Source organism: Aphelocoma coerulescens, chromosome 1A (genome assembly GCF_041296385.1).
Source record: "Aphelocoma coerulescens isolate FSJ_1873_10779 chromosome 1A, UR_Acoe_1.0, whole genome shotgun sequence".
NCBI lineage: Eukaryota > Metazoa > Chordata > Aves > Passeriformes > Corvidae > Aphelocoma > Aphelocoma coerulescens.
The window spans coordinates 65,354,672-65,490,767 of NC_091014.1; the positions used below are offsets into that span (position 1 = coordinate 65,354,672).

Genomic DNA, 136,096 nt, shown 5'->3' on the forward strand with positions numbered 1-136,096 from the left:
GATCAGTGTCTGCCCCTCCTCTTCCCTTGTGCTTTATATACATTTGATTTGCCAGGTCTTTAAGAATTTTAAGAATACTTTTTTTTTAATCTGCAAATGCAGTTCCAGTGTCAGATACTGTTTTCATTATCGTTGAAGAGATGATAAATCCTTTAGCAAACAGAAAGGCAGGTGAGCTTAGTGTTGTTTTCAGTAAGCTACAATCAGCTTCTAAAGATTTACTCTGAACAGTAGCTCTGGGCTGCCTGCACTTCATTCTCCAAGGAATTCGTGTTCCAGCCCCTCTGGTGCTCAGGATGCCCATTCTGCTGTGGGCAGCAATGGACACAGGCTGACTCCTAAGGAAATTGGTGCAGGAAGAGCTTCTTCTCCTCTTCTGGGCTCCTGGTAGTTTCAGCTGCAGATTACTGTTTGGCTTGTGGATTGCTGCTTCTGGGGCTGGAAGAGACAGCAAAGAGTTGTTTCTTCTGTCTCTGTTACTCGTGACCACTTAGGCCTTTATGACAGTGCTCCTTTATGAACCCCCAGCTTTAGAACTTCTTAAATCACAGCAGTTTTCAGGCCTGTCTCGCTTGTGGTTTATTACAGTAATTTACTGCCTGCTCCTAGATTGTCTTAAAAAAAAAACCAAAACGGGTTTCTCGAAGTGTAACCTTTCCTTTCCTGCTTTTAATGGCAGCAGTGATTCAGAGCAATGGGAAGACATTGGTCTGGAACACCCAATCTTTTCAAGCAGCTGTGCTGCTGCCATGGTATGGATTCCCCCAGGTGAGCCTGAGGTGATTCCTGCTCACATCAGGAGGTTTTCTCTTGCTCACATTTTACATAAAATACACAGCATCTTCTGATTTGTAGTGCTGCTCTCTGTGATTTCCAGGTCCAGGCTGACACATCTCTGAGGTTCACCTCAGTATTCATGCTGGACAGGTTTCTGCAGCTAATTACTTTTCCCCCCTCTTGGTTATGTGAAATTTTATGGAAAGCTTCCTTGTCCACTTGAAAAGGAAGTAGAGTTTGCTTTTTCTTGATTTTCAGGGGCCAATTACACAAGGTTCCAGATGAAACACACAAGACTGATCACCTGAAACCGGGCACCTGAAAGAATCCCAAGCACTGAGGCAGATTGGTCATTTCTTAAACGACCTTCTGCTTTTTGGGGGGTTTAAACCAGAAACTTCAGGACAGAGAAACTTTAGACCAGAAACTTGACAGCAGAGCCAAGACAGGACAGCATCTCTTCCATCAGTTCAGCAGCAAGTTCAGTGTGCAGGGCTTTTCTTTGTGTTCTCAAACACTGTGGGAAGAGCCAGCGATGGGACAGCCAAGGGCAGGAGTTTGACTGTTTGGGGGGTACAGTTTGGGAGCATTTTGTACTTCAGCTGCTGTGGATTATGAATCCTTTGGGCACTGAATCTCTCCTCTCCTTTGTAGGAAGGGATTGGAGGGTACCTCGGGGCGGGCCCCGAGCGAAGCAGGGGGGAATGGGGGCTGTTTGTTTGTTTGGTGATCTCGTCCGTGTGTTGGCGCTGCAGAATGACCGGCTCGCACCCTGCTCTGAGCAAGCACCTGGCGGGCGGGGCCCTTCCCGGCTTAGAGCCCCTCGGCCCCGCCCCGCACACCTGAGCCGGGCCCGGGCCCCGCCCCTGGGGCCACCTTGTCCAGGGCATTGCTGCCAGAGACCATTCCTGCAAAAGCAGGGAAGGGAAAAGGATGAACCTTGGAGCACCTGGAGTTAGCCAGGAGCTTTGCCAAAAGACTGGAAGAAAAACTCACATCCCCGGCAGAGATAAAAACAGAAAAAATGCAAGACATGGTGATGACCAGGGGCCACCCCAGTGATTGTTCCTGCTGGAATATCCCCCCCACGCTGGGTGTGTGGCTTCTGGAAGCTGGGAGGTGGCTCGGGGTTGGGTTTTTTGCAGGACGATTGGGATTTAGCACCTACTGCAAACACTTGAGGGACTGCACATGAGTTTGTACAAAAATGCTGGTTTGTGCCCAGGCCTGCCTAAACACCCATCATGCAGAATTCCAGGGCTTGTTCCTTCTTTCTCCACTACTACTTGGTTAAACTGCAACCACTGGGAGATGGAAGGCTCCCATGGAGAACTGGAGGTTTGCAGGGAGAGCAGAGTTCATCTAATCCCACTTGACATCTGGTTCTTCAGCTTCTCAGCATAGATCCACCAAAGGCTCAGGACTTGGTGACCCGGAGCAGCAGGAGCCAGGGCTGGCAGGCTCTGCTGGCTGCTCCTCATCATTCATTCCCTGTCTGTAGCTGAAAGCAGGGAGGGGATGGACACGGGGCTGGCAGGCAGGTGCTGTGCCCCCAGAGGATTTAATCAGCAACTCCCATCGCCTCCTGCTCCTTGGGGTGTCCCGAGGTGCCCTCACAACCCAGAACAAACACCCAAGCTGGAAGCTACCACCCCTTGGATCCCTGCCTTTCATGGAGCCTATTTCCAGCCTCGGAGAGCAAATGTATTTTTCTGTCCCTCATTTGCAGACCCTGAACAATGAAGCTCCGGCTCTGGGGAGCACGCGGAGTCTGGAGCCACATTAGCACAGGAGATGGCAAAGGAAATGGTGGGAAACAAGGACACTGCACCATCCCTACGCAGGAGCAGAGGGAGAAGAGAGGCAGAGAGCAAGGGGCTCCTCCCTGAGCAGACATTTAATCCATCATCTTGCCATTTTTCCAACTGATACCTGCTGTGCACAAAGATGAGGTGGCCAAAGGCAAATCTCCATCACTGGATCAGTGACAGTGGCCTCTGACCTGAGGCAGTTCTGCTCTCCAGGTCTGCTCCTCCCCATCCCACCTGGGTTATTTTCCAGCCATCCATTAGCAGGGGTCACTTGTCACATTGGTAAGGACAGCACACAGCCAGGCCCAGCAGCTCTGTGCTTGCAAAGGGATGCATTCAGCTCTGTTTCATGCCTGGATTTGCCTCTCCTGTGCATTCTCCCAGGAAATGCAGCAGGCTCCGGGACTCAGGCTCCCAGACGTGCACAGCCCAAGCTCGCTTTCACCTCGGTCCCTTGGGTTTCTGTCCTCACAGCAAATCCTGAGCTGCACCCCGGATGACCCAAGTGTTCATTGCCCGGCTCCAGGCAGCTGCAGAGGCATTCCGACAGCTCAGCCAAGGGAAGAAGGGGAGGCAGAACAAGAAGGAAGGGCCAGCAGGGGCAGTGCAGCAGCTGGAACAAACGGGGAGCGCAGGGGGGCACGGATGAAGGTGGGGGCACCTCAGCTCCCGGCCCAGCAAGGCCGGATCGAGGCCGGGCACAGCCCCGGATCCGGGCACAGCTCGGGAGGTGCCGCTGCTCCGGGGGCACCTCTGGTGGAGCACACGGAGCCTCCGGCACACAGAGGGAGTTTGCCTTGCCCTGAACCCTGACTCGCAGTAGTTCTGGTGCCAACACCCATTTCTGCTGTGCCTTCTGCACGGCAGGCAGATGGAACCTTCCCAGAGGGATGCTCTCACTAACGGGCCGCGTCCTTCTCTGCCCATTCTCCGGGCAGAGGGAATGCTGACCCTCCGAGCAAGACCCCTGAGCGAGGCCGAGTTCATCGACTGCTTCCAGAAAACCCAACGGGCTTTTAACTCCTGGGTAAGACATGGAGGAGTTTCCATCCCATGCAGGGACAGGGCTTTTCCCCGTGCATCCCAGCAGCGAGTGCTTAGAGGGAAATTGGAGCGGAAAACACTGCCAAGGGACAAAGGTGTGAACTCCAGGTTCTGCAGAAGCCAGGGCAAACCTTGTGTCATGTTACTACACAAATTGGCCTGGGATTTCACTGGCAGAGGGCTGCACCTTACCTGGTCCATCAGCATGTGCAGTTACAGAAGCCTGGGGATGGCTGTGAGTCACCTGAGCTGAGGCTCCAGCTTGGCTGAGTGGATGAACATGGTCAGATTTACGTGGTTAAATACTTTTCACTGTTGTTAGCCAGAATCCAGAGCCTTGGCCAATTCCCACCATGGCTGAGGGCCCAGGGGCCTGAGCTAAAGCCCACAAGGGAAAGGCCCAGAGTGTGGGGCAGCCTGGGCAACATGACCCAGCTCCCAAAATAACATGCCAAGCCTATGTGACATCTCTGAGGTACCAGAGCCCTTTGAAGGACACAAATCGAATCAACAACTGCCCCAGTGTATAACTCTCATAGTTCAAACTCTGTACAGTCAAGACACGTTGATTTTCCCCTTCTATTATTGAGAAAGTGTGCAAAGCATCCAAAGGAAAAAAAACCCAGTTTTCAAGTGAGCTTTGCTACAGAACAGGATAGCTGAAGTCACACTAGTTGTAACATACCAATTTAATGCAAAATTAAAGTTTTCTGCTGGTCTTTTATAAACCATTATCAATCCTGCTCCAGTATTGATTATTCTGTTAGCTCAAACAGGCAAAAAAAACCCCAATCCCCCACAGCTGTGCAGGTGCTCTATGCAACAGACCAGAACTGTCCCCTCTGTCCCACCAAACCCAGCCACACACAGAGAATACAGTGACAGCAGCTCTTTAAAAACAATTCTGTCTCAATGAACTGTTTCAGTTACTGAAAGGCCACCCTTCTCCAAACCCAGCTATGTTTGTGACTCAGCAAAAATGTCAGAGTTCTCTGTGTTTGTGTTTATTTCATTTCCCCTTTCAGACTCCCTGCCTCTGCCATGGAATGCTGCAAACACTCATGGCACTGATGTCTCAGCCTTTTCAGGCTCTTTTTTAATGGCTCTTTAAGTAACAGCCTCTGATTCTCAGCTCTCACAGCTGCCCCCATCTTATGACTCAAATAGTAAATAGTGAAAGATGAATGAGTTTTCAAAATTATTTTTGTTCTGTTAAATGACTAAATTTATACAAAATCTAGAGGCAGATGAGTTTTGCACTGACAAGACTATTCAGACAGCTATAACCAAAGTGAATGTAGCAGTTCGACTATGGATCAGGTCCTCCTTCACTGATTAACGGTAAAGAAAGTAATTATAATTGTATAACCCAAAAGCCCCACTTAGTCCAGTAAAAGCTGAGGGAAATAGAATAAATCAAGCCCATAAATGCCATCAGCTGCTAAGCTACTGAAAAGAAATTCCAAGTGAAATAATCTTGCCTCCTCCAGATTTGCTCTCTGCTGTGAGTGGTCAGGAGCTGCCTCTGTTGCTATGAGGAGGAAAAGGTCCCACCCACATCAGGCCTGTTTTTTGTCCCCATCGCTCGATTTTTCCCAATTTTTCTTGAATACTTCCCCCTACCTTTTGCCACACCTTGCTCTGACACAGCCACTCAGTGAGAAAAGCTTTGCAGTTGGTCCTGGCCCTGCCTTTTGTTCACAGCTCCAAGGCCCTGTGGAGCCTGGCACCAGTTAGGGGACAGGTAATTAGTAAGTGTCTCGCAGATCCCATTTCTAGCACTTGGAAGGGCTTTTCCTCTTAACTGAAACCAGTTCATTCCTCCAAATCAGTCATTTTAAGGCCTTTCACACGCAACTCTTCTGACCAGCACCAGCACATTTTCATTTTTACAGACTCACCCTCCTAGGACAGAAAAAAAATCTGCCACACAGCAAACAAAGGCAGTGAATCAAATCTACCAGGACCTCCCCAGAGCTCTGGCTGATAAAGCTTCCAGCAGCTCCAGCCAAGACTTAATGTCTGGCGAACAAAATGTTCTGGAAAAACGTTGGGCCTTCTATAAACACATTTTTCTGGCAGGTCCATCCAGTTGTTTTAAAACCTGGAGAGGCTGACTCAGCCTGGCTTCTGCAGGAGCTAAGGGAACACGATGGGTTGAGGGGAAGGTGGAGGGAATGGAGTGTGGGGAGGGAATGGAGCATGGGGAGGAAAGACAGGCGCAGAGCCGAGCCCTGCACAGGCCCTGGTGATGCATGGAGCCATTGCTCCTGCTCAGCTGCTCACACAAAGTTTATGTACACATTGCCCACGTCCTTCAGCCCATTTTTGGTGCCCAGGCAATTTTCCAGCATGTCTTTTGTGGGCAGGAAGCTGTCAGTGCTGGTGACAAATTGCCGCAGCGCATTCCTGCCTGACAGGCGGCATTTTTGCTCCTCCTTGGCAACGCTGTCCAGCAGGACTCCTCGGATGTCCTTGGGCTTCCCTGGCACGCCAAACATGACAAACAAGCCCAGGCAGTCCCGTCCCACCAGGCGGCAGAACTCGGCCAGCTTCTCAAACCTGCTCATGTTCTGGAAGCACTCGTCAGCCAGCGCGGCCTCCCGGCAGCAATCCTCGGCAGGGCCCTCGCTGTGGAACAGCTCGGCCGGCTGCAGAGCCTGCACGGCGATCTGGAGCTTGATCTGCTTGTCAGACCCACACAGAGTCCAGATCCAGTCCACCCCGAAGAGGGAGGACTGCTGCTTGGTCATTTTGCTGGTCATGATCCGCTCCTCCACGCCCCTTCCTATGCAGAAGCTGATGAAGTTGACCAGGAAGATCTCGCTCAGCGTGTTCGTGGCTGGCTGGAATTTGCTCTGAGGATCCACAAAACCGAGATAGTCCTTCAGCCTTTGAGATGCGTGGAGCACGCCCTGGCTGAAGACTTCACAGATGACCAGAGTTTCAGCCTTGTTCTCCTGGTTGTCCTCCTGGGAGACCTTCTGGCCCATTTTCTGTGCTGGAGGAGGTCGTTTCCACATGCAGACTGCCTCGGGGAAGAATCTTTATTTTCCAGCGGAAGCTCTGCAGGTGCTGGGCTCAGCCAGACCTATTCAGCTGCACATGGATACCTGCAGCCTACCTGGTGAAGGTGACGGCAGAGCTGAGCTCTGTGAGCCTGCGGGGCAGCCAGGCTTTCTCCTGGGTGTGTTTCTCCACAGCTGACTGAGCAGGGACCAGCCCAACAGGCCCTGTAGCTTTCACACCTACTGAATTCATCTGTGCTTGTTTTCCTTATTGTTAATTCCGGCACCATTTCTTTGGCTGATGTTATCTCATTCCAGTCTGATCTTATCTCCTTGGATCTCCTTTCTAGGACTATTGCAGAGAAACCATTTTTTTGGCACAGGGTGTTGCCTGGAGATGAAACCACCATTTTCTTTTAATCTCCTAGAGAAGGGAAAGACACCTGGGAGCAGAGAGAGTCCTTTTCACAGCAAGAAGGGACAGAGCACCCTGAGAGGGCTCCCAGTGGAGCACACACTGAGCAATGATGATGCCACTTCTCACCACACCAAACAACCCAAGATTGTTCAAATCTGGATCCCAGAAATAACTAAAAAATCTTGATATAGTTGATTTCTTAGTTGTTAGTCGAGCCCTGCTGCAGGCACTACTGACAAATGAACTAACGAGTCAACAAAAAGATGTGTGATTTTGTCCCCTTTCCCTCCTTTGCTTTTTAAATAGAACAAAATAAGCTTCCTAAGAAAATTAAAAGGAAAAAAAACCAGAGGATGTGTGAGAAAGGGAACCGGCTTCCAGAAACACTTGGCATTTTCCACAGACTTTATTGGATTTCACATGGCAATACACAGCAGTTACGTTGTTGCCCTCTCCAAACAGGCACCAATTCAAACGCCCCGACGGTATCGACGGTGTGCACACGCACACACAAAAACCTCCTGACTTCATCACCTCTCTCGTGTCCCCACCCCGTAAGAGAACCAGGGATCAGGTGGCAGCTCCGAGGGGATGACCTGGCTGCCAGGAAAGGATTGTTTGGAGCAGAATGCTGCTTACACTGCACTTAAATAAACTATCACTGCCCTCACTGGTAACACTCCAGAGAAACTGGAGAGTGTTTGTGGCTATTTCAGCACACAGTATGTGTCACTAGCTCCCTTTTTTCCCCTCCTGTGAATATCCAGTCCTGTCCAGTAGTCAGTGACTAGCGAGAGCCATCCGGAGGAATACTTTTGTGTGGAAGCCTGCACCACATTTCCCAGTGCTTCCACAGGGTTTCACGTTCAACTTCCATGTAAATAATAACAATATTGCAGAGTATTCACAGAAAGGGAGGCCCGAATCCACATCCCAAGCATCTGCACCCTAAACCTGCCCACATTAAATTTTGCATCTTGGTACATTAATAATCACCCACACTGTACACCCTTCAAAGGTCCAGGTTATCAGCCTACATCATTATAATGCTGGAATATGCCTCTGATCTGAGGGGAATTCCCTGAAAATCCTGGGAAGAACCTTTCTTCCTTTCCTAGCTTTGTTAACAGTGGTTTAGAAACACCCACAAAGTCAGCAGAAACCCCAAATCCCCTGCGGGACACCAGGAATGGTCTCACTTCCAGCAAGGAGAGCGACAAAACGAGCGACAAAACGCTTGGCAAAGCAACACCACTGCAAGGAACAATTCCAGCTGGACTTTGGTTTGCCTTTACAGAGCAAAGCAGCTTCATGCCATTGTGCTAAAATACATGCAACGTTCAACACCATACAAATGACCACTGGAATAAAAAGCTACTTTTGTTTGTTTGCTTTCGGCTAGGACACCTCGCAATACCCAAAGTCTGACATAAGATTTCCACTGGCTAGTTAGGAATTTTAAAACCTGATGATGCTCAAGAGCAGAGGAGCTGTGCTTTAAGAAGGTAAAATGATGAACAACACATTTGATATCTGAATTTTGGAGGAAAAGTCCAACCTTAGGCTTAATAATATGAAATAATATATTTCCTATACATTTCTCTATATAACTTTATTTTTTTTTTTTTTGCAACTACACCATCTTCACGTTAGTCACAGCACAGAAATGTCCCTTCCATATGCAGGGAGTACTCTCAACTTTAAGGAAATTTTTTAAGTTGTGGAAGTGTTAATAACCTTGTTGAATGCACTAACTACTGCTGGGGGGACAAGAAAGAAGACATTTTAAAATGTGCAGTTTCTGTGTGAGTCACTGCCAGAAGGAACATGCTTTAGAATTGTTTCATCTCAAATGGAAGATCATTAAACTGTGCACTCAATAAAAAGCAACGAAAGCAAACAGTTCCAAAGGTCAGCCTGCCTTTCCCAGTAACCAGCTGGTTTGCAAACTGGCGTAATTTTTTTACAACCTTCTCCCCTTCCCTCACACACCTGCAACTTTCCATCACTCTATCTCACAAAATTTAAATTTTTGCTTTTATCTGTACTTCATATACTTCTTTTTTCTTTTTTTTTTTTTTTATAAAACAGTATAAAAATAGGAGCAACAGTCAAGAGCTACCGGGGAGCTTATGCAGGGCACAGATGACTAAAATCCTACATTGGATAGGGCTGAACTGGTGTTTGTGCCAAAGAAAAGCACTTAAAAAAGAGCAGTAACTTCTACCTTTCAGCTGAGAGCGCAGAGAGAGCTGAGGCGTGGTATCTACAGATGCAACACCTTCACCTAACATCTTCAGTTCTTTTCAAACAGTACAAAGGATTATCTGAGGCCATGAAGAAGCACAAGGAGCACTATCATACCACATCAATTTAAATGCAACACTCTGAAACATATCACCAGTTTGTACATTAAATAAAGTTAAAACAATTACCATTCACCAGTGTCTGGGTGGTTTTTATGGCAACTTAGAGTAGAGGCACCTTGTTTTTTCTCCTTTTCTCTTTAAAATTCTCCACCCCTCAGTGTTACTTCTAACAAACAGAAGCAAGAGCAATGTAAAGTACATGATCTGCTGCCTGTCATGTGGAACGAGGATGTCCTTGCACACAGGAGAGCGAGCCTTTGTCAGTGCCTGGTGGTGACTGTCACACGTTGGAGTCCTCATCTGTTATACTGGTGCTAGGAGAGCGAGTGGCAAAGTCTTTAAACATTTCATCTTCCTTCAACATGTGCTGGAAAGGAAAGGAGGGCAGAGTCAAGGTTTCTCACAACTGGAGTCAGTCACCTGGCACGGTCCTGGCCCGTGCTGGGCAGCAAACACTGCCTGCCAGCCACGGCTTTGTTCTGCTGAGGGAAGTTTTCACCCACGCTGCTGCAAAACCAGCTCACTGCTGGCGTTGGCCCCAGTGGCTCGGGGCTTCCACCCAGAAAATGCAGCCTGACCCCCAGCTGGAAACCCACCGACCATGGGCAATGGGGGCCATGTCCCCTGCCCTCCCCAGTGTGTGGGAAGCCAGCACAGGCCACCAAACCTCTCCACCAGCATGGGCAGGTACCTTCCTGAACCACTCAGTTGTGCCCTCTGTCCCAGTAGAAGACTCAAAGGACCTCACTGACCCTGTTTATCACAAGGGGCTTACACCCATCCTACAGAAGCAGAGATCTTACTGCACAGACCCATCTACAGACTTACTGTCAAGTTGTTGATGCCTTCAGAAAATGCTCCTATTTGCCTCACTGTCCCTTCTGAATCTTCCATCTAAAAAAACCAGAATGCATCATGAATTAATAATAACTTCTTTGTATCATAGAGTGGAATCACAGAATGGATTGGGTTGGAAGAGACCTTGAAAATCACCTTGGTCCAATCCCCCTGCCATGGGCAGGGTCACCTTTCACTATTCCAGGTTGCTCCAAGCCCCATCCAGCCTGGCCTTGGACACTGCCAGGGCTGGGGCAGCCACAGCTTCTCTGGGCAACCTGTGCCAGGGCCTCACCACCCTCACAGGGAAGAACTTTTTTTCTAATATCTTAAACCTACTAATATCTAAACCCACTCTCTGTCAGTGTGAAGCCATTCCCCCTTGCCCTGCTACCACAGAGTGGCAACACAATTTACTGTTTACACCTGAGATGTTCAGACCAAGGGAGAAGCATGGCCTGTCAGGAGAGGAGAGTAACTCCAGAGCAGGCCCTAAAGGTGCTGCATTCACAGCTTCAACCTCCTCAGGAGCAGACCCTTTTGTCAGTAATGCTGTGTGACAGCAAGAAGTCAGGACCTTCAGGGGCCAAAGCAAAAGGGAGGCTTCCCTGGGAAATTGAAGGTTTTCCCACCAAACCTGACAGCACAAAGACTTGGAATTGTTAGAACTGGCTTACCTGCTCCAGCCTGTCCAAATCATCATCATCATATACTCGGATATCCAGGCCAGGCTTAAAGCCCTTCTTTGATCCACTGCCAGATGCCCGCCCCAGCTCCATAGGACACACATACTCCTCCACATCATCCTGCTTCTTCTTCCTCAGGCTCCCAAAATTGCTGAAGGTAAGTTTCTTTGGCTTAAAAGTGAAGAGAAATTTTCCAAGGAGTTAGAGAATCACCAAATAATTAGGAGGCCTACTCGTGCCCTCTGGTGTTTCCATGTCGAAGGGTCAAAACCTCAGTGCTCTCCTACACAGATCTTCTGAATTTTATGACAGTGGCATCTGAAAGGACAATGTGTCCTCTCATTCTACCACTGTTAAGACACCACCATTTAACAGATCCCAAATGAGGTCAAAATTCCACATTAAACCATGAGTAAGGGACAGTCTCTCCCCAAACATCTCTCAGTACAGACAGAAGGACAACACGAGTGCTACCTCTTGTCTGTGCACGTTAGAGAGGCTGAGAAGTGGCCTGTTCATGGTAGACACAAGTGTCAAACCCAGATCTGCCAGGTCCTGCTCTCGTGCTTCTTTCTTTGGGAACCAACCCCTTTTCTCAGACCTTACTGAAGCACCCTCCCAGCACAGATAAAACTGGAGATCCAAATGCCTCCCTGGAACCTCACACCCCTCCCAGAACAAGTGGCCTACCTTGACTTTGGCAGTTGCTGTCAGGAGGACGTAGTCTGGGGACTCCATGGCTTCACGTTTCTGCTGCTGGGCCTCCTGCCCCACCAGGAGGTTGAAATGAGTGGCCAAGTGCCGCCTCAGCAGCGTCTTGTTGGGTGGGATGTTCAGCAGCTGTGCCATGGTTTCTACATTGAAACGGGGCTCCAAAACCTGGGAATCCAACCACAGAGAATCCAGCTGAAGCCAGTACAGTCTGAGGAGATCTCAAGGACATCCAGGCCTAGCTTGGTCACTCCCTAAGGCCGCTTTGGGATTTTTGTTTGTATTTTAGAGGAAATACAAAACAAAGAAGGAGGAAAGAGAGTTAACTAGTTAAAGGATTCCTAAAATGCTACCTCCAGGATTTCCTTCTGGAATTATAAACAGGAACAAATCGGCAGGTAAGAAGAAATGAACAGATAAATCCACCCTTAACTGAACTACTTGTGCAAAGCTGCCACAAAATGTTTACCCAGCATCTTCCTCCAATTCTGGAAAATAAACAGACGTAAAATGTTTGGAGCAGGGATATAACTCCTAATCACCACAACAAACCTCTGCAGGTATACATCTCTTGTCTGGAGTATGTGATGCTAGAGCAGTTAAAAACAATCCTGGTTTGACAGTGTAATCCCAAATTTTACAAAAGTAACAAGCTTCCCTCACGAAATAAAACCATATTCAGGTCTAGGAAGGCAGAACGTGGCTGGTAACAGCACAGCAGCACTGGAGGACAGGAGGTGAACAGGAGGTGGAGAATGCCATACCAAAATAGAATTGTGAGGGGAATACAGAGTATTAAACCACACTCCTTCCCCTCAGGACATTCATATCCTTTAAACCATAAGGTAAGAAACTTCTTCTTGAACAGAATAAGCAGACAAGGTGTGTGCAGCAAAGATAATGCCAGAACATTGACCTAGTGATTCCCAGACATCTTTTTTTGAACAAAATGGAAGAAGCCACCCCAAAAGCTCACCATCAGCCCCCCGTGCACTCCGCTGCCCCGCAGGTTGGGTGCGTACTCTGCCAGATCCACGGAGCGCAGCCACTCCATCACGCGGTGGTTGGTCCACTGGGTGACCTCAGAAGGTGTCACATTATTCTGCCAACAGGAGGAACAGGCAGGTAAGGACACATCCCAAATCAGCTGAATCCCAGCCCCAATCTTACCTGAAACAAACCTCTCCTGCCCTTAAGGAATACAATCCTACTTTGCACTTGAGAAAAAGATCTCTTCCTGGATTGCAAGAGCAGCTTGGAGATGGGTCTGGGCAGGGGGCAGGGGTGTGTTAGGTTATTTGATTATCATGCTGTGCATTAGCATTATTTGCCATTTCTACCAGTAGAGCTGAAAATTCAGCTGGTTCCTTGAGCTGCTGAGCTGTTCTTGCAGACACACATTGTGAATCTAAATCCAAGAGTCTGGGTTGTTTTGTCATCTATTGCCCTGACCAGCATTTGCTGCTTCCAAAACACAATGATGGCAGTCTCCCACCTGGTAATGGGGCCAAACTCCTTTTACACAGAAAATTTTGACACAGCCATCAGTTTTCCAGAGAGTTGCACAAGACTCATGGCAACAGTGCACTGAGTTCAAGATGATCACACATCAGAGACTGGGCCAAAACAGCCAGCAGCTGGCTTGGAGGAGAAGCGGGAGACTTGGAAAAGGGGACATGAGTTTGGGGGTCATGGCAGGTAGAGGAAAGAAAATGATGTCAGAGCTTGAGGTTAAAAGAACAGCATGAGAGAAAGGAAACTAAAAATGAAGCAGAACAAGGAGACAGGAGGAGACAGCAGAGCAGGAATAATCAGAAACACCAGGGATAAAACCCTAGAGGATTCCTCTTCACAGCTTCCTCGTAAAGCAATACCTCATCAGACGGCCTCCTGCGCAGGCAGTTGGGCTCAAAGTTGTTTATTCTCAAAACCTGAATGGCTCTTTTGATGCTGAGGTGGTGAAGGACACTGACGACCTTCAAGGACAGCAGGTCATCCTGTCAGAGAGCAAGAGGGAGTCAATAAACACAGTTGTGCTTATTCATGGGACCAGCATCCTCCTGGAAGGGATTGCTTTGGCCCCTGGCTTAAAATGGCACATCTGACACTTCTGGGGGAAGACTTTAGTGTGTCAGACAGGGGATTAATATCAAACCATCTATCCCAAAATAAAAACCTCCTGTGTTGCACTGTACTAGCTCTTGGGGGATGTTTCTCACATAGGATACAGAGTGCAAGAAACCTGAGCTAACAAGGAGGGAAAAAGGGTGAGATGACACAACCTCAGGGACAGGATTAGAGCCAGGGCAGCACCAACACACTACACTAGACTCACCTGGCATTTAATCCTGCCAGAAGTTTTAATACCTCAAATGTCTAGCTAGAAGTTTAACTGAAAACAATAAATTACCCTGAAAACTGGGGCATTCTCTATTCTATGATTAGAATAAAAAATATATTAAAAAAAAAAAAAAGAGGGAAGAAGAAAAGTGTCTAAAGTCCAAGTGCAATTTAGCTAACTTAAATAAATTTATGCACCCCTGTCCCAGGGTTAGCCTGGCCTAATGCTTCAGTATTACTTATATGTTATGAACACTGGAATCTGTTTTGTCAGATATTTAAGACAAGATTCTTTGCTTACCCAAACATCCCACTGTATTCAGCTAACTTTGTGATGAATCTAAGAGTAGGTTAGTATGTCATGGTTTGCTATTTCATTTATTATAAAATAATAAATATTCACTATTGTTTATTTGGAGTCAGAGTAACTTCAAAAGATCATAAGTATTAGTTTAATACTTTGCATATTTTGTTGGTTTTACGGCGAATCTGTTGTCATAATTTGATGGTTAACCTTGCTCTAAAAATATCCCCAGCGATCTACAATTACAGGGCAGTGACAATGGTAGTAGTCTCCCAACACAGCATCAAGCTCAGTGGAGGCTGCTGGCATCACACTTCCAAGGGTTAAGAAGGAGAAGAAACAATCTTATAATGAATAAAATTACAAACCATGACATGAAGCCTATGCAAAACACATGTAAGTGTGGCATGAAAGGTAACTCATGGCTCTTGAGAGAGCAGGGCTATGATTGATTTCTTCTTTGTTGTACAGAAAGAATTAATATTAGCCATGTTCAGTTTGCATTTGTGTCTCCAGAGAAGGGAGGTCTTATCTCACCTGAGCCCTTACACAAAGGAAACCTGCTGGGTTGCCTTCACCTGACTGGCAGTGAAGTGGGGAGTGGGGAGGTGATGCCTGTGCTGAGCACTTTGAAATGCAAAAGCTGTTAAGTGTAGCCTGCTTTCAAACAAGCTGGCTCTTAAAACTACCATTTTCTTCCAAGGAAATTGCTTGGGTTTTCTTCACCTAAGCATCCAAATAAGCATGCTGACAGAATGCTTGCTCACTGAAGAAAAAGATTCCACCCGTTTCTATTAATTAATAACAACATGAACAGCAAAAGCACGAATGGCCACCACAGCATTTGCACACCTTTGTGTACCAGCCCTGCCTGAGCACACCAGTGTCACACACAGCTGTTAAGCTCAGGATTGCCCATTTCTCATGCATGAGTCCAAGTTCTTGCTTACTGTGTTCGCTCTTCCACCTGAATCTAGTAGCTCTAAAGATGGAAAGAACTTTGGAAATGCTTGCAGGTGAGCAGTAGTATCTGATTTCTATAGGTTACAGCTGTTAGCATTAACACAGGACACCCACTAGTGTTTCAAGGGGTCCTGTGAACACTGAGAAGCCAAGAACATGGAGAAGCTGTCAGGAAAGAAAGAAACCATTTACTCACCACACTCATGTAATGGAGCATGCGGCCATCCACCTTCCCCTCATCAAACTGGGTCTTATACTGGGGCAGGCCAATGTCATCCAGCCACCCTAGGGCAGGACAGACACTCCTGTTAGAGTGGTGGCCAAGTTACCCAGCACCACTTACTGTTCCCATCCTCAGAGCCCCAGATGAGCCACTGTCCAAAGTCACTGCTTCAAGCATGCAATAAAAGCTTACTGGTAACCCAGTGGTAATCCAGTTTTCCATGGTTGTTTTCCTCTTCAGATCCCAGTGCCTGCAGAGCAAGCTGGAGCTTCTTCCGATGCAAAGGGTGCTTTATCCCGAGCTCCTGTGAAAGGAAGAAAAGCAGTAAATCCAGAGACAATTTTATTCTTCCCTCTGCTGAATGACAAAGGGTTTCTGAGAGTCACACTTTCACAGCATTGCTGGAGACCTGGCAGGTGCATTTTTTATTTGCTGAATTTCAGTGTCGTGTTAGCACATGCTCAGCACCAGGGAAAGGCCCACTTGCTGTGGTGGGTTAGTTTCACAGTGTGGTAGATTCATTTAAAGGAGTGATGGACTCCAAATTGTATGGAAGTGTTGGCCACAATACTCTCATACTAGGTTTAAAAAAATCCCACAACATAATAAAAATGTTAGCATTCAAAAAAATACTTGCTGGGATTAATTCCACCCCTCCCACTTAGGCAGGTAAAGTTAAAATAATTATTTAATTAAGAGCATAGGAATGTCCCAGGAATTACTGAAATTCATTAATGCTTCCAAATGCATAACATTATCCCCCAGTTTAGCTGCAAGTGCAGCCATTCCAGGATCTCTTTAATCCCATTTTCACTTTCACCAGTGCCTGCTGGTTAATGTTACCTCTGATAACACTATTGCAAGCCATTATGTTCATAATACACTTCTCTTACTCCAGCTGTAGTGTAACTACCCAACTGAGAAAACAGACTTACTATTTGGTGAGGAGAGTGGTTTTTAAAAAGCTGAAAATTCAAACTTTAGCAAATACTATGGATTAAAAGTATAAATGGAATCAATTTCTTCTGCGTTTCCCATTTTAAAAAGAGACAAACAATTCTGCAACATTTAAAGACAGACTGATCAAGCTGTGTGTAACAAATCCTCGTTCCTCTTTGTATAAAATGGACAGAAAATACAATCAGAGTGAAACAGCACCTTTTTACACCCTTCTCACACAGGCATAAAACAACTGTGGCACATATGAGCGCTAATGAAGCAGGGCTACAAACCCATATGATAATGAGGCACTCTCACATGCATATTTTTAGAAGGTGCCATCGTCAATTTATGTGTTCATGCTTAATGAAGTTAAATCACATATTTGTAATTATTAGCTTCATTACAGAGCATTAAATTTCTACAAAACTTCAGCTAAAAAGAAATAGATTTGGCATCACTGCAGGTGACAGTATTTTGAAAACTCATCTTGTTTACATTTTTTTGCCAGGTGCACTTTACAGACCTGATCTACATGCACAGAAAGAGTGATTTTTTTTGTACCTTTATTTGAAAGGAGTGTTTCCAGTATTCCTCACCTTTTCCAGATCCTGCTGAGAAGCCTGCAGAAGTGTTTGCCCAGACAGTATCCAGTGCCTGCCATTACTGATGTAGGAGCCAAGCCCTTGGTCCTGGAGCCAGTTGCAAACCTGCTCCTTGGTCCACTTTGCGAATGGCATGTCCAGCTCACTGCAGGAGATTTTACCCAAAAAACCCTGATAAATCCCGTGCTTCCAATCTCCTTTTCTCATAAATAATAAGAAAGCCAAAAGTTAAGCCTAATTCACATCTTGTGGGAGCTGGGACAATCTCTGAGGGGGAACCATCAGCACGATGAAGTGCTGGGTGCTGCTGATCTGTTGCCACTGCCACAATAAACATGGCCTACTAATCCTACTGAAAAGAACCTCTGCTGCCTAGCATGGCTACAACTCTGGACTGAGACCATAATGTTTCATTTTCTTCTTTAATCTCTGCAAGTGCAGCAGGAAAGGCACAGGAGGAGTATCTGTCACTGCCACATGAGGGCTCACGTGCTGCTTCATGGCCCCATCCTGCGAAGGCGAGAGCCCAGCAGCATGACTCCACCACCCAGCCCACCTCAACCCTGCAGAGACCCTCTCTCACAGGAGGAAGTGGCCTGGATCTGCCTGGTTTTGCTTAGCCAGGAGAGGGGATGTTCCATTTTGGCACTGCCCTCCTGCTTGGCTGGAGCCATCGGGATCCAAGCACCACCACACGGGCCCCACTCGTGTCTTACTTGTAGGACTGCCCCAGGTCCCGTGACCAGCCCAGCCGGGGCCCTGCAGTTGCTCTTGTCCCTCCTCTCTTGAACTCCGTCTCAGACATGTCGTCTGGGTTGAAGGTGGTGGACTGACTTCTTTTAAGCCTACAGGAACAAAGCACATTCACATTTGGCTAAGGAAAAGGCACGTTGCTGCTGCCACTGCAACCAACACAGGGTTTGTAGCTCCTCTTCCACCTGCCCCCAGCCTAGTGTTATCTCTCCCAAATACCTCACGGGCTCCTGGGATATAAAACCATCGAGCCAACCGCTGGCAGGGGGGAAAGGGAAGGTGTGTTCCCAGCAAACCTCACCCAAGCCCCAGCTCTGGAGAATGGTCATCTCTCATCTTTTACTTACCTTCCAAACAACTTCTTGATTCCCCTGGCCTTTTTCCTGGAATCTGGAGAAGGTGGTGCCATTTGCAGACTATCTGCTTCTTTTGGGCGAGGGGGCAAGCCAGCCAGATCCAAGTGGTCTGCAGATCCCTTCTCCGTTTCAGCTGTTAGAAAATGTAAGTTCTGTCAAGACCTTCTTGTGCAGGACTGTACAGACGTGCTCCTGACCTTGGGAATAACTCCTGCTAAAATTATTGACAGCCACCATGTCAAGAAAATGGGGCAAGGAGGGATGGGAAAATTCATGAGAAGTGCCACATGTTCCTTCTTCATGGGCCTGGCTGGTAACGCTCCAAGGCAATGCTCTGCTCTGGTTAAGTGCCTTGCATCCAAGGTGGGAAAATCCACCTTGTGAATCAAGCAGTGAATTAAATCCCAAATTTACTCTTCCTCAGGGAGTGCTCCTATAGTGCTTCCCCAGACAGAGCCAAGGCACGTGGGTGCCCAGAAACAATTCAGTGCAGTGGAAGGGAACTAAACCAGGAGTCCCCAAAGCACAGAAAAAACAAATAACTTCCCTGCAGATACCCTTCCCAATAACCTGTAGTATTTAATTCCCTGGCCAGGAAATTTCAGCAACAAAACTCCTGCCCTCTTCAGCTCACTTCTGCAAACTGTGGAATATTTTGTTCCTCCTCAGAGGAACACCACGGAGTTTAGGCTCTGTCTGAACAACATCTTCTGAGTGATGAACAAAACATCTCTGATCAGAGACCCTCAACGTTACCACCCACTCTAAAAGCATTAAATCCTTGATCTGTAGCTGTTTTCCATGACAATGAACCTGAGGGCTCTTGTCCCCAAAGGGGAAGTTGTCACAAAAGCTAAACTATTAAAGGAAAAAACAATTTTAAGATCATTTAAAAAGAAAACTAATAGAATTGCAGTATCTACTAGACTACATAAGCAGAGATGTGCCAGGAAGTGCCAGATAGCTGAATAAAACTACCACGTGGAGATTATGCCAGTTGCTTGCTGGGGAAGAGGGAGAGCATGAGCTTGTTCAGCTGAAGCAGCCGTGGCAAGGCAGTCAGGCCTGGAATCACTTGCAGCATCTTTTAATATAGCTCTGTAATTAAATGACCACCACTTGTGTTTGAAATGGACTTTCAGACTTCCAGAAGAAAAGTAAACAAAGCACTAAGGCAGAGCTTATATTGCTGGGACATGTGGTCTCAAGCCACAGAGTTAATGCTGAGATGGCCACAAAAGTGCCACGACCAGCAAGAAACTGTAAATTTTGCCAGTGTGTCCTTCTGCTGGGCAACCTTCAGATGATTCAGCCAGAACACCTATGAACATGTCCCATCTTCCACCTTGTCAAACCTTGCAGTGAAGCAACCAGGCCACACAAAAGATCATTTCCTGGCCCTTTGGTTTGGCCACTATCGAACACGGGGATCCTGCCAGTGAGAGAGACAGCACTAACATCAAACCAGGCTGTGGCATTCGTGGTTTTTGCTTAACTTGTAGAAGGTAAAGTGCTAGCTTAGAAAAAACCCAAAAACACGTAAATGGCATTCTAGAGAGAGAACACCAGGACAAGGTTGGGTGCATTAGAAGCAGAGATTTGCGGGAATTGCGCTGTTTGCTCCTCATAGCTGGCTCCTTTTCATGCACTGACACGACCCCGCAGAACAGAAAACATTTAGGGGGCCATGTGGGAAAAAGAAAGGGCCCAGAGCACTTGGTCTCTTTGCCACCCTAGGTGGCTGTACCACTGACACAGCTCTGATTCCTAAGGCAGGGCTCACCTGCCCTTGCCAGAACCATCCAGGGAATGCTCACATCACAAAACTGGTTTTTATTTACTATGTGAATGGCTCCTTCCCCATCTGCCCCAATTATTTCTCATTTGTTTTATTATATCATAAATACATCTAGAAGAGGAATTACACATGCTTTTCCTCAGAACTCCCTGAAATGAATGCCTGGGAAATACAGCTCATTCCCTACATCACCACCCTTTAAACTCTTCCAGTGGATGCAGGACAGGTGGCAGCACAAAGGTAACTAAGCATCACCAATTCTCACCTGGTACCTCAGTCTGTGGTAACTTTGTGCTCAAAGTTACAGCAAAAGTCTCTGCAAATTGACCCGCAATCTCTCTCATTAGTAGCAGCTACTCAGAACAGCACAGGTGACTTTTAGCGAGGGCAGATGTTACATGAAAACTCCTTTTAGCGATGGGCAGAAGTTCCGCTGCAGAGCTCTGGTGCCTGGCTGTGGTTTGGCAAGTGTGTGGACACAGCCAGCTGTTAGCAGCAGTCAGGGCACAGGGCTGGCATGGGCAGACATGCAGGATTACTGTACCTAAAGTAGGTGCACTGGCACTTCGACTGCGATCTTCAGATATCCACACAAGGCACAAACCCACACGCAGCACAACGGGAGAGAACACGCAGAGGTACAAGGTCAAACACAGTTCAAAAGTCACGGCAACAAAGTAGGGGACAAAAGGAGGGAGGGACGTGAGACACAAGCGCCACACAAATGCTGAATTCACACGGGATTCGGATCACTGGAAACTCCCTTTCACAACAAAGGAAGGGAGCAGAGCTCTGTGGTGGGAAGAACAGCACCGCAGTCGCTTTGGTGCAAGGAGGTCACCTGCTCCAGGACCCACTGCTCCTGTGAGGTGGCAAATACCTGGCCAGCAGCTGTACAGGTGGAAGCACTGAAATCTGGGTAACATAGTAACTTACTCAAAGTCACAGCACCCTGATTTTGATGGCCCATCTTCCACTCCTTTATGAAAGCCACAAGTACTGCGCTTTGTTAGACAAATTAATTTCAGGACAAAACAGGGGATTACACAAAAGCACACATGAAATAAACCAAAACGAAGAGTCTAACCCTCAGAACAGACTGTACATCTATTCCACATAAGCTAGGAAGTGCCCAGGCTATGTATCACAGGCAAATACGGGCAGTGTATCATCAATGTGTAGGTATGTTACTTGTTTTGAACAAAAGTTTAAAACTGTCTTGGAGTAAGTAACAAAGCAGAAGCTATCTCCTTTCAGGCTTCTGAAAGGAAGAGATAAATTCCTAAACCTCGTGCAAGAGAAAAACAAAAACCTCAGATGACTGGCAGTAGATCTGATGCAGACTCACTGGATGCTTGAACTGGATCAGTGGAAAGACTACTAGAGCAGAGCAGTAAATGTAAGCAGGAGTACAGCTGGTGGCAACAGCGACTTCTGCATTAAGCAGAACATTTTCAATACCTAATTACCCCCCGCCCAGGTAAAAAATAAATGTGGGCTTGAATGACTTGCCAATCCTGTTCCTGTTGTCACCATCTCTTTTGCAAGGCTGCTTGTGAAAAATATAAATAAAGAGGAAGACTGAGTGCTGCTGTCCTATTTTTGTGTATCTGAAAAAAGATAAACTGAGGATGGAGCCAGGGGAAAAAAAGCCCACAAATCCCATGTGAGAACTACTGCCAGACAGCCAGCATTTCATACAGCAGCAAGCCCCTGCAAGGTCCCAGGGGAGATACCACAGCAGGGTCTGAACCACATCAAATACTTCATTACATCACTGATTTTTTTTTTTTCCTTGCTGTTTGATCTTTTCCAAACATTCTACTGACAAAAGTGCCACCAAGTCATGGTGAGATTAAGGCTGGCCTTCCTGCTTCTTGGGGCCGTTACAGCTGTTGTGAAGATGCTTCAAAATGCACAGAATCCGAATGCAGAGGCACAGTACCTACCCAGATTGGGGGCACTGGCAGTCCTCTTGTTATTTTTGATCTTGAAAAAGCCTCGGCCAAAGGAAGATCTGGCTTTGCGGGTGCCAAAACTGTCCTCATCGCCTGTGGCACCGTGAGACGGAGACTTGGGAGGGAGGGTTGCAAAATTATTGCCTTCCAGAGGAGGTTTCACCTGCTTGAATTAGGGAAATAAAGAGTCAATGTAAGGGAATTGCAGAAAGCCTTTCGAGAGAGACTGCAAAGTGACTGCTGGCAGATGATCTGGGAAGTACTTCTCATCTGTCACTACAAGAATACAGAATGTGAAAACCATAAAGAAAAACATAAACAAGATCTTCATTTGAATATGTTGTCCTGGTTTGGGCTGGGATGGAGTTAATTTTTTCTTCAGTCAGCACGGTGTATTGGTGCAGTGCTGTGTTTTGGATTTAGTAGGGAATAATGCAGTTATTTGGGTTGTTTGGGTTGTTGCTGAGCCGTGAGTCAAGGACTTCCCATTTTCCCATGCTCTGCCAGAGAGGAAGTGCACAGGAAGCTGGGATGGAGCATGTCCAGGACAGCTGACCTAGCTACAAAAGGAATATTCCACACCACAGGATACCATGCCCAGTATATAAACTGGGAGGGTTACTGGGAAGGGGAGCCAATCACAGCTTGGGGATGGGCTGGGCATTGGTCAGTGGGGGATGAGCAATAATCCTGTGGTGCATTACTCGTCTTTTTTGGGTTTTCTCTCTGTCTTACTCTCCCTTTTACTATTAGATTTGTTATTATTATTATATTATTGTTATTATGATTTTACTTTGTTTCCATTATTAAACTGTTCATATCTCAACCCCCAAGTTCTGTCTTTTTTTTTGCTGATTCTCCTCCCCGTCCCACTGGAGCAGCAAGGGGGACCAGCTGTGAGTCCTTTGTTGTCAGCTGGGATTAAACCCTGACCTATGTTCAGGATCCAGGATCACTATCACTACCTGCTAAGAGTAAATTTTATTCTTTAAGATGTTCCTCAGTTTCTGTAAGGCTGACTCAGAGGTATGGAAAAGTTAAAAATACAGTCCTGGAAGGCTTTCCAGGGTCTTGGTCTCCCCAACTGGCAGCTGTAGGGGCAGTAAGTGGAAAGCAGAGAGACAAGGCCCCACAGTACATTGGTTGCTGAATGTCAGAGAGCTCTTTCTGTCCGTCACAGCTCTGCAATTTCTTAATTAATGGATTAATTGACTGTGTCCACTGCCAAAGCAAAGAGGAAATTACATACCAAGCAAGGAGTATAAATGCCAGGAGAGATATCAGACACTCCAGTGTACTGATATCAGTACAGCAGTACTTTAACCTTGTCAGCTGTTTCACTGTCGCTTTGAAAGAAGATGGAAGTAAAACCATTCACAGCTCAAATATAATCCTTTGGCTTTTGCTAAATCAATACAGCATTCATCCTACCAGTGGTAACTGAGGTCTGTCACCTCTGTCAGGTGTTCCTAGAGGTAAGAACTGCAAGATGTGGCCTTAAGGTACCACAGGGTGACTGTTCTGCAGTGACAGCCTTTTCAGAAACACACTTGCTCCTCACAGAAAACAATTGAGAAACCTGAAGGTTTTTAAAGAGACACTAATCAAAGATAATTACAGAGTCAGTAAAATACTTAATGGTTAGCTTTGCTAATTATCTAGTGGGGGAAAACCATTATCTTAGCTGGTGACCTTATGCTCAATCAGACTGGAAGATAATCCATGTGTGAGGAGGCTGAGCACTGAGCAGTGGCACTGATGGGGACACCCACCAGAGACTCCTCACCGTCCTGCCTGCAGGACTGCTATTCCCCCTCCGGAACCGCGTGTGGCAGTTCCACACCTCCCAGCACCTCCTCCTCCAAAACCTGCCCATGTTTCTCCAAGGACACACATCACCACACACACACACATTACCTCTGCTGGCTTCTGTGCACAGTCTCTGTCCTGTTTGGGAAAGATTAAGACGTTTAAAAAGTCATGGTTTATAGCCAGGGTTCAATTCATTACGGTTACCCGGAGTTAAGTTCTGACTCAAATACCCTTCCCTGACTGCTTCCTTCCCCCAAAATAAATCTCTTCAGAGCTGTACTTCACATAGATTAATCCTTGCTTGCTTTGAGGTCAGTGAGCTGACATGGAAATAGGGTTGCTTTGGTTCACTTTGTGAAGGGTTAGCACTAATCATGTGCACATGATTAGTGACGCACAGAACGTTAAGGCACTCACGGGCAGAGCTGCCTGAGGGGACCCTAAGCTGGAACCAGACAGGGTAGAAGCCAAGTAGATAAAACACCCACAGCCTCTACTCCTTGTCTGTCCAAACAAACAAAAAACCAAAGACCCCCAACCCATGAAGTCCAGCTCTTATCAGATTCTGGGGACATTTTCAGTCCTTTCAGCCTCCCCCTGTAAGGCACAGGAGGTATCGGGGATTCAGGAGTTTCGAGGAGTTCAGGCTGTCACAAAAGAGCAAACAAATTGCCCTGATTTGATGGCATCACTAGAGATTAGCTGCTTTTGGTCACTTCCACAGAAACCTACACTGAAGCTATCCCCAGACATCCAACAGCTCAGTATTTTGTTCCTGACTATCCAAAATATAGTCAGCCCAAACTGTATTTTATAGTGCATTAATTACATGGCCTTCCAAAATTATTCCCCTTAAACACAGGTAGCAAGTGGTGGTGGGAGTTATTTTTTTCTTGTCTTAAATCAGAAAACATATCCAGTAAAAAAATCTCACCTCATTATCTGAGGAAAAACACAGTAAGAGAGTCTCAGGGAAAAGCCTCATACAAAGAGGACAAAAAAAGCCCCTCTGTTTTCAAGGACAGATTTTCTCCTTTAATAAAATGTGGAAGATGTCACATCTGTGTGACCACTGCCAACATATGCCACAAGGAGCCCTGCTTTGACTCCAAATTTCTCAGAATGCAACACAACAGCCACAGGGTCACAACAGAGATGTCACCCCTACCTGCAAGGAGATGGGAGGAAGAGACCAAACCTACCATTTCAGATGCCTCTTTCCTCAAACTGCTCAGACTGCTGGACTTCTGCAGTGAGGAAGTTCTGAAACAACAACATAAAAACCAAGCTCAGTTACTAGAATTAAACTTGCTAAGATAAAGACACTCACAGGAATCAGCTTTACAGAAAGCAGCATAATACATGATGAGATATACTAAACCCAGTGATATTTTGAATTAAAATGCAGTAATCAGTGCAGTAAATGCAGTCATCAGAGCCCATCCAATTTAATGAGACACTGTAAGAACTTCCACACTGTAATAACTGCTGCTTTAGGGAATATGGATATGTGGCAGAAACGAAAACTATTTTCTCATTGTAGTCAGCTGATCACCTTCCCCCCACTGTCAAAAGAAAAAAGCAAATCATGTGTGCATGCACTATGGAAAACTATAAATTTCAAAGTATATTGACTACCACCAAATTAGAGATGCTTCACAATGCAACAGGAAGTACCCTGTGCCCAGATAAAGCATTAATATGAAAATAATGATCATGAAAGCATGGGACACGAGCAGAAACCAACCATCAGCAAAAACCATCTTGGCTAGAATTAACTGACCTATTTCCATGTGTATGTAAAATATGGGGAGTGCCTTGGGGGGTTTCAAGTTGACCATCACATTTCAATATGTCCCCTGAACGGTTTTGATCATGGCACTTACACTGGACTATCACACAGATGAGTTTCAGGGGAAGAACCTGTTGATCTTCCTTCGCTGTAAAAACAAAAAAGATATGAAAGAAGGCTGAGACAGAAATCCTATGATCTCAGCCTGCTTTAATTCTGTTTTCACTTCAGCTCTTATGGTACTAACACATGGCAAATTTTCCCTTCTATGGCGGCATGTCTTGTAAAAGATGAAGGACAAAGGTGAGCTCAAGAGCCCCAAGAAAGCCAACTCTCACTGTAAGATGATGACAATACTGAACTATTCAGCTTAAATAAATGCAGATGTTCCAGCAGGATCTGCAGCAGCACAAGGAGTGGAGGTCACCATCTCCCTGTCACCACCCACAGCACAGGGCACTTTGCTGCAGTTCAGTGCTTGCTTTGGTTTTTTCCAGGTGAAATCCCTGCTGGTGATGGCTTGAGCTGCATGAGGAACATGTACAGCACAAACCCAGCACACCTGGGCTTCTGGATAGGATGCTTTCCTCAACTGGAACTGGAAAAATCACACATCAAATTGTGCTTGCACTGATGTTTCACATTGAGATTGATGATTGTTTTAAGTCAACAACATTGCTGTTTTAAGTCAACAACAACTCTGGATTCTTAGTATTTGGTACTCCTTAAGATAAAGCCAGGGATTTGGACGCAGAGGAAAAAAACCCAAGCACAGTCTTTGTTTAGCTTGACTCTGGGGTGCTTTTCTGTACTCCCTGCAGTGCCAGTGCAGGTCTGCAGGGATTGGGTTTCCTCCCAGGACAAGGAGAGTGCAGGATTAGAAATGGTGGTGGAAGGTGACAGCTACTCCTCACCAAGGAGCTGCCACTGGTTCCCAGCACGGGGACACCCCTGGGCGCCACAGCTCAGCCACAGCCCCAGGGTGCAGCCACATATCCCTTGGGTTTCCTGCCTTCCTCAGGTTAGAGCTGGAAGCCCTTTAGTTCTGGCAGTGCCTTACAACCATCTTTAGCAGCTGTGAAAAATGTCTGAGTGCAAATCACCAGGGCTGGCACAGCCAATGCCAGCCCAGCCAGGCCTCGATGATGCAAACCTAGGCCAAAATAATGATTCTGTGGCCTTCATTGCATTAGATCAGCTTCCCTCTCCTTCTGTTCATTGCCTGTGAAGCAGCTGGTACAGACCATGGGCGCTGCTACAACAGCCACCAAACCAGCCCTTGCTTACTCAGGATTTAATCAATGCACTTGAGGAACATTAGCTTAGTTTGCTGCAGCTAGCCAAGGGACTCCTGGCCTTGTTTACCTGGCTAATGACTTGATAATTCACAGACTGACAAATTATTGCCCTCCTTAAACATCACAGAAGATTTGATTTACAATTGAAAAATACATGGAAACCATAATACCTCATTTCACTGGCAGGCTCTGGCCTAGGGTGTATTTTCAGTCTCTCTGCAACAGTTTCTGAGCTCTTGGATGTTGATGAAAGGGAAGGGATTGAAATCTGTAAAATGCTGGTGTGGATCTGTAAGGAATTCTGAAAAGAATGAAGAATATGTGTTACCATCTTCTGAGCTGAAATGAAGCAATCATAAATGAAAAAAGAGTAACAGATAAACCCTGAAAAGAAGGATCTCAAATAAGGTTTCAAAAGTGATTTTTTCCCTGTTGTAATAGAATGATTTACTCCTTGAAAGATGGCACTGCAGATAAAACATGAATCATTGCACAGTTAAGCTATAGCACAGACAAAAATCTCACAAATCTCCCAAGGCTGCCTGCTAAATCTGTCTCTACCACAGACACCATGAAGGGTAGCTCACTTTTCAGGTTTAATCCTGTCCTCAGACACCCAGAGAAGACCAAAAAGCTGCTAAACATTTAATTTAATTTCATTTTCTTCATAGCATGTTCATGTTGTTTAAGTAAGTCAAGACCCTGCCTTGACTGGGAGCTTAGAGAAGAGATCTATAGTTTTATTACTGGAAAATTTGATTGCAAAAATCAGAGACTGGACTATAACCTATTTATCATTTATCTGAATAGATGCAATTATGATTGCATCCTTTTAAATACGACAAGATGTATTTAATAAGTTCCAACATATTTACTTCAAGTTCGTGACAAATTAAATGTAGCTCCTAAAGCAGCTATGTTTGATAAGAAAAACAATTTCTATGTCTAATAGAAAGTAATTTAGATCTGTTCTCATGATAAACACAGCTATTTGCTGTCTCCTGATCCCATTTGAGCATTAAGGAAAATAAGTTTAATTGAAATTCCTCAGCAGCTTTCACAAGAAAACTACTTTCTCCAAAAGGATATGAGACATTACAAAAAACTGTGCAACCCAGAAAAAAATCTTTTCAGGAACTTGAGTTTTGTCATCTGCAATATGAATCCAGCACAAGCAATGTTTTCAAGGAACAATGGCATTAAATAAAGAGAAGAAAAAAAGATACCTCTTCATGAATATTCACGTTGAACTCATCATGGATTGGAGATGCTGTTACTGGGGTTGGGGATGGGCTTTTCTCTGGGTCAGTCAGACTTGGTGTGTCCAATAAACCCATGGAAACAGACCCTGAATTCAAGTCTTCACTTTCACTTTCCTTGCCTGAAGGGAGAGAACATGGAACCTTGTTGGTTTTACAACCCTTGCTCCCACACAAGGTGCAGCCAGTGTGCTCAGTTATGGGCCAAAAATGGAAGGATTTGATTGCTGGGCTTTTTTAGAACAGACTACAGTAGGAGAAAGGGAGTCATGGCCAAGTGTCACTTCCCAATTCAACCACCACAACACAGCAGGGTTGGAACCGAGGGAGGTCAAAAAGCCCAGCAACCACCCTCAGGGCATTTAGTGGCATCAGTTTCAACAAGCTGAATGAACTGGAGTACTTCTTTCCTGTCTGTTCTGGAATTTCATTCTAAATACTTTGTTTCCCTTATTCACTAAGGAAAAGACCAGATGCTTGAGTCTGCCTGAAATTTAAGATGTCTCTGTGGCATCTTCAAGGTACCCTGAGGAAAAATGCAGCTCACTGCTCAGGACTCTATCACCAGCCTAGAAGTGACCACATCAGGTCTGCAGCCTGCCACAAACTCAGTGTGTCTCATTTAGGTACTGCTGAAGCCCACACCACCACTGGTATCCTCTGTTCCTTCCACCCTGGATGCTCCTGAACTGCCTCAGTGCTACCAAAAGGCTTGGACTGGCTGTGAAAGACAGTACTTTTGAAAAGGTGACCAGAAATCCAGTGCTCATTGCCAAAGGCCTGAGGCAAACACAAACCAAAGTCTGTTCACAGCAAAAACCTCTCTTGGCCATTTTTCACTGCCTGAAATCTCTGTCCATGCTCCAGGAAGTGGCCATGGATCACAGTTCCCAGAGAATCAAGGTCTGTTCTAACACCCTCTTCTTCTTGAAGGCACAGCACTGCAAGAAAAGGCAATACCCATTTAAAAATTGCTCTCCCTTCAACACTCAGCGTGGTGAGAACCCAACACCACAGAAATATATATTTTGCTTCTTCCCTCTAGTTGAGCTATTGGCAATCTTCACTCTCTGAAGGGGTCTGGAAACCTCCACCAGTCTTAGAATACATGGAATGGGCCATTACATGTTGTGGTATAAATACAGCTTCTGCTTCAGCCACACAGTTAATCTCAGCACCACAACACACCTGGAGTTTAAATGACAGCAGTGCTTCATTTTTTTTTCTTGGTTGTACAATACCTTTTTTACCTTGAGCCAGTATCACCATGTCTTGGACTTTCTTGTACCTATTCAGAGATTGCCGAAGCTCTTCTATCTTCCGATCCTAAAATAAAAGGAAGTTGTGACTGTGCTTCCTCCCCCAGAAATAAGAAGTACAAATACTAGATCCTTTAGTTTAACTGGCTGTGAGACTAAAAGAAATGGGAAGTGTGGATGGGACAGGACTCAGAATGCTGAGAGGCTTTGAAATATCAAAAAATTGTATTTAGCAAAAACTATCATCTGATTAACCAACAGAACTGTCCCAGCCTTGAAAGTGGATTTCAGCTCCCCTGTTAAGTCAAAGGCAGAGCATAATAAATTTGCCATGTACAAAGGATTTAGGGCTTTGGAGATCAAAAGAAAACATCCTACAAAATGCACATGCATATGAAAGAACACAACCATGTATGAAAATAATTCATACTTCACAGAAAAGCCCTTTTGGAAATGCAGCCTGTGATTTGGCACTTGTATGGAGCTCTTTGCATTTGCAGAACACAGTGCAAAATTAATCACACTGAATTCAACAAAACAACAGTGTAAGGACTCTGCACAGATCCTGTGCACATGCACAGAGCTCATAAATGCTCATAGCCCCTTAAAGGCACTGCAGTGCTTCTGACTGCAGAAAATCATCGATTTGTACAGACCTGATTTTTCTGACTGCAGAAAATCATTGATTCTTACAAATCTGATTTTTAACTGAATTGTGAAAAGCTCACACATGAAGGTTTTCTTAGAGATTTAAATCAATCTGATGAATGATTACTGAAAAAAATAATGACTTTGCTACCTTCTCTTCATTTGCTGCCATTAGAGATTCTACCGCCTTCTTCATTTTCTGTACCTCTATATCTAAAAACACAATACAGTTCTCCAAGTCAATTTAAGTAAGTGTAAGGAAATAAGAAAAGTAAAATACCTAGAAGCAACTCAGTACTATCTGAAAGTAGATTTACAAGTTTACAGACAAAACATAACCCACTTGAATTCTATTTTAGATGCAAACACAAAGAGGAAAGCTATTTTTCTCCAAAACCTCTTCTCTGTCATTTTTATCAAGGAAATGATGAAATTCAGGAAATTTCCTTCCTCCCCCCACCCCTCTCCAAGCCTTAGAAGAATGGAAAACTCGAGAGTAAAACTACTGCTTGACTTCCACTATCTCCATCTTTCAAATAACCAAATACCTGCAAAACAAGAAGTTCAAAATAAAATAAATACTACATTTGGAATGCAGTGAAACACGTCCTCATTACAACACTCAACGACCACCCCAAATGGCATCTCACAAACCCACTCGACAAAGCCATGGGATTAATGGATGTGATGAAGGAAGCACCGTGCAGTGATGCTCAGCCCTAATCCAGCATGGATGGAGGAATGAGGAGGGCACAGTGGAATGATACAGGTACTTGCTGTGATGAGCAGTCATGCTGGAATATTACATTGCAGTTCAGACCTGGGAAAGGTTCCTAACACAGACAACAGTGTTCTGTGCTTCATCTATAATCCTTATTTATCAAGAAGTATGAATACATGGGAACATGTATGTTCTGGAGGTGTTCTGGACTAGGAATTCAAAAAGAATGGAAATATTCTCCATTTTTTCCTGAAGATCTACCTTGCATAAAAGAAGTAAAATTCAAATTTCAGTACAAATGTAGGCAGGTGGCCAAACTCACAGGCAAAAAAGCCTTGTTTCAGCTTCCTAAAAATTAATGGAAAGCAAACAGAGCAGGAAGAACATTCTCCTCCTTAATGAAATGCAAGAAGAAAAGAAGCTGCCTGGCTGGCTTTCTAGATGAAAGATGTTTAGACACATCAGGCTAAACCAGCAACTGATGCAGTTCCAGTGATTTTCCCTCAGTTATGCTGGCTGAAAATCTGGTCTACTGGATTGCAGCTGCATTTCACTGAGAGGCAACTGCTTTGTGAGCCTTCCTGAGACCCAATCTTCCTTTATCTATCAGACTTTCTTCAGGAAACTTTGTGTTTCAAGTGTGATGTACTCACCCTTGCTCTCCAGTTTTACTCTAAGTGTAACTAAGGGTTATAGATGATGCAACCTAACAATGTTTGTTAAAGCAGTTTTGCACACACATGCAGAAAGCTATTCTGGAAAGCACTTCTGGAACGTAAATGCTCATGGAAAGACACCAGGAACCTTACTTTTATCTTTGAGCTTCTTTTTACAATTTTCATCTGTGCAGGGAAAATCCATTGGATTGGAAATTAGCATGAAGGTTATGACATGAAATAACTTTTAAGACATTATTGATACTTAAGGAATCAACTCTTCCTCACTTCATTCAGCTAATGAGGCAGATAACTTGTTATCTGCAAACAGCATTTTTTATTATCAGTCCAAGGCAGATAAAAGATGTTTCATCACAGCAAAAGATCTGCTGCTGAGCTATACTGAAAACTATAAAGCTGAGGACCAGAGGGTAATGAGAGTTCAAGTAGTTCCCCAGGGAAAGAAGCCCTATATAAGTAGTCATGACTGCAATAAAGTCAGACCCTGTTCACATTCAAATGTTCTTTCAAAAAAATGGAACCACAGTTCATTGTGGTCACTTTCAGTGATCTTAGGCAGTGGTTTTGAAAACACCATTTCATGAAATAAAATGTGATAATCTACACACAGCATTTTCCTCCTCAGGTCAGGGGAGGAGACTAATCTCTTGTGCATTTCTTTTTCTAAAAAACATACTTTAAAAGCACAATCTTAAAATCAGCAATAACTATCAGTAAGATATATTTAGAATTGAAATGGTTATCAGGTCAAAAAAGGCTGTGGAAAACTTCTGTGATGTTTTAACCAAAAATTTCTGGTTTTAAGTAAGATAAATCCTCAATCTAAGTTTCCCTCAAATAAATACTAATTCAGTTTCTTCTTTACAAGCCAATAAAAGAATTACCCAGCATGTAAAATTTTTGTGCTAATTCTTAATTAAGATTTAGACTTAACCAGTACACAAATCCAGAATCAATCCTTGATTTCACCTACTCACAGCTAGGTCCATATCATACTTTGGTCTGTAGTATGGTTTTTCCCCTTGCTTGCCAGGAAGTTTCCTTTTCAAAACAACGTTTTTGGGGCATTTGTTGAAATTAGTTAAAAAATTCCTCAGCCAGTACAACCTGGTTTTTTTGAGGCCCCATGCAAGCTACATAAGGAGCTAATTTGGGATTTTTTGTCTTGTTTAAATTTGATCAAGAGCTTGCTGTGACAGTAAGTTCAGCACTTGCATCGTCAACACCCTCTAAATATATTTCAAGAGGTAAACATGAAGACAAAGTTTAGAAAAAGTGAAGCTTTTATCAGTTATTTCCTGTATGAGGAAACACGACCTCAGATGAGGTGACTGAGGAGGACACAGTGACAGAGCCTCCCTTTTCCTTACCTCTGTCCAGTATTTCAATTCCTTCTCCTTTCAGCTTGCAAACCAACTTTTCGTGCAACCTTTTCACCTCGGCTTCCTTCTGCTCTAGTTTGTCTTTCAGAGCTGACAGTTCATCCTGTAAAGACACAGAGCCACTCAGTGACAGCTTCCACAGGCAGCTGACACGTTTCCACAATTCCCTCCTAGGAAGCACAGTGGACACATCCTCAGCTGGTGGAAATGCCTGAGGTCCCCTGACATTTAACACTGCCTGAGGATGCACCCACCAAAGTGACTCTGAACATCCCAACAGATCTTTGAGCTCATAACAGAGCAAAATCAGGGGGCCTGTGGTCTGAAATTGTCAGTCTTGTGTGTAATTGGAAAGAAATTTCACATCAAAATATAAAGAAGAAAGAGCAAAAGGGGGAAAAAAAAAAAAAAAAAAAAGGCAGTTTTCTTATTTATTTGACCTTGCAGAGATAGAAAAAAGTGCAGGTGACAAAGCTGAATGCTAACATTTCCACACATTTCTTTTGGCATTTTGCATGTTCGAAGCTGAACAATTCTGAAACTGTGCTTATAGCAGGCTGAGGACAGTTTCAGAAATAACCACTGCTTCTATGGAAGAAAAATCACTCACAACACCAGCAAGCACATGGACACATACTGGAAAGCAGTTCAGACAAAAACGTGGTACCTCTGCCACAGTTTGGGTTTGCTGATCAAGCATTAGGAAAGAAAGCTTGGAGCTGAGATTCTTGGGAATAGGACAGATGGTGTTTGGGGGAGTTGGGGTGTATTAGAAAAATGCTGTCAAGTTTTAACTTAGATCTAACCATCTGCACTAGCAAGTGACTGGCACAGATCCATGCATTTAACTTTTTAAAATTTGAGTCAAATCCTACCCAGTTTAGTAACATGTTTCTTTGATGTCCGAGGATATCTTGTGCAACAGCATCATCAAGACAGGACCCTCACTGCAACTGTACCCAACACTGAAAATTTAATTTGTTCAGTTTGTAAACAAAGCAAAACAAGGCAAGACTCATCATTTTGGCATTTACAGCTTCTAAATGACGTTTTAAATCTGTAATGGAATAAACCAAACTGGAATACTGTGGTTTAGGTATTTTCCTGAGCTACCCTCAGAAGATCTGTTGCAAATACATAGTCATGTCTGCAACCCAAACTATGGCCCAGCTATGGAATCTCCTGAAACTGGTTCCTGTTTGCTCTAAAGCATCATTAAAAAAATAGATGAATCTTAAAATTGTCAAGAAATCAAAGCTTTTTTCCACAACAGTGGCTGGGCAATAATTACAATTCTCCAGTGCTGCAAGTTGGCACTGATTATGATGGGATTCCTGCCAGTGTAGGATCCATGCTACTCCAAAACAAGACCATTTCTTGGTCACTTGAGAAGCTGCTGTTATACCCACAGGCAACTAGAGCTGCATGTGGCTGTCAATGTGTATTTCTTCCCCTGAATTAGAAACACGATATGCAAATTTACATGTGGGAGAGGGGACAGCATAAAAGAATCACTATTTCCCAGCTAGTTTTCATGAATACATTTTCTCTAAAAGGGTGATAAAAAGTTCTGTTTGAATAATGGATGTAAGCTACAGACGAGGCAATCTTCCCTTGGAAGGGGAGTGATTTTAACCCAAGTCTAATGCCATTATGTGTAACCTTTGCAAGGTTCAGAGCACGAAAATCCTCTCCCCTGCAATAGAAAAGCTGTTTAGAAGGAACATCTACATTAAGAGCTTTCCACATCTAATGAGGAAGGGCACACTGCATATCAACACACAGCAATTAATGAAGGACAGAGCATGACAGCAAATGCAGGACACACCAGTGAAGGGTGGAACATGAAGGATTCAAAACAGGCCCGGCATTACCCAGAAACTACCACACCTTTAGCATCTGGCTTTTTTGCTCCATCCGCTGCTTTTCATACTGCATCTGACCCACTTTGATTTTCATGCTAGAAAGTTTGGCCATTAAAGACTGGTAACAGAGACAGAGGAGTGAGAGAAAACTAAAGGTAGAAAAGAGACAAGGCTAAATGGCAAAGAGAAGTTAGAGAAACAGGCTGCTAGAAATACTTAGGTGAATGCTTTCTCTTCAGAAGTGGTTTATTTTTAGCACAGTTAGGAGAAAATAAATCCTGTTTTTAACCTATGGCATACACCTTACATATTGCAACTGGTGTTTCTTGACATACATGTGAAACAAAGGTCTAAACAGGTAATAAATTTACTGTTAACAGCATGGTAAGTTACCCTGCATAAAAAACAATGCTCAAGCTGAAAACCACAGCATGAAATTTGGGAATAGCCTCTGCTGCTAAGTGAGAACCATGAAACTGCAGGGGCTGAGAGTGCTCAGGATTTTGCAGGGTGCAGGCAAGAAGTAGGGAAAAGAGTGAATTCCTAAAGCCTGATTTACGCCCATCCCTGCCTCTTCCCCTCAGCCTCACTTACTTTAGTTGTTTTCAGCTTTTTCTCATACTGGAGTCTTTCATTGTCCATTTCTCCCACCCTCAACCGCAATTCGTTTATTTCCTGGATCAAATCCTGAGTAGAGGGGAAAAAGACAACCAGAAACAACAAAGAAATTCAGTAAACAAAACAGAACAATAGCTGGGACTGTGACAACAAGAAAAGCAGGCAGAAAAGGGACTTAGCACACAAAACCACACTACCCAAATCCATCACTAAGTCAAGCAACTCAGAGCTTCCTAATATCCAGGGACCGAGTTTCTGTGTTACTGCACCAAATGTAAGAAGGCAGAGGACAAAGGGAGACATAAACTGAAGTTGTGTTCCCTGTGCTGAGAGCCAGGAAAGGCCTCCTACTCCTCTGTTCAGCTGCCTGGATGCCCAATACTAAGGATGGGCAATGGAAAACAGCGGCACACATCCCTCAATACGTAGCAGCCACATCCTCCCCACTGCAGCAGTCCTTCCCGCCCCAGGCTCACCAGCCATCACCTGAATTTTCAAAATATGAAGTGACTGCAGTGTAAAAATCCATGTTCCCACCACTTAAAAGAGCCCTCTCACTGAGGGCTCAACAGAGGAGCCATCACAGGTTTCTACAGGCAAAGGCACCTGTGTTTAAGCATCAATGGCACCCCTGCACCTGGGCTTTGCAGATTCAGCCTGACTTGGAAGAAACTCGGAGCCATCACCAACTCACATCTGAGCTCTTCAGGAGACCAGCTCGAACTCCTGGCCATCCTGATGGATCCTGCCAGGTTTGGGGGTCAGACCTGAGTGCCCCCAGCCCCCTTGGTCAAACAAACCCTGAGTTTGACTGCTCCACCAAGGTGCAAGGCACTCTTTCTCCAAGCCTCCTCATCCTCTAGGTCAGAGAATGGTTTGGGTTGGGAGGGGCCTTAAAGCCCATCCAGTTCCACCCTCTGCCATGGGCAGGGACACCTTCCACTATCCCAGCTTGCTCAGAGCCCCATCCAGCCTGGCCTTGGACACTGCCAGGGATGGGGCAGCCACAGCTTCTCTGGGCACCCTGTGCCAGGGCCTCAGCACCCTCAAATAAGGCACTTGTATGGTCCTTGTGTTTGCTTTCCTTCCTACATCTGAGGCAAGCCCAATCCATGTCAAGCAGGGCGGTACGTTGAGCTAACGGCTCTAAGCACAATTTTTCAGAGCTAATAATAAAATTAACAGAGATTTATATTTATAAATTAACAAGTCAGCAGCTGACATTTAGAGGGTATTCATGGGTCCCTGGTAACACCTGCCTTCCAGCCCCACACCACACTTGCTAAGCTTACAAGCCTCTGGTTATTATTTTGTGCTTAATGAACCTGATGCTAACAGAGCAGCATCTGTATTTCTTCAGAAAGATCCAAGTTCAATTATCAGAACTACAAGGAAAGTGAAAATACAGAACATTTTAATGCTTTTAGTAATTACTACTTCTAATCTATAACTTTCTAATTCAGGTACACCTGAAATTCCTCAACAATTGATTCGTTTGGGGCTTTTCTCTCCTGCAGCATGATCCAATGTCAAAATTTGCTGTGTGGTACTTACTGCTGAGGCTGTTGCCCACATATTTGTCACTTGAACCACGTGACTTTTAAAATGCTCAGTGGGACACAGAAAACAGAGCAATCTTGCAACCAGATTGGAGGTGGTGGTGGATAAATCACAAAGAATTCCCTGTGAGTGAGCCAGTTTTACCCTCTGGCTGCTGCTTCAAAGGCCCTGTCTGGCTACGGACTCCTCCCTAAATAAACGCCCTTGCAGGGTATTTTCTTACATAAACTCAGCCCAACTCAGACCACCCGTGTTCCTCAAGGAAAATAATGCTGGTGTCTGCTGAGAAAGTGGAAATACTGGAATCATTCAAAGGACAGAACAATTACAAATCTCTATTAAGTACACAATTAGCTTTGAAAAAGCTGTGTGTTTGTGAACATCTAGACAGCAAATCCTAGAGCACAAAGATCTAGTGAGGCATCTGTTTAGACAGAGAATGGGGAATATGAGCAACCAACCAAGCTGGAATGGGAAGTTGCAACGACAGACATAAGTAACAAATGGATAATATGAAGGATTGAATCAGAATGGTAATTCTGTAGGAGACAGTAGCTCCACAAGTTGTCAGACATCAGTTTTTTTCTTTTCCCTTTCTTTTCTCTAAATAAAACTAGAAGCAATATTCATACTTTTTCTTTCCTCATTTGGATAGGAATCTTTTTCCATTTCAAGTCATAACATGTTTTAGGGTCAAATATTTAAAACATTCATTTAAATACTCAACTCTTCTAAAATAATTGATAAACAGTAATATAATTAGATCAACACTGAATAAAATACTGTGCACTTCTGAATAAGTACTGTCTCCAAAATATCTCTCAGAAATTTTGTAAGGGCTGAGACCCTTACAACTAATTAGACATTCATATTTTCACTGAACCAAATGGAAATTAAGATATACTATCCCTTCCAGGGTTTAAGCCTAAGCATTTTTACAGCTATAAAGTGTTGAAATAAAGAAGAAAAAATATGATAATATCACACTAAACTACATCATTCTGGATTTCAAATGGAGGGAGAAACATTTTAGTAGTAGTTCATTAGTTCTGGCATAAATACAAATGATATAAATCCATATAGTCACTAATTACAGTAACTACTTTTTAAATATAATTTAGGTTATTTTTATCAAAGGCATTTAGTGTATTTCAAAGTATTTCAAACAGAATGGTCTTCATAGCAGATAAGCCTCTTGCAGTTTGTGGTGTACTCCCCACACCAGAACCATTTTTCTGGTAGCTCCTGTAGCTCCATGTGCACCTTCTTGGTATGCTGAGCTCTGCTATGAAGTTATGGAGAGACTGCAGTTCAGGGGGAAACAAAGAAAGGGGGATTCCAGGAGAACTCTACAATATTCAGTAAATATAAGGATAGAAATGGAGGAAGCAAATCCCAAAGCCCAATCACTTTTGTTACCAGTTCTGGAAAGCACAAGAAACCACAGGGTGTTTGCAAATGAAGATACAACAGAACCCAGGTCGGAGAGCACTTGCTCCCTGTGCTCATCTGGACCAAATCTTGCCTCCCCAAGGCCATTTACTGCTGGTGCCAGCTCGTTTATCCCTCATTTGGGCTCCTTGGAGTAAGTGTCACTCCACAGAGAGCTGCCTGCTGTGTGCTGTAATTCATGAAAGAGCCGAGCTCCGTGTGGGCAGAGTCCCAGGGGAGCTGTGAGAGCAGCCAGCTCTTTCACACACCTCCCACGGACGAAGGAGACCTCCAGTGATTCCCTCCACCCCTCCCCCTGCCAATTTCTGCAGCAATGCCAAGCACAGAGCCCGTCTGCACTGCAAAATCAGCTGCCTTGAAGGCCGTGCTGTGATCCTTCACATAACACCTGTTACCAAATTAGAGGGAAAGGTAACAGGAAGCAACATGAGTCCATCCCACAGCTTGGCAGCACCCAAGGAAATGTGCTGCACTGAAGGAATAAACACTACTGTCACTACCTAAAGAATCACTTTCAAATCTGAAAATGATCCAAGTCATTAGTTTTCAACCTGTGGACTTCTTTAGGTCTGCAGATTACTTCAGACAGGCCCAAAGAGCAATTCAAAAGGAAGACTGACTTTTGTTCTTGTGCCTGCAATACAAGTGAGGAATGGTGCTTCACTGGAAACTCAGGAGTTGGGAAACCACTAACAAGTGGAAAGGGCAATTTTGTCTCCTGTCATGGCAATATGGCTTCTTTCCTTCTAGGAAATGACATCTGGAACATCCATAATCATACAAACACCTGACATTTCAGCTCATTTACGAATCCAGAACTGGAAATTTCGTTCTGCTTCATAGGCAGACTCCCAAGGTATTTCTCATAGGGGCTCTATCATCCTGTCAGCACAGCTCAGCTGATACTTGGGGTTTCCTGGGTTTGCCCACGTGCTTTGAGGCTTTCTGGCTTCCAACATGACCAAGGTTCATCTACACAGACCTACAGCACAGAGGGAAATGCCTCGGGAGAGCACTGCCAGGGATGGCAGCTCCGCCTGGCACTGTTCCCGGGCTCCCTGAAGGCTGTGCTCTGAAGTCAGGCTTCACAACAGCCCCACACCGAGTCACCTCATTCTCTGTTACCAGCTCCAAAAGTTCTGTCTTTTACGGTGCTGTGTCTCTGCACACGGATGCTTTCTGCACCTGCACTGGGCTGAAACACTTGCCTCAGACATGCCTTACTCAGAAGGTGACAGTTTCATGTGGGGTCAGGAGAATGCAGTATGTTCATGATTTTATTTAACTCCAACCTAAATCCATCCCTCCTGAGACCTGGCAGCCAGAATCAAAAACTGCCTTTGGAAATCTTCCTTTGTAAAACCAGAGTTTAACAAAGAGGACACTTTCTGCTTTAAAAGGCACATGTTCTAACCTTAAAGAGGAGTCCCTTTCTTGCCTGGCAAAAAAAAATCCCAGAAAATGTTCAGGTAATGTGAAGACACACATAGCTTTCACAATTTATTCTGTTGGGGTTTACTCACCTCTGTGTCTCTGAACCTGTCCTCATAGTCCAATCTATCCTTCTCTACAGATGTAAGCTTTAATTTCAGAGTGGAAATCTCTGCCATAAGATCCAGCTTCTGAGTTTCAAGGGTTGTTCTGCTTAAAAGCTCCTGATTCAAGATAAAGAGGAAGAGAACGGAATTATTTACCCAAGAGGAAGAAATCAGTAATTTATTTTGACAGCTGAAGGTCTCCTTCATGGGGAATAGCATCACCCTTTTCCTTGCACTACCTGAAGCCCTGAGACACAGCTATTATCCACCTGACAGATTCCAGCTACCTAGGATGCATCTGGGATCACAGGGGCACTATCAGGGGCTGGCTGCCAGGATGAGAAAAAAGCCTGTCTGTCATCACAGTTGCTCTGGGCAGCAAGGAGCTGTGAGGGGAATCCACCCATCCTGCCAGAGGCTTTAATCTAAGGCTCTTTGAAGTTCAGTGGGGAAGGACTCAAAGGAGAGCAGAAAGGGATTCCTGCAGCATAAAGCAGCACTGACATTACTATGTACAAAGGCTTTAAAGCCAATATGGTAGAAAATTACCCCTTACTGAAGAGACATCAAGGGCTGCAACACCTTGAAGGGCACTGCTCTCACCAAAGTTGGTTAAGACAGAAGGAAGACAAGACAGCAAGACAGACATGGAGCTGTGAAATACCTGCTGCAGCATCTCCTCCGTGGCATTCAGCTTCTCCCTGTGCTCCTCCAGGCAGAACTCCAGATCCCGGATCTTTTCTCCTTGGGCCTCCACCTGGTCCGTAAGCACACTTACCTGGACAGCAGGGAAAAAAGGATGCATGTTTAGCACCTTGCCCCTGTGCCATATGTGTCAGCTGAAGAACTGTAGGTGAGCAACAGTGCTGCTCAGGCCAAAGATTAACTGGCACTGTGCAGGGAGGAGGAGGAGGAGGAGCAGAGCTCTGCAGTGGACACAACACTTGGCAAAGGAAATGGGAGAGAAGGGAAAGCTCTGCCCTCACACCAGAATTTCAGCCAAACTTCTGGCAGATACATAGCAATTCCGCAGCTCCTCTCCTGCCTGCAAGTTTTCACAAGGGGTTGCTGCTGCATTTTACTACCAATTATTATGCCTTTGCTGTGACAATACATTAACTCAACCCATTAGCTCCTACCTTAACCACCACATAAACCTCACTGCTTGTAATTTATTCTCCTTCCCAAGTGATTGCACACAGTGTACCATAACAAGCACTTTCCCCTTTTCAGAACAACAAAAGCAAAGGTGGTTAAAACACACAGCCAGAGGCTGGGCAAGACCAAGACAACACCTTTGAGACTGCAGACAGATTCCCATTCTGCCTTTTCTGAATGCATTTTTTCATTGTCAACAGGCTCTTCCTGCAGTACTGCTGGGGAGGAGGGTGAGCTGCCTGAAGCAGAGCTCAGTGCTGTCACAGCCCCTAGGCTGGCTCCACATACAGAATGCCCCCTGTGCAGTCCAAGGGGTGCCAGGTATTCCCAGCTCCAACAGCAAGAGGAAGCCAGCTGCCAGAACAGCCAGGGCCGACCCCGTCCAGCCCAGCAGCACACGAGCAGGACCACCAGGGAGCCACTTGTCCCCTTCTGCCCGCTGGCCAGTCCTGCAGCTTTTGTCACCTTTCCTAAGGACAGGACAACTGTGTTCTGATGCAGACATCATGTGAATGGTTCTGGGAAATGGTGATCTTAAGGATACACACGGATGGAAGTAGGTGGCTGCTCAGCAGACCTGCTCCGCTAACAAAATTCAAAGATAACAGATACACAGACAGAAGGGCCTTTAGATTTTCCCTGCAATCTAAATTCACACCTCTCCCTAATCTGGGTTAATTCTCAGGTACCAGCAAGTCTTCTGAACACTGTCCAACACATCACAACTGCAAACAAATTCTCAGAGGTTTTATCACATACTTTCAGAAAGTCTTGTGAATGCAAGAGTAGAAAAAAATAATTTGGGTGACAACTCACTTGCAGAACAAGAGATTCCTTATCATTTTCCAGACGAGCCAGCCTTTCTTGATAAACATCTCCATTCCCAGATATGTGCCCATTAGTCTGGAAAAGACAACAAATATTGCATAGTCAGGTATTGTACCACAGTGTCATGCAACGTTATCAACACACTTAATGAGCATTTTTAGTCTGCACTGTTTAAGAACAGACTCAATGTATTCTCCAGCCCCCTAAGGGTTACAGATCAAATGAACTGTCAACAAAGGACACACGACCACCATTCAGGAGAGGATTGTTCAGGGGCTTAAAGATGAGAAAGGAAGAACCTTCTGGTGACCCAGTTCTGCAAAATTCACTTACTGTGCATTCAGCATTTTGCTAACAAAACTTGGACTCATTGCTATACAACACTAAGCTATACTTGCAAAGAGACAAATACCCTGAGACATTCAGCAAGTGAAAAAAGCCAAACATACAATCTACAAAATGTGTATTATGCCTCATGCAAGTCATACACACAGTCAGAGACATCCTTTAACATCAGGCACATTTTACTGGGTATGGGTGAACGTCTGCACTCTAAACACATCTCTTTGTAAAGCTGCCTGAGGCTAAAGAGAAACAAGAATACATGTTAATGCTATCGGAGAGTTCAGAGGAATCAGCAACTTTCTTCATAATAACTTCAATGCTCTTGAGCAGCGGGAAGGATTTTATTCTATCCATATTCAAAGCTGTCTCAAAGCACTTCATGATCCATGCCACAATCAGATCTCGGCTCAGAAAAGCAAGTCTTGTTCCAATCATGGCATAAATCGCTTAGAGGAGTCTGAGAAGCTGCTCTGAAATCCAGGGTGCTCAGCAGAGACACCCAACAAGGTTGAGGGGGCCTGATTTCCTCCTGAATATGTAATGAAAAGAAACTGGGTGACTGATCCTCGTGCCCCTGTGAGCCTGCAGCACAACCCTGCCTTGAGAGGCCACCACCACTCAGGAGCTCCAAGGCTCCAGCTCCTGCTTTGAATCTCCCCTTATTACACAGCATACTTCAGGAAACCTCCTGGCTAAAACTCCTTTTCTAAGTTACATGTCTGACCTTGGGTGGTGGGAGAAGCTGCCTTGTTTGAGCCTGAAAGAATAAAACTCCCCCCAGCATCACTTAAAGATCTGACCTAAAGCAAACAGGAGGAGGTAAAAGTGTTTGACCTCACCTCAGTGCTCTCGAAATCAGGCTGTGTCCTGGCAAGTCTTCAATCACTAAGCAGTACCAGAAGTGTCTCTCAAGCATTAAATTTCACTTGGTGACCATAGTACCTCCCCCAAAATTTGCTCCAGCAGACTAAGAAAGGATGCTCTCCTGTAATTTGTACCAGTACCTCATGACAATGATCTGAATTACAACCCTGTACCTGAACTATTCAGCAGTACAACAGTAAGCCACCTGACCACCGAGACACTAAGCCCCAGGGCAAAATTCCTCTAAACTTCTGAGTTTGCCATATCTTCCCCTTGACCTCTACCAGAATTTACCTCATGCCATTCAAGATTAATGAGATCTTCCATTTTGTAACACTTTAATTTAGGTGAAAGAATCCAAAATGAAATAAACTTTTTAGCTGTTCAACTACTGGATTATGCCTCAGATTTTGTGACCTGAGTTGTATGTGAAAACAGAACTGAGGGTTTTGTCTACTTTTGCTGCTCTGCAGCTCCCTTGTCCTTTAGTCCTCCAGCACATCTCAAGCACTTACTCAGCCTCCATAAGAACAGCATCCGTATTTTGTAATATACAACACATTTATCAATCCAGTGCATGTGTCTGATGTAGGAAAGTGGTATCCATCCCTCACTACAGGCACCAGAGCTGCAAAGACACCCCTCCATGCTGCTGGGGCTAACATGGAATTCCTTGCCAAAGCACAGACTCGACTCCCTGCCTCCCAGCCACCTCATCAACACCCGAACCACTGACCCTCCTGATAGCTCCAGTCATCGAAACCAGACACAAAATTAACTAAAACCAAAGACTGCAGGAAGAAAATGTGGGGAGGGAAGTCTTGGTTTCACAGCACGATGAAAATGTCTTTAGGGTGCTGTGAAAACCAACGAGGTGTGAAAGCAGAACGTTAGTCATTGTGCACAGCATCTTGCCATGGCACCTTTGTTGTTAAACTCCGTTCACATTTCTCAGGAAAAATCCGCTTGGCTCAGCACGTCAGCCTTGGCTTTAAAATAGGAGCGTTTAGAGAGGGAGAGCTCAGGCTGCAGCTGCACACTGCCATCACAAAGAGGTGATGGGAACCCCAGACAGGACAAGGGCAAAGGCTGTTCTCCCACAAAACAAAAATTAGTGCTAATAGAATCACAGACTGGTTAAGGTTGGAAAACACCTCTAAAATCATCAAGCCCAACCATCAACCCAGTACCACCACCATGTTCATCACTAAATCATGTCCTCAAGTGCCATATCCACGCATTTCTAAATCCCTCCAGGGAGGGTGACTCCACCACATCCCTAGACAGCCTGTTCCAATGTTTAATAACCGCTTTAGGAAATAAAGTTTTCATAATATCTGACCTAATCCCACCCCTGGCACAACCTGATGCCATTTCCTCTCATCCTGTCAAACACTTAGGGCAGTCCATCTATTCTTTGGGAGAAACCTTGCAGACATGTCTTAGTTTTGCAAGCTGTGCGTACTGGGGTGCAAAGATATCTTTTCTGGCTATTGCCAGAAATATTTTCTAAAATCTGCATAAAACCAGACCTCCTGTAGCACACCAAACCCAGAAAATTCTGTGTGCAACACAAGAATTGTTTACTTTTTTGCCTTAAGTGTTGTAACTTCTGTATAATACCTGGGACGGACTCTTAATTTGAGGCATGAAAAGGCAAGAAAGCCCCTGACTTTGGTTTCAGTGGAAAAAATGATGATAGTTGGAGAATGGATGATAGAGAAAGACCATGGCAGCTATTTCCAAGAGCAGCAGCCTAAGCACTGCTTACAGTGGTGCAGAGACACAGGATGTGCAGGCACTGGACATACACCACCTTCCCAGATCTTTGCTCTGGACTGTCTTCAAAGGTAAAAAGGTCATTCCAGGCATGATATTCTTCCCAGAGAGATGGGGAAGGAAGAGGGGAGGTTAAACACATGAAAAGAACAGAGCAATGATGGTAGTGGGCAGGACTGAAGAGAAATGGAGAGGGAATATGCTCAAACACCGGATTTAGGAAAGCAGTGCATCAGGACCCGAGGTGGAGGGAGCCTCAATGGGAAGGAATGGGCTGCAGGGAGGTCTGAAAAATGCCAGCAGACCTGGTGTGTGCAAAACCTGGGTGAGCAACACTCGGTGTGCTCCTCAGGAGCATCTCTCCACCTGGGAACCTGCAACCTCCCCTGAGACTGAGCCCAACAACTACTCACCCTGCAGAGCAACAGCTGCTCTTTGGGGGGAAAAGGCAAGAAATAAAACAAATAGAGAAGCAAAAAAGAAAAGCAAATACTTGACTGAACAACTGCAAGCATATTAAGAGCACTTGGTAGCTCTGGGATCAAATTTGTATGATTTAAGTCAATAAAGGATTAACGTATTTTACTAGCTGTGTAAGAAAGGCTTTCCATTTTCCAATGAAGGCTCTTTTCATCAGCAACTTAAAATCTATCTTCAATTAATTAGATTTTATATGTGTTTTCAATTTTAGGGATTAATTGCAAAACGCTATATGGGAAGAGAGTGCAGATTTACCAACACTGATTTTAATCCTAAAAACAAAAGAACAACTGTCACAATGCCACTGAGGCTTCACAAAAGTTTGAGGTCAAGCATTTACTTAAAATGCCTTGTAAGATCAGACCCAGTGCACTTATAAACTCTGCAAGATCAATCCACAGCTAATCTGTTAAACACATGTGTATAGCTTTGTCTGCAATCATCTAAGTGTAAAAATCCATGCTGCTCTGGAGGGAATTATTCCTGTAGTAAGTAGATGCATCACCAAACTTTCACAGCTTGCCTGCCTTCAGTCTTTAATCCCTTTTCCCTGGAAGTGAGTTAGCATTCCAAACAGCAGGAAAGTTTCTAATAGCTGCTGGTTTAAACCTCCTAATAATAAAAAAAATAATTAAAAAAATCTGTTTCCTCTCAGTTGCTGAATTCTCCTTTCAAAACTAAACCTCATTTTTAGCCTACCACAGCTGATACCCTCATTTTCCTTCATTTTCTCTTCTGCTTTGGAGATGAAATAAGCAGCACAAATCACACTGCTCTTGCTGTATGTGCAGTTTGGTTTGTATAGAAGAAGCTGCCACTCCACAGCATCATTTCCCTGTACAGCAGGGAAACACTGACTGTTTTGACCACCACAGTCAAGTCAACAGTTGGGCAAGTGAGCCTTTCCCAACACCTCTTTCCTGACCATCTGGAGTTAAATTAGAGCTCATCAACATGCTTACGTGGTACAGATCATTACAATACACATTACCTATGCTCAGTTAAACAAAGCTGCTGCTGTTCTGCTTGTTCCCTCAGCTTTAGAGTCCCTTGCAAGAGGGTTCCTCCAGCCTCAGCTACCTCAGCATCATTTGGTGTGCTTTGGGCAGAGCCTCCGGGTTTCCCAAGCCAAGTATCCACCACCTGTGATACAGACCCATGACAGCTTTACCCTCTGTCAGCATCGATCCCATCCCAAATTCCTACTGGTCATACTGTCTGGGCTGGTGTGTAACCAGTTTGTGTGGGAGCACCCCTCTGCTCTCCCAAACCAGCCTCTCCTGCATTTCCCGCTTCCCTGCTCGGAATATTTGCTGCCTGATCCACACACTCCAGCAGCAGACCTGCTGCTAAGCTTTTCCTAAAGTTTACAGGTTACTTCCTCCTCACAGAATGAGAAGGGGGAAAATAAACCCAACCACAAACCCACTCCAAGCCCCCACATTGTATTTTAAAGGCTTCACTACAATAAAAATGAATTCTGAAAAAAAACCAGCTGAATACAGCCCTTCACTCTGAGGCATTTACCTGAAGCATTTTGTAATCATAAATAACACGCTGCTGAACAGGGAAGATGCAACCTTTCCACAATATCCCGTTTCCTAACAGCAGCCCAGCTGGTGCCTGGTACAAGAGAAGGATGAGAGGCTCATTCCCAGCGTTGCCCAGCTATGGCTTGTCACTGGGAGAAAAGCAGGAGCCAGCATAAGCAGAGATCTCCTTACCTTATTTAGCCAGACGCAGTGCCCGTGAATGTCCCAGCTATACTCCATGCTGGTCATGACTATTTTCATGCATTCACGGACGCCAGAAGCCGAGGCTGAAGGCTCCGGGCTCCTCTGAGCCGAGGTTAAGTGACAGCAGGTCCCCTCACCCAGCCAGGATGGAGGCGAGCAGAGTGGGAGATGTGGGAAGCGGAGCCCGTGAAGCAGCAGCGCTCCTCAGGCGGAGCAAGCAGCTCTGGGGAATTAACACATCAAAGCCCGGCAAGAAACTCCTCCAACCCAGCACACACAGGAGAAGGATGCAGGCAGGGAGGTGCAGAGCAGCATAAACCTGACCGGGAGCAAGGACAGCCCCACGCAGGTGGCGCCCGGGCATCTCCACCCTCCCTCTTGTCACTAGCACAGCCCCCTCCTCTGGACCCTCCCAGAAAGCATCTGACCCAACAACACAGGAGAAAAAAGCAACTCCCACCCCTTCACCTGACCACAAAGTAAACAGGAGGGCCTTTCCTATTAATTGTAAAAGCTGCAGGAACACAAGTAATTAATTCACTTGCAGACACCACGAGAAAATGCAAGAAAAAGTTGACTCAACTGTCCCAGGTCTCTCAAGTGGCTTGTCCCAAGTTTATGTCATACTTCAGAATGATGCAACAAGCAACATTAACAACCAACCTCTGTCCTCAGGTTTTAATTGACCTACTACCAGCAGTAGCATGACAAATTCTTAGTATTTTTGACCACAGAGCCCAGCTCCGAGAGTCCTGTGATTATCTTCAACTACTATTGATAGAGAAAAATCTCAAAACCATGAATGCTGAATAACCCAGGAGATATCATGAGAGCAAAGGACGAGCAGAAGCTGGGCTTTTAAAGCCAAACTGATTCATTTTGCATTGGGAATGGTGATTTTTGATGGGTTGTTCTTACTGCCAAAGAACTCATCCCAGATGCATGAGGATGCCACGCCAAGGCGTACCATAAACAAGCCTGTATTATCTCCCAGTGTTAAAAACACACCAATCTGGATCATCACCTTTAGCAAGAAGCAGGGTCCTGTGTTTCCAGAACTTTGGGAGGTGGATCTCTCAGGGACAAAAGCATTGCCAGCAGGGAGTGGATGATGACAGGCTGACACGGTATCACAAGACTCCTTTCACACTGCAACTTGAGGAGAGATCTCAAACTTGGTGGTAACACCCTGGTGCCACACATTAGCATAGGACCTTTTGATACCTAAACTCAACATAAGCAGAAGCTGAATCAAATGACTGCACTGTACACCCACACCAGGATAATCAAACAACAAACTTGGGTTTGAAGACAAGATTTTTTTTTTTTTTTCCCATGAATAAGAGATGATTTCTGGCTAACCAAACCGCTTCCCCCACTTGGGAATCATGCTCTTGTCCAAATAGGTGAGCATATATCTCTGTAAGATTACAAGCTATGTCTATCCAGCAAGGAAAATTTCTCTCTGAAAGCTAATATCCCCTCATATTAACGCTCTTTACTCCCAGCTACTCTCTGGAAGAACCAACTTAAAGAAAAAAATGTCAAAATCTGAAGCTGGTCTGTGAGACAGCAGCAACACACTGGATTGCACAAGCCACTATGGATATCACAGCTCAACCATCATCCTCAGATGAGCTGAAAATGTTCTGTGGTTGGACCTGATGATGATCTTAAAGGTCTTTTCCAACCTTAATGATTCTATTATTCTATATGATTCAAGAAACCTTTGGAGGCCATAAAGTTTTGCTTGATCTGAAAGTCAATTTCAGAAATTCACTTATGGAGGGAAAATAATTATTAAAATACACATTATAATGCATACATTTAAATTCAGAAAGTCACTTCCAAAGCTAAAGTCACAGCTGCACTTGCTGAGGGTTTTAAAGAAAAAATATTGTATTATCCTGGATTTTTCACTTCAGGGGCACACCCTTTAAAGAGGAGAAGGCACACACCAGGACCCATATACACAAGTTCAGATCAGGAGCATGGGGAAAATGGCTCTGAGGTGTGGGAAGGCACTGTCCACCCACTCCTACCCTTCACTCCTCTTTTTAACAAGACACAGTTGGTTTCTTTTTTCTGGGAAAGTTGTTGCATAAGATGTATTTTTTAAAAAATGCAAAAAAAACCCCAACCACTTTCAAGAAAAGTAATAACCAGAAGGAAAACTGTCTCTTGTTTGTTTCAACTGAAGAAAAATTGGAGCAGTGCTCATGGCTGGGAGCAAGGTTTACGAGAACTACTCTTCAAGAGGTGGATCTATCAGCTTCCAGCTGGACACAACGGGGATGCCTTGGTCTTGCAAAATGTGGAGTTTCATTTAAAATGGTTTTGCTACCGGTGCTGATGTTAGAGATTACTCACAGACTGCCTGTACTGAAGCCAGAAGCTCCATTTTCACAGAGTACAGCACATGCTTTATTAAGGCACACATTGAAATACACTAAACATCTCTGCTGATCAAGAGTATTCTGAAAACACTCCAGAACTTTGGAATAGTTCTGACCTGGTTATGGATTTCAGGCCTGGTTCCCAGTGAAACCACGGAATCTGAACATGTTTGAGCTCAGAAAGTTCTCAGTCCTTTTCCAGACTTGGAACAAATGTCCTCATTTGTAATTTCACCCATGACATTCACCTGCCCTCCATTTGCACAAGGAGACACGAGCAGGGTTTCAGCAGCAGAGATCAGCTTTGAGCTGCAATGACATGTTATAGTTAAATCGACTTCCTTGTGCAGCAGAGAGCTGCATGTACAAGTTTTCCCAGCTCCCCATGGGGAGCACACGATGGATTCTCTTGGAAGAGCTGTGCCAGATGTCCGGGCACCGTACGTGCGCTCTGGTGTCACGTGGCCATCTGGCACCCACCCGTTAAAAAACAAAAAGCAGCACGAGGTGTTTTAACCCACTGGCCCTTTCTGAGTGCTTGCACAGACCCACTGAGAGGAGCAGAAAAGAAGAGGATCAAGGACACGTGGCAGCCCATTCTGGCATGGCAGGACTGAATGCTCTGCCCTATTTTACAGAAACTTTGGGAGACTGCTGTCATCCCTTTTTTCCAATGTGGGCACCAGTGGTTTGGCTGCAGGAGCCAGGGGAGGATTTTTCTCCTGTGACACACTGTCTGGCAGCAGCAAACACTGTTTTTGTTTTCCTCTGAGACACAAGAGGCTTGCTTACAGCCCTGCATGGGAAGTCACACACCAGATCCAGCATCCTGCTGGACGCGACTTCACGCACAGAGGATTAAACCAGTTTCAAACAAAGAAGGTGTCTGCTCTTCCTCTGCAAAGAGGGGCAAAGTTGCAAAAAACCTTCCTGCAAATCATCCAGGCACTTCATGTGACACCTCCCTGCTCAGACAGGGACTGGTGACACTGGTGACACCTGTAAATCCCGTGGCTGTAGCACACTCTAAGTGGAATGTTAAGTCTTTCCTACAAGGGGCTTCAAGGATGACAGAGGATACAGGGGACTAATTTGAAGCAGAACAAGGAGTAATTGAGGCATAGGTGGAGTAGCTATTTTCTGCAATCTTTGGTACTCACAACCCCTGCACATCTTTTCCAGTGGTTGGGAGGCTCTAAACTGAATGGCACAACACAGCCCCTCCTCTCCCACTGAGCCCATGGATGCAATAAAAACCCACTGCTGCCTCACTGCCATTAGGTGATCCACAGCGTGCACGTCTGAAGGACCCCATTCCAGACCCCACCAGCCAGGTGCCCCTAAATCACACATCTGCCATCATAAGGGGCAATGACTGGTCTCTACCTCATGACTCTGAGCAGGCACTGCAGCCTCAGCCATGCTGCTGGGCCCCTTTACTCCACAATAACCTTCAGGGGATCAGCACCACTAAATATGGACTACAGATGACTGTGAACACCATGGGAGAGTGCAGTTTCCAAGACTGTTTACTTGGCATATTTTTTTTGTTTATAAAGGCCATAGTTGCATGAAACCTGTTATGTCCACAGAGAGCAGTGAGTAGTTACAGCGATGTTCACGGCTGTATGTTACACAGGCAGGGAATGCTGATGTTAGCAGGAACTCTGCCTGTTTTAAAGATCTGATTTCAATGTCACTCCTGTCTCCTCCTCCTGATCTCAGCGTTGGCTGCCACACTTTGACAGCGGGGGCGAGATCCAAATCCCACTGGAGGCAGTGGGAGAGCTCCCACGTGCTTCATTAAGTTTCAGGCATTTCCAAATGAGTAGTTCAAAGCAAAGATTAAGAAAAAGGAAAAAAGAAGGCTCTCCCTTCAGATCTTTCTGCAAGGACTACAGTAGCAAGTCCAAGATGCCCATCTGTCCCTGCATTGCTGTGCTCACCCTCCACGACAGCAGATGGCACAAAGGGCTGCCCAGCACCAGCCACAGCAAACACAGCCCTGCACACAACAGTCCTCTGGGCTGTGACTGAGCACTGAGACAAATCCATTTGTCGAGATAAGAACACTTTCTGCAAGATCAGCCATGGCTCCAGGGAGGTTGAGTCTTTCCCAGGGGGTGCAATGCCCATCCCGGGAAGGGAGCAGGCGATGGTGGCCATCTGTCCCAACAGCGGCAGCACACGGGGCACATGGAACACAGAGCCACCACAGTCCTGCAGCAGCCCCAGCCTTCAGCAGGGCTGGCACCCCAATTTCAGCAGCACGGCGTCACCTTGGCCAACACCCAGTGCGTGAGACAGCAGGACCTGGCCACGGCTGCAGGATGGATTTGACAGAATATGCAGAAGTGCCCACCTGCTGCTGTCGCTGTGACAGCTGCTGCAAGGCTGGCTTAAAACCCAAAGTGTGGCTCTGGGAGCAAGTCTTGAATTCCACTGCTGGAGCTTCCCCAAAACCTGCACATACCTGGACCTCCACCACACAAACCCTGCCACACACCAGAAGCACAAGGACTCTTCCTTGGCCCTGCTTGGAACTCACCAGTCACAGGGCACCTGGAGGCAAAATCAGCAGCTCCTTCAAAAATGATGCTGTTTTAACTCACCTTTTGGTGAGTACAACATTTTACTTCCCAGGGTAGTCTTCGGGTAACCTACACTCGTATAACTGATTTTTTGGGAAAACCAAGTCTTGGGGAAAGAACTGCCTTGTCATTTATATTTCTGTGTGTTTATAAAGTAAGGTGACAAAAACTGGCCAATTCTCAAACACAGAAAATAAAAGTTTGGTTTGGTATCCAGATTAAAGGGATGCAGAGCTTACACCACTCATTTATGTTATAAATCAGGTAAGGAAGCTCAGCAGTAACAGTGAAAAAACACTGCCAAAAATACTTTTTACTGAAAAGTATTCAAACCAACTATTTTCCCCCCACCTAAGCATCTGATTCTTAAAAGAAAGTCTCTGCCCATCATTTTCTGAGATGAAACTGCAGTTACCAAGTATTGTTTGCTCCCTAGATTGAGGCACAGTGATACATCAAAGACAGCAGAGGCCAACCCACTGCACGAGGCATTTGAGCAACAGCTTTTCCAAGACTCCACAGCAGTATCTCCAAACCAAAATTTCTTCCTTGATACCCAGTCCAAGCTTTATAAATAGCTGTGTAAAGCAGAGCCAGTCTAGCCAGCATCCAAAATGAACCTGGTGCAGGTAAAACAAGGTGAGACTGTACCATTTGACTTTGGAGCCATTCGATGAGAGCCTCCGCCGTGGAGTCCGGGACCTGGCAGCGCAGCCCCTCCCTCTCGTCCGCTTCCATCATCTCCAGCAGGCCCCGCAAGTCCTCCACGAGGTGCAGTGCCCGCAGGCCCCCCATGAAGGGGGAGGTGGGGGACTGGCAGTCAAAGATGCCATTGGAGTATTCCAGTGCCTTGGAACCTGCAGGGAGCAAAACCGCACGGGGTGAGGCACGGGATGCGGGTCAGGCACATCCCCAGGCTGGGAAAGGGTGAGGGTTGTTCCTGGCAGGATTGATCCCAGCCAGACTCAGTGCTGGTGTTCGGGGAGGGAAGCTCCAACAGGGAGGAGGTGGGCTGGTCCCCAGGGAATGGGAATGCCACAACCTGCCCATGGGGTCAAGGCGTGGGCTGGGCCTGCTCCCCGGGATGAATTCCCAAGGCAGAAGGTGCTGCCAGGGATGGAACATCCTCTGCCAAGGCCCTGAGTCACCCTGCAGGCACTGAATGATCCAAGTCACATTCCAGTGATGGTGTCCAGAGAAAACCATGCCCTGAGTTTTCCATGCAGGAATATGTTACGCTGCTCCAAGGCACCAGAAATTTTTTAAAATAATAAAGAAAAAGATGAAGATAAATTAAAAGACCAAATCGCTTCTGCAAGGGAATAAATTTTAAACCCAGCAATTTGACACGGTAGCACTGACATTTGCATGTTAATAAAGAGAAAAATCTCTCATTTGCATAAACTCACAGGATGCATATTTGACCTACATTAGAAGTTGCTATATATTAAGAAAGGAAACTATCAATTTAGGATTAAGGTTGATTTAAGTCAACCTAGCTAATTCCAACTGTAATTCCAGTACACTGATTTTTGACCTTAATTCTGTAATACCTTGGCACAATGAGACGTGTTCATGACAGACCTTCATTTGTGCTGTCAACTTTTAGAAACCATAAGGATATGCCATATATGCACTTCCATGAACTTTCATTCACCCCATCTGGAAAGCCACAAAAATCCAAGTATTCTGCTAAATTCCCACTGAAAACAATAAAGAGAAAAATAACCTCAACAGCACAGGAGCTGATATCCCTTTGTTATATTCCTTTATAGATCTATTCACAGACATGGGTAAATGAAGTCTGTGATGATTTAAATCTTCCAACATCGCATTTTGTTTTTATATTAAACCTCATCCTGCCAAAACCAGCTTGGGCTCTTGGAAACACAAATACATGATCGGATCCAAATACCAGTGTCTACTTATGGAAATTACTGAAGTCGCAGCTTACATGTATTTTTAGAGATCATCATGATCAAACTGAATCCCCTTTACATGTGTTCCTGCTATGTGTCCTTAATATCTTTAAGCAGAGAAGAGTCATTGTTCAAACAAAGCACACACTGTATATTTCCCTAAGGAAAATTGTTTAAGTGGAACTACTAAAAACTTTATACCTGTGTTGCTATACTTGCAAGGGTATTTTTGACTATTGACTTCTTGCTCTTTCCCTCCTATGTGTTGTGTATTTATATTATTTTCTACCTTACTAGCCTCCACTTAAAAGCAGAGATCGTATTCTTTGTGATGCCTCTCCCTGGGCAACTTACAATTTACAGGTACTTATAAAAAATCCAAGGCAGGTCCAAACCAAACATTTGGACCCAAAGCATTCCAATTTTGAAAAGAAAAAAACAAAAAAAGAAAAGAAAATTCATGTTATAACTCTTCCGAGCTGAGGGAAGTTCAGAGTAGCCACTATTGTCCTTGACTCTCCTGGTGCTCCATGCAGAAGCTGAAGTGCACCACTCAGCCACTTCCATCAGCCCTTTGAGAGAGGGCAGGAGAAAACTCAATCCATGGAGCCTGTGAGAGTCTGTGCAATCCCTCCACTATGGTTATTTGTTAACTCTAAGCTATAATGGAAGGCACCAAAAGCAATTCCCAGCATATTCCCTTCTCCACCTGGAACTCTGTCCTCCCAGTGCGAGAAAGGAGGACCCAAAAAGCAAAATAAACCCCTGCCCCAGGTGTTTACCTGCTATTATGCCATCCATCTGCTCCAGGGCTGCAGCGAGCATGTCACTTGCATCACTCATCATCTTCTCTCTTCTCAGGAACAATCACCAGCTACACCATAAGGAGCAGTAAAACGCCGATGGTGTGAGTTGGTCCAGAGCCTCAATTCTGCAATTTAATCTGCAAAAGAGAATTTAATTTCACTGTGTGTTCTCTGAATTCAGGCATCACTGTTGTCAGATCAGCAAGAAGACTGGGGCCATTTGCTCACCACAACAAAACTCAGAAGTGCTCACCACCAGGCATGGACTGGGATCGAGGAATCAAAGCACCAACCTGATGACTCAGTTTCTAGTGGCCCATGGCCTGCTCTGCCCACAGGTCCATGCCACTGACAGGGCATCCCACAGGACACCTCAGAAATCCCACATGGCACTTCCAGGAAGCTCACAGAGAAGACAAAGGCCTTCTACCACTTAAAGGGAGCTGAAATTCATCAATAAACCATGTGTGTGTCTGCTGTAATTTTCTCCCCAAGAAATAGAAAAAGAGAAGTCTGACTCACTTGTCTGAGATTTTGGATGTCTGACAATCCAGAAGTTTCAGGCATGGAACTTTCTGCCTACAGGCAGGATCTCTCAGATGCCCACAACTCACTGGATGTAGTGTGCATGCACGGACTATCCCTGCTCTGAGTTTAGCAGATTCACATGGTAACAATGCAATCTGATCTCACTTTCAAACTTCTACAAACCAGAAGTGGTTCCCAAAGGAGTATTTCCACCAGGCTGGAAAAGCAAGCCTGCTCAACATGCTGCCCATAGGTGAACTAGCAGACCAGAAATCCTGATGGGCTACAAGTTAATTTAAGCAGGTGCTTAGGAACTTGGCTGAAGTGGAGCTGCAGGGGTCAGAGGCATTCCCAATCCCTCCAGCCCAGCACAGTGGACACACAAACCACCAACACAGCCCAGATTGCCTTGGCTTTAATCTAATACACATGAGACTGCCTCTGTTATAAATACAGCTAGGGAACAGAACTAAACAAACACCAGGAAGGAAAACTTGCTTTAACCTTTGCATACCCTGCCATTTGGTTTTTGTATTAGGCTGCACCACTGCTGACATTTGCCCTGACAAGACCAATTAAGAAAGTAGTTCACAGTATCTCTGGCGTAAGTCCTGGAAAAGACTCTACTAAAAAACAAACCTAAACAAAAATCCCCATTATAAACTGATTTTTCCCTCCAACGAGTCACGTTATTGGTCTGACCTAGCTGGGAAGTAGCTCTTATTGGAGGCTGCCAGCCAGCTTTGCTGAAATGTTATCTTTAAAATGCCAATAAACATTTCATCTTCCACAAAAACAGTTTTATTCATGAAGTAGGTCCAAACCCTAAGGTAACCTCTTAACAACAGCACAAACCAAAGACTGCTGCGCTTTTGGCAAATGCCTGGTTTTATTACATGGTTATCGGAGTCAGAAAAACCAAGAGAACTTTAAACAGTCAAAATACCTGTAAGTGAAGATGCTTCAAATCTTAAAAAATGCAGTAGCATCATAACTGAAGACTTTCAGCCTTCAAGGAGGAAGACTGCAGTTTTAAACACAACACAAACATTCAGCTTCAATCAGTATAAGACCTGCCAGAATACGCAGACACTACAAGACAATTGGTTTGGTGCCTTCACATCTGATAAAAATGAGCAGATAATGCAGCTTTTGCATACACATTCACTTGGACAACACTGAAGACAGTCTCTTTTTTTTTTCTGGTTAAGATTTCCTGGCTCTGATATCAGGTCCTGCTCAAATATGGGTGACTATGAAGGCGGAGTGTGAACAATCTGCTGTGGATTTCCCTCAAAGGGCAAAGAACACAGAGAAAGCCCGGGGCTTCTGCAGCCCCAGGCAAAACACTGATTCCTCACAGCTCTAAGTGGAAAAAGACCAACAGCACAAAGCAACCACAAACCCACAGCAGCCAATCAATGTTTGGGAATCAGAAGTGCACATGAGCTTTTCAAAGCGCATAAACACCTCACGGAGCGAGTAAAGAAGACAGAGCCAGGCTCTTCTCAGTGGTGCCCAGTGACATGGCAAGAGGCATCGGGCACACGTAAAAACACAGGGAAGTTCACTTTAGAATTACAAAGGGGGGAGAAAAAAATGCCTAAATAAAAAGAAATCATTTTTAAAAGCTTTTTTGCTATGAGGATGGCAAGCAATAGAAAGGGTTGCCCTTTTGGGGTCACCAACCTTGGAGCTACTCACAGCCCAACTGGACCCTACATGGCACAGCCTGTCCTGGGCATCCCTGCTTTGGGCAGGGGCTGGGCTGGAGACCTCCAGTGGTGCTCTCCCACCTCACCATCAGAGAGCTCAGTGCAGCTCACAATCAAGCATTAAACACAGTACTGGAGGCTGGTAGGAAAAGCCTATGTAGGCTAAAAATACACAAAGGAGCAGAGTGCTCCCTAACCACATTTGTTTACAGTGCACCCCTTGATTCTTACCTTTTGGCAAGGAAATGCATGAACTGGGGACAAGGAACTGCTAATTTGTACTTGTGCAATATAGCCATGGCTCGTAGGCACAGAAAAATCACCATCCTTGCACTTCATCCAGGCACAACCACCCCTCATGTTTCCAAAAAGCACTCCTTGCTTTCCCTAAACAAGGGGTTTGTCCGTGGTTGTCAGAAATCCCTAAGACAGGTCTGCTGATAGGAGCAGACAGTGCTACCAACAGCATCCAGGTTACCTGGCTCTGCCTCCAAGGAAAGACACACAGGTTTGCACAGAGCTTCCTCCACCGCTACTCCCAAAGGAGCTGTGCTGCTGAGAGCAGCAGGGAGAAATTTTAAGATAAAATTACTGAAGCAAGACCCCGCAAACACAGAGACCTCCAAAAACCCTTCCACCACTCATGGAGCATCTGTTAGCAGCCTCACCAAGCCCACAGCTGAGAAACTTGGAAGAGTTGAAATCAAAAAGAACAAAAAGCCCCTGAGCCGAACAGCTGGGGATGATGCAACAAAATCCCACTTCCCTGGTTATTTGGTCCTAAAAGTGGTCATTGAAAACTTGCCTGGAACAGCACATCCTGCTCTGGCCACCTTCCCAGCACAGTGCAGCACATCCAGCAGTCAGGAAGTAAAATCGCTGTGATAGAAAAATAATATTGGAAGTATCCTTCCCTAGCAATGGAGTAGAATTGGTTTGGGCTTTGCACAACCATCACCAGCATGCGGGAAAAGGGTGGGAAGAGGGCAAAGAGGACCTCATATGCCAGGGGAGCAAAGGACCAAACTGCATGGAACCATGGAACCAGAAAAGACAACAAACCTCAGGAGGAAGAGGATGGAAAAAGGAGGTGCAGAGGGAGCCAAAGAAACACAAATCATCAATCAACAGCTCTCTCTGGACTAAAGGAAAGGGGACAACAATAAGACACCAGGAGATTAATCCCTGTGCCTCCTGAAGGGCACCCTCTGACTTCACAAACTTTGAGAGAAGCTCAGTGGGCCACTGACGCAGCAGAGCTTTTCCAATATGTATGTTCCACTCTTTCCTCTTTGTGGCTTTTGTCTAATACAAATAAAACCTAAGAGAAAACTCAAGGCTTTGGGTTTTGCTTCTTGGCAGTGATTAAGGAAAACCATGCAGGTAACATGAACAGAAATCCATCTTGGAGGAGTGCAATGGAGCTCCTTAGGAAAAGAATGCATAGCTAATGATGACAAGCAGTTTAAATTCCCTTCATCCACAGAAGCAGGAAGGGGAAAAATCATCATTTTAACACAGATGGATCTATGGCATGGCAGATAAATGAGATATCAACGTGCACACAGGAGACAGAGAGGCAGATGAATGAAATCCACCCCTGGCATAACGTCACCGACAACACACCTGAGAGGAAAGCACTGGCAGTGCCCTGCCTGACAGACTATTTAAAATAAGTTTTCTCTTGCTCTCCAAGAAAATGACAACACTTACCTTCCTGTGTGCACAACCAGTGCCAGGTGGGGCGTGGGGGGCTGTTTTTACAGAGGCAGATCCCCCTTTTAGAGCTCCCAGCTGAATACCTTGCTCATGCCGACAAGAACAAGCATTGCTTCATCAAGCCCGTATTTACAGCCCACCATTAAACAAAACAAAAATAAAATACAAATGCAGCTCTCTCCACTATAATTTACGATTAATCTTATCACTAGCTGTCATTTCTACCACATCCCTGGCTATAACAGAGAAGACATAATTTGGTCTTACTTGTTTAATGTCCCTTCCTCTGGTTCGAACGCACCAGCCGGTTGCTAGGGCTGTGCTGTTCACTTTTCAGTAGGTGGAGATTTTTTATTTTTATTTTTGAATGACATACAAACCCTCTGGCTACAGCGCTGGTGAAGACGTATTCCGAACGGCTTACAGAGAAAACAAAACGCTGCCCTGCAAACAAACACAAGGAAAGCTGGAAAAAAAACCCCAACAAGGGGCTCTGTGAACAGAACTGTAGTCTGTTGGATACAAACAGGAAAGCTGCCTGGATATGGATTTCAAAATCTGATATTTAATTAAGATGGCAGACTTCAGAAAAAGAAGGGGGAAAAAAAAGTGCTTAAGCATTTTACATATGTAGGAAGTGATAGTTTTCCCACCCAGAGGCTGCCTCTTTCCTAGATCAAACAGCACACACAGAGGCATCGAGGGACAACATCTTTGAGCCCATTTTTTGGTTGTTTTGGGGGTGGTCTCATTTTGGATCTCCACCTGCAAAACACACCACGCTTTAAAGCCCAGAGGTTTGCAGAGTTAAAGGGAATCAGCTGCCTGCTGGCAGGTCTGGAGGCTCAGAGGACACACCGTGCCCTGGATGTCACTGCTCTGAGGAAGGGAGGGCTGGCCTTTTGTCCCACTCGCCTTCCTCTTTGTGCACATGGGCTGCAAATGCTCGGCGCTGGGAAATAAGGCATCAGCTACAGATTATTTTTATGACATGATGCAATAAGATGGATGACTTAGGTTTCCCAGCTTTCCCATTCACATGTAACACTCCTTAAGCCAGGAAATTTTGATATACAGAAATTAAAAACCTTGATTAGAGCTTGTTTCTGAGTGCTGTTGAGAGTAAAAAAGGACCCCCAAGTGCTGGCTGTCACCCCAGAGCAGCCTACCATGAAAGTAAAATGAAAAAGCTAAGAAGTTGCAGTCATCTTTTCTGGGGAGGGTGGAGGGAAAGAACCTGTTCCACAGCAAAAGTAAGACCCTAAATGCTGTCAAAATCCACGTCCTGCATTCTCAGTCCTGCATGTACCAGATGACTGCATGAGAGGTCTAAAGCAGCTTCTGAATTCATCTCTCTTGCCTCACTACACTAAAACAACACATCCTTAGCAATTAATTTTTACAAAATAAAGCTCTATTTCATGAAGACAAATGCCATTTCAGACACATCTATTTCTGGTTTTTCTGGCAGGCCAGAAGAGAAACACAAACACAGAGAGACTTATTTACAAAATACATTTCAATCACAATTACAAACAGTTTCAAATGAATTCAATCCAAATCCCTGGCACAGTTTCTCATGGGATGTTTTGAAGATGCTCAACTACAGTGCCACCAGTCAGTAGCAGTTTTACACATACTAATGAATATATTCGGGTAATTTACACTTGGAGTCATTAACATTTCTTCTAATGTAAATGACGACTCCATTTCATTCCTTCCAGGCCTGGAAGAAGAAACTAAAAAAGAAAATGGATCCTAGTTGAATATATTGCTCTGGTGTTTTGCAAGAAAAGAACAAATTAAATTTAAAAAGTCAAATTAGGAAATACCAGAAATACCTTAATGAGAATAATATAGTGAAATATCTTCATTTGAGGCAGGGATGGCCATCTAGTAAGGTCCCAGATACGCTTTTGGCCAAATAATTCAGACATTGCCCCCCTTATCTGACATCACCATGTGGAGCCAGGTGTAGCCATAACATTATTATGGATAAAACCAACCCAAATGTTGGCAAAGGCTTACTTTAAACTGATAATGTCTATTTATTTTTGTATCTATAAATAAAATTCTTTTTGAATTTGCTGAGCTCTAGTCAATGACATCAAAGCAATACTGCTCTCCTATTACGCAGGACTACAAAAAAATCAACAAATGTCCCTTTGTTCCCTAAGTCTAGATCCTTTCTTTGTTCCCTGAATTTCATTATTTCTTTACTATACAACAAACACTATTTATTTCCTTTAACTGATAAAAATGAATGGAAGCACACTGAGGATAAAAGCCCATCCCATAGAACGTAAGAAACGTCTCGAGATCAAAGGTTTCAAGATGTAGAAATTACTTTAAAGTACTTTAAGAGCACAAAACACAGAAGTCCTTCCAAAATATAAATGTTTATACCTGGGAAAAACTTACCTCAATTCACACAATCTTTACTACCAACCAGCTGAGTCGCATTCCGCACTTTGCCTTAAAATTTGTTAAACACTCTGGTCATAAATCAAAAGCTAAGCCTCGACAAGATAAGCATCCTTGAGATCCTTTGACAGAGATGCATACACAGCAAACAGCTTATCTAAACACCCAAAGTCTCTGAGTCAAGGTTTATGGCTTAGATTCATATCCAGTTACTAAACAAACCCTTTATTTGGGTCTCCAGCACTGAAATCACTCTGGTTGCTTATCTCTGCTACCCTGCTCTCCAGCGGCTCTTTTGTTGTTGTTGTTGCAACTGAAAGGAAATTTAAAAACCCGGGTTTGACACTGACAGGTGATGTTGTTTTGTGGGCTCTGTGAGTGCTGTGTGACAGGGAGGCAGCTCCTTACCTGCCCAGCAGTTGTGTGATGCTAATACCTGTCTGCACACCCTCTTCAGACTCAGACTCACTTTCACTCTTTTCTCACAAGCAATCCAAGGTCAAATGAAGTCTTTTAAAAATAAAAAAAAAAACAAAAACAAAAACAAAACAAAAAACCCCACAGACCCCTTCAGGCTGTTCCTGTTTTACTGGTTAACCATTTAATAGTATTCAACTTCTCACCTCAGAGAGCCTGAGAACCAATACATTGTTTTCTCACTTGTTTTGCTTGGGTCCACTGATTAGAAAAACAAATGAGATATTCATCCCTGACTCCAAGAGTGCTAATGCAAGCAAGGAAATGCCTCACATTCCCCAGCAACATGTTACTGACACGCTGTGGCCACATAGGCTAGAAAACAAAAGGGGCACTGTTGGGTGACAGGCCAAAAGGTAGTTCTTAAAAACACCTTAAAACCCACCAAGTCCTGAGCACTGACCCACATTTAGATACCATTTCATAGCTCGTGCCACTGTCTTTCAATGAGCTGGTTCACAAAGGTTCACAAAGGTTCACAACCCTCCAGAACCAAAAAGGATTTGGCTCTAGATTTTGCACCTTCAGGTCTAAGAGTTTCCAGATGCACACCTTCAGTGCTGACACCGCACAAAGCAGAAGTAGAGGGCACCACCCATAAAAAGTCCATAAATAAATAAAATATATTTAGCCTGAACAGTGTCTTAGTAAGTGTCTGCAGAAAACAACAAAAAATCCAATGCCTTGTAATTTTGCAGCATCAACTGTTACACATGGAAAATCTGTGTATATACTGCATCCTTCCCCTTCTATCTGCCTCTGAATTTGCTGTGTTAAAGATTTACCTTTCAGGAGCAATATGTAAAACAAGAGTGTAATATCTGAAGCACACATTTGTGTGTGAGGATACTTTTGTTTCTCAAAGACTCATGATCTCTCAGAACGTGAGGCTGACAGTACCACCACTGCACCACTGACACAACATGATTTGCCATCTCAACTCTCCTGGCACTTTAAAAATGAAGCAGGGTAAAATTCAGCTTGGTTAAGGAATCTTTTTTTGCCATGTAATAGAGCGGGACTGAATTTTAATGAGTAAAAAGTACGGGAAAAGTGAAAAACCACAAATTATAAGCTAGCTTTCCCTCTGATTTTCTCTTTTTCTCCTCAAAAGCTTGTGGACCTCTTCATCTTCTAAACTAAAGCCCTTTGCCAATAACTCACACTGGAGCTTTGCCAACAGCCTTTGTTTAGGTAGCACAACTGGGAATCTGAGAGAGTCCATGTCAAGACAAGCTGCTTTAGGCAGCACATGGACTTGAATCACTATTGAAAAGGGACGCTCGACCTTTGACATTCCTGAAATAGTAGATTTGAGTTCAAAATGCAGACTTCAAATTTTGCATTAGTTCTCAGCTTTGAAAAGGTACAAGTGGTTCACACTCTGAAATGTGTGTTTGTTCTCCTCAAACAGTGAGCTCTGATGTTTGATAACTGTGGAGTGTGCTATCCCATAGCCAGCCGGAGCTGCCACAGGCCCTGCAGAGCAAGGCACTGCCTGGCTGCAGAACAAGGGGATTTCTCTTGCCCAGGCAGCGTGGCTCTGCTGGGATGCTCTCCCTCATCCCTTCAGGACCACCCTCTCCTTGCTCTGGGACACAGCCTGTGCTGACTGCTCAACTCCAGAGTCACTCACTGATGTCAGGGTGAAGAAGAGGCACACACAGGGCGTTTTCCCAGCGCTGCCCTCCCTACACTTTTCTCTCAACCACTTCTCTTCCCCACACCCTTTCTCCAATCCCTAGGCAAAGCACAGCCCCAGGGATTTCCGTAACGCTGGAGTAAGCAAAGATTTTATTCTTTTTAATTTTCAGCCAGGGAGCAGAGTGCTGTTGATTTTGTCTTGCTTTTTCAACACCGAAGTCCCATGCTAGATGAAGGACAAAAGCTGTGTGCTCTCAGCTCCAAGAGAGGGCCTTTCTCTTCTGAATGCTCACTGGTGAGTAGCAAGCAAACAAATCCCCAAAACCCCAATACTACTACAGTGCAGCTTTAAGGAACCATATGCTGCCCACACCATTGCTTGGCTGGGGAGCCGTGTGTCCTGCCTACCCTTGTGCCAGCTTTGCTCCTCAGCACAGAGGCAACTTAGCAGCCAGGACACAGCTCTTCTGCTGCTCATTCCTTTCTCCTGAAAGCCTACAGATGGTTCTTCGGGATGGAGATGTTGTCCTCTCCATCCCATCTCAACCCCTCCTCCTCTTGCACAACTGACACCTCCTCACCATCCTTTGCAGAGATGGTTTCAGTCCTGGTGCCCTGCAGCTTCCAGCATCACCCAAGGCTAAAAAACTCAGGCGGAGCAGTGGCTGAGCTGTGCCTGGGACTCAGAGGAGCTCACAAGACAAAGACATCAGTGCTAGAGGAATGGAAACAATGCTGGGGTGGGCTGGAGGGCTACATGGGTAAGGAAAAAATGTTCTTGGTTGATATTGAAGGGTAGGACGGCTTCACCAGCAAGGCAGAGGAAGGCAGCAGATCAGCAGCAAGCCAGAGCTGTGGCCTCTGCAGGAACACAGCTTTAAACACAAGGTCCCAGCCCTACACTCTCCCCTTTCTTCTGCAGCAGGAAGAGGAGAGAAACTGGCAGGGGGGGAAGGGGCAGAAGGGAAGAAAGTGTCTTCTTTCTGCTGCTTCCCCTGTAAGAGAGAAAGGTCTAGGGACGGAAGGGAGCAGCCACTCTCCCTCCCGTGGCCAAGCCTCTGGGCATGTGCAGGAGTGGGGAATATCTCACCCCCTTGCCCCATCAGCAAGATGAGCAGAAAGTGCTGGCTTTGCAACTGAGGAAGATGCAGCCCAGGAGATGAAGACAAATCTTAGCACTCAGAAAACTAAGACATGCTTGCATCAAGACATGTCTGATGCCCAGCTGGGGCAGAACTGCAGCTGCTGCAAATCCTCCTGGATTTCTGTGGGATAACAAGGCACTGAGACTGAGGTTACTCACTACAGATATTGTAGGCGTGAAACAATTTTTTTTATTACACAGAACAATGAAAAATGCCTGTTTCTTTAGATACAGCAATGAACTGGTTTATTACTGACCTTACCAATAGTGGGCTGCCTTTAGCAGACAGTGCTATAACACATTAAAATGGAGAAGAAGGTAACTTTTAAGAGCAGTTTACAAGAAAGTTTACAGCCCAATTGCAGCAGTTCAGTGTGAACACACCTATAAATCACCTGGTTTGGGTATCTATAGCAGTCTAATTGAAGCAAGGGGCTACAAAACTTTCTTTGTAGGCAAGGATCAGCAGTGGATGGGTTAGCACACACCACCAGTGGAGCCACGATCCAAGTCAACAAGTCTGAAGCAAACTTAGGTGTGGCTAAATCACACGACAACAACAATAATGTAGAAATATCATCACATGCAAGAGCTGAACTGCCCCTCTCCATTATTAAGTATCTGCCACATGTTTGAGCCAGTCAGGTATACAGACTCTTCTGCAAAGCCAGTTTTACCTCACATAATCTCTCAAAACTCGAGGTCTTCCACAGGAGTAACTTCACTAGGATATTAGTTTTCATTAAGAAAGAACAGCATTATTGAGGCACATAGTTGCTGAAGGAAGTTTCGTGATCTACAAATATCCTGAAGGTTTGAACACAGAAAGGCCCTTATTTGACATGAAATACAGTAAGGCATAGAAAGGAAGGAAGACATGGGGAAGCAGGAACACCTGACTTTTTAAAGTCTGTAATAGAGCAAAGAAATCCTAGACTGCTTAACTGTTTCCCCTCCCTCGACCTACAGCTCTAATTAAAATAAACCTTCAAAAACAATATAAAAAATGTAATAATATTTTAAGATGGTTTTATTAAAACACTGAATAAATTCAAAGATGTTGTTATGACATAAAAAGATCAAAAGTAACCTCACTGTTGTTTCAAAGTTATATTGGGAAAAAGTGGTTGTTGTGTAACTTCATAGTTTTCTAACTTTCCACAGTTCCACTGCAAGAGATGATAGCAAGGATGGAACAATATATCTAGGATTAAAAGCTCCCAAACCCATTATTTATACACATCTAATTAGCTCCTCCTGCACACAAACACACACACACACACACACCCCCCTTGAGCACTGGGAACTGTTAATATAATTCCTGCAATTAAAAACTTCAATGCCAGAATCCTTGTCTGCCAAAAGGAAAAACAACAACCACTCTCCTCCAGCACAGCTGGGCATGTTTGTACAGGAGTGGATGCCCAACCCTAAAACAAAGCTCAGCTCAAAGATCTGAACTCTCCCAAAGTTCAAGGTATTTATTAGAAACCTGTAATCCAGCACCAAGGACCACCTTGGACTCCACTCCAGCAGAGCGACTGATGCAAATCAGAAGTTTGGGGAGTTTAACACACTGTGGTTTTGTTCAGCCATACCAGAGATCTCTGCTGATCATGGGATAACTTTGCTGAACATGTCTCACTCTGTAAGAGCCTTTTGCTTTGGTTTCCCCCTCAGTGACCATGCTAACTTTTGTTGTGTCGGGCACACTGGCAGCACAGACAGACGGGTGAAGGACCACTTGCCTGCCACCATGTGAAAGCAAAACTAGCACAGAATAGTTCAAGGCCAACACTCTTATAAAGGCTTGGATGCATTAATGACCCTCAGTATTTCCATACAAATCTTCCTCTGAATACATAATCTCATGATAAAACTTCAAAAACCTCGAGGGATCAGATACACTTACAGTGTTACATTTCTTTGAAGTACTTTTCGCTTTGTATTTTGACCACGCTTCAAAGTTTTCCTACTTACATACAAATCAAATAAGACATCTGCTGCCAAAAGAAGCAGACACTAAAAGTGTTTCTCACTTTCCCAACCTTTGGGGGTGGTGGGGCAAGACTCAGTCTCATAGAAAGAAAGGTATACATTAACCATAGGTTGATTTTCACTATAGCAGCTGGCCAAAGAGGAGTTCTTCATGTATTAAAGGTCAAACAGAACCAGGGTACACCTCCAGTCCCCACCTGTGGCTGAAGATCCTGATCCCAAAGAGCAACACAGGATGTAGTAACCTGTGTTAACCTGTAAAATGCAAACTGATTTGCTGCCATCAGGTGGGAATTTGTGACTAATAGAAGTGCCCAGTGCATGAAGGCAACAGGAGGGAGGAGGCTGTGCCAGGGACAAAACCAAGGTACACCAGCATTGGCAAAAAAAAAAAAGTGGCTTAATTGGGGTGAGCTGATCATCTTCAATTGTTTTCTTAAGAGGCAAAGGGAAAAACTCAACCCGACTCCCAAACACTGCCAAAGTTGCCAGGGAAAGGGATACGGGGTGGCTGGCAAGATGTACCAGGTTCTGTGCTTCAATTGAAGACCTTTTTGGAAGGATTGAAAAAAAAGGATGATCCTAGAACTGTTCTCTACTACCATGCCAGAAGAACCCACAGAAAAGAAACCAACCAGAAGAATGCAAAACCCCACCTCAAATAAAAGAAGTAAACAAATCATTGCATTTTGTCATTATGAACTAGCAGCTTCCTCAGCAACCATGTGAACATCCTTTGTGGTATACAAGGAGACACTGGAGATAATCTTGCATGTTCTCAAGCACTAAATAAGTTTTAAAATGTTGGCTCTTGCCTCATATATAACAGATCTATACAAAAAACTATTTCTAACTATTGCCTCCTGTGCTTCCCTTTTTGGGGCTGAGTATTTTTCCATGTCTTTACTGAGCCATCATTGAAGGGATGGTTTCTGGGACATTATATTTAGCTCGGAAGGACTAAAGACCTTTTTTCCCTGCCTAAAGTTAGGAAGGGATCCTCCCTTAGAGGAGGATCTTACACTAACTCTGCTGCACATAAAAAAGCACTGAAACAAGTCTAGTCTGGGCTTGCAGAAGACACCGGTGATGCCAAGGCCTCAGCCATGATGATCCTGTTGCTTGAAATGGGAAAAGTAAATCCAAAACTGGCACGAATGTTTGCTTTACATATACAATAGAACTACAATTTCATCCCTATTTAGGTAAAGAAACGTCACTTATTTCAGGTTGGAAATTGTCACACATCTTCACGCGGAGCTCGTGGCATAGTACAGCTCCCCTCAGGGACAGCTCAGTGTTTGTTCACCACTTCATGGAAACAGGCTGCAGCAAGGGCATTTTGGCAGCTCTGCACAGCTGCCAGTTCAGTCACTGGACAGAAATGGGGACAGCTCTACATCACAAGCACATAGAACTGCTCACAAGTTTCCATTGCTGCACCCACCCCTCCAGCAGTGCTACAAAACCCCTTTGGTCACCACCCTCCTTACAGCACCAAACCACCGCTTGCCCACATGGATTCGTCCACTTCAAGGTTTTGCTGGTAAGACACAGCTACCATGGTGATTTACCTCAGAGAGGTTCAGGTCTTGTTGATAAACTCTGTTATTATTGCAAATCAACTCCTGTCACAGAATCAGAGAATGGTTTGGGTTGGAAGGGACATGAAAGCGCATTCAGTTCCAACCCTCTGCCATGGGCAGGGACACCTTCCACTACCCCAAGTTGCTCAGAGCCCCATCCAGCCTGGCCTTGGACACTGCCAGGGATGGGGCAGCCACAGCTTCTCTGGGTAACCTGTGCCAGGGCCTCAGCACCCTCATGGGGAACAATTTCTTCCTCATATCCAATCTAAACCTGCTCTCTGTCAGTGTGAAGCCATTGCCCCTTGTCCTGTCACTCCAGGCCCTTGTCAAGAGTCTCTCTCCATCTTTCCTGTGGGCTCCCTTCAGGCACTGCAAGGCCACTATGAGGTCACCCCAAAGCCTTCTCTTCTCCAGGCTGAACAATCCCAGTTCTCTCAGCTTTTCCCCACAGCAGAGCTGCTCCATCCCTCTGCTCCCCTTGGTGTCCCTGCTCTGGACTGGCTCCAGCAGCTCCCTGTCCTTCCTGTGCTGGGATCCCAGGGCTGGAAGCAGCCCTGCAGGGGGGGGTCTCAGCAGAGCAGGGCAGAGGGGATGAATCCCCCCTCTCCTGCCAGGGCTCTGTCCAGGATGCATCCCTCAACATGAGTGTGCTCACTCCTGGTATTCACTACAGCTTTGGAAGTACTGAAAAACCTTTGAAATCCTGGGCTACTGAAATGCTATTTTGTGTGTTTCAGACACTGATCTCTTCTCTGGTGACCAAGGACAGGACCTGAGGGAGCAGCACGGACCTGTGTTGGGAAGTTTAGGCTGGGAAATAGTACCAGTACATACAGAAAAAGAAGGGGAAAAAAAGCCAGAACAGGTATCTTTGTGTGGTAACAAGCAGAGCTCTCTGGCAGAGGAAGTATCCGAGTCATGCTGTTGGATTTTGGGATTTGTGTTTTTTCCTTTATTAAAACTTTCGGCAGTTCTAAAGAGCAAGTTTGCGTTTCCTGCAAATGTCTCAAGGATCATAAATGCATTCAGGCCTCTCCTAGTATTTTAATGAAATACCAATTCCTGCTCCTCTACTTGACTTGCAGGCGAAATCTGCCATTTTAAGGAGATAATCTTAAGCAGCTTTCTGAGAAATGCCAAGAATACTAAATTGCCATTTCTGTGTTCTGGTTTGGGGTGGGGTTTTTTTTCCTCTCCTCTAATATTCTATTTAAATTGTCTTTAAAAAGAAAATGTAGTGCTGGCCAAGAGATAGTAGCATGATGTGCTGTATTTTACAGATTGCAAGATCTTAATTAATACTGTCAGCTGATTAAAAACCTTCCAGAAAGTAAGGGTTTAATTCCCTGTTGCACTATTATGTCTAAAAAATCAAGACTTAGGAAAATAACATGAACAAGACAATTACTTCCATGGCATCCTGTTTTTCTAAACTAAGTCTCAGTATCAATGAAACAAGAGCTGATGTCCAGTCACACTCCTAACCATTGACGAGGAGTGGAAGGAAGCGATTCAGCACAAGTGTGCATTTGTCAAGGAAGAAAGAGGTGTGAGTAAGGTACCTGGGATGTCTCCAAAGGCATCCTGCTGACTAAACAGCCAACCTGATCCAACCATGCACCTGAGGGTTTCAGGAGGAGGTATTTACTACCGGCCTTACAGTGAGTGACCAGTGACTTCTGCCCAGAGGGCAGAGCTCTGGCTACCTGGGCTGCCCAGGGAGCTTGCAGGAGGAAGGAGGAAACCCAACAGATCCTGGGACAGAGGACTTCTTCAGGCCTGAAACCAATACTGAGAAGCCAGGCCACGGCCAGACAGCTGCGATCCTCCTTCCAGCCAGAGGAAACAATTCCACATGGTTGCTGGTGAGTTCCCATGCCACAGGCACTCCTCAGGCTGTACTCAGCAGTGGTTCTGGCAGCTGAGACCACCTGCTCTGTACTCACACAACACCTCAACCTGTGGCAACCCTGCCCAAGAGGCTCTCCTGGCACTGCAGCACTGCGGGCCAAGGTAGGAAACTTCCATCTTAGGTGGGGTCAACAATTTTGAACTTGTACACAGCAGTGTGCCAATAATATGCCGTAAAACAGCCATTCTTTTTTTAAGTCCAGCTGCCAAACTCAAGAGAGCTAACCTGACTGAAGACAGACATGAAGGTAAAGTAAACTGAGCATTAAATAAAAAAAAACCAGCTTACCTAAACAAGTCATCCTGAAGGGCTTAGGTTAAAAGTTGCTCACCTGAGCTGGGGCTCCTGTTACTCTGGTCCTCATGGCTATTTTAAGGGGTGAGCCTATGCAGGTAGAGCACACATTCAACTTAGTGCAAAATTCTCACCAATGGGAACTTGTCACTCGTGGGAACTTTCCACCAGTGAGGAAAAAAGAGCACTCCACATGGCAATAGAATCCAGGAATCTGAAGCACGGCTCCACACTGCTGCTAAAGCCAAGCTCAGTGCAAGTGGATATTCAATTTTTGCCGAAGCAATTTTTATCTCATAAACAACCACTGCTATACCCCTCTGCAGATTTCAAAACATTCATTTCAAATCCTTTACAACTGGCCATGGTATGGGGGAGAGGAGAATCAACTTATTTCTCACTGACACTAGAATGTAGTAGTGTTCTTCTGAAGTCAGAAAATACCAAGTAACAATAGAAAAAGAGAAAGACACCCAGCATGCATGTCAGAACACAAAGGGCACCACAAGGACATTGGTGGTATCTCTGCATCAGCAGCCCGTTCCTTGGAAGCTTCTTGTCCAAGAACTGTGACCCAGCCTGGTGCTCCTTAGCTTGCAAGATCTGACAAGATCTCAAGACGCCGGTGTGGCTGCGGGCCAGCAACCTGGTGCTCCAAGGAGCCACATGCAAATGTCTAATGAGAGTAACATGACCACACACGTTCCCTCTCCTGCTGTAACACCAGCAAGGCTCCAAACTCCTCCTGGATAACACAGGAGATAACGCAGCCATATCCCAGCGCTCGGCATTCGCTACGGCTGTCACAACACTGTAAATTATACACAGCACACACCCTTAACAACACAAACCTCAGAGCTGTCTCCTTGTTCTGTGGCAGCAGAGATTAACAGATGTTGACAACTGATCAGATAGGGGAAGCATTAGAGGAGACAGACGCAGCCCATTACTACTGTTTGTTGTGTACCTACAGTTTCCTGCTGTCAGACTGCACTCATAGTTTCTCCTGATGCAGCAATGTTGTTGGGCTTCCCTTTCCCATCCTCCCAACAGGCAGCTATTTCAGTTGCTCAAAGCAGCATTGCCCCTACCTTTAGTGACAGGAGGATTATCACTGGCTGACAACACCCTGCTCAACAGGAAAACACACCTTAATATCACACCCAGTCACCAAGAAACCCCTTGGCTCCAGGCACCTGATCCAGGTGAGCACTTGCAGGAACCATCCAGAGCATGCAATACCACATTCATGCTGGACTGTGCACATCACTCCTCCTAATTCCCTGCCCAGAGCACTGCAGCACAGCTGGCAGAGATTCTGTGAATGGCAGCACAGCTGCAAAGAAGGTCCCTAAGGGAAATTACTGAGATAGGCTACAGAGGAGTGGGAAAATGCAAGTGTAGCTACTCTAGATACTAACAGGATGCAAAGTGTTAAGTTTATGCATGACAGAACCCTTTGATAACAAAAATATGAGAAGAGAGGGTTTCATACAGATCTCATAGCAGCCTTCCAGTATCTGAAAGGGGCCTACAAGAAAACTGGAGAGGGAGTCTTCATTAGGAACTGGAGTGAGACACAAGGGGGAATGGCTTCACACTGACAGAGAGCAGGGTTAGATTGGATATGAGGAAGAAATGGCTCCCTGTGAGGGTGCTGAGGGCCTGGCACAGGTTGCCCAGAGAAGCTGTGGCTGTCCCATCCCTGGCAGTGTCCAAGGCCAGGTTGGATGGGGCTCTGAGCAAGCAGGGATAGTGGAAGGTGTCCCTGCCCATGGCAGGGGTTGGAATGAAATTAGCTTTGAAGCCCTTTCTAACCCAAACCATTCTCTGATTCTGTGAATTCCATCAGTGCCCAAATCTGCAAGGGAAGCAATAAACACTAGCACATTGTGGCACTGCGAAGGACAGGCTGGGAAAGGGCAAGGGCCAGGGCAAGGGAGGAAGCGTGGAAATCTCTGCTGAGGTCTTGGAGTAAAAGGCAATCAAATCCACAAAGAGGCTCCTGCAAGCAGTTGCAAGCTGGCAATTTGCTCTGTTGCCAGACTGTTCTGGGGCTGAAATACTGACAGTCAAAAAAGCTCTTCCCCAGACAGAGATGTGGCATTCCCACCTATCAGATTTTCATCTCCTGTTAGGAGCCGGGAACAGATACAAGGGGACCAGAGCTGCCGTCAGCTCCGTTTTGGTATTCCCAGCAATGCTGCATCACCTGATGGGATGCACCACTCTATTTTCTGTCCCCACAGGGACAGACAGCTGTTCACTGTGCAGATGGCAGAAGCAGGATGGCTGCTTTACCACTGCCATCCCCCAGTGTCCCTCAGGCACAGTGACACCCAGGGCACATCAAGCCTCGGCCACTCGGCATCCAGCCAAGAGGGCAAACCAGCCGAAACACCGCTGGCACTGAGCCCTGGGAGTGGAGCCAGGAACGTTTGCCCAGTCCCGCAGCAGAGTTGAACTTCCCAAATATTTTGAACAGCTCCTTATCAGCAAAGCAGCTTTCCACCAGCTCAGCATTTCAGAGTGTTTATAATCTGGTCCCCTTAAATTGGATTGACAGCCGAGCAGAACCACAGCCTGAAATAGCGACAGTCTCTCTGTTGGCACAGGAGCTTTTCAGCAAGACCCACCCAGCCTGAGATCAGCAAGTTGCAAAAGCCCACACTTGATGTCAAGCATGTTTCTAATGCCACTGAAGTCAATGGTACTGAGAACGTGCTTAACACTGGCTGCCTGTTTGACCAAGTGACCAAAACAGGACCTCAAAATATAGTTCCTGGCAGCTTTGTGCAACCTGTGGGTACTATCAGTAATAAACAGCAGCCCTCTATGTAAGGTCCCCACTAAAACACCAGCTCACCTCACCTTGACTGACTTTAGACCGTCTGCTGCCAGATGTGGCCTCTGCCACAAACACAACATGAGCAGATCTCCACAAACATCCTGGTCATTGTGGCCACAATCTGCCTTCCTTCTCCACTTAGAGGCACCACCAGAGCAGAGGTCTGTGTGTGTTTGTTTGGGACCAAGGGAAACACTGAAGCTACAAAACTCACATCAAGTCTGCAACAAAGACATGTTCACTTCCAAAATGGATCTTGCTCCACATCACTCTGGTTCAATATGACACAACCATCACATAGAAACTTCTTCACAAAGATGTTTCAAGGCAAAATTTACGTAGGGTGACATAGAGACACTGTTACTGCATACAGAACACAAACCAAAAATCACTCAGTGAATCAGGGAAAACAAGTGCTGCTCTGTTGCACTGAGAGAGTTCACAGGGTGGGAGAGCAGGCTGTGTCTGGGAAAGGGAATGAGTCAGGGAAAGCCTCCACCGAACAAAGTTCAGCCATCTGCCCAGCACACAGACAGCACCTGAGCTAAAAGTTAACAGCCTGTGCCCCTCATGGTGAGGAGAAAACAAACACTGTCCATTGAGTCATCACCCCATGGGGACAGCCTGCAGTATTACTATGCTCAGTGTATCAGGCACTGACTGTTATTGGCCACTGATGCTTATACAACTATTGGTCCCACTGCTGTTCCTTAAGAACAGTTGCTAAGAGCATGAGAAAAAGCACCTCCTCCAGGTGTAGGACCATTGGCTTGGAAGGTGCTCCAGACATTAGAGATCTTGGACGATGCCCACCTGCCACAGCAAGGATGATTCCACTCCCAAATTCTCATCCTGTCCTGGCCAGTGCTGCTCACTGTAGGTCTCAGAGGAACAAATTTATCTCCCTCAAACAGGGTGTTGGAGGGCATAAGCCTAAATCCCTACTGCTTAATGTACCTCCAGTTGGTGGGCACTGGCCTACTCAGGTGAGGAAAGAAGGGTGTTTCCCAACTACCCCGTTACACACCTCAGAACAGGTGTACCAGAGGAGGATCAGGCCTTTGGAATATGGCAATCATTGTGCCATCCTACGGAAACAGATGGAAATCTCTGGCCTTGCCATTACACTAAACACTAGATGATTCAACTGAATTTGCTCTCCCCTCATGAGGTAAGGCTATTTCCTACTTTCTTCCAGTAACTCAGATTTGTCTATGTCCTATTTTTGGTTTCTAAATTAAGAATATTGCTCATTACCAGATTATATGGCATTTATTCTGAGGAGCAAGAGATACTGATGCAGCTAAAAATTCAATATAAACACTCTGTGGATGTAAGCCATGACATTTATATACCGGATTAATAAGCACTAAAAGGAATTTCTGATGTAGGGCACATGACTCCCCCTTCATTTCAAAGGCAATTATTTTAATACCATGATTTCAAAGTGTGACATGTCCTTGAAAACACTGGCAGGCAGACAGCTTTATCAAAAAACCTTCCAAATCCTGGAAGGACAATTTCAGGTGCATCTCCAGTTTTGAGATAACAGAACATCTGGAGTGAGTGTATGGGCTGGCCAGCAGATAAGCAGGCTCAGACAAACACCATTTTAATGCAGAGTGGGTCTGAGCCTCCTTCAGAAAGAGGGGAAGGATCGGACACAGAGCTCCTGCTCCAGCCCATCTCCAGCTGCATCCAGCACCGCTCCTACTGCCTTCACTGCCAGGTTTCTGGAGCGCTCTCACTGCTCAGAGTGGCCTTTGCCTTTCACACCTCATCACCTATCCCTTGTTATTTTCCAGATACCTCAGCCTGGAAGCCACTTCCTTGCTCATTTTAGAGAGCCATCTTACAGCTGGAATCCCCCCAGAGAACACAGCCAGGCTCCCTGGGTATCACTTGTCAGACTTGGGCCACGCCACCTCAGCCTTTCAAACACAGGAGAAATGGGGAGCTCACCAATTTGCTGTGAGGAGAGCTGAAAAGATAACAACAGATGGTTTTCCACTGAAGACCTCAGTGCTTTCTGACAGTGGTTTGATGCCCCAGGAAAAAAAAAAAGTCCCATCCAACCCTTCCTGGGCAATCACCTTCCAGCCCAGGGATGCCCCAGTTGGTCCCTTCCTCTCAAATATTTAAGGAGCACTCAGAGATCCTAAAGGATCTCAACAAAATTCATTTGGTATCAGCATGATCTGAGCAATTCACCTTGGACACATTCTTGGAGCCACTCACCACTTTTGGATGCAATGCCTCAAAAAAAATCCAGAACACAAAATTAAAACAAACACAACAGAAGAGCCCAAGATGCACATGCAGTTCCCCACACACTGAGCTGCTGACATTTTTCCTAAGCAGCTGAAATCAAAACCTAGTGAGAGAAGCTGTCAGATGACAAAGGAGAGACACCAAGACCCCACCACAAGTACTCACACCCTGCAAAAGCAAGGCATGAAAGCTGCTCTGCACTCACTGCTGCAAAGTCCAGGACCCAACTCAGCCCTGAGGGCTTCCCAAGCCCAGCGAGGAAAAAACATCCCGATTCATAAAAAGCCACATTCGAATCCTTAAAAAGTCAGCAGGCAAGTAACAAGCAATTTGGATATCATGAGAACCAGAGGATGAAACCAGAGCCCTGGGAGTATAGACTAGTTCAGGACAGCTCTGCCCAACACTGGGAAGGAGCACACACAAATGAGGTTATCAGCTATATAAAAGAATCAAAGAAAAATGAAAATAAAAATACTGTCTCTGATACCTTGGTGCTGCTGTCCATCGCTGAAGGTCTCATATAAGACATCAGGATATCTGTCCTACCCATCAGAAACAGAAAACTAAATATAATCTTGGAACTAAATCTTGAGCCCCTAAAAAAGGCTCTGCAAAGTTTTGCATGCCCAAAAAGAGCATGTGGCTGGAGACAGCTGCTTTCTCCACTGCCTTCACTAGCAGGGCATGCCCAGAATAAAGTTGTGTTAAGCCATGCAAGGCTTTTTGCCTAAAAGTTTATCCAGCAAGGCATCTGAAGCCAGTCAGAAGGTGGCCAGGGAACCTCTGAGAGCCTGCAGAGAAGCAGCCACGAGATTTTCCTAAGGAAGATGAAAGAATTCCTCATGTGATTTCCATGCTCCTCTGCACCTAGCAGATCATCTGTTCTCCCCAAGAGGACTAAACTGCCCTAAAACCACCCGGTGCTCCGAAGCAACTTTGTAAAAAGCCAGAATTCCTGAAAAAAAAGAAGTTTGAACTAAATTCTGGCAAGTAGGCAACAAAATTGTTACCATAACTTCCTCTGTAACAGAGTGCCTAATTCCACTGTTCACTGCCAAGAGCACTCACCTTTTCTTATAAGCCATGCAACACATTTGGGGGTCTTGTCAGTTCCTTTAGTAGCTGTAAATCAAGGCCTATAGCCTAGTGCAGTTGTATGAAATTATTTCTGCAATGACATCGTTCCAGACACCACTCTGAGCCAACAACTTCCACTACATTCCAAGGGAGGGAAAAAAAATATCTTAGCATGGCATGTGGTGGATGAGACAAGAAAGATCAGCTTCCACATTTTGAGATGGCTCACTTTTCCCATTTTAGTCTCAGATGGAAAACGAGATGGGGAAAAAAACATTCCCAAATAATACAGAAAAGGTCTCCCCTGCCTCTGGTTTGAGAGGAAAAGAGGAGGGAAGGAACTGAGAGATCCCCCAGACAGCAGTGAACAACACCCCACAAACCTAACCCCATTAACATGCTGCTTCACCTTAAGAAAATTTCAGACAATTCCTCGCACACCTCCAACCACTCATTGGGAAAGGACAACCACCTCCATGAGAAAACTTATTTAGGGGGGAAAAAAAAATAAAACCATCAAAAAAACACCACCAGCAAATGCACCTAAATAAGTAGTTAAGAAGGTTAGGAAAGATCATTACATTTCCCTTTGTGTCAACCTGAATCAAACTTTCTTTTGCTCTAGTACAAGTCAGGAAGGCGAGGAGTCAGCTTGCCCTTGTTTCTCTTTCCATGGCCTAAGGTCACTTGACTTCTTGTTTGCTTTGCCCATCTGTAAAATGGGGGAAATTATGAGAAACTACAACACAAGGTTATGGGAATTATTCAATCCATAGCCATAGAGTTCTTTGAAGATGCAAAGTGCCAAGCATTATTATTGGATGAAGAAATGATATATTTTCTCCCTCAAGCTATACAGAGGAAGAAAAAAGCCATGCAAACAGCCAACTGTACTCCTAATGAGATGCAATACTCAAAAAGTGGGACATCTTAAAACAGATTGGACAATCTTTTTCCAGCTCACAAAGATTACTCCCAATACATAAACCTCAGAGGATTATAAATGCAAGCAAAGAAACTTAGCTTTTGACAAGATTTCTGCAGACAAAATAAGCTTGTCTAAACAAAAAGGGGAAATGTACATTTTTGGTCTTAAAGAGAGCAAAAAGATTTCTTCAAAGAAAAAGGGAAGAACTGAAATCAGGTTTGCAAGCTTTGTGAGGGATGAATTAATGTTTTCTGAATATAAAGCAATTGCCAGGACTACGAAAGTCAATAAAATAGGAAGAACAGGATGGGAGGGAGGCAGGAAAATGCCATGTGCAGCAGAGGGGACACATGCTGGATAAACAGGGCAGGCTACTCACTGTTTAGAGATAAATACATCTCCCCTCTCTGCAGAGATTTATGGGTATTCGAGAGCCACCATCTGAACTGTGGGTGAGCAGAACTTTAAGTTACATTAATGTTACCCAAAACACATCACATAACGTGAGGAGCAAAAGCACAATAACATGCCTCTTTTCTGCAAGCAGCACTATTTCCTCTCAGAAGAGGGGGAGGAAAAAGACACCAGAAAATCCCCATCACAGCCTGCCTGGGGACCCTCCCATTCCCCAACCACAGGCAGTGCTGCACCTCCCATAAACACGCAGAGCAGCCACAGGCTCTGGGAAATGTTTGAAATTATTACTATTTTAAGCACAATTTGGTTTAGCACAACTATTAAAAGCCCAAGAAAAGCTGCACGTGGGGTGGGCCCTGCAGGACAAGTCATCAAGTGCCAATAAATGGAATACATAGAAGTAGCCTTGTGCTTTTTTCCCCTCCTGTATTCAATGTGACATTGACGGGGGAAAACCCAACAAATACTGATTTTAGCCTTTTGCACACAGGCACTGTAAGAGGGCAGACTGGGCACTATTTCAGTGCTGTGTGTGATGCTCTGTCTCAGCTTTAGACACACCAAAAATCTGCTGCCACCAAGCACAGACCTAACTCAGAGCTGGTGGAGCAGGGTGGAGACACACCTGCAAACCTGCAGGGTTTTGCTAGGAAAAAGCAGGAGCTGCAGGGACTGACTCTGGCCACATGGACTTAGCCAGGTTTCTGTGCTTCATGGCACCACGCTGAAGCAGCTGTCCCTGATAAGGCTTATTTTAAAAGCCTTATTTAGCTTTTATTTAGCTTATTTAGCTTTTGCCCCTACTGTGGGGCAAGGCTCAACTGGCAGCAGCATGTTTAACATGGAGCAAGCCAGGGAGGGAACAACGGGATGGAAATCCATGCTTTTATGGACAAATAGAGGCCGTGGGCAGAGGCACTGAGACTCCACTCTGAACACCTGTGAGTATTCTGTGTGGTGAGATTGGAGGTCAGACATCTGTGCTGAACTTGTGGTAACCCAGCAAAGAAGACCATGTTCCCCCCCATGTGGGAGAAGCAGCCAGGAGCCCAAAACACAGCCCCCTGCCCCTGTCAGCACTGACTCAGGCACGGGAATTTCCTGCCATCTCGTTAGGAGAGGCTCTTATTTATCTGTTTAATGGGAAAAGCAAGCAGCAGCTGGAGAAATCAGGCTTTTCAGAGCGATTGCTGAGGGCAACAGGTCTGACTCCTCCAAATGCCAGAGACCTGCCAGCACTGGAGCCACAGGAATGGAGAAGGGAGGACTGAGCACCTGCTACTACAGCCTTGGATGGACATGGATACACACATCCCCTCGCAGGGAGCAGCAGCACAAGTGACAGAGAAAACCAGGCAGATTTATGTCCCAGGCCTTCTGCTGCTCCCGGGGAGGAGGAATTAGCACGGAATCTGGGGAGCAAAGAGGGAGAGACTTCCAGCAAAGGCAAGACATTCACACGGTGATGCCAGCAGCTTGAAAGTCTCCAAGCACACATCCAGCAGAACGTGGCTGCCAGCCAGCATCAGACTTTCAACAATGTTTTTACAGCCACGATGGACACAAATCCATCTGGAGTGTAATCCCACCAATCCTGATAAGCAGTGATAAAACTGAACAAACGTGACCAAGATGGGAGACAATGGGTGACAACCACTCCTGGAGCCATCAGACCTCTGATTAAAAACCCAGGGAATAAAAACTTTTGGCAGTGGAGTTTAGGGCTTCTGACAAACAAGGAGCAACACCCACTTCTTGGCAGGTCTGGTGCAAGACCTTGGGCAGCTGTGAATCCCAGAGAGAGCTCAAGCACAGTGACTTAGTGTGGGAAGGCTCAGAGAGCCACGAAGAAGCGCTCCAAGGGCTATGGATAGAGTAAGGGAGTAAGAGAAGGGAAATGGTATTTCAAATGAGACACCAGTCCTCACATCCTGTGGGACTGGGAGCCCAGCTGTGCAGTTATGGGATGAGCACATCCCAGCCACAGGGTGCATGGATCAAGTGCAGGCTCAGCAACCTGATACAGCTCTCCAGCTGGAATTCAGGATGCTAAATCATACCATAACATCCAAAACAAAGTAGATGAGGGATAACCATTCCCAAAACAAGACTGCCAGCTCTGACATGCATGAGGCTACTTGGATCAAATCAGTCTAGACCGAATGCAAAATGCTGCTCCTTGAAGCCACCAGAACTGGGCCATTTCCAAAGGATCTCACAACACATACTCTGTTTTGCTGAATGTGTTTTCCCATAAACTTGCCCCGGTAATCTGAAAGCTCTTGGCAGTTTCTCTGCATGTTGCCATAGACCTGCTGAGTCGGATTTACTGCACATGCACAGCTGCATCACACACCCACAGCATGTCCAGGGGGATCTTGTGCTCGAGCTGAACCCTTCAAACCGGGGTGCACTGGCACTGCTTGAACCCTTCATATGCCAGAGAACAGCTCCAGTGCTCATTTCAGTTTTGGTTCTTGGATAATCCAAATATACTTCACTACTCTGCCACAGTCCACATGTAAACCCTAAATCCACTGTCATTAATACATGGAAACACAGTTTTTACATTTCCCTGACTCTAAACACAGCTTAGACTGCGTTAAGTGAGGACCATCCTTTAAAAGATACAAAATGAATGGGTATCTGCAGGAGCACGTTGACATTCTTCTGCAACTCTTACTGAAAGTCATATACAGCATCATTTTAATGACATTTGAAATGAAAACCCAAAGGAGCTGTTGTGTAAGATATCAAAAAGCAAAAAAGCAGCAGATAGTAGATAATACACATCAGCAATGCAGTGGGTTTAGATTACTCACCCACAGGAGCAGACTTAGTGTTGATCTCCACTGTCACTCTTGAGCAAGTACCACTGATCCATATAAACTTCCAACACTGAGAAAAAGAGAAAGAAAGATTTTGATTAATCACTCAAAGTCTGAGATGACTTAAAAGTGATATCTTGTAAAAGTTTATTATCAAGAGACACAGGATACAGGAAGCACTGTGGATGAGATACATAATACCATTTAAAAAAAGCTAATACCAAGAGATTAAAGGATGACAACAGATGTACAAAAAGAAAATGAGCTTGTTAATGCCAAATAATTCCCAGCAACATTATTTCTCAGTATCTCTACATTACACAGTTGGCCTGTGCTTGCCCTTGACCTCCCCAGCTGATCACACACATACAGCACAAAACAAAGGTGAATAATGCCTGGCAAGGCTTCCTTCTCACTACTGCGACCTAAACAAACCCCAAACAAGCATCCAATGTTGCTGAACATCTGAAAATCAGGATGTGAAGTAAAGCCAGTGGAAGTCAGAGCAGCCCATAGAACTGAACCAACCCCACAACTCCCAATAACTATTCATGAGTCTCTTTACTATGACTATTTTGGCTAATCAAAGATGTTCTCTGTTAATGTGGCTTGACAGGAAGTTTTAGTCTCAGATACTCCCATCTACAGACTGTGGACAAAAGAAGAGCTATTTGGTATGGGAAGTTTGACAAAACTGTTCCAGGAGAAGGTTCTGAGTAAGCTTAGAATTTGAAATGCAAAAGAGAAGTTTGAGGAATAAAACTTCAGGCTAATAACTAAAAATTTCCAAACCTATGCAGTTACATGAGCTCCCTTTAGAAGAGGCTGAAGAATCAGTGACTCAAATACAAGTGCTCAGTGAAATATGGTTGGTAGAAGGATGGAAACAACTGGGAACACCCCAGTGTATCCCCACCTGGGACACTTCGCTGGCACACTGAGACACTGCTCTCCAAACAAAAATCATGCCAAGAGCAAGAGCAGGAGTTTAAGACAAGCAAGTAACATGATTGGAAAGCAAAGAATCAGCTCAAAAATATAGGAATAAAGGCACACTGGCTAACTAGCTGTTGACTTGTGGCAACAAACTGCAAATATACAGAGGTTGTAAACTGGAAGAGAGAGAATCCAGCCCTTGTATGACTGGGACGGGAAAAAAACTCCATACATTTTCAGGGCTATACACTATAAAGCTATAATAGATGATCTCAAGGCAAACACATGATTGGGTGCTCATTACTTCTCAGAACAGTTTTTTAGAGTAGGTTGAACAAAACCACCAGGGGAAAAAAAAATGACACAGAACTGAGCAGGACATAGGAGCCTGTACAAGCAGGCTCTGTCACAGGACTGGGGCTCCAGGCTATTGCAACAGAATAATTATGTACTGAGCCCTGTGCAATGCAGGAAAAAAACATCTGCCAGATGGAAAAAGACACAAAATGTGGTAGGCGGGGAAAAAAAAATATTTGAGGTTTCTATAAAGGGCACTGCAGAATGCCATGTATGAAACTGCAAAGCCAGGGAAAAGAAGTTAGTTAACGGTGTTATTTTAAGCCTGCCTAAAGTAATATGAAGGGCCGAAATGGAAAACCTATAATTAGATGGAGCTTCTCCCCTTCATTACAAATATCTGACTGGAGCTGAGGCTCACAGATTGACAGGACCTTTGGGATTCCCATTGCCCAGGCTGCCAGGACACACAGACAGCAGCCGGGCAGGGGGAAGGAGAGGCGGAACGCGGCGGCCGCGGGATTCTGCTGCTGCACCTTTGCTGCGTGGGACGGGCCACCACTGCCTGTCACAGCTGGCCTGGGCCTCCTGCTGCAGCCACCAACCCTGCCCCAACTCCCTCAGCGTCCTCTGCGGCACAGGGAAGCCCCAGCAGCTGTTCAGAACCTGCAGGGCCTGCCTCCCTCCATCACTGCGGGAGACTCACACTCCCCACGAGGGCCATTCTCCAGACTGATTTGCTATTCCCAGCATGGGTGCCAGCACCACAGCTACTCCCAAGCCTCTCCACCACCACTATTTTGGTAAATCAAAGATGTTCTTTGTTACCGTGGTTTGACAGCAAGTTTAGTCATTTCCTTCTCGACAGAGTCAGAGTTACACACACACAGCCCACACCTCGGGCAAGCTGTACGGCCACTGGCTGTCTGATGAGGAAGGGAACATGTCCCTGCATTCCTCAGAAGGGAACTAACTGCCTCACACCCTGGCAACACAAGGATTCAGTTTGTTCCCAAGGCTGCTAGGGAAGTGGGCTTCATTTCCCATTCCCCCGCTTCCTTCCTTCCTCAAACTCAATTTAGTTTTGACGAATAAACTTCCGGCGCTGGTTTTGGCTGGGATAGAGTTAATTTTCTTCACAGCGGGTAGTGTGGGCTAAATTTTGGATTTGTGCTGGGAACAGTGGGGATAACACAGGGATGGTTTCGTTCTTGCTGAGCAGGACTTGCACAGAGCCAAGGCCTTTTCTGTCTCTCACCCCACCCCAGTGAGGGGCTGGGGGTGCACAGGGAGTTGGCAGGGGACACAGCTGGGACTGCTGACCCCAACTGACCAAAGGGACATTCCAGACCGTATGTGGCATCATGCTCAGTATACAAAGCTGGGGGAGGATGTTCGGAGTGCTGGCATTTGTCTTTTCAAGTCACTTTTACCTGTGATGGGGCCCTGCACTCCTGGCAATGGCTGAACCCCTGCATGCCCATGGAAAGTGGGGAATTAATTCCTTGTTTTGCTTTGCTTGTGTGCACAGCTTTTGCTCTCCCTATTACACCATCTTTATCCCAACCCCTGAGCTTTCTCACTTTTACCCTTCCAATCCTCTCCCCAGTCCCACCAGGAAAGGAGTGAACAAGTGACTTTTTGGGGTTTAGTTGCTGGCTAGGGTTAAACTCAGACACTAACCCCACCAGACACCCTATAACCCTAAGCTAAAGAAACCTCTCTTGCACAGCCTCACCTCTGAAGACTGGTTACAGAAGTATTTCCTATAGGACTGGCAGTGATGTTCATCCCAGCATTTCTCCAGCTTGGACAGGGCACAGGACATGGACATCAGGGGGCTTCACCCCGTGCCCTGCATTGGGATGCCAGGAAGGCTGACAGCTCCCAGGGAAAGTCTGGAGCTGAGGACAATGAGTGAAATATGGGACTTGTCGGGACTTCTGGGAAAGGGTGGGGCTTTTCTGGTTTAACTGGAAGGGTAATTTATCATCCAAGAACACAGCTGAAGGAATAGCTGCCCCCATGTCACACACACAGCCCCGACCTGAGGGCACACAGGCGGCCGGGGGCTCTCCAGCCCCGACAGCAAGAGCAGAGCTCGCCAACGAGTTCAATCCAAGTTCACTTTCAGTATCATGAAAACAACCTCCCAGAAAACCACACTCATAACCAAGAGCCAATCATTAGGAATGATCATTTAAGAAGAGCAGGACTAGGCAAACCAGGTGAGAGTTAATTGGGTTTTTGCTTTCATAGAGAGAACATCTCAATGTATGAATGCCCTGGGGGAACCTCTCCAGTAACCCCAGGGAAGAAAGGTGCACAATATGATTTTCTTTTTCTTTTCCAGACTCAAATTTCTTAACCAGGAAGAAAATGCAAATCCTAATCCCACAACCTTGCACGTTCAGCAGTAATATTTTACCTTGCCAATCAAATGTTTCCTGCAATACCCATCCATTTTTTTTTCAAATTCAAGATGCATAACTGCATGCAATTAATTACACACTGTGTGAATTTAAACAGGACACAGCCCTGAGTTCAAAGACCTGAAAAATTCACATGTTGCACCGTGTTTAGGGGCACAGCTTAACATGAAAGGTGCAGCACTATTTCTTTGCTTTGTGACTCCTCTGCTTTGTTTCAGGAAAATTTTCAGACGAATGCAAGAGCACTGCAAGCAAATAGTCTGATTCATGTCTGTTCTTTACTAGACAAAAACAAAGATCTGCTTTGCCTAATCATTTCTGATCAAGAAAAGCAGGGCTTTGAGATACAAGATCTGAAAGAGCCCCTCCTCTCTACTAAAAGCTAAAAAATGACTCTGTAACATGGGACCCAGGCAGTCACAGCACAGTTCCAATTACTGCTCCTTCCCACACACTTGCTTCATGTGTGCCTGTTTGTGTTTCAATTAAAAAGCTACTTTGACATTCTTCCTATGTTTTTGAAAGAAATTTGCACAGGCAACAGGATTCAAAATTACTAAGGAAAAATTATTCATATATACACTTCCAAGGAAGTCACTGATGCAAACTGATTGTGTCCAGCTATCTTGCCTTGGAAAGGTCCGGAGGAGGATTTAAAGCCAAGAAGCAAAGCAATGAAGAAACACTAACAGTTTGAATGATCTGGAGAGCTAATGGTTTTCCATGGAAAAAGCCATTGATGCATGTCTTATTTTGGAACACTAATGGCACAGTTTTTTGTAAAAGGCCTTTGGGCAAAGGCTGGTTTGAATCTGAATGGAAGCAATCAGGACTGCAGCTTGAATGGTTTCCTCACATCTGTATACACTATCCATCCATGCCAAGTACCACCCGCCAACACAGCCGCTTTCACCTTTAAATCACCCCGTCCCAGGATGCATTTTTCAGGATGCTGCAGACCATGTAGCAGATCTCTTATTTATGCTGGGACAGGCTAGCTACACTCAGACAAACTAGACAAGAACAGAAAACACAGATGCTTCAGCCCTTATCTTTATTTTTGGTTTCTAGAAGGCCGCAGACATTTTGACACAGACAAAAATTACACAGCATCCACGGTAACAAGTCAGTCTGGTTTGGGGTCTTACTGCACCCACAGCTGAAACCCAAAAACTGCAAGTGCCAGCCTTGAGCTTTAAAAACAAGTTTCAATCCAAACCTAGAGGTCTGGCACAACTAAAGCGGCCTGAACAAAACTAACCACATCATTAACTCCAGTGACCCAAGCAGCTGATAGCTCACACAACATTTCCTACCACAAAACAGCACATTTGAACAATGTACATGTACAGAAGTCACTGAATCAACACAACAGCACAGGAGGATACAGACAACATAGCCAATCACCACAGCAAAGAAACACTTTCTGGAAGCATAATAAAATATTCTGAATAATCTCATGAGTCAGAGATGAATAACACAAGACAGACCATTCAATGAAGTACTTGTAAGACCAGCAGCAAGAACAAACTGCAGAAGGTTTGAATAAAAGCTTTCAAATCAGTAACTTATCAGATATTAAGTGAAACTAGACATGATTTACACAAAGAAAAAATATGACTAATCTGTGACTAATTTTATATTAATCACTGTGTCCATCTCTGAATTGGAGTGCCACTGTATGCAGTTTCTGTCAGCCAGCACTTTGTTTTAATTCTACAAGCCAAAGGCAAAGCAACAGATGATGCAGTTCATCATCTGTGAAAATGCAGATGTCAGTTGATGGAAGATGCAGAAGTGACTGAAAGACATGGATGACTACTTAATTAATTTCACTGAAGATCTCATGCCCCAAAACAGGGTGATGATAAACCTGTGGAATCAAATATGAGAGAATGACAGACCTGAGAGCACCAAGTGCTGGTGCTGCCAGCGTTCTCCCTTCATAGCTGTGTCACATTTGCTGACACTGAGGTGACTAAATCCATGGGTCCTGTTAATCAGACAGCAACCCAAAGCACACAGAAGCTGCAAGAGTTCTGTTAGAGGAGACTGCTTTTTTTTAGGGCAAGATACCACAGTGAAGCACTGCTATCACTAACACAGGAAGATTATCAAAGTGCTTTCTCTCAGGCACCACTTTGGTTTTATTCTACTACATATGCAAAAGAGCCAGGAAAAGCCTCCCTGTCCCTCATCCCTTCAACCCTGGCACTCACCATCAAATGCAAAAGGCACTGCTCTATCAGTGGTGTTCATCTCCTAAACCTCACTAGTGTTGCCACACACTGTTTTCCTGTCTTCCTTCCCAACGCTGCTCAAAATAAGCACAAGATATTCCTTGACAAAAAGGCATCAGGCTCTCACATAAGGTTTCCCATAACACTTTCCAGGAACATGCTTGCCCTTCAATTACCCTTAATTGTTCTGGGCATCCTTCACATTGAAGTTCATTTGCAGCAATACTTTGACATTCCTCAAAGGAACTTAAGTCGCTCCAATCACCACAAACTTACAGAATCCTATTACTGAAGCACACACAGCCCAACTCTGTTTCCAGAGCTGGGAAGTGAGGAGGAAGCTTTGCAAGAAGCAAAACCCAAAAGCACTTTCCAGGAAAAGGAACAAAATAACATCCTTTTGCTGCTGTAAAGAAGAGGCAGCCAAAGGATTAGAGTTGAAAACCTTAGAAATTAGGATCAACATAACTAGATGTCTTGCCAGCTTCAGAAGTAAGTTTTATACATGTAATTTGCTTTTTCTCCATGAGGACACTTGGATTGTTTCAGCCCTTTTAAGTTGGTTACATGCTACTACACATGCACACAACAGGATTCAGCTGTCGTGCTTTCATATGCACTGCAAATAATCCTGAAAATACCGTTTCTACTAATCACATTGTTCCACACAGTTTTAAAGCACATGATTGCAGAACAAAACCCTCAGCACATATTTCTGGCCTAGATTCTTAAGGAAATTAAGTTTATGTGGTAATGTTGTTTGTCAGTCCTCACCCTATAAATTTTCAACTTGCTTGTCAGTTTTGACCACATCTGGCAGAAAAAGAAGAGATCCAAACAGGTGTCACATTCCTGCACCTTTGGGGGAAATTATTATGCAGGTAGAGGAGACACATCCAAATCAGCCTCTCACAGGATCATATTCTGCTGCAGGAACTCAGCGATTCCCTCCTTTGGCTGGCCCAGCAGCTGCTCCATCAGCAACCTCAGGGCAAGTCCCACAGCCACCAGCAGCAAACACAGTTAGTCCCACTTCCTAATATTATTCAGGAATTTGCTTTATAACTAACCTATTACAGCACTTTAGTTAAGGAACAAACAACGATGTTGCCACCAATATTAAAAACCCTTTCACTAACAATTAGCATTATTCTCAGAGGAAAAACTTCATTCGCTTTCAGTCTGCCCTTTTTTAAAGAGGTCAGTGTCTTGCAACAATGGAGAAACAGCTTTTCTCTCAGGGAAAATAGCAAGGAGGCAGTTCATGACACAGAAAAGATGCAGGCAGATTACAAGACTCAGGAGCTAAACAAGATGCAAAATCATTTTCCACTTCTAGACCACCACTTCAAGCGCAGACCAATTACACAGCGAGTTAAAAAGTCACCAGCAGCAGCTTCCCCTCAAGCTCTCCAGGGTCATAATATGCAAAACCATGTCAGCCACTTGTCAGAGGGCACTTTAGCCAGCCTCCAGACAGGAGGACAGCCACAACAGCTCCACTGCTCCTGCAAACACCCCAGGTCAAGAGCAACATGTGTCCTGACGGCAGCATAGAGGAAATGCTGGTCCTGCCAGGAGCACAGATGAGAGGAACTCTTTCCAGTTGGGATAGTCTGGCTCCACTTTTTAATGGCAGGTGCTGGCGTCCACAGCTCAGGGCTCTGAACCAAGCACTGCAGTGTGTCAGGAGCAAGGTGGTGAGGTTTATGGAAAAGAGCTTTTCAACACTGCACCTGGGAACAAGAAGACACAACCCGGGCATAAAAATAAAGTTACCCCACAAAAACAATAAGCCTTAAATCACAATGAATTTCAACCAACAAAATTCATTGTACCACATCCTGAAACAGAGCCAGGTGGGGATATCAAGGCCAGGCTGGATGGGGCACTGAGCAAGCTGGGATAGTGAGAGGTGTCCCTGCCCACGACAGGGTGTTGGAACTGGATGGGCTTTGAGGTCTCTTCCAACCCAAACCAGTCTGTGATTGTATATCTGACCCCAGAAGGCAGCATCTTCACCTATGAGCTTTCCACTCAACTTAGTCGAATAAACTCTCCTACTTCACCCACCCAGTTTTCCCTCTCATGGAAGAACAAGCCCTAGCCACCATAGCAGCCAAGCAGAAACCAGCTCAGTGAGAGCCACTTTCATATTTCACATGAAATAGGGATAAATAAATATTTCATACTTAACTGGTTGGTTTTGTGGAAGAGCAGTTGTTTTGGTTTTTTTTAAGGAAAGAGGCAAACTTTGCTTAGACTCCAAAATGAAAGGTCAGGCGTGAAAGAACTATTTAGAAGATGCTGAGGGTAAATAAGTGCACCATTAAGTATTTGTTGTGTTATATCTTCATTTAGAAATCACCTAATAACCATCTTTCCCACAGGGAACAGCTAATATTAGAAGCAGGATACAGCCCAAACAAGGATGTTTCTACTAAACATCCTACAAACAGATGTTCCTAGAATCCAATAATTCAGCCAAACAGATTTTTAACTCCTGTGTAAAATTTGGGAGACAGCAAAAAAGACTTCAATATCGCTTAAATTGATTATTTCCCACCAGGGAAACTGGGGAAGGGACCATCTTCAGGAGAGGTAGTGAAGCACAGGGAGATCCATCCCCTGCGCAGAAGGGCTGGGTGAAACCTAAGCCTCTCACTGGAAGGCTGCAGGGTCTGTCCCTTTGAGCTGTACCCAGGAGCACGTGCTGCTGTCCCATGGAGGGGATGGTGGAAGCAATGGAGATGGGAGAAGGTCTTTCCAAGAGGTCTTTTCAGGGAAAGTCACCACCACATCTCTCACCTCCTGCAATCCAAACCCACCCTCATTACTGTACAGTCATTTAGTCTGTCAGAGACCCCTCCACACACAACATGAGAGGCTGATTCAATGATGGGGCTTCTGTCTCAGCTCCTTTTATCCTGAAATTTCCTGTGAGAATCCTATAAAATTATGGGGGGAGAAAATAGCATTCTGTACCTGACCAAATAGTAAAACACAGCTCCTGCTCTACCCAGAGGGCAAGTCATCACTTCCAAAAATTTTGATTTCTATGAAAGCCCCTAGCTGCTGAGCTGCAACACAACCTTCACTTCCCACACATTCCTTGTTTACCATCCTTAGGTACCTAGCATCTTTCTAACCCAGCAAAGACAAGGTCTAGGAGACACTGAACTGGCATCCTCTTCTAAATCTGGGGCTCTGCAGGTCAAGACAAGCGTAAGAGAGGGCTACATCAATGCAGTGCTCTACAGAGGGTGGTCTAGATGAACCAGGAGAACACAAGAAATGAAGTGCAGGGAAGAGAAGGACAAACTGGGAAGACCTGTACAAGCTGTGTGTGCAGCACTGCACAACTTGCCATGTGGAGAGGCCTGCTAGCTCTCGTCTGCAGAGAAGACATCTCAAGCACAGGGCTCCCAACATGCAACACACCACATTCTTTTTTAGTTCAGGATTTCCCCCTGCTCTTCATGCAAGCTGAGGACCTGCAGGCTGAGAGATCATCTGCAAGATGGAATTACTAAAAGAGCTTCCCGCAGGTCCTCATTAAACCCCAGTAATCCTCACAGCCATGACAGCAATGCAGCTGGTGATAATGCATTTCCCCTTTCTCCTTGCATCACTGATTATTACTCATTAGGGCACTTATAATCCTTATATAGAACTCTTTTATGTAGCCTAATTTGCTAAGAAGTAATCACTCTCCTCCTCCTCTGGTAATACAAAAGAGGGCTATAAAGTGATTTCATTTGCTGTTTATTCCAAGGCTCTCCTTCCCAGAAGTTTCTTTCAGATGTTCAGTCTGAAGCCAGACACATTTGATCATTAGAAAATGTCTGAGACAAGCCCTACGTTTCACCCAGTTTTGTGTGGAAAAGATGAGTAATTTAGGAAGCTTTACATCTCCGAGTTTACTTCGAGTTGCTTGCCAAAAGAAATCCATTAACTTCTTCCTTAAAAAAAAACCTACCACTGCAGCACTGAAGAATTCAACTCTCCATGCAGAGCAGGGTAGATGGAGTCTACCTAACGCTCAGAAGGAGCTGTACCCGTGTAGAATGAGCACAGGACAGGAGAGCAGGACAGATACCTGCACCACACGCAGCACAATGCACTTGTGTGTCGGCCCAGAGCTGTGGCTCTGGAATTACTGTCTGGTGATCACACTACAGCATGGTCTGGGGCTTCGGGTTCAGGGCTCTGCTGCCAACCCATTTGGGGACTCCAGCACATCTCTTCACCTCGTTGTTCCAGGCTTCCCTCAGGGAAAGCAACAAAAGACCGTCTAAACCCAGAGCTGTTTTTCTGTGCTTAGACTCCAGTCCTGTGCATGCAATCCAAACTTTAAAGGCCCATCTCACTACAGCTTTTCCAACAGTTTTTGGACAATAGATAATGCTGGATGCTGAAAAGGTCACTGCTGAAATAATCACTGTCTTGCACTGACTACCACTCCCTACAAATTAGTTGAAAACAGGGAATACAGATTTATATCCAGCCTTCCCTGTAATCCAAGAGTGCTCACGACAGATTATTTTGCTTATGGATGAGTCCTCGCTGAGCCCTCGCTGAGCCCTCAAAATTTCCGTAAACACTCACCAAGGAAGAGAAAATGAATGACTGGATTGCAGCACCTCATGACACACAAACCTCAAAGCCTTAGCTGTTTAAAACCACCCACACCAAGAAAAGGAACAGGCTGTAGTTACAAACTCCAAACAGCAAAAATAGTACTACGCAAGACAAAAGGGAGAAAAGGTTTTCTAAGAGTAGAACAATTCAGGCAGTTGGTATTTGCAAAAGCCTCCTTCTACATGCCTCTATGCTTTTGTTTCCAAACAGTCTTTCCATACTACAATGAATTTTGTGTAATTACTAGCTAGCTACTGAGAAACTTAATTGTACTGTATTAACAACTGAGGTTTTGACTTCCTATCCAAGGGCTCTACTACTTTTAATTAAACTTGTACATTGTAACCTTGTTAAGCCTATGCAAATCCAACACTGTGAAGTTGGCTCTAATAAATCCAGAGGTAATACTGGAGCTTCCACACAAGGATCCTGAAACAGAGTTTAAAATAAGCTTTGCTAGTACAGATAAAACCAAACACACCAGAGTGCAGGATATGGTTTTGAAGGCTGAACTTTGCACAGTCCATCCTCAGTATGTTTTCAAAGGGTCAATGAGCTACTACAAGTCTCCTCAACTCCTTGTTTAGGCTGAACAACAAAGTTTTCCATCAGATTTGCAGCAGATTTGAGGACTGCAGCTGATTTCCCACATGGCAGCCATGCAAACCCCAGGACCCAAATGAGGTAAGACCCAACAGCACTGTAAAGTCAAGGAGGGAAGAGCATTGAACAAGATAAGCAGGGAAGTCTTAGCTGCTAACCCAGGCCAACGCGGATCATTCTCTCTGTCTGAGCATAAAGGAACCAGGTTTGATTCAAAGGGCACTTTTTACAAAGTTACAGTAATGACTTCATGGAGGACTGCCTAAATATCCATTTCCTCGCGCCAAGGCTGGATTAGTCCCAGAAAGACAAGTTCTGATGCTCACGCTTGCATGTCATGAAAGCAGAGGGAGAAGGTGCCAGGGCAGGGCTAAACCAATTTTTAATATTTTCCAAGTCCTTTCATGTCAGTCACAGATCCTTTATAGTCAGTGTTGTGAAGATGCAATCTAGTCCCAAACCCCGAGGGAGAACGATCCAGACATGTGTGTGCCCACTGATTCAGCAGCTGGAGCTCTCTGCTCCCCCAAACAGCTGCAATTATCCCCAAGATGATGTGAAGGGGCAGGGTGGGGTGGGAAAAGGAAGGAAGGTGGCTGTTTGGCCACCTGAGAGCCCTCCCTGAGGATGCTGCCCTTAACCTGGGCTGCAGGGAGAGATTCTCCCCATGGCATGGCATCCATGCTCCAGAGTGCCTGGCCAGGGGGAGGAAGGGCTGTGCTGCAGGTAGGCACATCTGGCAGGCAGCTCCCATGGGCAGCCACTAGCTCCAGTGGGGTGAGATTGCTCTGGGACAGATGGGGCAGCAGGGAACTCTGCTGCAAGCCCTCACCAGTCATCCCCTCCACCTTTGCTGCATCTAAATTTGATGGAACTGATCATTTGGGTGAGTACAGATGTCAAAACAAACTTAAAGCCCCACATGGCATTACATCTGCAATGGTTAAGAACCCATTTTGGCAAAGCATAGGGCTTTCTGGAAGGCAGAGCCAGGAAAACAACAAGTAAAGGCCCATATGATTGTTCCCACTGATCCTTCTCAGTAGCCATTTCATTACATCACTATTTTCCTAACTAATAAAGGTCAAACCGCAATTTTTGTTATTTCAGATTTATAGTTTCTCTTAAATGAAAGGTATTCTTATGCCAGGAAGAGGCAAAAAGGAGATTTATTTGCCTTACAGATACCATGGCAAACTTAGTTCAGAATTAAAAAAAAAACAAGGAAATCATTATTTCCCCAGCCTCCTTAAAAAGGGACAGAACAGTGAACAAGAAGCCAAGATTATCAGCAGCCAGAAGAAGGAAAAAAAAAACCCAAACCAAACCAAATTGAAGAAAAAGAGCAATAAGAGCCTTTGTTCCCAGGAAATCCTTTTAAAGAATTGAGGAGACTCCAAGCAATGCAGCTGTACTTCCTGTGACCTGCAGCGTTCCATGTGGGAACACAAGGAGGGTCACGGCCTGGGGACAGCTCGGTACAGCCGCGCTGCACACACAGAGCGCCCAGCACGGGAACGCCTCACGCCAGCTGAGACATCCTGGGCTGCAGGGGCAGGGAACTGCACAGCTTCGGAGCTGGCCTGCAAGGGGGAGCCGCTCAAGTCACACATGGTAGCAGGATTCTCTCAGGACTCAGAGCTGGGGTTGCTCACCCTGCAGAAAAGAAGGCTCCAGGGAGACCTTAAAGCACCTTCATGGGCTACGAGAGAGCTGGAGAGGGACTTTTGACACGGGCATGTACTGACAGGGCAAGGGAGAATGGCTTTAAACTGAAAGAGTATGGGGTTACACCAGAAATTAGGAAGAAATTGTTTCCTGTGAGGGTGGGGAGGCCCTGGCACAGGTTGCCCAGAGAAGCTGTGGCTGCTCCATCCCTGGAAGTGTCCAAGGCCAGGTTGGATGGGGCTTGGAACAACGTGGGATAGTGGAAGGTGTCCACTTGGCAGGAAGGTTGGAACTGGGGGATGTTTAAGGCCCCTTCTAACCCAGGCCATTCTAGGACTCCTTTAGAGCAGAGTCAGCAGCAACAGGAGATAGCAATGCTCTTTAACAACGCACAGTTAATAAAACACCACCTGGATACAACACAACAACCTCGCTCCCGTGGTCGGGCAGGTTGGGTATTTGTAAGAGAAATATCACTAAGTGATAAATTCAGCCCACAATGAACCAGGCCACATTAGCAGGCTTCTTGCAAGGAAAAGCACTTGGAAATGACACAAGCAGCTATCCACACAATACACTTTATAAAGCACACACAGCCCCAGGAACATTACTTGATGTATTATTGATAGGCAGAGCCACTTCTGAGGCGACACAGACTTTGAACAGCACTGCAGCAGGAGGGGAGAGTACAAGCGAAGGGAACAACAGAACAGGAATGCTAAACTGCTGCAGGACTTAAATAAACAGACCAATTACCCAAGTCCACACTGAGGAATTAACTCAAGCACTGTCCCTGACTTGCCCTCCCATCTACATCTTGAATTAGAGCACGGCGCTTAACTTCAGTTGGCAGGAGACACAGGCAAATGTTTGATTAAGCACATTTAAGCACTGCCTAAGCACTGCTGCAGGCAGGAAACACTCAGGGACCCCAAAGCCCTCCAAGTATTCCCCACTATTTTCAACACAACTCCATCATACCCTGTGGACAAACTCAGAAAGCAACACAACGTATGTACACGTATTTTTATATATTTGTTTTAAAAGTTTAGTGCTATATATAATTACAGCAGAACTTTCAGATCCCTTGGCATCCTTAAAAGCACAGCTACGGCTATCCAGAGCAGCATCCTTCCTTCAAAGGATGCCCAAGATCGCTCATGTTTGATTCATTTGAGAGGGACACACAGCTGGAACATGTCTCCTCTGCCCCACACCACTGGAAGAGTGGCAAGACAATCATTAAGTATTTTGGGTACACAAGCCCTTCACTGCTAGCAGGAGTCAAGTTCAATATATGTGGGCGAGATCACTCGAGCTTAACTCAGTTCTGAAGGACATCAGCATGAAAAAAATGGGAGGAGAGGCTGCTGGTCCCTGAGGAACAGGAGGGGGAGGTAACAGTTATGCTTGCCTATAACAAGGAGGCATTTCACCCCAACTGAGATCCCTTGAGCTGGAACCCAGCCAGAAAGCCCAAATAATAGTCCTTCTGCTCACAAAACCCCTGAATCTTGATTGTTCACAAGCTGTCTGGAACACAGTTTTAAACTCATTTAAAATATAACAGGGTGGGGAAATTTCCTGCTTCTCATCACTCAGAGAAGATACTAAACCAATGTTTTCTTCATTCCTGCTTTGCCTGCATTTCATTACTCATTTTCCAGCTTTCTTTAAAACCGACAAATTTTAAAGTATAAGGGTTTTATGTATGATTTTTTACTTTGTCCCTGCACAGGATGCCATTGGAAGTATGCAATATTTAAGCATTGCATATGCACAGATAAGAAATTTTTGCTTTTACCTTGATTGAGCATTTGTTTTGCTTCTTTAAATCACCCAGCTTGTGTCTTTTACAGGAAATTAAATTAACACAAAGTATCTTTTAATAATCATAAAAGCTTTCCAGCAATTCAATTTGCAAAATGACAGACCAGCATTCTGCATCACAGTAAGCAGTTTATCAAGCTGTTCTGACAGCAGATCTTGTTCAAAGCCTTGTCCAGAAATGTAACACTACCTCCTACTATTCCAGGCGTGCAGTCAATGACGGAAAACAGTTATGAGACACAGCCAAGCACATGCTCTCTCTTCACAGCATTAAAATCTGGAAGTCTCTCTCTCCCTCTCTCTACCAGCTACGACCCAACTGAGCTGCAGCCAGGATCAGCTCTGTGAAGACAAGTTAATACGGACCTGCTTCATTCTGTTTCCCTGAAAACGAAGCCAGCTCTGCACTGCCGGAGGCCCCAGCCTCGCGTAGGAGGGAGCCTGGCGGTTCCACTCCCAAAACCTGCACGAGGTCTTGGCAGGGACTCTCAGCACAGGTCAGCTCACAGGACATGCACACAAGAGGAAGAGATGCAGGGAAAGACAGCATCAAGGTATGGAAAGGACTCGAAACCACAAAGTAGCTCAGGGACAAAGGGTGCTACGTGTGTGTGAGGAATTGCCCCTACCAACCCCATAAAACATGGCCAGGGCCAGCAGCCCAAACCACAGGAAAGGCCTTGCTGTGACACACCGACCTCTTCACGCCACTCGACTGGAAGTGCCTTCCCAAAAAGTGTTGCTCCTGCTCTGACAGGACTTCTGTCTGCCCTCATACAGCACAAGGGCTTCAGGAAGCCCGACAAAAGCCCTGATAGCAGGGAAGCAGTGAAAACAAGGAAGGCAACTTATCCCAGCCTCAAAGGGAATGAGTGGTGAAGCTAGAGCTCTGTCTGGCCTCATCCACACAGCAGCAGCTCCAGCATGAGCATAACTGGCTTTTCTGCAAATGCTGAGACATGGAGCATATTCCAAACAAATATTCCTTAGGGGAGAAAAAAAACAAAGATGCATCAAGTGAGACTTCTGGGACAAATACTTTCACTCCTGGGTTCGTGAGTTTTAGCCTATTTTTAATAAGCTGCCTTTGCAGATGCCAAAAGAAATCTCTCCCCCTCTGTACATATACAGCTGGATGTGAATCCCCACAGCCTGGCCAGCAGCATCTGCATTCAGCTTCATAGATGTGAATTACAATAGGAAGTCTTGAGGAGGGGAAGCCTCCTCTCTGGAATTCCAAACACAGGTAGTTAACATGGTCCAAGTGCCAAGCATACAGCCCATGGGAAGGAGGGACCCATAAGCGCAGAGTTAGAAAGTTCCTTCCTTGCCACCAGCAGTATTCCCTCGATCCTTTATTACTAAGCAGTGTTAAAAAAGATCAATATGCACGGCTTAAAGACTGAAATACAGAATAGCTCCTTTTCTCCAGGCTCCATTTGCACACAGGAGCACAGCTAGGAATCAGTGTCCCACTCAGAAGCTGCCTCTCCTTGGCCATCACAGCTCTGCAGAAAGGCTGCAGGTCTGTTAACAGCCACCAGACCAACACAAGCTCCATGTGGGCAGGAAAGGCAGCTCCTTCCCTTGGAGAAGCACTGCTGCATTCCTGGGCTGGCCTGCAGTTTCAAACTCCTCGGCAGCATCCAGCCCTCCCCACTCCCAGCCCTACAAGAAGCAGGTGGCATTGCAAACCTTCCAGAGCAGCACAGTTCAAGGCCAGAATGAACTCATCTGCAAAATTACACTGCTCCATCTCTTGCCTCCACTGCTCCCAGCACACCTTCCTGAACACGCACATTTTTGTACACTTTTTGTTCTTTGAGAAGCCTAAAAACCTCATTGGGAGAAATCTGCCCACTCCAAAAACATGAACCAGCAAAGCCTCATGCTTCTGGGAGCTGTCTCTGGCTCCATCCAGGGAAAACCATTCCAGCCTACAATGGCTCCTTAATGCCACCACTGCTGGGAAGCCCAATACACCCTCATCACAGTGCTTGGAAAAGGAGGCAACAGCCAGAGCCAGTCCCAGCAACACGTTTTCCCACTGTCCTGGGAAATGCCAAGCTTCCCATTGAGAGTCTGGCCATCAACCAACCTCCAGCGTTTCCTGAGCCCGACCAGAGGCTCTGCAACAAGAACAGTGCTCTCACCCACCTCCTGGAAAGCTGCCCAGACCAGACTGTTCTCCCCTGCCTTCCACATCCCTGCCACATGCTCCATGGCTTTGGAGCACCACGAAGAAGCTGGCATACACACTGGCATGCAAAATCTCACCATGTAGGCAAAGCAGCTCCAGTTTGGCCCACACCAGCAGGACACACAACCTGACCTCTCCCTCCTCCACAGGGAGGAGTGTGCAGGTCCACACATTCACCCTGAGCAGCCCCATGGGTTTTTAGTTACTTTAGTTCATCTCCAGTACTCCTCTGCCTCCCTATACCCACAGTCCTCTCCCAGAAATCTGCCTCATTTCCCACGAACGCCTACACAGTGAGCTTGGCGTACTGGCTTGTCTCAAAACCTCATCAGGCCCCAAACAGGGACAGCCAACTTTTAGAGGAGGATTCACGTTTCATTTTTCATAGTCTCAAAGCTATGCAACATGTTGAGTCTGTGCTGTAACCTCCTGTTTATCAGGGAACGACTAACAGTTTAATTTGGATTAATTTCACGTATGGCTTCTATCAGACCCGGCAGAACCTCTGGCTGCCCTCACACTTCTGTATAAACATCAACAAAATCCAGGCATGAGGATCTAGATACCGGAGGAAAACGTCTGCCTCAAAACTTTGCATCACAGGCAAGACAGAAAGGATTGAAGGAAGGACACTGCAAATTACAGCACTCTGAATTTCCCTGTGTGCCCATGGGAGAGCAGGGACATGCACTGGGAGGATGGACCCCATGGCAGGTGGCACTGCCAACTTCAAAAGCCAGCAGGGTCCCCTGCTCTGCAGCAGCTACGGTTGGGCTCTCACCACTCAACAAGCCCAGTCCAGACCCCAACATTCCCTGGGGAACCTGTTTCCTTGCCCCTCACTTCCATGCCCAAGGACTTCAGCAGCAGAGACCACACTGTCCTTCTGGTACCAGGGTGTCCTCCTCCCTTTCCCAACCATGCCCCTAACAGCTTGCCCCAACAAAAGGGACATGAGCAAAGGTATCTCCACTTAGACCATCACTAGGTCTCCATCCCCAACAACCTGTCTCTTCCAAAAACACATGGCAGGTCAAACAATGCAAAGTGGAACTCTCACTAGAAGCAGAAGTGGTACTTTCATTGGGTCTAGCAGGTATTTTATAGACAGCACTCCTATTTCTTACTCCGCTTACAGCAAATAACACCTCTCCCATAAAGGGCTCCACATCTTAGGGCAAAGAGAGAACAAACAAAGTAAAGCTCAGAGGGAATGTGGTTTCTTTCCCATTCCTTCCTTTTAACACAAACAGAGACAGATGCCCTGTTTTGCTCCTAAATGCACACTCTGCAGGAGCTACACGAACACAGCTGGATCTGAGGAACGGAAATGCTGTTCCTCACCATGTGCAACAGTTAAGCCAGGCCTAATTACCACAGCCATAGGAAAATTATATAGAACATTTTTAGTAAGAAGAGAAATTAACTGCAATATCACAGCCAAATTCCAATTTATCATCAGCAGTCCAGCTGGATACACTGTCCTAAACAAGTGGGAAGCTGATCCCAAACTACTGCCACATGTGCTGTAGCGTCCTTACCCTTTTTAGTCATAGAATGAGCTGAGTAGGAAGGGACCCACAAGGATCATTAAAGTCCAATTCCTGCTCTGCACAGGACAGCCCCAAGAATCCCCCCCACACCTGAGGTTGTTGTCCAAATGCTCCTGGAGCTCTGGCAGCCTTGGGGCTGTGACCATTCCCTGGGGAGCCTGTTCAGTGCCCCATCACCCTCTAGGGGAAGAACCTTTTCCTGATATCCAGCCTAACCCTCCCCTGACACAGCTCCAGCCGTTCCCTCAGGTCCTGTCCCTGGTCACACAGAGCAGAGATCAGGGCCTGCCCCTCCTCTTCCCCAGGTGAGGAAGCTGCAGAACTGCTGTGAGCTCTGACCTCAGTCTCCTCCAGCTGAACAGACCAAGTGCCCTCAGCTGCATCTTGTGTGGCTTCCCCTCCAGGCCCTTCACCATCTTCATGTCTCTCCTTTGGACATTCTCTGAGAGCTTTACATCCTTCTTACATTGCGGCTCTCAAAACTGCAGAGCCCTTCCCCTCTGAAAGAGGCACGGAGATACACCAGCGTATCAAGGCAAGCCCCTACAGAAACATCCCCTTGTTACAACTCCTTCTGCATTTCCAGGTGCCCCACAGTCAGCTCAGCCCTGCCTAAACAGGGCCCAGCTCTGCTGCCTGTTTTTCTGCTGCCATGCCACAGAGTGAGGCATGCATACACACCAAGCACAACACCTGTGTTCTGACAGCTGCATTTCCACACCAGCGCCAGGTTCCACCAGGAGCAAAATGACTTCCTAGGACTGCACAGGACAGTGTCAAACAGCTTCTCTGCACAGAAACGCAAAAGGGAGAGACATTTGTTGCAAGAAAGCCAAACACACAGCAATTACAGTTTTTGTTCATCATCTCTCTGTGGTATTTTCACTGGTGAATGAATAAAATATCATTTACAGCAAAAGCGAGATTTCCAGTTGGAGGTTATTTACTTTCACCTCAATCAGAGCAGCCCTGGCAAGCTAGTTGATGCACAAGCCAAGCAGCAAGTGCTCGCATGCTGGGAACTGTTCAAACAGGAATAATTCAATCTTTTTGTAGTCTCACCCTGGCTAATTTGCCACAAGCTGTCTCTTTTCAGATGCTACATGAAACACGAGAAAAAAACCAAGCTGGATTAAGCTGGTCCGTTTACAATCAGTTCATCTACTGAGAGTTCAGGTCAGTTCGTTTTCTCTGTAAAACAAATTCCTGTTTTCAGCTTCACAGGGTTTAAGGAACAAAAATTTATTGCAGTAACCAAACATTGCTCACTGGACAAGCGTGCAGAGATTACTTAACTAATGCAAACGATTTTCAGTCTGCGTGCAAGGAATGCATGGGATAATTCCAGGGCACTCTCTTCCACCAGCATTTTACAAGTACTTTTTAGGTAGCTATGGAGATGTTACAGCCTTTTTTCATTTTGCTGTCATAACTAGACAGCTATTGATTTCTTTGCAAAATTCCTTGGAAGAGTGGGGAAGGGAGGGGGAGTTTCAAGCACGGTGAGGTCTGAGAGCAACAAGCTGAAGAAAATGGGAACAGATTTCAGATGGAGAGTCAGCATGGAGGCTCCTTGCAAAAGACAGCCTTGAACCTGATCCTGCTTGGGTACTTCTGCAAGAAAGAAGGTAAACATACACACATGTAACGGGGATTGTCTTCCAACAAGGTCCAAAAGGAAAAACATTTCCAGCTCCCACTGCCATCACCCTGCACAAAAGGAGGCCCTCCCCAAGGCCAGGCTGTGGTTTTGCTCCAACACAAATCTCTCTGGAGGCATGGTAGGACTCTGTCCTCACAGTCATGCTGGGCTGCAAGATGTTTCCCTCTCCCTCTAAGCAGGTTACACAGAAGTCTCATCCTGGACAGGCCTTGCAGGTAATCAATGCCTCCTCTCCACCCCCACCAGGCATTACAGCTTTGTGATGGACAACTCTGCATTTCACTCTCCTTCCAACAATAGCCTAAGAGCTTGCTGTGAGCTCAGCACTGCTGGTCCTCAGCAGCTGATTCTGCCCAAAATGATGCTGAGAGAAATGCCTTTCACCTTATTGACCCTTTAAGATAAAACATTCCTGCATATGCAGATTTAAGACCAAACACCACAACAAGAGAGTCTGAAACATGAGATACCGACCTGGAAAACTCTGTGTCACACAGATAAGGACGTGCAAATGATCATGGATTTAGGCCTCATTCAGAAACTCCCTTGGTAATGAGAACAACAGACAGGCTCTGAACAGATACTTCCCTTTGGATAAAACAGAAAGGAAAGCCTGTTCAACCAAAACATTTTTCTTAAATTCACCTTAGACCCAGTCACAACAATGGAGCCAGAACCTGCAGAATTATCTCTACCACAAGCTGCAGGAAGTTTACCGGCACCATCCTGAAAGCAAATCTCAGTCTTCTCCTCTCCATGCGGTGTTTACAGCCTCATGACTGCTCACCAAAAGGACACTCTCGAGGTCTACTGCAAATGGAAAGTAAGCGAGATGTTGCCGCTGCAGAACAAATCCATGACTGTTATGTCCACCTAATGCCCATCCAGATATGCAGCCACATCCTCAATGCTGCTATTTCAACTTGTGGGAAGGCTTGAAAGGGGAGAAGAATTAATCATCCTCTAAGCTCCCCAAGAAACTGGCTGAGGACAGGCAATGCCATGGGGCAGCCCCCGGACTCTCCCCATCCCGCAGCCAGGTGCTCCCAGATGTTTCCACCAGCCCAACACTGCAAGCAGCATCCCAGCTTTAGAGCAGTACCACAAATCAGGTGGCACTACCCACCAGCTGCCAGAGGCAAGCCGTGAGATTGCAGTGTCCCCACACCATGGGGCACAGGCCAGCCTCAGCTACTGCTGCTGGATGGCTACATGCCCCAACAGGGCACTGGGGAGGGAAGGGGGCACATCTGCACCCCAAATCCAGCAGCAGTCCTCCCACTCACCCAGAGCAGGGCACACGCCTCCCTGGGGCCCCTCACCAAGGAGGGAGGCAGGGCATGGTGCAACTCCCCCACAGCATCCAAATTCCTGCTGCACATCCTAAAGATATTCCAGAAAATACAGTTCTGCTCAGCACCACCAGAGATTGCAGTGGCCCTGCCCAGCACAGGAGGTCCAACACCAGCTCCACCACGAGTGTGGAAACCTCTGAGAAGATGCTTTTGGTTAGGACCTGCTAGTTACATGTTTCACATCCAAGAGAAGGTGTACACCAAGGTAAGCCACTATATGCTTCTTCTGGAGGAGAAGAAAACAAACAATAAACCAAATAAAAAATCATGTGATATAGAAAAAAAAAAATCAACCTTTCTTTATAAAAACACAAAAACAAATTCTTAGAGCCAATTTAAGCTTAGGCAAGAAATATAAATATGCATTTCTGAACTTTCCCCTGTGATGTTTCCTTCACAAACGTAACAAATTAAAAGTGCTGTCACAAATTAAACGAGCTTTGGTTAAGTGGAGGGGAAAAAAATGCTGATGGCTCTGAGATCCAACTGACAAGCCTTTTCAAGTCTGCTCTGATGCAAAACCAACTTCCCAGGGATTTAAATTAAGAGTAAAGAAATATTTTCCTTGGCTTAATCCTGGTTTGGAAGCAGGACAGAGGATACTACAACAAAGCCCGCACCTGAACCCGCCAGGAGCCATCCAGCTGCCACAAGTCTTTCCTGGAGATTAGCTGCTCAACACACCCACCTCTTCCTCAGCAAGACCCCTGCTCCACTGTGCCAACAGCTGTGGGCAGGAATGGGGAACACTCAGCACATCCTCCCCTCACTCTCTGTAGGCCACCAACCCAATGACACTGCCTGTGATGCACACCCAGGTCCAGGAGAACAGACATTTCAACTTGGATCTTGAGGAAAGCCACCAGGGACGGCTACTTCAGCCTCCAGCTGCAATGTGGAGGTTCCCCTCGCAGCACAGAGGTCCCCAGGGTGTAGATCACACAAAGTATTTGTCAGCTGTGGGATGGAGCACCTTGCTTTTCCTGGGGAGAATGAAATTTCTGTCTGGTTCTTCCAAAGGGAGCTCTGTGTACCATCCTTCCTCAACCATCTAACAAAAGTCTACCAGAAATGCTTCCAGTGCACAAGGAAGAGCAAAAAGGTTGAGCATCATGGCCATCAAACCACCACCTCCCACGTGTTTTCCAGCTTGGAATGCAGGTTCCAGCACCAGGAATGTTCCCTGATCCCACATAGCCACAGCTTCACCCACAACCCAGCCCTTGCCTGCCCCTGCATCCTGCACACAGCAGCTCTCAGAGATGACACACTCCCCCCCGAGGCTGGGGATGGACAAAGATGAATCCATCCTACTTTTAGCACAGGTCTAAAACCTAAGCCAGGAGAGTAGAGGAGATGCTTCAAAGCCACAAGAGAAGGTTCCAAAATCATGCAAAACACAAGCACAGAGCTGACATCTATGAATACCCACTCATGCTGAGAAGACCCCAAGGTATTTGCTCCCTTTCCCTGTCTCCACAGCACTCCTTCCATAGGAGTAGTCCACCTGATCCAAGCCTAACAGAGAACAGACTCTGCCAGTCTCCATATGGCCAGAGGGATTTTTAGCAACCCATGGCAGGTGTGTAAGCACACAGCAAAGCTGTACAGAACCCAGGATCACAAGGACTACAACCATGTGAGATCATAACTATTTTCAGAAACACACCAACAGCTCAGGGTGTTTTTACAAAAAAGATACTCTTCTCACTTGCTCTCAAGACAGACATTAATTAGCAGCATTACACTCTGCAGAACCTTAATTTGATCCTACAGACATCTTCACATGCCAACCTCACGACACCCAAAAACATGAAGGCCAGCCTTCAAATGGGCTGTGGGTTTTTCTCCCCATCCCTCACACTCTGCAAGACCTGGGCTAGTCTAAGTAGCTAATTTCCTTCAACAGTGCTCAGACCTTTCCCACGTTTCACAAGGGCTGTATTTCTGTCAAAACTTCTTACCTGGCTGTAGCTAGTGAGTACAAACACTTTAGAGAGAAAAATATCAAGCCAAGATTCAGTAAAACAGACTTTCTGGATAACTATGGACTCTTTGAACAGACTCAGTCCAGGAACCACAAAGCTGGGAGAGAACCAGACCCCCATGGCCACACCTCCTGACAGAGCAGATGGGCAGCTGTGTGCACAGCTGCCACAGCACCAAGGAAAGGAATACCCTTCCTTGTCCTCAAAACACATCCTGGTGCTGATTGGGTAAATGCATGTGTGTTCTTGTTTCTGTCCTCCATAACAGAGCACAACAAGGGAAGATTTGAGAATGAGGAGGTTGGGGGGTTGTTTGTTTGGCAGTTTGTTTGCTTTCACAGTTATTTTTCTGTTACCAACTATGAATTGTGTGTGTTGTACATCCCTTCACAACCATTGCAGTGCGTGTGAACTATCTGGGGTTATATTCTACACTGACATATAAAATATACCCTGTTTTACCCTATGTTTTTGCTTCAGAGCTGATCAGTCTGAGACGAGGCAGGGAAGACCAGACCATTATCATTTCCTCTTATTTTGATGTGTCTGTAACGGAGCAAGAAAGCAAAGCTCTTCTCCCAAATCCATCACATTTGGAGCCATGAGAACTGTTGGATTTAAAAGATGCTGATTCACGCTAGTGGTTATCAGATTTTTCCCATCTGTGACACAATTTGACAGCTGTCTGGCAGCACAGAGAGTCTCCGCTTTGGAGTTCAGATGCTGCAACAGCCGGCTCAAGTCTCAGCCTTCAGTTCTCCCCTAATATTTAGGGAAAAAGCCTATAAAGAAAAATGCAAGTGCAAACTAACTTTCGGATCAGCATACCTGACCTTGGAGCCTTTTGTGCATAGGTACCATTTGGCAAGGAGATTTTATTCATGCAAGAGTTACAACACTGTGCCTGCTGGAACAGGGATTACCATCAAAATGTATGCAAAGGGCTGCTTAAAGTCACTGGTTTTGATATTTTTATCTCCCTTCAAACACCACAAGCCAGAGACTGCTGAAGTGGCCTCTGGTCCTGTTCCTTGACACAACTTGCTCTGCTTAATGATGCAGAGCCACAGAATGGAACAGGAGCATCTTCACCTTACCACAAACAATTCCTCCCAGCCAGCACCTCTAGTGAGGAGCACTCTCCCAAAGTACCAGCTCTGCCAGCACAAAGGGACCAAGCACTCCATGGCAAGAGCTCACAGGACTCACAGCCAGCAGATATGTTGGTTTGGCAAGACTAGACTACACAGCCCAACCTCTCCCAAGTTCTGCTTCCCCCATTGCATCACTCAAGGCTAGGGCAGAGTGTCTGGAAAGTGCCCAGCAGAAAAGGACCCGGAGGTGCTGGTCAACAGCAGCTGAACATGAGCCAACACCTGCTCAGGTGGCCAGGAAGGCCAGTGGCTCCTGGCCTGGGTCAGCTATGGTGTGGCCAGCAGGACCAGGGCAGTGACTGTCCCCCTGTTGTGGGCACTGGTGAGGCCTCACCCCAAACGCTGTGTCCAGTTCTAGTCCTGTCACTGCAAGATGGACATTGAGGGGCTGGAGTGTGTCTGGGGAAGGGAACAGAGCTGGGGAAGGGTCTGGTGCACCAGGAGTGGCTGAGGGAACTAGGGGAGCTCAGCCTGGAGAAAAGGAGGCTCAGGGGGAACCTTCTGGCTCTGCACAACTCCCTGACAGGAGAGGGCAGCCAGGGGAACTCAGGCTCTGCTCCTAGGGAACACAGGACAGGAGGAGAGGGAACAGCCTGGAGTTGTACCAGGGGCAGGTCAGGTTGGACATTAGGAGGAATTTCTTCATGGAAAGGGTGCTCAGGCCTTGGCAGGGGCTGCCCAGGGAGGTCTGGAGCCCCCATCCCTGGAGGTGTCCAAGGAAGGACTGCATGTGGCACTCAGTGCTCTGGGCTGGTTATCAAGCTGGGGATTGGTCAAAGGTTGGGCTCATTGACCTTGGAGGACTTTTCCAACCTAACAGATGCTGTGATTCTATGATTAATGACAAACATGACCCAGGCAGGGGCAGGGAACAGAAAGGCTTTACCTACAATGGGCTGCAAAACCTGTGTCTAAATATAGTTCCACTGAGGAAAGAAATCAGCTTTTAACACAATTGGTTTATCTTGGTCTTTTAACAGAAACAGAAGCATGGCCAATGGAAAAAGGAGAAAGCTTTAACCCAGCACACTTTCCTCGTGTACAGCAGAAGTCACAGAGGAACAAAGTACTCAGGAAGCTAAAGGACACCAGGAAATTTTATGTGCCCATAGCAAGGGCAATACACAGCATGGGCAAGCAACTGTGAATTCAATGTGATGACTGAATTATTAATGGAAAATTCCATCCTTTAAGCACAAATAAAGTACTATTTCGGCAGCAAACACTACTAGAAAAGTAACAAACAGCCACTGTCTTCAGTATGAGCTGAGCCAACACACAGGTCAAATTGTGAGAGAGAGGTGGGGGAATAAAAAGGAGGGAAAAGAAAAATGCATCATTCCCTACATCTCAAGGTATGTTCCCAGCTGAGCACCCTCCCTAGGGAAGGGAGATCCAAAGCAAAGATCCCACCAGAAATCCACCGAGAGATGTCAGGATTTACCGCGATCTCCTGCTGAAGTTGCCTCAAATTGGAAACACACAACAAGTGCAGGTAACAAACCCATGGCAAGAGAAACACTGACCTCCAAGAGGACCAAGGTTTCATTCTGGATTAGATGCTGACTTTTCCAAACACAGGGCAAGAGATGTAATCTCTGGGGAATAGCATGGAGCCTTTTCTGTGTGATGTAAAGGTTAATGCTTGCAAACCAGACATCTCTGAGGAGCTGCCTGTGATTTCTGAAGCTGTCATTAAATGTCCACCCTGTCTTCACTCAAGCCAGGGCAGGAGTTTATAGTAAATGCTAAATAAACATATGGGCATAAACACCAGCAGTAAGCATGAGGCAAGGCAATGTAGTTCACCTCTGCTGGGCTGGATCCAAAAGCAAAGTCACTAATGGGATGACTAATGGGATGACTAATGGGATCTCACAATTACTAATGGGGGGAGGGGTTCACTATTCAGCCTAAGTACAGGAAGGTATTAAGTGGTTTTAGTTATGAAGGTATTAAGTGTTTTTATGTATCCTCAATGCACAGCTGTATGCACACGTTCCACACAAGAGGAGTGAACAACAAAACCCGCCTGAACCTTCCAATAAACCTGTTCCTTGCTTTTCTAAGTTTACAGATGTGGTTTGGCCAGGTAGAAATAGGTCAGATCGTAATTGTACGCTTTAAAGCGGCCACATCACTTCAGTTTTGCTTTGAAGCCCTGACAGTAACCAAGGAAAGCACGAGAAGAAGCTGTCTCAGATACACCAACCTAACTTGTACATCACCATTCAGTAGCTGAGGCAGAAGTTACCAGCACCTCCTTAAGGAAAGGCATGCAAATTCAGCAGTGGGACAGGGGCTTTACTGACCACCCCTAACACCACAGGATGTTTTATCAGCCCAATCCTGCCTAATATTTGGGCTCCTACTTTCTCTGTTGAAAACTACTGCAAAACAACAGACTCCCCCGTCAGAGGCACTTTGGGTTTTTGCACTCCTTTTGAGCCACCTCAGGAGTCAGGGATATGTTTTTGGAACATCTGTACCAGATTTGGGATCTGGCACCCTCTCCGTACTCCCTCCACCTTCACAGAAAAACACATAATGCAAAGCACAACACAGAAAATCAGGCAGCTCCTCAAAGCAGTTGACAGCAACACTCCCTTTGCTCAGTAAGCCAAAGGCCCGGTTTGATGCAATCGCACCACTGACAAGAAAGTGACTAAACCTTCGTTGGTTTCAAAGCTCTTCAGGGGAAGGATTTCCACTTCACTGAAAGTGTTCCTTTAAGTGGTGAAAGAAACATTAGAGAACCCCCTCTCGGATGGATTAAAGAGACAAAACCTCCTAAAGGACACTGCACCCAGCACCTCATCACACACAGCACTGCCTGTCCTCAGGCCACCCTGACCTGGCCAGTGAGCAGTGACCAGACTTTGTCCTGCTCATCACCAGGGAGCAATGGGACCAGACAGGCCGGCAGCACCACCTGGGAACCTCAGTCTCCTGGGAATGGCTGCCATTTCAGGAATGTTAACAATTATCCTCGGGTCGAAGGCAAAGCCTCCCCATGCACCTCCACAGATATTTTCACCAGCACCCCTCTCCTTCCTGCAAGGTGTGTCAGCACAGCCCAGGAAGGAAACAGGACTCGCATCAAAATAGGAAAAAAGATGATTTTCACCATGGTTCCCTGCCCCATGTGACATCCCTGGTTTCAAGGCACTCCACCCTACATTTCAGGGACAAGCAGAAATGTTACTCACCAAGTTTCTTCTAGAGCCTGGATCTGCTGCAGACACATGTGCACAGGACAAACCAACTTAAACCTTCCTCAGCACAACTCTTACACCCAGATGCAGCAAATGGATGAAATCCCAGGGCTCAAAGCAGGACATGGGCTGCCGAAGAGGGAACCCGCTCCTCAGGGCCCCCTCACAGCCAGGCAAACAGGTGGGGCTCCCGCTGCCTTCGGGGAGGAGAGGAACACCAACTTCACTCTCCTGGCATGGGAACATCGATCTTAATGTGTGAGCAACACAGCAGCCACTGACAGTCACTGTCACTGCCAGGAGATGATCTCTCCAATACAGCTTTTCAAGAAGCTGTGCTAAATCCAAAACTCCACTGGGTGAGTACTAAGCTGAAGTAGGGAGTGCCCTGGCTCTTCGTTTCTTACCGATGCGAAGAAGTTAAGAGGCCAAAATCTTTGCTGCACTTGAAACAGAGAGTTTAAGCAGATTTCTGCTTTCCTACTTTCCTGAATGCCTCTCAAACCAACCTGCCATGCTGCCTCACTGAGAGCACCAGTTTTACTGAAACCTCTACTTACATCCCTTCAGAAATGTAAATCCTCAGGATACAGCTGCTACCTTTAATAGAGGCAATAAATCCCAAGCTGACACACTGGGACATCTTCCTCTTCAAAGCTCCACGGTGTAATCATGGAGAATATTCCCACTCCGTGCCCCATTTCTGCTGTTTACTTTTTGGAGTGCAGCGACACTTGTATTGCTCAATATGCTGCCAGTGCAATCCACACAGAGCCTACACGCGGTGCTGCTGTAGTGGCTGTGCTCGGGCCAGAATAAGGAGAGCGAGCAGAGTCTCTGAAGGCTCAGGCACAGCCAAGCCCCAGCCTGAAACTCTTCCTCTGTGTTCCTCACTCACACGAGGGAGCACACACGTGTTACACCACAGCCAAGCGTTTAATGCCAAAGCTTCCCTTCCCCCCAGAAACAGCCACCGAGGTGTAAAGCACCTTTTTACAGCTCCAGCTGCACCCCAGCCACGGTGTGAACAAGCACAGCTATTCCAGCTTTTAGAAGTCGCGGCTCGAACAGAAACAGACCTCGAAAAAGTAATTACAGGATGTAAGAACCCCAGGCCTTAAATCAAACCACATTTGTCAGCTCCAGATAAAACCCATAACTGCAGTTTCACAGCATCAGTGCCTGAAGCGTCCTACTAAGAGCCTGAAAAGATTAAACCGAAGACCGCCAACCTCTCCCCAAAACTTCCCGAAAAGTTGTGTCAGGTCCAGTACAGAAACAAGGCACAGAAGATCGGGAGTGCCGAAAGCACTGGGAGGCGGCACGGGAACAGGGACACGCAGCGGGGAACACGGACACGCAGGGGGGACAGAGGCTGGCGGGCTGGGACACGGCACGGGAACAAGGACACCAAGCGGGGACAGAGGCTGGCGGGATGTGGCGGGGCAGGCTCCCCGCTGCCCCCGGCTCCGGGCACACGCGGCGCTCCCGTTCCCGGGCCCGGGCTCGGGGCGGCTCCCGGCCCCGCTGCCGGGGGGCCCCGGGCCATGGCGGCGGCAGAGGAGGAGCCGCCGGGGCAGGGCACGGCGGGGCTCATCCCGCCGCGACACGAAGTTGCCGCAGTCGGCTCCGAGCGGTCTCGGAGCGGGTCCCGGGAACTTCGCTTACCTGCGGCCGAACCGCGCAGAGCCCTCCCGGGGCGGCAGCGCCTCCGCCGGCTCCGGGCAGCCCCCGCCGCCGTCCCGCCCGCGCCGCTCCGCTCGGGGCCCGCCCCGCTCCGCCCCGGGACCGGCCCCGCTCCGCCCCGCCCCGCCCGCGGCCCCGGGACCGGCCCCGAGCCGCCGCTCTGCCCCGCCCGGCCGAGGCACCGCCCGCCGCCGCTCCCGGGGCCGGCCGTGGGGGAGCCGGCGTGGGTCTGCGAGCCCCCGAGTTCCCAGTGCCCCTCACGGGGAATCCCAGCATCGCTGAGGCTGGAAGAGACCTCGGAGATCATCGAGTGCAGCGTGTGACCGAGCGCCACCGCGCCAGCCTCACCCTGGTACCGAGTGACACGTCCGGGCTTAAAACACCGCCGGGGACGGTGGCTCTGCCACCTCCCTGGGAACAGCCCAGGGTGCTCTCCCCGGGCCTTCCCTGCCCACCTCGGGATCCCGACGAGTGTCCCGGGTCTGCGCTGGGCTGAAGCAGCCCGAGATCTCCCCGAATCGCTGCTCGGGAAGGGAAGGGGTCGGGTCTGGCCGCGGCCCCCGAGCAGCGAGCCCGGGGCTGCAGCTGGCAGGAGGCATCACCGCTACCGCCGAGCACCGCAGCAGGGTGTGACACCCTGGTTAAATCTGCACCCATGCCAGGGGTTTGCCTCGGTGCTGAGGATAAACATCGTGCAGGTTTTAATGCAGCGATCATTGCTACATTCGCACGAGCATTACTCTCTCATTTATACAGAGTAAGGGATTCAGTGCACTCCACCAACAGCCTCGCAGCCACGCCAAAAAATAACCTTAGCTTTACCAGCTCCATGGCAGAAAGGTCTTCAGAGGCCTAGGATGCTGCTCTTTCAGGAGTGGAGCCACACAAATAACAGACCAAGGGGTTCAGGCAGGTTCAGCCAGCTAACTCTTGTTTGGAGTTAACTCAAAGCTCTTCCTTCCATCTCTTCTCCAAGGGCTGGGTCAGAGAACACTTTTGATGTTCTGTACATGGAAAAGACAATGCGGTTGTACTCTGTTTCTGACCATAACATGCAAAAAAGTGGAAGTTTCCATTCAAAATGGAAAGTATTGGTGACATGTTGAAAGCAAACATTTTGAATTCCCAACAAAAATGGGAATGTATAATTTGCTTTTTAAGCACAGTTTGCAAAGAGCACAAGTCAATCCAAACCACTTTTTTTTTCTGGCAAGTTACCAGCCTGTCACGTTGGCCACACAGCTCCAGGGTGTCTCAGGTTAAACAGCAGGACTGAGTTTTAGGCTATGAGAAAAGAAAGGCAGTTTAAAAAATACCTAGGTTTCTTTGGTATCTTCTAGTACCTCTGTTTCAAAACTTTGGTGCCTACCTATGGTTCTGATGCTCTGCAGTTGGTCTTTTTGTCCATTTTTCTCAAATCTTCATCAGTTTTCCAGCAAATGTTACCAGTGTGCTGTCAGCTGATGGGTAAGTGCTGATCACACTCCAGGTCACACCAGGCTGAATCACGGGGATCCCACTCCAGCACTCCATCCTTCCTGAAATGGCTGGACTTGGACTTGCCCAGTAACAAGCACTCGGAACAAATATGGATCCACTATTCTTCAGCCTTTGTTTTTTGAATTGAGTTTTCTGTTGATTGCTTTTTTTGCACATTGAAATTTTAATTCAGAAAGCGAAGATCTTTATTTAAAAACCTAATGCAGAAGGCCTTCATTTGTCAGGATGGCGTGAGAGAGATCTCTGAAAACAAATCTGAGCAGACAGAACATTTCAAACAACAGTTTGGATTCTTTCATCAAAGAAAATACCTTTGCAAGTTAAGACAAATCTCTGATAAGGCTTTCTAGTGTGCTTATCTCTCATCTCCCAGAATAGCTTAGCTCTTTTTGCTCTAGGCTGGTTTGCAAGAAATGGTTGATTTTCTTCACCTTTGTGAAAATGCAGCAGCCTCTGAGAAGGCAAACAACTTGCTCGTCTCTCCTGTGAAGGCTTGGGGAGGTTATGAGGGGTAAGAGCATTTTCCAGCATTGTTCACTCCTCGAGGAGGTGAAGGAAAAGAGCTTTTCCCTCACTTTGCACTGGGAACACACACTGTCTCCGTGGTTACAAATCAATAAATGGCATTAAGCCCAGTATTTCAAGAGCTGTCAGAGGCATTGTGAAGGAGAAGTGTGCACTTTCTGACAGGATTTTCTTTGGGTAGTACTTCCCATCTCCCACACACTCACGGCGTGGTACAGCCAGGAGTATTGTCCTAGTGCAGGTAATTTTCAGCTGGATCAGTGGGGTGAGCAGACGAGCTCCAAGATCCCTGGCACAAAGCAGGTGATATTAAGAAAAAATTCTTCCCTGTGAGGGTGGTGAGGCCCTGGCACAGGTTGCCCAGAGAAGCTGTGGCTGCCCCAGCCCTGGCAGTGTCCAAGGCCAGGCTGGATGGGGCTCTGAGCAACCTGGGATAGTGGGAGGTGTCCCTGCCCACGGCAGGGGGTGGAACTGGGTGATCCTTGAGGTCCTTTCCAACCCAACCTATGCTATAATTCTATGATTCTGTCAGTGCTAGCTCATGGGGAGGGCGCTGAAACAACAATAACAAGCCATGTACATCACAGCCAATTTTTAATGATTTTTGGTAAATAAATTAAGTGCTTTGTTGGGCCCCAAAGGTTTTCCCTTAGACCAAACCCATTCCCCAAAATACAACAGCTGAAACAGCTGAGGGATCTCCTTCCCAAAGAACAATGGTTTCCCACCCAGGCTGTGTATGGCTTTTACTTCAGGACAGCTCAGAAAGTGGATTCAGTGAGTCCTTCTTTTTATTCCCAGCCAGGTATTAACCCCACAGCTGAAGCAGGGTGTTCTCAGGTCAGGGCTCCACCACCGACACTCCTGGCACAGTTGTGTCAGTCAGGGCTGTGATGAGATAAGGATCCTGTGAAAGCAGAGCTGTGCCAGCAAAAGCACCTTGTGCAGATGGAGGTATAAGCAGAGAAAACGGCGCTTTTGTCCTGGGAGCTTCTTTCACTTGAGGGAGCTGGAATCTGCTCTCTCAGCAGCAGCAGCACAGTTTTACTGTTAGAAGCCATTATCTTTGAAATGTTTGCTCTTCTGACCAACTATTGTAGCTGGGCTGTCAGAGCTGTCCTGGCTTTCTACCTGAAGTATCCTGATGGTTAAATACTCAACAGAGCAAACTGTTTTAGCCTCGAGCTTTGGTATGACACCATGTTCAGTCCTGGGACAAAGCACTGCACAAGCAATTTCTAGCTGTCAAATCCATAACTGAACCTTTCTCCTCATGTTTAAATTCCCCTCCAATCCCTTCTTAAAAAGGAGAGGAGAGATTCAGTGCCCAAAGGATTCATAATCCACAGCAGCTGAAGTACAAAATGCTCCCAAACTGTACCCCCCAAACAGTCAAACTCCTGCCCTTGGCTGTCCCATCACTGGCTCTTCCCCCAGTGTTTGAGAACACAAAGAAAAGCCCTGCACACTGAACCTGCTGCTGAACTGATGGAAGAGATGCTGTCCTGTCTTGGCTCTGCTGTCAAGTTTCTGGTCTAAAGTTTCTCTGTCCTGAAGTTTCTGGTTTAAACCCCCCAAAAAGCAGAAGGCCGTTTAAGAAATGACCAATCTGCCTCAGTGCTTGGGATTCTTTCAGGCGCCCGGTTTCAGGTGATCAGTCTTGTGTGTTTCATCTGGAACCTTGTGTAATTGGCCCCTGAAAATCAAGAAAAAGCAAACTCTACTTCCTTTTCAAGTGGACAAGGAAGCTTTCCGTAAAATTTCACATAACCAAGAGGGGGAAAAAGTAATTAGCTGCAGAAACCTGTCCAGCATGAATACTGAGGTGAACCTCAGAGATGTGTCAGCGTGGACCTGGAAATCACAGAGAGCAGCACTATAAATCAGAAGATGCTGTGTATTTTATGTAAAATGTGAGCAAGAGAAAACCTCCTGATGTGAGCAGGAATCACCTCAGGCTCACCCGGGGGAATCCATACCATGGCAGCAGCACAGCTGCTTGAAAAGATTGGGTGTTCCAGACCATTGTCTTCCCATTGCTCTGAATCACTGCTGTCATTAAAAGCAGGAAAGGAAAGGTTACACTTCGAGAAAGTTTTACATTCTTAAATTTCTGCAGGCCTACCAGCCTTTTTTTTTTTTCCTCTCCCTGGATGTCTCCCACTCACTAATTTAGATATAAGTGCACCTTAACTGGGCTGAAATCCTCATTAGGTTCACTCATGTACTTGTTACAGCATTCTCTCAATTTCAGTATCAGCAGATAATTGGTGCTTACACTCAGGAGAGGCTTTCTGATATAGTCAGAGCTTGATGGAGCTGAAGAGAAGCCCTTTGGGTACTCAAAGTGTTTAACTTCAAACATGGGACAAAATGTTCACCAGAGGAGTCAGGAACTGGCATAGAGGTGCCAGCAATAACTTTTCCTGGTAGCCCCCGCGCTGGAATGTCCCAGATAAGCACCTCTCCACTGAAATGCACACACGTGGCTGGCACAGCAAGGCACATACCCGAGTCTGTGAAGCAATGCAAAGTGTTATCAGAGCAAAGCAGGCGTGCTGGATGCAGCAGGACATAACAACCCTACCAGAAACTCCCTTTGTAGCATCTGCCTAATCTGGAGGAGGCTTTCCTTCTAGCCACAGCCAAACTCATCCCTTGCACAACTCACACTGTTAATCACGGCTGACCTCACTGCCACCCTTCATCCATGCCTGGCTGCCGATGGCATCCTACACCTAAGCTTTGCTCCCCAACCACCAGGATAACTCTCACTTTCCACTTCCCGCTAATTCTGAGCACATATTGCTTTCATTCCTTTCAAAATGACTTTCACATCCCGATTGCCTGGGGAATTGTGTGAATACTTTCCTTAAATTTTCCTCAAGTTTCTCAGATACCCAAGCACATCTCCTGGTTTGTTCTTGGCATCAGCTTGTAGCTGGTAATGAAGAACCACCCGAAGTGCTGCTCACGGCAGTCTTTTCACAGTCCTGACAGAACCAGGCTGACAGGCGCTCCCCAGATCCCTCCAGCACTGGGACAGCTATAAAGCACCTTTCTGGAGAGAATCTCAAACAGTGCAAATACCAGGGCGGGGCTGTGATGCTGCAGAGCAGCCGAAGGGTTCATGCCCGCCGTGCATGCCCTGCAGGAGCAGCCGTGCAGCGGTGCCAGCCCCGCTCGCTGAGCGCGGATGTCGCTGCCCGGCACGCTGCGACACAGCCGCAGCCTCGCAGCGCAGCCGGCACAGTGAGGCAGTGTCAGAGCCAGGCTCGGCCAGTCGGGCCCTGGGCTCGGGCTTTAAGTGGCCTTCGGGAGCGGAAAACAACGCGCTTCAGACATTCCTGAAATATTCGGGCTGAGAGGCCGCGGAGGAAGGCGCCAGCATCCTGCCCAGATGGGAGCAGGAACTGCGTTTGCTTCCCATCTCCAAGAGATGCGTTCACATCGTTTGTTCCTGGACTGACCTCTCTGGAAATGCCTTTTGCTGGTGACTCACTGAGGTGGGAAGCCAGAGCAGGCTCCCACCGGCTGAGTCAATCAGGTGGCAGGACCCAAGCAAGTTAATCACTTGAGATTACTGCAGTCTTCTGCTCTGGAGAGACAAGAAGTGATAAGGAAAGTCTTAGGGGCTGACTGGAGTAGTCACTGAGCTGTCTCACTGTATCAGCACGGTACTTGCCCTGCTCCAAGCAAAGTGACAGACAGCCAGAAATCAGGGATTTTGTCCTGAAAGAAGGGAGAAACATGGAAAATATAGCTCCAAGAGAGTCAAAGAGACGTTGATCATCAATTTAGGTACTATTGGTTTTGATCTCCCTCTCTCTTCTCCCTCTCCATGGATTTTATGCCTTAGGAATGTGGAGAATAAAGCTTTCATTCATGGAAGATACTTATTTTTTAGGTTAGGAAAGACATCAAAATGATCTTTATTCTCCACTTCACTTGTGAGCCCTGTCTTTTTGTGTTAAGGATAAGTAGAAGAAGAAACAAAGGGATTTTGTTTAAGTGGGGAGTAAGTAATGTCTGAGTAAGTGTGGCTGACAGGAATAGTTTATAAATAGAACTTCACTAAACCTATAAAATTAAAATATTTACATTATATACCTAAAACGATTTGAGGACCATCCATGAGACAAACAAGGGGATAAAAATTATAATCACCCTTCAGCATTTCTGCCAGAAGGTGTGCAGGATGGACTGAATTTCAGTTGTCTGCTGGTGAATTGGAGGAATAGTTGCCTCTTCCCATTGCCTGAATATCTCACTGAAGTCATTACACTATTGAAATCTGGATGTCACAGACTGGTTTGGGTTGGAAGGGACTTCAAAGCCCTTCCAGTTCCATCCCCCTGCCATGGGCAGGGACACCTTCCACTACCCCAGGTTGCTCCAAGCCCCATCCAGCCTGGCCTTGGACACTGCCAGGGATGGGGCAGCCACAGCTTCTCTGGGCAACCTGTGCCAGGGCCTCCCCACCCTCACAGGGAACAATCTCTTCAACCTTCTCAGACTGCACTTATTCAACAATGTCCCTGTTAAAGCTGGTCAAGCATTTTAACTTCCACCCCTGACAAAGCGTTGATTTTAACATTTTGAGAGAAACAGAGCAATGCATTTGGGATGAAGAGATGGATATTTAGGATTTTCATGAAAGCAAATATTCCAAGAACAGCAGCTAAACAAAATAATATGAAAATCACAATGTAAACATCAAGCTATTCCATGGCAATGCTCATGTGTTCATCCACGGATTAGCCTGGAAAAGGTGGTGGAGACCAAGGGAGGAGGTGAAGGCTGGGACAAAGAGCACAGGAGTTCTGCCAGGCTGCAGGGTTGCTCTGTCTGGTTCAGCTGTACCTTCTGCATCCATTTTATGTGTCCTGCTGCCACTGCAGCTCCTGCACAGGGCCAAGAACAGCCTGTATGCAACACACGTTGCAGGAGGGAGCAGGGCTGTGAGTGATAAAAGGTCAAACACAGCAGCAGATAAAACAAGGCACAGAAAGCAGGTGAGCACAGCATTAGGGCAGATAATCAAACGTGCATCTCAGATGAGATTAATGACATCCCGAATCTGACCTTGCTGAGGATGGGAGCCACACCTCCTCTGGCAGCTCGGCTTCACGGCAATACCTGCGGCGGTCACGTCTGCTTGGCTAAATGCCTCCTGCCTTTTACAAGCCCTATCAGCTCATTAATACCCAATTTGCTAATGCACAGGCACGAGGCATCCTGCACCAGCAGTCCTGTCGTGTTTTGTCTTCGTGCCAAAAACTCCTGAGAACATCTTTAAAGAGCCAGCTCGCCTCTAACTCAGGTAAGAGTGCACCAAGCAGGTTTCACCAAGGCCTCCGGGAGCAGAAGGTCTGCTTCAGTTTCAGAGAACAGCTGTGTCCATCTCCTAGAAAAGCGTCTTTGGTTCCTAAAAGAGTTGTTTTCTCTTACAAAGGTTCTTTAAAGAAGTTTCAAATGTAAGTGATCAAAGTCATTGCTGTGGATATTTTTTCTAATCCTGGGTTCTGGAAAGAACTATTTCAGCATTTCCAAATAATTTAGTCACCACTTCCCCTTTCTCAGATTACTTTTTGTGTACTTACATACAGCACTGCTATATTTGTACCCAAACCACCTGAAAACTAAAAAAAATAAAAGGCAGGAAATTCAGAGATGAGGCCTTTAATTTATACACAAAACACCTGCAGTGGACATTAAAAGATGTTTCTGTCCATCTCAGGCATCCGAGGAATGATGTTTTCACATTTAAGATAAAACAGAAGTCAGAAGTAACCATTATCTTCTGGCAAGCGTTTTTCAAACACAAAAGTCCCCCTTAATGTTTGGGAATCAGGGCTTTAGACTGGATGGTCTTTAAAAATCTTGTCTTCTTTAAAAGTTTGTATCTATACTTTTACATATACATGAGTAAACACTTAAGCTGGATTCATTAATAATTCAGTAGCCTACTTAAGATGTAAGCTTATTTAAAATAAAGTGTGAAATTCTTACTCTGAGTATTAAAACGTAAGTTTATATTTTTTAAATGAAATAAAATTCAAGGTGAAAATCACAAACATTTGCTACTAAAGTTTTAAAGAATATAAAATCAACCCAGCTGATGGAACCTGAACATCTGGAACAAGAATTGGCTGAAGTGAACCAGCTTTTGATAAAAGGCATTTTTCTACATGTGAAGAAAGGATATGGGAGCTGAACAAGCTGAATAATCTGAAACAGAAATAGCAATAAGTTCAAAGCTGAGAAACTTAACTGGGGACTACCCACCAAAAGCTTGTGTTCCTGGCTGAACTGTGAATAAAAGCAGGGAATGGAAGTGCCACCTCTCTTCAGGATTACATTTTGAGGGATACCGACCAGCAGCAAGCACTTTGATTCACCAGCTGTAAATGATCTAAATCAGTTTTATGAAAAAATACACGGTGATGAGATTTGCATGGGTTCTTCTGTGGACAGCACACCTGTAATGGATTGCCAGGTTAGTTAGGTGTAGTAAATAAATAAACATGTGATACATGGGCATGTCCCTGCAGGGGATAAACTGAGCTTCCCCTCTCCTGCAAACACAGGAGATCATGGGAATGTTCCACTAACACAGGACAAACTAAGTGGCATTTCTTATGATGAAGTATGATGGAAAAAGGATTTAAAAACCACAGGCCTTTCCTGTCTCCCATTGTCACTCAGCCCACAGAATCCCCCTGGGCTGCAGCAATCAGTGTTGGCCCCCAGTGAGCTACCAAAGCTGCATTAAGCATGTGTGTGGGGGTATTTTTAAATTCAACGTGTCATATTTTGCATGTTGGAAGACATTAAGGCAAGCTGCCCTCCTACTTCCCATGGAAATTATGCAGCTGATTGCTCCTGCATTAACAAGCTGGGAGACACACATCAAAGGAGAGCTGGGAGACTGACACAGGCCCCCAGTGATTACAACCAAAATGAGTTTCAGGCAGTTTCAAAACATTTGTCTCATCCGACCCAAAGGTAGCCACGGCATTCCCAAACAGGGGGTGTCAGAAGTGAGTTCTTGCTCTGCTCAGAGCTCACATCCCCTTCTCTGCCCCAGGTCTCAAGACTGATTCAACCTGGAATTTACTTTCCTTGGGAAGGCAGCTGGCACAAGTGCTGTGCAGGCCTGCCAGCAGCTTTTGGAGTGTCACAGGGGGAAGCAATCTCTGTAAATAATGATCTGAGCTTCCAGCATCAATACAGTGTTATTGTGAAATGGCTGAACGAGACTCCATAGGCTATTGCTGTGGGGAGGATGGGAATGAGAGGAGGGAGCCTGGGAGGAAGCCAGCAGCAGGGACAAGCACAGCACACTTCCAGACTGGGAGGGGTTGTGCTCACGCACCTCAGATGGACACACGCCCTTTCTAGGGACTCCAGCACTGTGGGAAAAGCTGGTTTACATGTCCTGATGTGCCTCACAATTCCTGGCCAGGGGCAGCAGCTCCTCCAGCAGGGCAGGATAAGGAGGGGGATTGAGTGCACAAAGATAATGTGAGTTTGAACAAAACCCAGAAAGAAATCTCAGGAAGAAGAGATGCCATGAGACAAAATGGCAACCTCCAGTCATATTATGCTTGCTTGTCTTTCCCCTCCATCCCTTGTTGTAACCTGTTGTAGGTATTTGTCTTAGGTTTGAAACCTACACAAGCAGCTTCTGAAGGCAAGAGCCTATAGCTGCAGGACACCAGAGTGCTTCTGTCTTGGTGAGGTAAATACTGTGCTGGTGCAGAAGGAACAAGAACATCTCAGCTGAAATTTCCATCTGCACTCTGTTTGGTGAGGGCTGGTATCATTTATTTGTTGGTGCCCTGCAGCAGATCTGCCTCTCTGCTTGAATGCTCCCACTTCACAAAAAAAGCCCCTCCAGCTCTCTAGACCAGCTCTGTAGCTGGCAGGAGGGGGAAATGTCAAACTAGCACAGAATGATATTTAAAGAGAAGCATTACCCGGCAGAGCAGGCAGGTCTGCAGGGGATGTTTCTGAACCGGAGCTAGGACAAACTCTGGAATAACATTTCCCTGCATGTGCACTGGTGCCCTCACTGGGGATTTACCTGTCTCTGTGGCCATCCCTGCCTGTCAGTTAAACCAGAGATTCCCCGTGGTGACAATACCAGGCCAGGTGCTGAGGAAGACAATGCCATTGCTGTGATTCTCTGTGGCTCTGCGAGCTGGGGAGCAGGTGCAGCACCCAGGGACAATCTCCCTCTGAGACATTTGGGTTCCTTGCACATTCCCAGCCTCTGCTACACACACCATGGTGAATCTTCTGCTCCCACCAACCTTTTGGTAATCAGGACCGCCATCTAGCCTAATCTGAGCTCTGCCTGGTGGGAATGTTCTGGAGGACTCTTTCAAGGGCAGCACTGCTCAGCTCAGTGACTGGCTGTAAACAAGGCACTGGAAGTCCTGACTTCAGGAATCTCATTTAATAAAAACTGGGATTATTTTAAAGACTCGCTTAATCCGAGATACATCTTGCAGTAGCTGTCTGGACAGTAATAGCTAATGAGAAAAATGGAGAAGAGACAACTGAGATGGGATATTACCAGTATGCCAAAATATTTTAAGGATGTGTGTCAAGAAGAGGGGAACAGGCTCTTTTCAGTGGTGCTCAGTGACAAGACAAGGGGCAATGGGCACAAACTGGAATACAGAAAGTTCCATTTGAACGTGAGGAAAAATTCTTTACTGTGAGGGTGACAGAGCACTGGAAAAGGCTGCCCAGAGAGGGTGTGGAATCTCCTTCTCTAGAGAGATTCAAAACTCACCTGGATGTGATCCTGTGTAACCTGCTCCAGTGAGCAGAGGGCTTGGACTGGGTGGTCTCCAGAGGTCCCTTCTGGCTCCATCTGTTCTGTGATCATCAAGGTCAGGAGCAAAACAGAGGTTAGCTCCATCCCACTGAGATAAGTGTGTAGAATCAGGTATTTCTACGTACAACCTTCTCCTAGAGATTTCAAACCTCTCTCAGCCTAAGGGAATAACATCAATTTACACTTTACACTGCAGGGAATGTGCTAAAATCACCCAAGGGAACACTTACAAGTACAAGCCCGGCAATGCCCCAGGTACACCTGCAAGAAGGGCACTTTGGCCACACAGTTCTGTGTAGTGGGACACTAAAGCCTCTGTGTTCTGTACTAATGTGGGGGGATAGCTGCCATTGGCACTCTGCTGCATTGCAGAATTACATCTTCTGTGCATCATTACTCGGGGATGAATACTCAGCTATAGAGAAGGCAGCTGGGTGGGCTATTGTGAGACAGGAAATCCTATAGTTAGCACAAAGCTCATCTCCACATGCCATTTTCTCCATAAACCTTCAAAAGTCAAGTCCCAGTAAGAACTCAGACTCACTGTCAGTCTGATGAGATTTAAATATAAACAGCGATTGATGTAACAGCAGTGCAGGGCCAATGTGTGCACAAGTTCTTATTTTCTTCAGACGATCACAGATCAGCTCCATATGCTGGTTTTCTAGTCAGCAGCTGTGTCCCAGCTATTGATTAAATTTTAATTAATCAAGCTGAAAAAACATGTTGCTGCTTGCAAGTTCAGCTTCTCAGACCCAAGTTTGGTTCATCGTGCTTATTTCGCTTTTCAGGAAGAACTTCCAACAGAATCATCACTGTGAGGCTGCAGCAGCATTCCTTGTCAGGCAAGGAGAGCCAGCAGCAGGAGACAACTGACTTCTCCAGGCCTTGAAGTCCAGCCACTCCAATGTTCTCTGATACTCCTCGTTATTGTTTTATCCTAATGGTACACCAATTCATTAGCAAATTGGCAAGAACTTTCCATCCCACATCTGAGCAGCAGTACAAGGTGTAATGCTGATTTCCTTATGGCATTAACTGTCTGCCCTGTACATTGCTCAGAAATGCAGCCTCAGCTTGACAGTAATTACATTTGGCAATTATTAACTCTCCATCTGTGCAGCCTTCCCAGGTAGGAGAAGCCTTCCCTCAGCTTTGAGAACTTTATGACTGTTCTGACTGTAACACTGAAGTGATTCTTCTCAAGGCCTTTGAAGTGTGGAGTGCTTTGGGCTGTGTTTTCACAGGTGGGAAACAGAGACAAGGGAACGAAGTGAAGTCCAAAGGTCACCCAGGATGCAAAGCTGAAACATGAAACACAGAGATCCCAACACCACGCTCGTTATTTAAAATGCACAATGGCTGAACTCAGTATCCTTGCATATGTGATGGAAGGCAGAATAAAAATAGCAGTGGAAAGAGCTCCCTCCTATTTTCCTTTTCTTTCGTGAGTTTACAAAAGCATCCACACCAACACCCATCCTTGAATGCAAAGTGTGCCTAAGGAGCCTGCTCCAGCTCCCTGTGAGGCTGAGGAACACCTCTCAGTAGCCATTGTGAGGCAAATGGTGTTGTAGACACTGATGTTAAAGCACTGAAATTCATCCATCTCCCCAGCCACTGCCAAGAAGCAAAGCTACTGCAGTCAGAACAGTTCACTCACACCCCATACCCAAAACCATGGGATTTTATGAGCAATAGAGCTTTGCACGGGTATGGTGGTTTCAGCCTTACCATGCCAATGAAAAGAGCAAATAGGTTTTTGACGTTAGCTGTAGGGTCCTGACTGGTTTTCAAACAAAAATCTGAGGAGTCCCAGTCCCAAGAGTTTTCCTAGCTTGTTTTGTCTCAGCTCTGCATGTTTATTTCCTGCCTGCTCTCAGAAGCACTGGTGGCGGGGATCACCCTTTACCTAGAGAGTCTCAGAACCAAGAATTACAAATTACTCCTCTGCACAGCACCCTTTGGCTACCAACCTGCTGCATAAGTGAGGATCCAAACCAGGTTATTTCAGCATTAGTATCAGATTGAGAAGCAAAGACCTGCCTTTCCCAAACTCTAGGTAAACCCCACATCACTGGGATTCTGTGAGCTCCAAACACCCATGCTACCTTAGCACAGTTTCAGATTTGATGGCCTAATTCCTATTCTCAGCATTAAACTCATTTAAGTGATGTAATTCTGCCACAGCACTGACAAATCACCCCAAACGAAAAGCCAGATAATGAGATTTTGCAGATTAAGTCAGTCCCACTCCAGGTTTCTCATTATGAAGACTAAGTAGAAACCTATTGGAATCCTCCTTATTTCAGAAGGCAGATGAGGTGAGACACTGAGTTACCACTGTTACACCATGCAGTGAGGCTGGGGGTAGGACAACACTCAGGTATGAGTGGCAGTCTTGTTGAGTTTGTGTCTGTTTTAATTTGGACTCATCTTTACACCAAGACTTGCTGCATATGGAGTAACACAGGTACGTGCAAGCAATTAGAGAGTGGATATTTCTCAAGTGTGAGAGGGTCAGGCCCTCACTTCTCGTGGAATTGTGGCCAGAGGCAGCACCTCCCTCCATTAAACACTGAAAACACAAGCCAAGGGAGAGTCCTAAACTCACTCCTTTCCCACAGAGAGGCTTGAGGAATGAGTGGAGCAATCCCAGCTGGGCGACTCAAATCCCAACCAACCATTAGTCTGGATTTCCCTCACAATTCATTGTACATAAAGATCTCACGTATTTGGGAAAAACCACCAACTTCAGCAGCCAGAGATCCATCTTCATCCTGTGTTCCTCCTCACGAACAGGAGTGTGCTCCCTTCCTCAGCCTCCTTGTGGCCCCAGGAATCTTTCCCTTATTCCTACACATGGTGACACTTTCAACAGGCAAGGCTAGAAGACATTTTCGTTTCGGTCTGTGGGCTTTGGGAAAGTAAATTAATTGCTAAAAATGCACAGCAATCATAGGAATGGCTGTGACAATGAGAACCAATAAGTCAAGTTAAAAATCTGGAAGTGGTATCCCAAGTTTACAGAAGGGGAGTCACATCTGCTCAGTAAAGTTTGCAGCTATTTCTCTGTGGCTTTGCTTAAGCTAAATGATGGCTGAATCCACATGTTTAGTTTATCCTGGCTTTGCTTTTCAGCCAAGTTTCCTATTTCCGTAGGAGAAGCTCTGCTCAGCTCACCATTAATACTTGTCCTGGAATTTCAGCAAAAGGCCCTTGAACTCCCAAGTGCTGTCTCTGATGCAGAAAGAACTCAGCAATTTGTTAGTGTTTATACATTCTTAAGAAAAGGTTACTAACATTTTCCTAATGTTAATGATCCTGTGTGTTTCTTGGAGAAATATTTCAGCTAAAATTATTGCATTAAAAATCAAAGTAGGTTTGAAATTGAGGTGCAGATCACTTCTATTTAACTATAATTTTACAAATATCTCAATATAGTTAAGACCTTGTAAATATTTGCTAAAAAGTGATTATTTTTGCCTGTGGCTCCACCTCTTTTTCTTATTTTATCTTTTTTTTTTTTACTTTCAGTGCAGAATTACTGTGCTGCCACGAGTTTCCACTTAACCACCAACTAAAGCAGCAATTTAATTGTGGAGTTTAATTCTACCTTGTACACTCCAAGTGCAAATATTTATTTAAACATGGGGATAATTCTAAACAGAGCTAGTCAGAATAAAAGCTACTTACGTTAAAATATCTGCCAGATTAAGCTTCTAGGCAATGTTTACACCATCCTGAGAGTGCTGTGTGGAGAATCCTAAGCTGGATCTGGAGGTGGGTGGTGGAAGAGAAGCCAATTAGGTTGGTCTGGTGGGCTTTGCCCCTGTAACTGGATTATTGCTGGGATTCACTGGTGTGCTGATGGTGCTGTACTGTGCTAGACACAAACAGCCTGGTTTGAACCAGCCCTGGGCTTTCTCAAGACAGTGCTGCACAGCATTATCACATCATTAGTGGCATCAGGAAAGCAGGGACCCTTCTGCAAGGAAATGCTCCATCATTAAAAAAAATAACAGCATCCTTCCATTCACAGCAGGTAACTTTTAAGCGCTCGTTTATAAAAAATACTGGTTTTACCATTTCCAGCTCTATGAAATAAACCATGTGAAATGCAAACTAATTTCATTGTTTTGACACAAACTTCTTGTCCAAATGCTGGTTTTGAATCTGACTTGTTCTCTGGGCCATTACCTGGGGCACTAACCATGAGTGCAGTGTGCAAGCATTGCTGCATTTTTTTTTTTGTTTTGCTTCTTCATTATTAACAGCTGTACATGACTTTAATCGCTCAGTTCCTCAGAAGCTCAACATTTAAAAAGTCTGGATTATTGAGATGCATTACTGTGCCTACAAGTGACAAAGCAAGTTCTGTTACAATGATCTCATCTGCAGCCTGTGTGAATTAAATAGACATTGATTTATATATCTAAATGCCCATAAATCTGCACAATGATAACTGCAGAGGAACAACAAGGGAAAAAATACAGCCTGTCTGCAGAGAGGATTTATACCCAGCCCATTTTTCTACCTTGAACTTCAGTTTTAACAGCTACCTTGCAATTATTCTTAATATTGATCTTGGCCACGCTGAAGGCAGAGATTCTCACAGATTGCAGTGGGGTCAAGTTTGCACTCAATTTTTGTTAGTATAAATCAACTACAACGTTAAAGCCCACTTGGGACATACTGAAAATCCTGTAAATTCTGGTCTGCATTCTCAGTGAAACAGCTTTCAGAAGAAACAAAAGCTCATCCTCCATTTCAATTTGAAGGGTTGGAAGACGTTTCCCAGGTTGTTTAATGACAAGGAAGTGTGTAATCATTCATTGGTGTACACAAGATTAAACTGGGCATTTCACAGAACTACAGATAACGGTGCCATAAAATCCTTGGCCCATCAGCGACCAAATGAAATTACCTATGAAGGCCTGGGGAAAAAGAATCTGGCCATCCCACACCCACATCTGTAAGCTATTCTTAGGGCCATTTCTTAGAACTATAGAAGCATTTGGGTTAGAAAAGACCTTCAAGATCACCAAGTCCAACTGTAGACCTAACTCTGCCAAGTGCAGCATGTGCCTAAGTGCCACTCCAGAGGCATCTAATGGACTGGTTTAGGACTACTGGAACATGTTAGAAGTTCTGTCCTATGAAAAGCATCCTGCCATGAGACTGAAATGTCTGAACTCTGAATTTTTAAAGACTTGCCCCCTATGAGAATCACAGAATGGCTGGAGTTGGACAGGACCTTAAAGTTCATCCAGGGCCAGCCCTCTGCCATAGGCAGGGACACCTTCCACTGTCCCAGGTTGCTCAGAGCCCCATCCAGCCTGGCCTTGGACATTTCCAGGGATGGGGCAGCCACAGCAGTTGTGTAATAGACTAAGCAGGAAAAGAATCCCCTTGGAACTATCTTCCCCTCCAGCTGCTGTCAGGAATCCTCTTCAAAGGTTTCAAAAGTTATGAACCCTTATAACCAAATCTGAAAGACCAGAAAAGTGCCCACGATGAAAAAGTTTACCAGAATCAGTAAATATTTGGTTTAAATGCAGCAAAGATGGAGGGAGAGAGAAGAACAAACAATCTACCCCCTTCTGCTTTATCCCAAAGGAGCTGAGGGAGCAACATGTCACACATTCATACAAGTATCTTGCTTGCAGCATGGGATAGAATTATATATTAGATTATTTATGTAAGTAGTTGTCCTGACTTTCTGCCACCCACACACACTTTTATTTTGGTGACAAATGTATTTTTCTTGCAGCTGCATCTGGAGTTTCATTCCATTTGATCTTTCTGTTTATCTGCAAGCTCCCACAACATGGGAGTGTTTCCCATGGCTCTTTACCAAAGCAACTGTAAGAATCCTGCAATAATGACCTTTGATTTCTGAGATACAAAACACGTGTCTTTATACTGGAAACTTCACATTCCTTACAGAACTTGGATACGAAATACAGAAAAATTACCACAGGAGACTAAATACATTGTTTTGGTTTTTTTTAAGACAATCTAGGAGCAGGCAGTAAATTACTGTAATAAACCACAAGCGAGACAGGCCTGAAAACTGCTGTGATTTAAGAAGTTCTAAAGCTGGGGGTTCATAAAGGAGCACTGTCATAAAGGCCTAAGTGGTCACGAGTAACAGAGACAGAAGATAAGAAATAACTCTTTGCTGTCTCTTCCAGCCCCAGAAGCAGCAATCCACAAGCCAAACAGTAATCTGCAGCTGAAACTACCAGGAGCCCAGAAGAGGAGAAGCTCTTCCTGCACCAATTTCCTTAGGAGTCAGCCTGTGTCCATTGCTGCCCACAGCAGAATGGGCATCCTGAGCACCAGAGGGGCTGGAACACGAATTCCATGGAGAATGAAGTGCAGGCAGCCCAGAGCTACTGTTCAGAGTAAATCTTTAGAAGCTGATTGTAGCTTACTGAAAACAACACTAAGGTCACCTGCCTTTCTGTTTGCTAAAGGATTTATCATCTCTTCAATGATAATGAAAACAGTATCTGACACTGGAACTGCATTTGCAGATTAAAAAAACCCAACTATTCTTAAAATTCTTAAAGACCTGGCAAATCAAATGTATATAAAGCACAAGGGAAGAGGAGGGGCAGACACTGATCTTTTCTCTCTGGTGACCAGTGACAAGACCCAGGGGACTGGAGATGTGCATATATCTGGAGGGGACAGAATGAATATTTTGGGGGAAAAGTAAGGAACTTGGTAGCGAACGGGTAGGGAAAATTTTGGAGGCAAAAACCTGACAAAATCTCTGTGGCAGAAAATGGACACTTTGAGGGAAAAACGAGGTGATGAGTAATAGGCATGTAGGGAAAGTTGTGGGGGTAAATCTTGAAAAAAGCTCCATGGTATTAAATAAATACTCTGAAGTAAAAATGATGGAATTGCTGGAAAAGTAGGGGAATTTTTTCTTTCTAGATTGTGGATAATTGGGGAGAATATTTGAGATAAAGAAGTGAAATGTATGAGGGAAGTTTCATGTTCCCAAGGGAATGCTTTAGGCATGTGCAGCTTCTGAACTGCACAAGTAAGTCAGGCTCCCACAGAAACCTTCCAAAGCTGGAAGGGACAGGGCAGAAAATTCCAAGAGTGGTGTGGGAAGTGTTTTCTCCCAGGTCTGGACACCACTGAGGTTGAAATGACTTAAAAATATTCCTTGTCCCTCTCTTGTTCCCAGCCCAGGTCTAAGCTGGTGCTCCCTGCGTGGCTGCAGCTCCCTGGATGTGGAGGGAGGAGGTCTCTGCTGGAGAGTGGGAGAAATGTCCCTGCTGGCTGCTGTGTGCCTGGTGGGCAGAGAACTCTGGTCTTAGCAGGATGGGTTTGTGGTATTTAATCAATCCCACCTCCTTTTCATGAGGTGTTTTAATGAGCCATCAGCAGGGACCACTTTTAGCCAGCTTTAGTTGGGGTCTTCCCAGATTTCTGAGCTTCACAAGGCAGGAGATGGACAGGTGGGAACTGAACACTCCCGAGGAATTGTGTGGTAACATTTCCATGTTTGACAGCTGATCCTTGTGCTGAAAGGATCCCTCTTGCTTCCCTTCAGGCAATTCCAAGGCTCGCTGCTCCCATCTGGGAAGAGTCCCCAGTCTGGATCTTCTCATGGAAGAATATCCCTGCAGCCTTCCCTGCTGGGATCCTGCTCAGGAATCCATGGGGTACAAGTTTAGCAATTAATTCTTCTACCCCCTGCCCAGCTCTAATTCCAAAGAATTTGGTGTCTGCCTTACCCAGCTGGAGTCTGCTTCCAACTCTGTTCTTGCTGCTTCTGCTGCTTTCCATTTCCCAGGAATTCCACCAACTCCACCAACGGAGTGACAGTGTTTTCCACCTCCTCCAGGATTCCCTCCGTTTGGGTGCTGGAGGAATACCAAAACCTGGGCCTCCAGAGCTTTACTATCAGGAATGTCATCCCTGGATTTGTTCATTTCTAAATATTATCTCTTCTCAGCAAAGCCCTGGGCATCCAAGGAATGTAGAAATGGATGTGCTAACCGCTGGTTGCACCTGTGGAATGCCAGAGCTTGGAAAAATGGGCAGTTTGGGCTTTTCCTGGTGGTACCCATGAGGTGTGTTTTACCTGAGAGCCTCTTCCCACGTCTTTCCCTGTACCCACCAAAAATCCACCTGTTTATTCCCCAGCTGCTTCCTCCCTCTTTTCCTTTACCCAACAGAATTTTAACAGGTGAATATTCCTATCTGTAATAGCACCTTTCATTCCAAAGCTAATGACAAATGAATCATTTCCTTTGACCTTCATTATTAGGATTTCACCAAGAGCTGGTGGATGGAAAATGATCCTCTCCTGGCCCCTGCTGGATCCCTGGAGCAGGGATTCTTTTCCTCTTCCCTCCCCCCCTCCCCTTTTTGGGCTTTATTCCACAGCTTTTGCTTCCAATCCTTGGATCCTTTCCTTCACTCCAGGAGCTCCCAGCAGTTCCACGCCCTCTTTTCTCCCATCCTGGTAATTTCTGCAAGAATGGATCTGTGCATTTCAGTTCCCTTCTCTTTTCTCCAACAGTTCCCACCAATCCAGATCTAAAGCTGACACAAGGAGCTCTCAGTGCCCACAGATCCAAACTCAGACCTTGCCATCCCTGAACCAGCAACTCCAAACACACAACCCCGGACAATTTGCATTAATTAAAATCTAACACACCAAATATTTTAAAATTCCCAAGAAACATACTGTGGCCTTCAACTCCCAGGGGTTTTTTGCTTTAAACTCACACGGATTTGGGGATCAAGGGATTTCCCTAGAAAAACCTGTGCGGTGCACGCTGGAATCCCCAATCCCCTGAATCCAGGGAGTGTTAAAAGCTTAGTCCAACCTGGGCCACCATAAATTTTTGCCAAATATCCCCCCAAATCCTTGGGAAAACAGAACCCTCTGGTACTGCATTTCTAGTCTTGGAAAACCAGGAATTACTTTATTATGCTACCTCCTTTTCATGAGGTGTTTTAATGAGCCATCAGCAGGGACCACTTTTAGCCAGCATAAGTTAAGTTTCTTTTTCACAGATTTATTGCTGTTTTGATCATGAAATCAGCAAAACCTTAAGTTTGCTAAATTAACCCTGAAAAGCTTCAATGAACAAATACTGAGAGAATTGGGGATTGGATATTTGGAATCTTATGTCCCTTCAAGGACATGTTGGGTTTACCCGCTGATTTTGGTGCCAAGGGAAACTCCAAGTCAAGAATAATCAAAATATGAACCAGTTCTCATGAAACTCAGCTTTCCAAACCTTTATTTAGGATAAAAAAAGATGAGAATGACCTTGGCAAATACAATAATGAAAAAAATCTATGCATATCCCACAGTGATACAGACCAGCAGCAAAATCACTTCTCTCATAGTTCTGCTTTTTACCTTCCAAAAAAGGGACTAAAACTTGAAAACTTGAGTAGTATTTCAACTTTGGAGCATAGTATTATAGAACAAGTTTCAGAAGCACATATCAAAAATTCAAGACTCAAGGCAAACATCAAATTAATAAAATTAGTAACAGTATTACCTAGTTGAGGTTCCTTAAATTAACTGTAGTATCTTTGCCTTTTAATTCTTGCTGGAAAATGAACCTTTTATATACACAGTACCCACCTGTTGTAGGGGCACAAAAGAAAACACAGCGAGCTATGACCTCGAATTCCCACCCAGTCTTTAAAAATTGCTACTGTACATTGACACCTGTAGCTACCTCAGCACCCACAGTACTTCACACATGACTACATATCCTTTCAGTCACTCTGATGACATCACCAGAACAAGGTTTTTAGTTTCCCAGACTCCTTGCAGGACACCTCTAACCTCAGCAGCATCTCTGCTGGTCAGAAGCACCAAGTTGGGCAAGCAAGATGCCTGCTGTGTCCTAAAAACTAGGTAAAAGGCTGCTGTAAAAAAAGGATACTAAAAAATAAAAATTGAAGCTGTAGTAAACAGCTTCTAAGAAACAGTTTTAGACTCAGTGAGACACTTGAATTTGCTGTCAGTTTGGTGATTTAAGGCTGTTCCCGAGCATCCTTACCAAGCAAACCCTGGGGAGCTTTGCCTGATGGAGACACGGAGGCGAGCGATCGGGTGCTACTGCAGGCAGAGCTGGGCTGCCTGCCAACCCCCCCAGCAATGAAACCTGGCCTCCCTTCAGGCCAAATACATCTCTGGGAAACAATTAACAAGAAAAGCTGATCGTTTTCACCCAGCATTTTTTTTTCACTGCACAGGACATGCAGAACAACTGCTTTTGTACTCCTATGCCATTGCCCAGAACTTAGGAGTAAATGCAAAATTAAGAATTTTTTTTCAGTATTCCACACATTTATCAAGCAAAAAATTCAAGGTACTTGTGGAACAGTACCCAAAGCCACCTTCTGTAGTTTCTTTCATTGCCCAGGGATGAGAACTGTGACCAGCTGGAAAAGTGTTTGCACTTAAGAGAGGCTATTCCAAAATACAAAGGAAAACCATTTTTTATCCCTGCCTACCTCTCTGTTTTGATTAACACGGAGGCTGCAACAGCTTCAGTCATAAATGGTTAACTGGCATCCTTCAGCTCAACAAGCATCTTTAAACTGATGTTGCAAAGGTTATGGATACAAGGCAAACACTCCTGGCCCTCAGAGCTTTGTAAGGATTACAATTTGGCATAAGCAAGATGAATAATCCAACACTTTTCATTATTTTCATGGTTCATACTGAATAAAATCCTGGGTATGCACAGTGTTAGGAAGTAGGATATTACTGCCACTTGATTACAGCACTAAGAAAAAGCATAAATGAGTGTGTGCTGCCCTGAGCAGCTGCACTGTTCTCCCTGGACATGGAGCACACAACACAGAGCACAAGGCATCACCACCTCTCCATACACAGGTTTAGCACAGTTACGTGTCTTACTTGCCAGAGAGTCTGAAAATATGAAGCATTTTTAATGTAAATGTATTTTCCCAGCACTGTGCATCAGCCACCTCTGTAACTTTGTCCTGTTTCCCATTAAATGTTTTTTTCCTTCCCTTCTACACAAGATCTCTGAATTACCAGTTGTGTTTAGAAGGAGAACCTCATGTCCTTGGCATAGCCCAGTTTGTCTAAGTTGGGAATGCAAGCATACTGGATCATTGGAGGAGGTCCACACATGAGGATCAAAACATCATTCTGAGGTGGGGGCAGATGGTCTCTGATCATCTCTTGGTTCACAAATCCTTGGCTGTAATCCCAATCTGTTAAAAAAAAAAAAAAGAAAGTAGAGGAAGGGGAACGAGGTTAAAAGAAGGAAAGGAGAGATAAAAGTCACTTTAGAAGGGAGAAATCCAGCTGATGAAGTTGTTCCCAGCTGGAACACTTACAGTGAAAGCCAGTTTTACTGGGATTCAGGTTTAACCATCCATGGATGCAGAACAAACTTTTGCTGCTGCTGACCCAAACTTTCGGGCAGCCTAAGACTACACATTTTTTTATCCCACTTTGGTCAGGTTTCATGTACGACCATGAAAGTCTGCAGAACAGTCTTGAGGAGGTCCAAGGAGGAACTTTTATCCCAGCTGCTAAGATCAGCTCACAATTTCCCCAAAAAAGGAATGGTGATCACATATTCCAGAACACTGATTACATAGGATGACACAACAGCACCAGACTGTGGGGAGGGCAAGACCCTTCCCTCACCGTACCAGAGGCGTATTCTTGGCCACAAGAAAGAGGAGGCACATGGCCTTTCCTTCTCTGCCCCAAACTCCCACTGAATACAAGTGTGAATGTGTCCTGACAGGGGTGGGCATGACAAGGAATGGCAAGAAAGGAAAACCACAAGGAATGACACTGTTTAGCCTTCTCTTCCTCATGCTTGTTCAGCAAGCTCAGGCAGGGATCTGTGCTGGTGAGCTACACGGTGCCTCTGGCAGTGCAGCTGCCTCAGGGCAGGCTCCAAACACAAGGATAACATGTGATATTTATGTCTGTGGGGGAGGAGAAAAGGTCACCCTCCACAGGAGACAATGATAAGTATTTGGGTGTAGCCATGGGAGGAACACTGCACTGCCACTGTCCCGAGGTGAGCTTTGGAAACACTTATCTGCTTACACCTGAGCCTCTGTGCATCCCTGTGTGGGGAATGATGCTACTGGATGCACTCAGACATTCATTAAGCAAGAAATGAATCATTAGGCTCAGAAATACACACGAAATAGCATGTCTCCTGTAAAACACATTAACACTCGTGAGTTTCACATGAAGTGGCATTTCAGGTCTTACTTTCAGGTGCTGTGTCCAGTGTGTACCAACACTTGAAGCGACTGGGATTCTGAGCCTGGATCTCATCGAGCTCGGAACGTAACAGGATATCCTTCTCAGTCTGCAGGACAAGGAAAACAACTACCACACCCTGCATGTGAGTGCAGCCCACAGACAGCAACAAAGCAGCAGCTACTGCACAGCTCTGAGAGATGGAAGAGATGATTCAACTCCATTTGACAGGCTGAAGAGACCAAACCCAAGTTATTTCCACGCCCAGCCTGTGGCAGAGCTAATAAAAGGCTCATAACTTTCCCAAATCCTGACCATGAAATGCCTTCCCTCTAAAAATAAAACAAAGTAGAACCGTCACTTCACCAGGGAACCAGAAGAATAAAGCCCTTTTTAGCACTATTACATCAAAAAACTAATCATGACTGCACAGAAATATCTCCCTACCCCTTTGTACTGTGCCATCCATTCAGGAAAATGCCAGGTTTTTCACCTTTGCCAATTCAAGTATCATCAGCACTGCTATATGGAGACTGCCTGGCTTTTAAAAAGATGTGGAACAAATAACCAAAAGGGTATCAAGTTCTGGCTGGAACAACAAACATTACTCAGGGTATCAAGTTCTGCTCCTCCCTGATGCAGCATCACTGAAGGCCAAAGGAAAGCCTTATTTCCCTAAGAGCAGTTGCAGCCTGGGCAGGAAGGAAAAGGGTAGGGACTGAAAGTGCTGCCATCCCGGGCAGCCTTAGTAATTTGGCACTGAGGTCACCACTGAGTCTGTAACTGTGGGAGTAAGCAGGAATGTGCAGCAGCTATTCCAGAGAAGGTGCCTATTCCTGGATCTGCAGCTGTGGGTGCTCCAGAAAAACTCCTACTGCCTCTGGCCAACTCAAAGTGTGCCAGCCAGAAGCACAGTAAGAGCCCTTGCACATAGTTTTAAACACTTTAAAATATTTTAAAAATCTGCTTTCTATTTGTGCAGTTACTGGGTGCAAGGACTCTCTAAAGCCAGGGACTGATGTTTCCACAGGCTGTTGCTAACATGCAGGGAACTGTTCCCCAGGCTCTGCCTCCAAGCTGCAATGGGTTTCTCATGCTGCTAAAGCAGCTCCAGCCCTGTGTTAGTCATTCTGAATCATTCCTAGCAAATCCTAGCCCTCCTGCCCTGATACCACTGCACTTTATGCCAAATCCAAGGGCTCCAGCCAGAAGCAGAGAGCACTGGCAGGGCTCCTCAGAACTGGGAATCTCAGCACTTGGATCACATGTCCTGGGCAGATAAATCTCAGGTTATAACTCAGGTATCACAGAACTGCCTGGGCTGGAAGGGACCTTAAAGCCCACCCAGTTCCACTCCCCGCCAGGGGCAGGGACACCTTCCACTATCCCAGCTTGCTCCAAGCCCCATCCAGCCTGGCCTTGGACACTGCCAGGGATGGGGCAGCCACAGCTTCTCTGGGCAACCTGTGCCAGGGCCTCCCCACCCTCACAGGGAACAATTTCTTCCTCATATCCAATCCACACCTGCTCTCTGTCAGTGTGAAGCCATTCCCCCTTGTCCTGTCACTCCAGGCCCTTATCAAGAGTCTCTCTGCCATCTTTCTTGTAGGCCTAGATATGGCACAAATGAAATGAGGACACACTGAATATGAGAAGAAAAATAGAGGATAGCCTAAAAAAGCTAAAAGCCACAAGCATAAAGTGAAGCTCACCACAAATAATGACTCATAATCCAGAAACAAATATTAATTAGAGGGAGAAATCAAAAAGCAGAAAGATTCTCAGCAGAAGAACATCAGGCAAAGAAGGGGTGTTGCTCAGCACCACACCAGCATTTGGGTTATACAAAAAATCTCTCTTGCAAGGATTCCATGGATGAGAGAGCTTCCCTCTGGCCAGCATTCAGGATGCCACACCTCAAGGAGCAAGAAAAGCACGTGAAGAACTGACAGAGGGGATGAAAATGAAAGCAGACAAGCAGAATCACAGCTCTGTAACTGAGGGACCTGCAGGAGACCACAGTTAATTTTAGCCTCATGTGGATACAAATATTGCTGCTAGCAAGAATTTTTCTTGCTTCTTTCCAGTTCTTTCCAGTCCCGTGAGATATTTTTCTCTCTCACGGAAGATAGTAGCAGAGTTCTATAAACTATGAACACCTGCAACCTTGCAGAGCTTTGTTTGTGGTAAAAATAGAAAAATATTTTGACAATGGATGTTTTAGGATTTTAGCCAATCACCCCAAGGAGTGGCTGACCCTTTGACCAATTAGACTATGAAGAAAAAAGTCTATAAAAGAGCTGTAAAATAATTAAATAAATCAATCTTGCTGCACAATTCCTACCTGCTGGATCTCTCTTCCCCTCCTTACCACTGCAGGATACTGTAACAGCCTCACCCAAGACGTCCTCAGACAGAAAGATTCCACAGACAAATCCTGCTGCAAAGCTGGGGAGTTAAAACTGCTGGAGGAGACAAATGTCCACCTCTTTCATGTTTCCACTAAGAAAGACAGCTCTGAAAGTCTGCCCAAAACATTAACAACTTGCACAATGGAATGCAGGGCTTTAACATTCATAAACTGGATTAGAAACAGAGCAATGAGTCACAGGAAGGCAAACATTAGCAAACATTTCTGTAGTAATGCTAAACCCCCAATTTATTACAGTGCTTTTATATGGGAGGTTTCCAACACTTCAGTTCACTTCTCCCCTCAGGGTTTGTACCTCTGTACCAGATTTCCTCAAAGAGGATTTCATTTGCTGAGTGGAGTTCCGCTAGGTAAGTAAAACACTACAAACAGAGGAAAAGGACAGAATTACCTGATTAGCAAACAGCAGCTGGCAAATGGTGGGGTCATCTTTGTCCTTTATGATTGCTCGAATGATCTGCAGCATTGGTGTTATCCCTGGAAGAGAGAGGCAGGTCAGTGATGTGAGGATAGGGAGTAAAAGAAGGGACAAGCAGGAAAATGTGAGCAAATGCATCCACC

General features: G+C 45.7%; 3 protein-coding genes across 17 annotated transcripts in view; all 3 read right to left on the reverse strand.

The window, feature by feature from the left end:
- Window positions 1-3,287: 3,287 nt before the first annotated feature.
- Window positions 3,288-7,344, reverse strand: REP15 (RAB15 effector protein). The gene has a single exon (XM_069003313.1). It carries the CDS (start codon window positions 6,653-6,655, stop codon window positions 5,915-5,917), a length of 741 nt encoding a protein of 246 aa, XP_068859414.1. The 5' UTR covers window positions 6,656-7,344; the 3' UTR covers window positions 3,288-5,914.
- A 101-nt stretch (window positions 7,345-7,445) lies between these two features.
- Window positions 7,446-110,034, reverse strand: PPFIBP1 (PPFIA binding protein 1). Of its 15 annotated transcripts, XM_069003297.1 has the most exons (32): window positions 109,943-110,034; window positions 80,494-80,569; window positions 77,634-77,700; window positions 54,660-54,820; window positions 52,610-52,815; window positions 41,756-41,842; window positions 40,446-40,559; window positions 39,767-39,898; window positions 35,208-35,300; window positions 34,639-34,731; window positions 32,737-32,851; window positions 31,499-31,531; window positions 30,120-30,181; window positions 29,303-29,387; window positions 28,029-28,183; window positions 26,973-27,103; window positions 25,599-25,652; window positions 24,915-24,975; window positions 23,818-23,847; window positions 21,892-22,066; window positions 20,487-20,519; window positions 18,136-18,277; window positions 17,752-17,880; window positions 17,030-17,180; window positions 15,684-15,795; window positions 15,465-15,553; window positions 13,536-13,658; window positions 12,638-12,763; window positions 11,641-11,829; window positions 10,942-11,121; window positions 10,256-10,321; window positions 7,446-9,794 (listed from the first exon to the last, which is right to left on the reverse strand). In XM_069003297.1, exons 4-32 carry the CDS (start codon window positions 54,721-54,723, stop codon window positions 9,708-9,710), a joined length of 3,117 nt encoding a protein of 1,038 aa, XP_068859398.1. In that variant the 5' UTR covers window positions 54,724-54,820; window positions 77,634-77,700; window positions 80,494-80,569; window positions 109,943-110,034; the 3' UTR covers window positions 7,446-9,707. The 15 variants fall into 15 exon arrangements, with proteins under 15 accessions (XP_068859398.1, XP_068859400.1, XP_068859399.1 ...); XM_069003299.1 differs by lacking the exon at window positions 77,634-77,700 and having other exon boundaries at window positions 29,312-29,387; XM_069003298.1 differs by lacking the exon at window positions 77,634-77,700 and having other exon boundaries at window positions 21,892-22,063.
- A 20,057-nt stretch (window positions 110,035-130,091) lies between these two features.
- Window positions 130,092-136,096, reverse strand: part of CYB5R3 (cytochrome b5 reductase 3) — a 16,948-nt gene continuing 10,943 nt past the window's right edge. The window contains exons 7-9 of the mRNA XM_069003314.1: window positions 135,927-136,012; window positions 133,114-133,213; window positions 130,092-132,086 (exon numbers count right to left, since the gene is read on the reverse strand). Of these exons, the coding sequence (XP_068859415.1) occupies window positions 131,914-132,086; window positions 133,114-133,213; window positions 135,927-136,012 (359 nt within the window). The 3' untranslated portion in view covers window positions 130,092-131,913. The remainder of the gene's footprint in view (window positions 132,087-133,113; window positions 133,214-135,926; window positions 136,013-136,096) is intronic.

Coding starts and splice junctions, on each gene's coding strand:
- REP15 (XM_069003313.1), bottom strand. CDS start 6,655: ATGTGGAAACGACCTCCTCCAGCACAGAAAATGGGCCAGAAGGTCTCC.
- PPFIBP1 (XM_069003296.1), bottom strand. CDS start 54,723: ATGATGAGTGATGCAAGTGACATGCTCGCTGCAGCCCTGGAGCAGATG. Junction 40,560..41,755: donor AGGAATCTCTTGTTCTGCAA/GTGAGTTGTCAC, acceptor CCTGCTGTCCAG/GTAAGTGTGCTTACGGACCA. Junction 24,976..25,598: donor CATCTGTGTGATAGTCCAGT/GTAAGTGCCATG, acceptor TTGTTGTTTCAG/AACTTCCTCACTGCAGAAGT.